The sequence below is a fragment of the Poeciliopsis prolifica genome, unplaced genomic scaffold, assembly GCF_027474105.1.
Source record: "Poeciliopsis prolifica strain line A6 unplaced genomic scaffold, Auburn_PproV2 SCAFFOLD004, whole genome shotgun sequence".
Taxonomy (NCBI): Eukaryota; Metazoa; Chordata; class Actinopteri; order Cyprinodontiformes; family Poeciliidae; genus Poeciliopsis; species Poeciliopsis prolifica.
The window spans coordinates 7,410,913-7,555,091 of NW_026562379.1; the positions used below are offsets into that span (position 1 = coordinate 7,410,913).

General features: G+C 36.9%; 2 protein-coding genes across 2 annotated transcripts in view; one reads left to right on the plus strand and one right to left on the minus strand.

Annotated features, from left to right (window-relative positions):
- Positions 1–7,012: 7,012 nt before the first annotated feature.
- clmpb (CXADR like membrane protein b) lies at positions 7,013–83,010 on the minus strand. The gene is made up of 7 exons (XM_055028839.1): positions 82,485–83,010; positions 24,719–24,870; positions 19,502–19,706; positions 15,210–15,377; positions 13,975–14,097; positions 13,344–13,485; positions 7,013–12,312 (listed from the first exon to the last, which is right to left on the minus strand). The coding sequence occupies exons 1-7, from the start codon at positions 82,513–82,515 to the stop codon at positions 11,976–11,978; spliced, it is 1,158 nt and encodes a 385-aa protein (XP_054884814.1). The 5' UTR covers positions 82,516–83,010; the 3' UTR covers positions 7,013–11,975.
- A 59,829-nt stretch (positions 83,011–142,839) lies between these two features.
- The window catches only part of rbm7 (RNA binding motif protein 7), a 6,608-nt gene continuing 5,268 nt past the window's right edge, over positions 142,840–144,179 (plus strand). Inside the window, exons 1-2 of the mRNA XM_055028841.1 lie at positions 142,840–143,029; positions 143,269–143,431. Coding sequence (XP_054884816.1) covers positions 142,937–143,029; positions 143,269–143,431 — 256 coding nt within the window. The 5' untranslated portion in view covers positions 142,840–142,936. The remainder of the gene's footprint in view (positions 143,030–143,268; positions 143,432–144,179) is intronic.

A 144,179-nucleotide genomic window follows, 5' to 3' on the forward strand; every position in this document is an offset into this window, starting at 1 on the left:
GGGGAATCAATGGTGTAAGACCAGCACGTTTAAGCATTAGTGAAATTTGCTGCTTTGCACATGAACAAGAAAAAGCCTTTGGAAAAAACATTTTTAAAGTCAGACGACATGAAGAATAGCTATTTGAGCAAAATGACACGTCACTTAAGCATAGTGGTGGCAGCATAATACTGAGGGTATGCCTGTCATCACTCAAGGTGCTTTGAGAAATTAACAAAGAAGACTACCTCCAAATTCAACACTATCTTATATCAACTGCTAACTGAAACAGGACAGTGCAGTGTTACAAAAGGTCTGTGATTCTAAGTGCTGTTCAAAGCTGGTTTTGGATTCAACCCTATTAAAAATCAGTGCACTGTGCCTAAAAGCTCTGTCTGTTCCAGGAAACAGACCAATTTAAATCGACTTTACAAAGTCTTGGCCAGAACTATGCTAGTATAATGTTTCTGGCTACAAATGGTGTATTGTTTCTCTGCAATTTGATAAGAAGCAAATATTAGAGGGATTGTATTTATTTACTGGAAAGTGGATGTATGTTTTAGACCCTATTTAGATTAGAGCAATTCCTCAATAAATTCAAACTTGGGCAGCCAGTTCTTGTTCTGAAAGTTACTGGATATGCATGCTGTATCATCATTTCAAGCTGGGAAAAAAGAAAACTTCACTGCTTCACCCTAACTCTCCTTCATCCCTTTTGTGACAACCCAGCTTATTAAAAGAACACCAGATGCACACTTTTTCCAGACCAGATCTACTGAAATAATTTAGAATCTTAAATAACAAGACATCCATCTCAAAACTAACTTTATGTCTTTAGGGTTCATCCCCTTTATAAGATTGCATGTTGCTGCACCATTTGGTCAATGATAGCACTTGTATTTGTGGCCAATAGATGTCACAGATATCCAACTTGCCCTTAGTGAGACACAGCAGCATTGTGACGTTCTGAACTGCAGTGACATTTTTATTGCGCTATGCTGCCACAGACACTGCCAGCAGGCTGGCACCACAATTATATACAGTCTAAAATTATGCCCTCTTGAGACTAGCTCGGGCACCTGACAAGTGAGCCCATTCAGCGGAGCTCCCAGTGTCCTTCAGCTCACAGTTTTACAGTTAATGGCTGTCATCCACATTCCCTATTAAAGAGGGATTAAATGTCCTGGTAATGACAACCCTCTCAGTTTTTATCTGACGTTTGCAACAGTAAATCACACCACTATAACTTAGTAAATGACCTGATAATTCACTCTGTGCATTAAGGTTGTCTGTGATGTGAATGGAGAAAGAAGAGGCTGATGTGTGACTGGTTTGATTAGAATAAGCTGCTGGGTAATGTGGGAGCAGTCATTCAAAAATAGAAGACAAAGCATTGATTTCTGTCCCTGTTAACACAGTTGCAATGTGAAAAAAACCCAAACCTTCCACCAGCCCCTAAGGGCACACAGTAATCCTAAGAATTTCATCCTGCACTGAGGGTATGACATAAGAAATCTGGCACATTTCACTCTTCAGGTCAATCTCATTTCAGAAAAGAATACAGATTTCTTTTTTCTTTTTCAGAGACTGCTGTCTTTAGATCATACCACATCATTAGACAGATGCCCCTGGTTCTTGAAACACTTTCACTGAGCTGTGTAATTTGGCTCTGACACATTTGGCTCTCATTGCTTGTACCCAGAGAAAGACAGATTCATGACATTGGAGGGGCTGATTACTGTTCAACAGAGGAAGACATGGAGGCCTAATCACCATACTGCTGTGGCAGCCAATAACCAGGTTTCATATTCTACAAAGCCACAATTAGAGACTAATTGTCCCAGGTGAAGGCTTCCATAGCAACAGGCAGGGATATCTAGTTTGTGACAGCAATAGTTCACACAAAGCTTGTGTCATAAGATCTACAAACAGTAGGAGCAGTGATGAGTTTTCGGACACTTGGAATGAAGAAACTTAGAAATCACTGAATTTTGGAAGTAGTTCAGAATCACTTACATTAAAACATTGAAATATATTAACTCGTTTAATGCAGAGTTTCTGTGAATGTATTGGTTTTCCATTTTAAAATAAAAATATAAAAGCTAGTTCTGTCCTCAAGCATCAAGCATCTCACAAAACACTGCCCAATTCCTTCAAATATTCAAATGTGATAATCTTATACTGATTGTTTATTCAATAAAAAACAACAAAAACAAAATTTCTCTTTAACTGTTGCTGTTAAGTAATTAATATTTTAGTCTGTCACAAACAACATTTGTTCTTGTAACCTTATTAATTGTGCTACAGATTGGAATGATGTTGCAAGGTATTGAGGTCTGGCACTCCAAACAATTGGAGGAAAAATTACAATAGCTTTGTTTTGTTTGCTTATTTGGAAAAATACAGCTTGACATTCTGTCAATGAACAGTGGTTCTGTTTGAAGTAAAATCCATACACACTGAGACAAAGCAGAACATGTTTTTGAGTTTTCTTTGTCAGGTAACATATGTATTTTTATTTTTTTTTTGTGAAAATACAATTCTACTTATAAAACTGTTATTTTCTCAATTTAAGAAACACCTAAAAATACATCATCTGACACTACTTTTCACTGTATTTAGTGCTTTTGTTGTAAAGAATGATGTAATCTTATCCAGAATTTCATTCAGACTAATTTTTGCCCAACTGTTACCTGACAGCAGCAGAACTGTACAAAGTGATGATGAAGAGGAGGGAGGGAAAACAAAGCAGGAAGATTGCTCAGTGATGAGACTGATGAGGATTAGTTGTTGCAAACAAATTGTCATGCTGGGATCCAGAGGAACACAGTCACAGAAATGCTCACACAGATAGATACACATATATATATTAAGATGCATATCTTAATATGTATATTAGTATGATTAATATGACATCTAATTATATCATTCAACAAGCCAAACAAATAGCTTTCACATTCTGGATACCAGTTTTATATTATTTTTTTCTTAGTTTATACTGAGACAATCCAACTCACATTCAAAGAATAATTTGAATGTTAGTGAGTCAGTGGGTGAAAGAGTGAGTTAATTATACTTTCTAGATGGAGGATTATTGGATAGACTAGCAATTATTAAAAAAAAAAAAAAACAGTTACATGATGTTGCATAAACACACATCTAAAACAGGATACAGCTTGCTCTTATTTATGTTCCACCAGGGGGCGCTTTAAGCAAAGCTTCACAAGAGCTGCATCCAAGGACATGTTTCCACCTTTGTCTAGTTTGTGTTGCAGCTTTGTACAACTTAGTTTCATTTCTTAAATGAAACTTATAGATGTGTGGATTAAAAAAAAAAGTTATTTTATGCACATGTGAAGTTTTACGTGATAATAGTTAACTGTAGCTTGTCTACAGAATCTGGGTTAACAAAAGTTTCATTTCAGACAACTAGGCTGAAGTGATGATGTTTGATATGTGATTCAGGATTTAGCCAGTGTCATTTAGATCCTATCTGCATCACAGATTACAAGACAGCTATCGCCAATCAGCGCCAGGGGTGCAATTATTTTGGCGACTTCTTTCACAAAAGCCTTTGTGAAACAATTTAGTGTTATTTATTTTGTAGATTACAGAGGGACGCCTAAAGAGAAATGGAAATGGGTAATAACTGAGTTGAAAAGCCACCTTAGAGCCAAGAGATTCTTTATCTCTCCTGTATTTGGCCCAGTTAGAGAGTGAATGCCCTTATTCCTGACTTAGTTTTAAGCCATTGAATGATTTTTGTAGTGAAACACAAGTAGGCTCTACTAAATGAGTGATCTAAGAAGACTATTTAATACTGTATTTTTTTTTAAAGTATCACAATATAATTTTATCGAGCTGCATTGTGCTGATCTGTCAACATAAATTCCCAAAGAATAAAACAACATTTGTGGTGATAATGAAACCAAAATTTGAAAAATTGAAAAATTTGTCAAAGTGATAAGAAGAAGGTCGAAAGAACAAGATCACCGATACAACCAGCCAAAATTAGTTTCCTCCTCAGGGTGTCCGGACTCACCCGTAGTGACAGGATGAGAAATTCAGTCACCTGAGAGGGTCTCTAAGAAGAGTTGCTGCTCCTCCTTGTCAAGAGCCAGTTGAGGTACTGAGATACGTCCTCTATACCTCACGTTGTGTGGTGTTCTGGGCCCGCCCAACTGGCAGAAGATTCAAAGGCAGACCCAGGACACGTTGGAGGGACTATACTTCTTGGCCTGGCTGGAAAAGCCTTAGGATTCCTTTGGATAAGCTGAGTCCTTCCCCCTGGACCTGATCACAGATTAAGTGGGAGACAATGAATGAATGGCTTGTAGTTGGACATTACCCATATGAAGAGGAAATTGTAGGCTGAAATCAAGCGATTTAATAAAATAAAGAACTTACAGAACCACAGAAGGCAGAACATGGAACACTGAAGCATGAAACAAGGTAATAGAAAGATCCAGTATCAAACTAAAATCCAAGAGCTGGAATGCTGAAGAGAAGCAGAAACGACAAAGTAAACTGCAAGAACAAAGCAGAGACAGAATGCAGGCAGAGGAAAATCAAGGGACAGAAAACAGCTGCACAAGGGAGAAAATTGGCAAGAGGGAAGGTGAATAATAAACACTGCAGAAGAACAGAGAATAAAGCAAACTACAAATCAGAGGTAAAAGAATAACATAAATCTAGCAGATGAAAATTCAAACGTATAACTACAAAGTGCAACAGTAAACAAAAAAACAAAACAAAAAACTAAATGCAAAGAAATGAATTTATGTGAAAAAACTTTTTGAGTAATATAAAATATTGACCGAACAGAATATACTGATAAATTGATATAAATGAACAAGAAAATAATCAAAATTCAAAAACAGAGGAAAATCAAAACCCAGACAGACTTTACAGCAACAATTCTCTAACACAGAAGGGCTGAAGAAATTTACTATACATGCTGTCAATATAACTTCTTAATTGATGACTTAAAAGATAATTTGATAAAATCAGAACCATCACTTTAAAAAAAACTGACTGCAAATTGGAAAACAAGTCAAAGTTCTGATTAGATCATCACCATAATTATATATGTGAAAAAGACACACATGTTAAGAAACAGCAACTCTAAACCTTTGAATTTTTTTCTCAACTGTTGATCTCAACTGTTTGTTATCAACATATCTTTGTGTAATAAAGCTTTTTGAAAAATACAACTTAAACACAAACTTGCTCACTGCACACACTTGATCTCATAGCATTGATCTCATGCTATGAGATCAAAGCATTTGCCGAAATGACAATGCAGAGACATGGAATAGTGTCTAACAGAGACATGAAGGATACAGATGTGGGGTTACAGAATGTCCCAATCTGTTACTAAAATGCCATTAAGGAAGAGCAGGCATTTGAATGTGCATAGTGTCTAGGCATGCCAGAGAGTTTATGACAGTCTCATCACACATGGCTAATCATGTAGAACAATGAGAACAGAGGCATGAAAAAGGGGGTGGAGAAGTGTGTTCTGGCCTTGAAAATCTGATATTGCTTTGGATGCATTTTTTGTTTGTTTAAAAACATCGCACACATCACGCAGCCAGTAGCCAGCTCTTAAATGTATTAGCCTCCATGGATGGATCACTTGGCAAAGTGCATTATGCATGCTTTTGTGAATTCCTGCAACCTTCTTCGCACGCCCTTGAAACAGACAAAGCCACCATTTTGCTCGGGTTTATACATATTGTGAGTCTTGGCAGTTTGGTAGCTTGCCAATATGAAGAAGATTTTTCAGAGGAAACAGATGAATGGCAGTGAAAATGTGGCTGACGGTGCAAGAATAAGAAAAATCTTTCTGCCTTATGTTTCATCCTCACATTTTGAGAAGCACTGGATCCCAGCACCCGAAAAATGTGAATTGGCTTCAAAATATTATAGGTGTGAGAAATAAGCATCTGTCTAAAAAAAGTTTTCTAGTCTTATCCTTCCTAAGTTAGCTGACACACCCCAATGTGAAATAGCTAGCATATACACTTAAAAGCTATCCCGAAGCCAGCTACACTAGAATATAGCTAATCAATCACAATATGGTTTAGACAGGGAAAGAAATTATGTGAAAAAGCACGTCCTGCCCGCTGAGGTGTATGAAACATGTGATGCTGCGGGTTCTTTTTTTCACAAATTACCAGGGAACATTTCAAATACCAAGAGATTTAAAATCCAAACCTAGTGGACTCTACCAGAATATTGAAAATGAGTCACCTCTGGGTCTTTGTCAGGAACATCATGAAAAAAAACAAAAAAATAAATCCAATACGGACACCAAATTAACCTTCTTTCATTCTATTTCAATGGGAAACCTGTAGACAAGCTGAAAGCCATAGAGGACCCATGTCAGTGGACTATCCAAGGAGATTGTCCAGAGGAAGAGTTAAAGATCCTTCTATGTATTCTCCAACCTTGTGAAATCTTAAGAAGCCAATCTAATGTAACAAAGGGGGCTGCACAAAGGCCAATAGGTTCAGATTATGCTAAGGCAATGAAAGATTAATTTATTTTCAGGCGTTTCACATATCTTTAGAAGAGGTGACAACTGTTCTGAATTCTCACTGTCAAATGCCGATATTTTATACAGCACTCAAATAGCTTAAAAAAAAACATTGTTGAACTTATTTGTCTGGGTCAAAACTGTATAACGCTTAAATGTGTGTCATACTGAAATTATGCACTGCTGATATTCATGCTTTCTTAGGCTTTGCAGGTTAGATTCCTCTGATAAGCAGACAATAAAAGTAATTCTTTTTGACAGCTGTCAAATTCTGGTACAGTCAGCTAAGCAGATCAGAGTGACCCTTCATAAACACATACGTAAAGTGTGCAAGCTTCTACTAAGCATAAAAGCTCTGACCTTACCACTTCCCACACACCAGCAAAGGATGAGACACTTCGGAGCACGAATAAATTATTCACGATTTTATAACTCTAGGAGTCTACCTCATTCTAATTCAAAAGGAAGATGTCACAAGACCAGTTAGGTTGTCATTGAATATTTTATTTGCAAATGAAAGAGTAATAACTCAGAAGTCGTAAAAATATACATTTTTTACTCATGATATTTACAAGGATTGTTTTCATCAAATGAACAAAGAAAAAAAAATCCCTTATTATTTTAGAAAACTAAAATGAAAATACACATCAGAAAACAGATGAGAGTAAAGTAAACAAAAGTGTTTTACATTTCCCTTTAGTCGAGCCATGCTGAGCCTGTCTGCCCCTGACACTGAAACAACGCAGTCAAGAGGAAACAGCCGACCACACAGAATCAACACACACCGGTGATGAGCATAGCACACTGAAAAGTGCAAAGTACATGGATAAACATAAAAAAAAAAAAAACAACCAACAAACAAAAAAAAGACAAAGTAAAGCTTCAAAAATCAATTAGTTGATATATTTACAATTTTTGATTTTTTTGATTACTTTTAGTTGATTACAGTTATGTTACATCAAAGCAAAGCATTCCCGTTCATCTGCTCAATCTTATGACATGCAGGTACCTCTTACAATCTCTCTTTAACTTCCTTGAGGCTGAACCAAGCCTCGTTCATCTCCACTTTTAAGAAGCAATAATACATCACATTCTCTTATACTGACAGACAAGGCCAAACCACAGATTGCCCTGCTCAATAGCTTTAATTAGAACTAAAATGCGACTAACAGAACATAAAACACTGTAGCTACATGAGATTCATTCTCCCATCACATACCGCAGGATAACCATTAACCATTAAACTGCACCTTTGAGTATTGGTAACAAGACAATGTGCGGTGCTGCTGACTGATATTATTGCATATGGAGCCGACACGCCGAGCTGTGGGGCATTAAGACTTTTTTCCTTCTATGCACACTGAAATGACAAAAGCGACTTAAAATTCATTTGTTGGAAAAAGAGCGAGTTTGTTTGGTCACAAAGAAGTATGCAGGGTGAGGGCTCATAAACTGGGGAATCTGCCACCTGAGACTTGCCGACGCTGGAAAGCAAATCAAAAAAAGCTTGGAGGAATTTAAAGCTGGAAGACTTGATTCCCACACTCCACCACCACTGCTACTTTCATCTGTGGAGGAGGGAATTTCAATGACACGAGCCCACAGCCCTGGCTCAGAACCAATGCTGTTATAACTCTCTTGTTTCCCGGTACCACTCTTGTAAATTCCCAAGCTGGGGAAAAAATCTTTCAGCATATGCTGTCAAGATCTTTAAGATGCACAGCAGTGTCTGTTTTAGCGAGTGCTTCCAAGTGTGTGTGTTTTCTTACTGTATCGTTTTTTTATGCAAGTGTGTGCACATGTCCTCTGAGTGATGCCACAACCCATTCTGTGCCACATTTAGTATCCGGGCTCCATCAGTCAGCGGTAATACCTCCAGACATTCGATCCATCAAATTGATTCTGAAGGAGCAGAAATAACAGGGAATGCTTGTTTGGGCTTTTGTTTGTGCAAAGGGTGTCAGTTTCTGTGAGGTGTGCTTGCGTGTGGACACAACTGCACTGTCATATGCATCTTGCATATGATGCGTGCACCTGTTGATGTGTATGTATATACAACTTGTAACTATGTGTGTCTGTTTGGTGAGATGCCACAAAGACAACCTGGGCAAAGTGCATTCTGCACAGAGATAGCAGGAGTGTACCAGTCCCCTCCAGAGCTGATGAGAGTCATGAATTATGAACGCTCTTTGTCTCGCGACGCCACCCCCACAAGCAAAAACATGACTGCTGCCTGTGAAGCAAAGTTCAGAAGGCATATAAAACTAAGCAAAAGCTAAAATCAACACTGCCGGTCTTCAGTCATGTACATTTAAAAATGAGTTCCCTTGCTTGACTGCATCCTTCGCCCTCATTGAATGGGTAACATCAGAGTGTGTGGGTGTGTCCCAAGGGCAAATACTGAATTTAAATGCACACACCCACGCATACACGTTCACACACAATTACAAGTGTATTTGCAGACATGTCAGTACGCACGTTCAAAACTCCTCTATTACAGACATAGAGTAACCTTCCTGGTCGAATATGACGCGCTGCTTTTAGTGAAATAATACAAAAAAATAAATAAATAAATAAAAAAAATCCCAATTACCTCTGTGGTTAAGTCATGTGTGAAATCCAATGTGTGAAATCAAACAACACATCCTTTCCTGGCAGATGTTGCAGATTTAGACCTGAAACATGACCAAATTTGCTCTAATGATGCAGAGCCACGGATGATGGGAGTTCTAGGCTATCAAATAGCAAATAGGACACAGTGGCTCTGATAGCTACCCTGGTAAAAAAAAAAAATACAAATAAATAATTAAATGTAGAAATACAGGATAAAGATAAACATAGCTCTTCCTTTAGCTTTGTTTTTCCCGCTAATAATTCTGATTGTTTGAAATGTTTGAATTATTTCTCTGATTACAGATGTGAGCAAGACAAAACTAGAAATTTTCCAAAGGCTGAGAAACTACAGCCTATCAAATAGCAAATTCATCTGTGTGATCAGTGAAAGTTTGCATTTTAAGAAACATTGAAAGTTCACCTTTCAGAATACAATTTTAATTGTATGTTGAAGGCGCTAGATTATGTCTGGATGGAAATAAGTTTTAAATGTAGCAAAATAAATTGTATTAAAATTATATTTGGATTTGTGCAGCAATGCAAACAATCTCACTGGTGAACACCTTCTATATGTTAACCTCAACTTTTAACCAAGTTAATATGATAAGCGAGGTCTATGTTCTTATTTTATAATGAGATGACATTTTATCTCTATAATTACTTTCAAAGCAAAGTTTAACTGTCACTAACTCATGTCATGTTTGAACACAATGGTGGCCTTTAAAACTTGTCCAAGAATCTATAGATAAATAGTTGTTTTTGTTTTTTTTCAGAAGCAAAAAATATATAGTAAATTGGAAGTGGTTATAATGGTTCATATGAGTTTGCCTTGTACAGATCCACAAATTTAAAATGTTTGTTCACATTAGGGTTAGTATCATTGTCATTTGTAACTTCAGAAAAAGACAGTTTGACTTCACTTTGGATTTCTCACTTGGCATTATTTTGTGAGGAAGCATTTTCCTGACATACCCTTATTTTTAAGTTGAACTGACATCATGTGCGTATAGCTATCTTTATGTACAATATAAAACAAGACTGATTACATAATGTACAGTAAATAGTCTTGTGGCATGGGATTGCTTTCTCACCACTCACTCTGCTTGGTGCTTCTTCGGCTGCATCCGTTTCTGGGGCAGTTCTTGTGATATGGAGGGCTTCCTGCTGGTGACCCTCAAAGTTTCATGTGAACAGAGACTTAACCGCTGGTACACTGAAGATAAGGACCAAGGGAGAGGGGTGGTGAGGGGTTTAGAAAAGAGAAAAGAAAACATCTAAAGGGAGAGGGATTTCAAAGGCACACTAGATAGGCTACTTGCCCTGTTTTCAGCTACTTTCAGTCAAACTGCATTTTGTGTCTTAGAGGATACAACAACTAGGTTTCTTGCTGGCAACAAGCATTAACCAAGCAAGTGATTGGGTGAAACAACAATCAAGTGCCACACTGCTGTTATGGATCCAAGGAGAGTATTAGATTTATCTGGAGCCACACTCCTTGTTCCCCATCTTAAGACAAGCTAGAGTAAAATTTGAAAGTCATGTGCCTTAGTTTGATATTGTACCCTGAAGGAGGCTGAAAATAATAGACTCCACCATCTTTGTAAATCACACATTCATCTCAACAAATTTTGGCTTCAGTTCAGAAATGTAGCTGGTAAACAAAAAGAAAATGATAAGAAAAAAATACCAATCACAACCCATCCTGGGGCATTGGTGGCACTTCTTAAAATGAGGGACTGGACACATGGCTGCCTTTGACATTTTGTAACCCACACAGGAAAACGAGACAAAAGGAAACAGAGACAAAACCAAACAAAGATTCTAGCTGTTCTAATAGATGCTTACCTCTATTTTTAAAGAATCGCTATAGGTCTAATAAATGCTACTTAAGTACTTAGGAGAATATTTGGTAGCAGTACAGGAGTTTAACAATGTAGATGTGGGAGGAACGATAACAAGTTCATTGATTTGACTGTCAATGCTACATCCTTGTTCCTGAAGTCCCTCCCGCGCCCTAAGACAGTTGAACAGTGAAGCAGATGAGGCGTTCACGAGCCAGCTGAGTTAGTCTGTGGTTTCTCACCGGTTCCTCTGCGAGAACACAAAAGACCAAAAGCAATGAGGCGAATGATGCACACGCTGCGCACTGTGTCTGTCCACATGGATGGGCAAAATTGGCCAGGCCCATGGGGGGAGGCAAAGCGGTTTGTGGTTTTAGAGCAAGTTGTTGGAAGCAGCCAGATAGAGGTGAAGAGTGATATAAATCAGAGAATCACCCCTCCTCCCTGGTCTCCAACTTTACAACAACAAAAACCCAACTTCCCAGACAGTCTACCACTTTTCCCCTCTTTTCCGCCCTACTTAAATTCATCTTGTTTAACGGATGGTGAATGTAAGTATGTTTTTAGTTTCCTTTTCTCACTCTGACTGCATGCCTAAGCCTTTGATTTGATAAATAAATAAAGCTCTTCAAGGGGGCGCCTTCCACCTCAATGCACATGGTGCTTCTCTGTGCCATCTGAAGCAAAAAGAAGAAATGCAGCAAAAAAGTTCTACCTTCAGCCATGGGATCGTTTTGCATCTCAGGTTTCAGCTTTTTTGTTTGTTTTTGTTTTTTTTTTAAATCAGTAGGGGCAAGCATGTCTTATATTTTACCCTTTAAGTTATGCATTCATTAAAAGTACTTTTGGAATTATAGTATTGACTCTTTTAATTACATCCTTTAAACTAGTTGCATTTCTTTGTTTATGGAAGAGTCTCAGTCTTTGGGAGAGAGGGTTATGGGGCTTCAGGGAGGGGTCGGAGTCTTACATGGCTGCAGGAAAGGGCGTGACTTTCAGGCCTACACAGTCTGAAAGGCCTTGGTCTGGGCTGGGACCATGAGAGTTGGGGGTGTGGGTCCAGACATGTTCCTGGAGTTGAATTTTGGAGTGACAGGGGGCTCAGGGGTTTTGGGGGGCACCACTGTGGTGTAAGCCGGAGGGGACTGGGGGAAGCCTGGAGGCTGTCCATTTTCCTTGAGAGCTGCCACTGCAGGTGGACGTGGGCGGTGGCCACGTTGGGTGCTGTTGTGCACCATTGATTGGGTGGAGGAGGCGCCGGAGCGTGAACTGCCAGAACGGGACGAGGATAAGGAGTTTGGCTTCACCAATTTGGCCTTGGGAGCCTCAGCATCTTCCCTGTATGTTGGGAAACACAGCACATAAGGACAACAATATTTATTAGATATAAAAAGTAACTCTTGAAGCAGAGAAGAGAACCCTAACACAATAACAGCTCAGCAGAGTGTCCCTGCATTACACTATTCCAAGGTCTGAAGCACAGGGGACTTGTAGTTTGCCAGAGCTTCATGTAATTCATGAGATACCCCCTAGCCTGAGAGTTTTCTGAAGCAAATTTGCATGGAATAATGAATTCTGCTCGAATCACTGGTTCCCCAGATGCAACTGTTGAAGAAAAAAAAAGGCGCAGAAAATACAATGAAAACTATCCCAAATAAATCAACTTGTACTTGAGTTTTAATATGACATAATACAAGTCTCAGAGAAAGCACAGAAAAATCATACCTGGGTGCCCCAATGTTATTAAGAACGAAAGCAATAATCCTTGTTATTTATTTCAATTTCAAAAGCAAACTATTATAAGAAAGGGTGTTAAACACGCAGGTAGTTTGTGAAAAAGTTCTTGGTCAAAACATGAAGTCCAATGATGCTTGTGAACAGAGTCAGAAATGCATATCTTAGGTGGAGATATTTTCTAATACAACCAAGATTATTATTATTATTAACAAAAAAATTTAATGGATAACGTTTGAAGCTTTAGCCATTACAAATACATGCATCTCCACGCAGAGAACAAGGTTCTTGTGCATAGTGTAAACAGTTCCATAAAACTAAAAAAATGTTTTTTCCAAGCTAAAGGGAAAATAAGTGGCAAATTCAAGCTTGAGACTACTAAATGTTTTCATAAATAGGTGTAAAGATTTCTGCATTAGGACAATAAAATTATCAGCTGATGTTGTCAGAAGCATAAGACCTATAACCTTGGCAATGCGGTGGCATGAATATCCTGAGCATGAACAGCTGTTTCACACTGTATGAGTATTTATTTTAAAACATTTTGTGTCCCAAATTTTAGTGAGCTATATTTTTAATAGTAAGAATGATTTAAAAAAAAAAAAGAGAGACAGATGACAAGAATATGACTGAACCTGATCTCATTTGGGGTCTCCTCCTCTTCGTACTTCTTTTTTTCTTTCTTCCAGAAGACGAGCCAGATGATTATTATGACAATGAGGACACCGAGGGAGATTCCCACCACTACTCCCGCTACCGTCCCAACATCCCTCACATCTGTGGATGAAAAAAGAAGAAAGCGATTAGACATATATTCTGCTTTTCTCTCTGGTAAAATAATATTCCATTTTCCCTGTTAGTCTTCAATTTATTAATAATCATTTTACATGCACATTCACTAGAAAAAGACTCACTTCTTTCTTTTGAGTCCCTCCATCCATATTTAATTTAAGGACATTAATTTAACACCAAAGACCAAAAAACCTTTATGCTGAGCTGCTAGCTCTGTCCTTTTTTTTCTATTCCCCCATACATGACCCTGCCAGGGGACTCTCAAAGAATGCATCATTTTGACAGTGAAACATGGCATTTAAAATGGAGAGGCCATCGCTATGGGTTTATTGCATTCGATAGGAAGGTAAAGGGGAGGAGAGGCAGGGTGAAGAATAAATGTATTTGGAGTTGTTTAAAACAATAACCATCAGTCAGTGTGGCAGTTTGGTGTAAGGTGAAGACTGTGAGGTCAAGTTCCTCTCCACAACTCACGCTGCATCGTGACCTCAATGGTGCAGTTTTCCTCTCCCACATCATTGCTTGCTGTGCACCTGTAGACGCCTGTGCTGTCCATGGTAAGATTCCTCAGGGTGACAATCTCTGGGTTCTTCAGATCTGCCACAAAAAATAAGATGTCATTTATGAAACGGGGCTTGAAATATATTCAACAAGAGAGAGCAAATGGGAGTGGAATAGTGGGGGGATATTTTCCAGTGGAGGTCCATCATAGTCAGGAGGACCTGAGGAGAGAAGCAGGAGTGTGTCTGACAGGGTGACGGCGCCCCAGAGCCATATGGGACATTTAGTCATCTGCACCACTGACAACCATGTGGTATTAGCTTTCACTAGACCCATAAATAATGGCTGTTGATGCTGTGTGTTATTGTCCCATGAAAAGTAATTATACTGAACAGGTGGTGTTTGGTTGATGCCACTAACTGGAAGGATTTTGGCTGGACATGTACCACAATTACAGGAAAAAAAAATACTGTAATAGTGGTATGTTATTTATCCATTGCTTGGTTTGTCGATTGGAATATAGAAGAAAAGCTGAAAAACCTTTCAGTGTATTGGATTAGTTTTTTCTTCCACTTCAGCTTCACTCCCAGAAAATGCACACACTGCTTTAATGGTCGCAACTATGATTCACTTGAGGCGACTTGACATTTCAAAATCATTAAACCCGGTTTCATCACAAATTCTTGTAATAATGCACATAATTCTGACAGAATAAAACCACAAATCACAATGTTGTGTAGTTTGATTTTCTGGAAAAGGATAAATAGAACTCATTTCCATGGTTTTAGGCTTATTGCCTGTGTCTAGGGAGAGAATCAGAACAATCCAAGCATATTAACTGATTGAAGTATCAGTGGATGAATACACGCATGTTCTCTTGAGCCAAATGTTGTAACATTTAATAAATCTTGTGGAGCTGCTACAGGATCTACAATGGGAGAAGGAAGTTTGCCTCAGTAGGTTTAGGTACCGGTGTTTATAGATGTTTAAAATAGTAGATGGGAGGAGTCAGGTTTACAGTGGTGTGCTTTGCAGAAATCTCTCTGGGATTAAAGCTGCAATAACAAAGAAAAAAAGTAATTAATATAAAAATGAATTATCATAGCATTTCTATGAAGAGGAACTGAATTGTGAATCAGCACATCATCTCAGTGTAGTGTTGTCTCGCTCTTTTTTTCAAAGTCTTTCTAAAGCATTACTTTTCTTACCTATCAGTGCCAAGTTTGGAAGTTTGCCCAAACTCTTCCCTTTGTCAAGCACTCGCTCCCACTTGTAGCTAATGGGGTCTGAACCATCGCTGGATTTACAGCTCAGCTTGACATCCTTGCCCTCCAAGAGTTTTCCATCCATCCGGCACCTTGGCTTGGAGGGCTTTTCTGTGAGAAAACAAAACAAAAAGTGTCACAAGGATAACAAAATTATTTCTCTTTTAATGTTAAAAATAGCAGATACAGTTTTCAAAAGATTGCAGACTTCTTAGAATACAAAGGTTTTTGTTGAAAATAACAAATTTGCAATCTTTTTTCATTTATTACCATATGGAGAAGCTGCCTGCTTACATGAGCTGGGGTAGTTTTGCTCCACAACGAGGACATCTCAAGAGGGAATCCCAATTGTGTTATTGACTATTTGACCAAGACATCATGTAACATTAAAGCGGACAGGGCACATTGCTGAAACAGGCCCCTGTGTTTTTATGACCTTCAACAATTTGTTACCTGAAAGTGCAAAATTGTTAGAATGTTGAGAATGGTGGAAAACTTGCAACCCTCAGCACCCTACAGCAGCAAAGGGCAGGTAGACAGCTCCAGGAGCAGTGGAGGAAGTGCTGAAACCCACAGTTTTCTCCATCTGCTTAAGACGTAGCATTTCAACTGAATTTAATTCAAATTTTGTTAATCAAGGACAACTCATTAAACAATGTTACATGTGAGAAACAAAGCAACCGTTGTTTTGTGGAAATGTTTTCTAGCCACAGGTTAATTTGTAAACCCAGTCCTTGGCTGGACCTTTATTAAAAAAGAACAAAATTATAAATTCTTCTCACACACACTTGCCCATGCACGCACATCCCTACACTGATTTTTTGTGATTGTAAATAAGAAATCATAAAAATGTGTAGTAGAGAAAGCTAATTCTCCACAACAAAGTCGTGGTGGTCGTTTGATCTAGTTAAATGGAAACGTAATTACAGACTTTACAGTCTGCTGCCTCTTATTAGGTTTTGCAGATATCTATATGATGGCAACATCATATAGATATGATATAGATATGATATTGATACAGCTCAACATTTGGCAGCTTTATAACTGTCCAGTAAGTTGTTGCTGTATAAACAGAAAAGAGTTCACAGTTATTCAAAATGGTAAAAAAGAGAAAAGAACAATTCTTAAGTGATGCACATAGTGTCTTTATCTTCATTAGTCAGATAATCAAAAACAAATTGCTTAAATGTCTCCATAACAACAGTCAGAGCAATATTTAATACATGTAGGTGGATAAGGACTTTGGTCACTATACCCTCATGCATAGTGACCAAGATAATAAAAGAGGTCAATCGTGACATCTAAGGTTCATCGTCACTTTTAAAAAAATTTTTACACTATAATAAGGCAAAGCCAGTCACTATGATGAGTACTATCTAGACTTATGGTAGGTCTTTTAAAACCTGAGATGTCATCTTTTTAAAGTTAGTTGGCCATTTTCTGTTTGTTTTCTGCAAACTGGGAATGGCTTTCTGCAGGGAATGGACAACAGAGCCACAGACCAGGCCATGAATGTGTGTAGTACCATTTTTTCCACAGGTTAATAGTTTTGGTCATAGTCTGCCACAGCTGGAGGCACAGAGCAGTATAGCTGTAGCCTGCTGAGATCTGTACAGCTGCTCTGCTTAGATTCTTGCTCAGAGGCACTGCTTCACTATAAAAAGAAAATGGAACACAGTTGTCTCCCTCTCTAGTGACATAATTTTAGATGATTGGTCGACTAAATTTATATATCTGTTTTGTGTTTTGTGCAACTGTCAAATTAGTCATGTAAAGTTGCATGTGCTTGCTTGTGAGCAAAGTTGGAGAATAAGTAACTCTGACATGGTAACATAATTCGGGAGTATGTCAGAAGCAGAATGGCATTGGCTCACACGCTCGGTGAGCAATATAACGAGAACGGCTGATTGCGGAGCACTGAGCATCTGTCAGCTCTGTCATGGTGAATAAGACTGAACTGCAGCAGAAGTCCCCCAAAAAGGTTTACCAAACTTGCACCATCAATCCATTTCGCTTCTAAAGCCTGAAATCTGCACATGAAAATTCCAATATTCAGTCAAGCAAACAGTAAACTTCCTGGCATGAGTGACCAAGTTTGCATATAATGCTATATGCACTGGCAAGCAAACAAATGCAACCACTGACATTTACTGTTTTATGCCAAGCCAGCTACAAGTTATCATCCGGACGCGGGGGAGCAGGAGCAGAATCTCAGACATTTGTCCCTTTTGGAAGCAAAAGTGTCGACGCAGAGCTGAAGGCAATTTGTGAAAATTGAGACTCTAGTCACCACAATATCTTTATAAAACTGAGAGTGAGAGGATTAACAGATTGCTCCATTAGAAAACCAATAACGTCTGGTTGAACTAATCTCCCGAGATGTTTTATTAATTCGCCTGCTTTTCTGATACTTTTCTGACACAGAATAAACTTGTTCCTCCCACCAGACTTTGTGTCAGGCTCATGTGGCAGAGCTCCTCCTCTTTTGATGTCCTTGAACTCTGTGAGCTATCGCTGTTGTCCAGACGTAAAACATGTATGGTATTAACAAGAATAATAAGTTACGCTTTTTAAAAAAAAAAATATACATCTATGCTGAGTAAATTTAATTACACAAAGTATCGCAAATTATTATAGTTCTTTGAAAATGCATTTGACCTCTTTCTTCAGCTCTTTTTGCATTTTGTCATAATTAAATCCATACGATTACCAATTTTTAATATTGGACAAAGATGGACAGAAAAAAATGCAGCTTTCAAAAGGTAATGCATTTTTTTGAAGAACAAATATATATCCTGAGAGACCTATTTTATATGAATAAAGTACTTTCCTTTTGTTATCCTCCAGTTATTGAATTATTAACTACCTTTGAATATTGTAACTACTATGTTTTGGAACGTTAAGCTCAGTATTACTAACAACAGCAAGGTCTGAAAGCTGATATATCTCTGTAAAATTAGAATATCACTTACCAACCAGTGTGATCTGAAGTAGGTTAAAAGAGCTCAGATCAAAACACATCAACACCTAATTGAACAAAATTAAAGGATAAGAAACAAAGACATTGACCTTTTTAGGTCTTCAAAGAGTTGCAAAACCTATTTCTGAGGCTTTCCAGCATGAGTGAAACACAATGGTAGAAATTATCCACAGAGAAAACAGGGAACAGTTGCCAACCACTCGCTACCCACCCAAAATTACACCAAGAGCATGTCAACAACTCATCCAGCAGGTCACAAAATAACCCAGAGGAGCATATAGACATTGCATATCTCACCTGCTTCAGTTAGGGTCGATGTCCATGTTTCAAAAGAAAGAGACTGAACGAATATGGCATCCATAGAAGGGTTCCAAGGCCAAAAAACATTTTTACTACCAGAAAATCTTGAAGGAGGGAGAATGTGCAGCAGTTTGTGACCTTACCCTCTTGCACACTTTGGTGATATGACTGGTTAAAGTACATTAGCAAATCCATCTCTGAATGGCTAAATAACAACAAAACAATATCTTGAAACAATTCAGTTAAATTTCAGATTTTAAACCAAAAACTCTCCAATAAGAATGACTTCTGCAAAAATAGTGGGGGAAAATACCTCCATAAGAAATAATTGCAATTATTATAGTTGCTGCCAAAGAATGTCAAAATCAGCTTCAAGATTTATGGGACAGTCACTATTTTACACAGGTCGGTTTCCACAACTATTTTCTTGTGAATGCAATCAGTATTTGAAAATGGCATTTTCTATGTTTTGGCATCTTTGGAACAAAGAATATAGTGAAAACATAGAGAAACATTTTGGGAGCAAAAGCCTTTTCAGATTGCAGTTTCATTTGTCTAACAGGGGATGTTAAGTATTTTTGAATTCACTGGCATATCTGTCTGTGTTACTCAGTCCCTGAATTCATCTTCCCGAGCAATGGTTTTCCGTCTCACCTCATCAAGAAACCATTCCGAACGAACCCAAACAGCATAAGGAAAATCAAATCACACCGTCTGCATTAAATTGAATCATTAGATCAGTCAGCATGATGGAGGAAATGTGCCAGACTAATAATCATCTGATTAGGCCTACATGTGTATGTGTTTGATATTATTTGTGTGTTTTCAGTCCAAATGAGTCCCGTCATAACCTGATGGCATGTCTGAGGATGAGTGCAAACTCTTCTGAGTGAATTTGTTATCTGCATTTATTTGTTTGTATGCTCACTATGAGAATAGCTCTGAAAACCCTTACCCAGAACAATGAGGTTGACCTGGCTCCAGTGGTACTTTCCCCCAGTCTTGACTTTACAGTAGTACTCCCCAGAGTCGGTCAGCAGCAGGTCACTGATCAGCAGGGAGGCGTCACCGCCCAGGTACTCCCCAGCGAAGGACAAGCGGCTGGTGTCACTGCCAACGGCCTCGTTAGTGTAGACCTGTCCTCCGAAGAAAGTAATGATCTGGATGTGGGAAAAAAAAATGTAATTTACTTTTCTGTATTTTAACTTTATGTTTTCTCTCAATTTTTTCTTTCTTTCCATAGAAGCGGATTCTGGTCTGGGATTCCATGCAGCTGTGTTACCTTCCTCTAGGTGGCAATAGACTGAGATAACGCTGCCAACAACTGAACATTCTTCCTCTCCAGTTATTAACATTTTAAATGTATTCCTACATCAGCTCTTCTGTTTCTTTTTGTGTGTCTGCTCTGTCTCCTCAAGCCCAGTGTTAGTCAGGGCAGATGGCCGCTTGTATGGGGCCAATTTTTTCTCTCCACTGTTGCCATATGGATGCTCAAGATGAGGGACTGCAGTAAAGTTCAATGATACAATGGAAGACTTTGTCTACTTTCATGAAATGCTTAACCAGGAGTTGAGAGTGCTGCAAATCGATGACTCAATCCAATCTGCTGAGTTTCCTCAGGAAACCTTTTCAAACTAGTCAAATAATAAACTGAATCGTTTCATAGCTAGCATCAACTGAAATGTAAGTGTAAATGAATTGAATTAACTTTTTTTATGTAAATTGAATGTTGATGGTGTTGTAGATTGACCATATAAGTAACAGGAATTTATTTGAAATTCAATTAAATTTGTCTGTGAAATATTTATTTCTGATTTGTCTGAAACAAGCTTCAAATGTTTTATGCAAAGACTAAAATCAGATCTACCCTGCTCCTTTCTAAAAAGTAATTTTCCTAATATATATGTATGAAAAAACAGCCTAAGTTTCATCTTGAAACTTGCATTTACATTTGAAATACCTGTTATTTTATCATTCCAAACATTACTCCAATTCATGCTACATAGAAGTACATTTGCCTAAGTAGATCTTCATGTCTCACAAGGAACATCCTCAATCTATTTAACTGGTAGGCAATCAGGGACATCAAAACTTTCACAACTGCAAAGATCATACGTGAACGACTGGTACATAAGCAAAGTGTTGCCTCACCATCTACTCACAATGCTGACAAATTCACCATTCTAGTACTTACAGTATGAGTAGCAATGGTAACAATTATTTTATAATTAACCGCTGGCATAGAATATTTCACAGATGAATGCATTTGTGATGATGCTACAGCACATTCCGCTGATTATGAGGACTACTATCTCCTTATGGTCTTTGTACAAGCAAAGCTTTCTACAAGCAAAGCTTTCTACAAGCAAAACCGTACAAAAAGACAGAAAAATCTATTTGGTTGCTGATAAAAGATTAAAGTACCCACTGTGGCACAGATTAGGTGTTGGCACAGAATTAAAAGCCACACAGAAGCACAGTGCACTGCATAATGCAACACTGTATTTTCAGATGTCAAAACATTGCATTTGACTTGCAAGAATATTAAAGTCTTAGTTTATTTTATTACACAGTCAAAAATGGTTACAAATAAATAAATAAATATGATGGATAAGTTCACTATAAGCATGGTCATTTACAACGTTTTCAAAGTTTTTTCTCTCAGTTTACAATGCATGTGTTCCTCTTCTTTTTCTCTTACGCTCCATCCACACGCACAAGCACAAACAAACGCAGCTGTCACAGTGGCCTATTACTCAGGGCAAGGGAGAGCCTGCAGATGGGGGCCTGCTAAATGCTGGTGCCACAGCACATCAGTGCCGATAGAAATGGGGGCACCTGCTGGGACCACAGGTGACCACTGGCCACTTACACATGTATATACCTCGACTTCACACGCAGCACATTTTAAGGACACCTTCAATAAATGCAAAAAGACATTATGGTGCAAATATGAACAGCCTTGGTACCATAAAAAGGATATTTTACAGATATTTGCCTATGGGCACTTTCTTTTTGCTTTTTTTTATGAACTGTGGGTATTTATTACTCATACATATGTGAATGCAGGCTGCAGCATATGACTATGTGTATTTATGCCTCTGGTCATGTCTGGGTGTATACTGCAAACTCTCTTATGGGACAGAAACCCGGAAAGTACTCATGAGTGTGTGGTATTGTGGGAAAATTGAACAAAATGACCACAGGCTGTGAGTAAAGTTTCCAATTAAAATGAGGTGGTTTGTTTATTCAACACGAACTGAAATACATGATGAGTTATCCCTAATTTCCTCTTAATGTAATCTTCAGGGTTAATTAAAATAAATGTGACATGAACAAATGTCATATATTAATCTTGCATTGCCAATTATACCTCCAAAAGAACAATAATAAGACTCTATGACAATCATTTTTCTCCTTTTTTCACTTTTGTATTTCATTTGTTAAATATTTTATTCCACGTGTCAGTGGGTGTGGATGAGATTACATAACTCAGATCTAAAACAAGCTTATTCAACATGAGTCACAGCTGGGGAATTTCCAGATTTCCACTGAGAACTAAACTGGAATTTTAGTTCTAGTTTAGTTTATTTTGAATCTTGCTAAGATTCACAATTGTTTTCAGAGTCCTTCTTTCAGTGGAGGTTGATAAATCTACTTATGATTTTGTTTACTTGAAATTACAAGAAGTTCATGATTGTTATAATGGCAATAAGTATTTTACTATTATTGACAAAAGTATAAACAATTTTCAACACGCCATATTTTAATAAAATCAGATGAAACATTTTCAGCTTTTTACAGTTTGTCTCTTTTCCCATCAGAAACAAACTTGAATGACAATTAATGCAAATCTTCCAGAGGTATGACTACAGTGTTCGAAGTCATTAATATGTGTATGTCTTCTCTTGCTAAATAGTGGCTAAATGTTGACAAATGAAGAGTCCTTCCTTCCAAATACTGCCATGGAGCAGAAAAAAAGAATGATTCATTCATTCAGCTGCACATGTGGTGTCATAATCACATCTTTGGATGTTTGATTTTAATTAATGGTGCCTTCATTGTTTTCATCCTTTTAAATATTCATTGCAATATGGCAGCCTTTTTCTGAGATCATTAAAATGTAACTTTTGATGTTTTTCTTTTTTTAACACATGCTTTTTTTTCTGCTCCAGTTATTCCATTCTGCAGTTTTGAAGTTTTTTGTTGTTGTTGTTGTATTGTCCCCTTTTCACTGTAGTTAAACAAATACCACAAAAGTTATGAAAAATGTTAAAATGTTATAAAAAATAATAAAAGCAAGTTGTTAAGGCACTACATTAACTTAATTTGAATTAAAAGGTAAGAAGTTTCAAACTGAAAACCATACAGCTAAGGAAAGCCAAAGAATAAACACAACAAGCAGAAACTTTTCTTTGATTTACCATTTAATAAGCCAATAATTTCCCAAATACAGTTGAAAGAAACTGATCACGAGGAACTTAGCTCAACCTGAGTCTTATTTTAGAAGTAAAATGGAATAAATATATCTTATTTTGTGACGGTACAAAGGAAAGTAATCCAGAAACAATTCTATTCACCAACATGATAATGTTGGTGAAATAATCTATAGTTTCCCATTAATTTTTTCTGTTTCCCACAATTCCCATGGACTTTTTCCAACGTGAAAAATTATTAAAAGTTTGCAGCTTAACATTAACGTTAATGTTAAAGGCTATGAATAAATTTAGAAAAATCTCCCTGCCACTTTGCAGCCCTGGCCTTTGCAGAGCTCTACTTTTTCTTTTCTTTCCTCAGTTGGAGTTGTACAAATTTCTCAGTGCTGACTCCTACAGTTCAGGAAGAAAACTACAATGCCAAAATAAACAATTTCAGGACCTAATCAGTTTAATTTAATTTGATAACATGAAACACCTCGTTGTATGACAATTATATTTCATGTGTTACATTCTAAATGGCAAAAAGTTGTTTCTGGATTACTTTGCTTTCTACCATCACAATTTGTTTATAATTTTAGAATGAAATAATCTTTGTGCCAACATTAAACATCAAAAAAATATTTACTTGTTCTCATTTAAGGACAATTAAAGACTTCTCTATAGGAAAGATATGTTATTTCCATTTCCACAGTAAATGGAAATATTTTTCCATTTACTGTGGAGTTGCTAAAAGCTAATCAGTGTGTCTATTAAACTCAGCAAAACTTTAACTAAAACCAACGGTCCTTATTTCATTGCTTGAGTCATTACTATCATAGCTAGTTATCCACAGCTGTCATTTTAAAGAAATTCTTTATCAGTCTATTGTCAAAATGTTTCCCAAATTAAACTGTTTCACTCATGTGAACCTCCACTTCCACGTGATATTTTGAACAGTTGTGCACAGCAAAATTTAAAGCACATGTATTCAGTGTAACTGTATTTGTTCAATTCAGTAAGTAGTACAGTTTCAAATGGCTGCGCATGTAGCCTATAGTGCTTTCAAGTACATTTTTCAGGTAGTATTACTAATATATATATTTTTTGTATTGGAAAATCCTCCCAGACTGAACTGTTAAAATGAAAACATGGGAAAGCAATTTGACTGTCCTGTTCATAAACATGGTGTCAGGACTTTTCATTTTGATATCACTGACAGATCCAGCCATGGACAGAGAAACTTGAGTCCCAAGGGCACACCACACAACCTTCAGCAGGATTTCATGTGAAAGAACGTAAGTTCAAATATACAGTAACTAAAAAAAAAAAAAGAAGATGAATAAGTCACGCCAGGGGTCACTCTGGCAGAGTAGCACCTTGCTGTTGACATTGATAATGAAGTTATAGAACAATAAAAAAACATACACATTTCTGAGGTTAGGTCAATCCAAAGACAGGACACCATGTCCTTGTCTTTCACACTGTAGGTCTCAGTGTAGCTAATTAGACTTTGTTGACAATGTTGACAATTGTTTAACAGTGTTTCTTAACATTGTTTATCAAATTGTTTGCCAAATGACAATTCATGACAACATTTACAAAGACCCTTTCATTTACATCACAGCTGTTATGCCATGTTTATGACAGTGTCATGGCAGCCTCATGCACCTTCAAATGAGGTGTTGCCATATTTTTAACCAATAAGATGCAGTAGCAAGAGAAAGTCATACAGAATGCATCCTAAGAAATCTTACCACTTTCTGCTTTGAGTTAGGTTTCTGCAGCAACCACTCAATGTCAAGAGGGCTGGAAGCTGGAAACTGGTGATGGCACGGTAAAGTGGCATTGTCCCCAACAACTTTCTTCATCTCTGTCTGGGCACCCACTGACAGCAGACCGAACAGAACTGAGGAAGAGAGAAGAAATGAAGAGATGAAAAAAAACAAGCAATGTCAGATCAGAACAGTGACCTAGTCCTAGAGAGGCAGGTTGTTCAGGTAGCATAGAAACCACAGTAATAGAAAAATGCAAAGATGCAAACAGATTTGTTAGAGGACCTAAACATGATGAGAAGCAATATGCTATCCATGTTTTTATAGAAGACAATAAAAGGCCAAAAAAAATATTTACAGGAGATTAGTATCAGCAGAAGTGGTTCAACAAATGAAATAGAAACATTTCATCATTAGCTGAAGTTTTGAGTAGCTGTGGTCTGGCATTCTGCCATTTCATACACATATTCCTACAAAGAACTTTTATCAAGGTGGAGCCAGTTGGGAGATTCAACCAGATCTGGCCATGATTTTAGTAAGCATTTACACAGAACACACAACACCTCACACATATGCACAAACCCTCCACATTATTCAAAGTTAAAGTTTATATAACAGTGAAAAAAATGTTCATTGATTTGAAGATTGTGTGCACATGATGGTGACTTCAGGCACTGACCAGATAGAGAGGACTTATGGAAGATATCCAAAGCTAATTTACTGGCGAATACTGGACAGCCTCGTGGGCTTCAGTAGAATTAACCAAACGCGTCACTGGGGTTAGCTGGAACCTGAAATTATGGATTGTGTGTGTGTGTGTTACTGTGCTATACTCAAAGTATTGCACAGGGGTAATGCATTTGTGTGGTATTTGCCTCCCTTCAACGTCTACAATAGAGCACATAATACTGCAGAGCCCAGCTACTCTTAAACTCACAATTGTGATGTCTATTTTTGGATACATGACATTAAACTTCGCAGCCTATCATTTAGTTAAATACCAAATGACCCATCAACTTAGGTAATTCTGAAAATCAAATATATCAAAATTTCCCATCATCATCTTCTCTGGGATTACAATGTGAACCAGATAATAGGTGAACAGCATACATGGGATTCATAAGATGTTTTTTGAGATGTCTGCATCTATTGTGTGACTCAGTCCGGACATTCTGACAGTGAAAATGCCTTTGTATGCAATAGACATAATTATGGGCTGTCAAATGTTCCTCAGAAGGCCAGACCTCACTGGGCCCCTGTCCACTTGTTTACTGGTCCAACCTCACAGGAGCCAACACCCTGCCCCACAAGTGATCTCTGGGCCAATGAAAATGTCAACACTGCACTTTGAAACCAATGAGTCAGTGCTGATGAAGGACACAGTGGAAAAGAAGAGCCTAAAAGAGACCATCTTATTTTGTCTGCACAGTTGTCAACAGTTTCTAAAGTTTTGTTCAAATTCTGTCATAACTTTGTAAGTTAATAGTTAACAACTTTAATCAAAATGATAAATGATTTCTTTGCTTTGCATGAAACAAAAATGTTTCATTTCAGATCAACTCTGACTGGTGATCTGATCTGGCCTATTTTCAGCTTGACTTGTCCTGACCAATGGCTGATGAGTCATAAACTAAAAAAAAAAAAGTATTTTTTAGATTCCAGTACCTAAACTACATAAGGTCACACTGGTGACAACTCTTTTCTCAGTGTTGTTGCGATGGGGGTAAGAATAATAACTATTTTCAGTTATAAATGCAAAACCTGTAAGAACTCCATGAAAATGAAACAGTATTTTCTGATGAGGTATGTATGTTGTTCATTAAGGCTGTTATCATGGATAGACCACTGTCACAAAACTTCAATTAGAACATGACACTGGGACATGTCATTGAATTAGTAAAGAAGGGAATTGACTGTAAGAGAACTTTAGTCAATGTACAAAATGTACAAAAAACCTGATTTGTTTCATTGGTTTTATTCTTCACAGCATAAATCTAGCATGTGTGTTGGAGCACATGCTAGATTTAGAAATGTTGGGAACCTATGAATATCCAGGTGAAAGATCTAGGACCTCTTTGAAATACACACAAAGATTGAGCTGTACAGTTGGTAATGCCAATTGGCTTACATACTTTTATAAGTTGAAAAATGGCTAAAAAATTTCTAATTGGCGCAATAAAACATGTTGAAAATGCTTCTCAGTCTTTTTTGTAACACAGGAGTGACATAATAAATTACTGTGGTACTTCTTTTGCCTTGATCCACCTGTTCTTAGCAGTTAGTAAGCAAAAAAATATGGGCCACCCCCTCACTGAGGAACTCCTGAGCCTAAAGGTATTCCCGTTTATGGCTTTTTAATGGCACATTTGCAGGGTCATTCATCTTGTGGACTCCCCGCCGATATTGGTTTGGATGTCAGAAAAAGGGAGAGAAAGCTTTTCAGTGATAAGAACTCTGGGGAGTGAGAATATCCACACCATGTGTGTAAGCGCAGCTGGTTGAACCTAATGGTGCAAGTTAATGTTTGGTGGTGGCACAGGGGTCTGCTGGGAAACCTTTACCCACAATCTCCCTGCAGTGCTTTATGCAAGCCTCTGTAATCAGTTAGCAGCCTGGGGTTTAGCTCACTGCTGAGTAGGTGGGCTCATCTTACCTTATTTCTCATGTTTTGCTGCCTACGCTTTTGATGATGTACACTCAAGTGTTTACATGACCCAGGAAAGTTGAAAATATTTATCCAGTGTTCCTTCACAATCTGATCAGGAGCCTTACAGGTGAATGACTCCACATCCTTGGGTAGTGTAAAATGAATGGTATTGTGCTGATATTGGGGATAATATGTAAAACTATATGTTTTTAGGTGGAGGTGCTTTGGTGTGATGAGAGGTCTTTTTTTGGCACCTCTCAAAAAAAGACTGGCTTGATGTAAGTTTGAGAGTGTATTTGAATTGGCCCCATTCTCAATGTGCACAGCTGGGCTGGCTGGGCTGCGAGACCCCACCATGTGTGTAAACATCAGTAGTGTAAACTAACAGAAAACATTTCTGTGAAATGCTTTGCATACATGCTGTAAAAAATGTGCATGGCTTTATGACCTTGGCTTTCAATTTGCAGCAAAGTAACTGGAACTATTTTAACATGCGCTAGGAAAATATCCTTGTCACAGTTGCATGTATGCATTCATGCATTTTTATTCAATTCCACATGGAGTTGAGAGAGACCATCAAAATGAATGTGGCCATGTTGAAGGGGAGATAATGAGGAGAGGCCTTGCGATAGGGTATTGGTGCCACATCCCAGACCAAATCCTACATCCCACTTTCTCTCTCATTGTGTCTTTCTTTCTCCCCACTTTTGGATAAGCTTTGTGCTTTATGGAAAGTTTCAATCTTTCTTCTCAGAAAGAAAGGAAAGCAGCGTATCATAATTAACAAAAGTTGGAGCGAACATCAGAGGTTTTAGAAAGAGAGAGGGTGTGAAGGAGAAAGATAGACACATTTGACAAAGCGAGAGAGAGAGTGGGAAGCCTGGGTGAAATATGGAGGAACCAATTTCTATGAAAAGGCCCTAGGGGGAGTTGTGCTCCAGTAAATCCGCCTTACAGAACCCTGCAATCTCATTATAGTGTAGCCAGCGAGACGGACAGACAGACAAACAAGACAGGCCTGGATCTTTCACACTGCCCCAAAGTCAAGCCTCATAGCCCCCCAGTCAGCACATCAGCCTAGCTGGGGCCTTTGCCTTGTCCAAAGCTTTATGACCTCTGGTACTCAAACACAGCAGATCAGAAAGGGAGAATGAAAGGACAGAGAAAAATGGGCTAAGAGAGAGGAGGGAGGAATGGTGCATTGCCTTATTTTGAGCTCTTACGCCAGGCTAAGTCACTGGTGTGGAGGAAGGATTATAGAATCACAAAGGTGGTTTTAGACACAGGAAGCCGAAAGCACAGAAATATATAAATAAAAGGTTCGAGATATCATAGATCAGAAATTTCTGTTTGTGCCAGTTTCTTTATGGACGCCTACATTATAGGAAAAAGTATACATCCTGCCATGCGTGATGCATGAATAATGGGAACATGCTCTACATTGCAAGGACAAATCAAGAACTGTCCAGGAAAATCTGAGATACAAGTAATTTTCTGCAACAACTGGTGTCTTAGTACAACATACCTATAGATGTTTCAGGCAAACATAAAGATGCTTGAGTGACACTTGGAGTCTCACTGCAACGTGCAAAACAATTATCTCCAATTTCTGCCAGAACAGCTCATGTTCTGTAATTACCAGGCTTCTCAGGGAATGGATCCTAATACAATGAAGCAAGGGGACAGAGTTTGAGCTAGATGCATGCAACCAGAAAGAATTCACATGGCACATGCAAATGCAATCCATCCATTCTTACTGCTGACAACAAGCACGATTTTTTTAGCTGACTTTGGGACATGCTGAGAGGAGCATAGGGCATGAAGCAGTGAAATAACTCAGAGCTCAGCGTGTTGTTTCACAGCCTTTGTTTTACTTTATTTATCTACTGTTGTGAGGCCCAGATGCCTATTCAACTGTACAGCAACCATTCTATAAATACACACAAAGTCAGAGGTTTTCTTAAAGAACACACACATATAGTTCTTCAGATGTTTCAACCAAAGAGTTGCTGGAAAATAGTAACCAATACTCAGTCTACTTTCATATTCGGGAAATTTGTTTTCACTCATATAGTCAAGCAACTTCTTAGGGGTTCAACTCTTTAATTTTATTATTGCTCCATTAAAATGCATGTTCAGTATTTGTCTTACTACCCTCATTTTTAGTTTCAAATTCTACTCGTTTTTATTTTGAGTCTAGGCTAGATCTTTGAAGGGATTAAAAACCTATGATCTTCCTTGATCTTCCTGCAGATAGTTGTCACTGGATATCCGCTATTTTGATAGATTTCTTGGTGGAATTTATCTACAGAATCTGGTTTTATATATATCCTATGACATAGCTTTCAGTGCAAGCATGCACATGCCAAGATAGTGTTGGTTTTAATTCCTTCGTTTCCCTTGATGTCTGGCACCTGAAAGGGTTGGGTTTTAATTAAGTCTACCTTTTGGATAGAACAATGACTACACACCAGGCCAAAATAAGGGATTTCACATATCTGCACATTGAAACTAAATGACACCAGAGTGTTGGGTTATGGTGCCCAACTTTCCTGACAAATTTACCACTTACTACTTTGCAATGAGTGAGACTTCCTGATTATTTTACCATTAATTTCAGTTTGAAGGATTAGGAAAATATTTACTTACAAGAAGCTATAACACAAAGAGATCATCTCTTTGTGTTCCAAATTATCTGAGAAAAATAACTGATTAAAATATGAGCCATTTGTATAAAATAATTAAGAAATAAAGTCCGACTTTTGTACTACAGAATTAGAGCATTCAGTTTTTGAACTTCTAAAGGTACTTGAAATATTAGAGTAAAAATATAAATTAATTTGCTCATATTCTTTAATGATTATCTTTTGATGAGATGATATGTGGCCAGAGGAGATATGTTTGGAATTGAAGCTGGAAAAATAGAGCAAGTATCATTTTCACACTAATCCTTTGAACCTGGAAGGAAAGCAAATTGGAAAAAGAGAAGGCCCAATGGGAATAGGAAAAAAGATGAATACCATGGAGGTCTGAATAATGTAAACCCCTGTGGTAAATGTTCACCTTGTGCTGCTTTTATTGCCTTCATTAGCATCCCTTTCATGGCCTTGTCATTGCAGTCATGTTGAGCGATAGCAATATTATTCCGCTGACACATCCCCAAAATAGATCCAAAATTAGTTTTGCAACAAGCACTTTTAATTCCCCCAAAGTATTCTCCATTTCCCTGTGCTAAATAGGGATGCAGGGACAATGGGGGGGAAAAAAGCTAATTACACCATTCCCCATGGGAGTGAAGTTGGCAATGCAACCTGCTTCCATAGCTATACATATCTTATCAATGCTGCATCTGGTGGCGTCTTCTACACTCATGGGTGTAGCTGTCCAAGATGTTTTTGCTGCTCCATAAATCTCCCTGTTTTAGCCTGAAACTGTCCAAAGAACACAAGCATCTTAACAAGAACAACACTTTTTGGCCAAAAAGCTATGGGCACAAATGCAATATATTCACCATCCTCGATTGCTGATCACAAATGTGCCAACTGTGTAACTCCTTTAACCTTCTTTGCATTTGTAAAAGTAGGGCTAAATAATATGGCTGAAAAACGTATGATATAAGCGTTTGATATCAGTCAGTATTTGTAATTGTTGATTCGCTTTCTTGTTTTAAATACCTGAAATACTACCAAACTAATGATGTGACCTTTCCTGTTTTAGCTGTAGTTTTCAATTCATGCTATCATTTTTTATTTTTAAGTAGTTATGAGGGACAGTAGTGAAACCCTGCTGCTGTGCATGTTGCTCAGCATGTTGTTACTAGATAACTTGCATTGTTATTCATTTATTGTCCAGCCCTTGATCAAAACAACTACAGCTGACCAAATAACCAAATAGAAAGGGTGATAGAATACCAAAATCCTATATACTTCACAGTTTTGAAATGACAGATTTCACTGTCACTGGCTAAAAAAGCATATCTGTAGATTATCATTTGAAAAGGATGGTTCTTGTTTTAAATGTTAATTACAGCAAACGTCTACAAACTTGAATGAATGAGCATCTGCAGATTAATGTCCAGAAGTGTATGCTGCAAGGCTATTCCCAGATTTACATGCATTATAGAAAACAAAATAATCCTTCCTTTAATGTCTTTCCAAAGAACAAAAAGTAAAAATGTCAAGTGGTCTCCTTTGTAGCAGATAACACGACTTTGTTAAATGGGGCTTGGACAGTGACCTCTCTTCGAAATAACAAATCTTCCCAATATGTGGCAAAGCCTAAACAAACCAGCTTGTATGGAAAGTCAGTTTGTTCTGCTTGAGCGTACCTGTAGCTGTGAGACAAGCAACAAAGAAGAAGGAACGTTAACGTCTTTATGGAACTTATCGCCAATGTGACAAAAGATGTATGTGTATGTGTGGACGCATGTGTTTGATTGCAATGTGTGTGTGTAAAGGGTAGATCTTCCCTGCAGCAAATGCACACAGCCTTGACTAAACCTGCTGTTTCCCACTGAGAACTTGCACTAAATGAGGACAAGAGAATGTTCTTTCACTTAAGAAAAATACAAGTAAATCTGAATAAAACTCTTTCGTTACGCTGCTGCCGATTATGTTTTTGCTGAATCTCATCTTTGTCAGCGTACAGATCTAAAGCTGAAGAAAAAACAATTGCTTCATTTCAAAGTAAGCAAATATGGGTTATCAAAAACAAAAAAAACCAACAACTCCAAATCCAGTGTGAAAGATTGTATTTGCTTGGACAAGATCTCATTTGGTTCACAAATAAAGCTTTCTTCTCATTTCCTGCAAAAAATGTTTTCCAACATTTTTCATGAAATAAGCATTTTTGGTCTAAAGTTTGTGAAGATTTCTTTGTAGCATTAACTTGCTATTAAGCAACTTATGGAAAATAGGGAAACTCCTGAAATTTGTTTCCAACGTTTTCTTCCAAAAACATTATTTAAACATGTTTATTTCTTTACAAATTAAAATCTGAAAAGTGCATTTATTTTCAGCATAGATATTTTGAAGAATCTATGCTGCACGTCTTCAGAGTCTGATGTTGTTGAGCATTTTCTGTAACTCCAACCAACTTTATTGTCCAGCCCTAGGTCGAAACAACTACAGCTGGCCAATTAACCAAATAGAAAGGGTGACAGCTAAAGAAAATCAATTTCCAACAGCATAATGCTGCCATCACCATCCATCAGCGTAAAAATGATGTTTTAAGAGTAATCTGCAGAATTAGTTTTCTGTGACACACTGTCTTTTGCATGTGGGCCAAAAAAATTTACCTTGGGCATCAGAATTTTTAGATGGTGAATTAAATGTTGCTTTGAAAGATATTCAAATATGCGTAGAACATCTCCAGAATATTTGTTTGAAAACATTCTTTAACAACCTCTGATGCCTTTACAGACTCTATCACCTTGAGATTAAATTACATGACTTGTGAAGGCATACGTGGCGAGACTGAAAGGGGCAAAACATATGCTGACCATCCTTATAAGAAGTTTTAAAACATATTTTGAAGACCATTGGACAGATGGGCATTAATTTCTCTTAGGGTTATCAGGTAATGTCCCAAGATAAAACACTGAAGTGTGCTGCTATAATCACACAAATTGCATAAAACTTTAAGGTGTTTGCTAATATTTGCTGACGTACGTCAGTGAACATGTGTAGAGTAAAATGAGATATTTTAAGCAGACTCTCTCAAAAAACTCCATTAACAACTGAGTGGAACATTGTATTTTGTTGAGATCACGCTCTGCCTGATCCTGCGTACCTGACAGATGGCACAGTGAGAAAAAAGATGAGCCATGTTCATTAAAAAACACTGCAGAAGACAGTTTTGCCTGCTGCTGATGGGTGACATCTTTCATGTTGGGCATTGGAACTGGTGTATATCAAACTGGCTAAGCACCACTGGGGTGCGGACAGATGGGCAAGCAATGGTAAAAAACGGTCATAAAGCTCACACTGTATATATGTACAACCTTTCCCTCCTACAACCTCATAAATGTGAGCGTCCTTTTCTGTTCACAAAATGTACCTCAATTTCCCCAAGTTATTTATGTGGTCTAATCTCAATTTGTGGCTGGCAAGCATGTGAATGAACTTCTTTCGCATTGTTGGAGTGCCTGGACATGGGCACTGACATCAGCGGATCAATACTTAATAAGCTTTTGTGCTGCCAAGTCCATTTTGCTGCAATATGCAATTTTTTATGCCCATTAGGTTGAAAATAGAGCTGACTAGGTGTATGGGCACAGGAAGTGGAATACATCGTGGTCATCCTGATGATGGATGCTTTACAATGGTGTGAAACTGATGGAAACTTAAGACACTATATACCTCTTGCACTACAGAACACTACACATTTTGCTTTCATTAAACACAACTCAATATTCCAATAGAGTTTCAAAACAGGCTTTAACAACTTGTGGAAAGACAATAAAAGCTTCATTGGGGTTTATGGTTAAATATAAAGAGACTTGAAAAACAAGGTGAACAGCAAGAAAACAAGCCTAGAGCTAGAACTATATTTGAAGCCACATTAAAGTTGAGCTTCAGAGGCAGTGGGAGATAGTTCCAGTCTGGACATGTAAGCATTTCATTTTGTGAGCTCATATAGTCAGGCATGTGTGCGGATTGTGCACGCTTCCCTTCCTTTTCTCCTCCACAATCTTGCCTCTCTGCAGACATAGATTTACTTCCATTATTTAGGTCACTGCGATTATTTGTCACTGTCTAAAGTTCGAGTTCACCTGGGGTTTGATGGTAAGGTCTATATCGGCGGTGACACTAATTTACTCCTCTGGATTCAAGGGAGAATAGAAGCGGAACGCAACAGAGCAGCTCCAATGTTGTACATTTCACTGGCTAATTGAAAACACACGGGGTCCTGACTCCCTGTTTCCACCCAACCAGCTACGTCACTGACATATTAGTGCTGCTGTCAGTCCCATGGCATGTATCTGATCACATCCTTTTACGTGATCAGTTAGGTAGAAAATACTAGACTGGATGACATTGTCACTGCTTTTATTCCTGCAGCTCTAAAGCATGAAGTTGTAACCCAATCATCCAAAACTCTTGATTGCCGAGGACACGCTGTTTGTTGACGTGTTCATGTCTGCTTTAGGATCTATATCAGTCAAAAATGCTGTATGTATGATGACCGAGGAGGTCAGCGTGGGCTGAAAGGCTTCCAGGAAAGGCCTCACTTAGACTCATTTATGGGAGCTAATCGACCAAGCTACCATCTGTTCTTATGATTAGGCAAGGCCATTCACGCAAGACCTAAAGCTTTTTCTTTTCTTTTCTTTTTTTTTTGCTCGCTTCAGATAAATAGCAGCCACATTACAGTGCATTTCTGCATGTAGTGCAACAAAATATAAATTTGCACATTGTGTTGTCCCACTGCGACTTATCTAATTTAATATAGACTAAAACACAGGTCATATAAGTGCATCTGTTTTACTTTAAAAAATAAGGAAGGATTTAAACTTTTAAAGTTTTGAAACTTGTATTTTTTTTTTTTATTTCAGGATGAAGAGACTAAAGCGCTCTTAGATTTAACTTGTTTCATGTTACAGCTACGAAACTTCAGTGTATTTGATAGATTTGGACTTTTATAAGAGAAGTTCGAAGAGTGTAAAAAAATTAAACCTGGTTTCAAAAATTTTTATTTATAAAAATCAAAAAATTTTGTAGAAAAATAATTCTGCAGAATAACTCAAACCTTGTCAAATGAGGATTCTAATTTAAATCAACGGGTTATTCTAACACGTCAATATGCTTCAATCTAAACCCTTATAATGTAGCTCTGGACACATGCTTATAATCATTGTCTTCCTAGAAGGCAAACCTAAAAGGGCATGTGTTTGCCATGTAAAGTGTACATGTGATTAAAAGAGAAGGATGGTAATCTTGTGACTGGAAAGTTGTGTGTTTTATTTCAACTTAGCCTGGTAAAATCCAGCCCCTTGTCCTACACAATTTAGTTTGTGCAGAAAGTCTTACCTGTTGAGAAACAATTGCTTCTTAGAGTTGTGGATTCTGTTGAAGTTTAAAATTTTACCCAATTGTTAACATTTGCCCATGATGTATGTCGGACGTACGTAGGTTCCAGTTTGACACTAAGATGCAAACCAAAAATTACCTGCACTGTAAACAACCACTGCAAAGAAAGAAGAGCCGATCTGAATGGGGTGGCTGTTAAAAGTGGCCAACATAGACAGAACGGCTTCATTCACTTCCTCTGTTGCTAAAACTAAAAGAGTGGATGACATTGGACTAAGGTGGACTACAATTCTAAAACAGTGTGGGAAAAACAACTTCACAACGTCTTCTTTTGTTAATATTTTGGTTGTTTAAGTTACAATACAAAGCACACGAGTGAACTCAAATAAGTAATTTGGTGACTTTTGAGGGAAATTGATTGCATTAGATCTTTTTGGGGGATTACCAGAGATGGAGTAAACAAATGCACACTAAAGATTTTTATTAGTAAAATTTTTAATTTTTAATTTTTCTTTTACTTCGCATAAAACCGCTACTGTTTGTCGGTTTGCTACAAAATTTTCAACAAAGTAGCCTTAAATTTGTGGTTATAGCCTGAAGACATCTGAAGTCGTTAATGTTATCACACTTCTGTTGACCTACTGGCCTAATTACAACTGCTTTATTTTTGCAAGTTAAAAAAGCCAGCCTTCTTTTGTAAGTTTAACTAAGGTTTTGTCACAAGCCTCCAATAGTGACACACGCACAAACAAATAACCCTGCCCTTTGTGCTTCTCAGCACCACGTCTTTCCACCCCCACGTCTGGAAAAGGAATGCCCACATGGCCACATCCGAGGGCGGAGAGAAGATTGAAACCAGATGAATGGAGCTTGGTACAGAATTCTTGCCAAGGCTATATTTCACTCCCAGAGCCTGATTAAAACGAGGTGTGGCACTAACTGAGGCCAAGGCAGCCAAGTCTCGCTCTGAGAGGAGAATTTGCTTGCAGTCACATTCTAGGCAAAAAATAAAACAGGGGAAGGTTCGCAAAAAAGGGCCCGACAGGGTCTTGTGTATTTGAGATGGAAAATCTTTCTGACAAACTCAGTGAAGTTTGCAAAATTTTCTCTGTTTATTTAATCCATGATCTTTACTAGAGATTGATCGGACAGGATCCAGCCTTGACACGCAAAGTGCTTTACGAAGGATGGAGTGGTTGTCAAGGAGGACATTTAAAGTAATGCATTATATAAAATGAGACCAAAGTGTAATAATATTGGACCAAGGACTATCACTGCCTCATGTACATGTTTGTGTCCAAAAACGTTACAGCAGGTGTTAAGAAGTTGGACTAATTTTGCACTGGACCTCATTTGGATAGAAAAAAGACAAAATAAAAAGTTCCCTGTTAACATATGACTGTTATGTTAACACTCAAACTATGCACATGTCTTCTTGACATTAAGAGTATTAATTTTTTTTGGTCTGTTTTTCTGTAGAAATCTTTAGCGGTGAGCAGTAACAGAACATGACAAAGTAGAGAATCTAGGTAGCGTAGGTCTCCGTTTGTTTCTGACTGTAGGACCTGGCACGTGTGAGCATGACTGACTGATTAGAGGCCCGTTTTCACCGACTGCCTGCAGTCGGCTCTCTAGAGATAACCAGGCAGAGTGGGAGAATTTGGTACTATTTTACAGCGCCGGCTGCTTTCTCTTTCCTCCCCACTGCAGCTGGTCAGCCACACTCACAAGTTGAAGCCAAACACACTCTCCTTTATCCCCTTGATATTTCAGTTATGTTACCACCAAGAGGGTTGCGGCTCGACTGCTTGCCGCCTTGCCTTGCACAGGCTAGTAAATAAAGCCCACTCATTTCATTTGGCTATAATGTTTAATCTACATTTGCTTGGTCAATGAGAGGTTAATCTCATTACCTTGTGCTAAATGGCAAGCTCGGGCATCCTCTGACAAAGAGAAGGCTAGACATGAGTTAATTAAAAGAGCAATTAAAAGAAGACATCAAGTCCCACTAACAGTGGTAATATGTAAGCTCCCTTGACACCAATGCATTGACGTTGAATAACTCTATTCTCCTGCAGTGTGTCACAACTAACACACCACCCTTCATAAAGAACAAAGGAGAGCAGTAACAGTCCAACTGAAGCATCTTGCTTGAGATCAGCTTGTTTTGTGGCCGAACATGTGTTTCAAACTAACCCTCAGAAGTCACTGTGTTTTACACACTGGAAGTCAGCTTGTTAAAAGTAATCTTCACCACTCCACACACACACACACACAAACCTATTAAAAAATGTTAATTAACTCCAACCGGTTGGTAAAAACCTACATGCATTTCATTCAGGCGGAATTGGACAAAGCTTGCCAGCATTAGAGGTAAATTTTCTAGTGGTGCACATTTAAAAAAAACAAATAAAAAAAATGAACCTGCAAAGTAAGATCTGCTGGTCTCAGATTAAAAATGAAAAAAAAAGCTTATTACAAGTTCTTATTTCAAACACAAATGCTTTGTATGTAGGTTGAAATATTGAGTTTTACTCATGTTTTTCTTTTTCTTTTTAACATTTTGTTTTACTAATTTAGTGTCCTTCCATATGGCTTTTATACTGGACTTCTGAAACTTTGTGTCTGTTCTTTGGACTTCACAATATGATATGTTCAGTAATGTTCTCTGAAAAAGCCTGACGCCATCACAGAACAGCTTAATATATACTGAGATTAAATTATACACAGGTGGATTCTCTTTACTACTAAAGTCGCTTCTCCACTACAGTAGCTTTAGCTGATTCTGCCTCAGGCAAATTTGTCTCCATTAGATCGTCGCTGTTTTTGGTAACCATTTCAAGGGAAGTAAAAGTCGTGTTACATGATTGCATTGCATGCAAAATTATTTGGTTGACAGCAGAATGGATTCATTGTCTGACCAATTATTTACGTCATTCCATTAGTGAAAGGTGGACCTTGCAAACTCCAAACAATATCTCAACTGCCACAGTGAACATGACGTCTGCTATCAGAGAGCTTCTCAGTGCAGAGGAATCGTGTTTAATCATGAGCAGCGCCTGGAGCAAATGCGTTACTTTTGGAGCGGAATGACTGTGATTTAGAAGTCCTACAAGGAGCAAATCTCTCTGAAGAACTGGCCAGTGAGAAACACTAGAAATTTATAACATTAGCTTGCTGTGATATACATTTCATCCTTTGTCATTTTTGTTTAAAAAAAAATCATGGATCAAGAAAGTTTATGCATTTTACATAGTAAGACTCCAATTTGTTTTAGTTTATCACGTAAAATCACAATAAGAGTATTGTGTGGTTTGATTGATTCTTTATGCTTGTTTTGCCATTTTTTTTGTTTGGTTGTTTTTATTGGGTTTTTGTGTCTGGATGTTTGTTGTTGTATTTGCTTTTATTCATGAGGACTGTTTTCTTATGGCGGTGATGTAAGAAAAAGTAAAAAAGAAAAATTTGCACTGCGTTGTATATCAGGTAATGAATCAGCAATGAACAATTTACTTCAGCTTTGCCCTTCTGCAGTTAGAACGATCATTAGGAACTTCTTAGTGTTTGGAGCTCTGTTAGTATGCAGCCAAGTGAGGATGCTTCACAGGGGAAATAGCCTGTTAGTTGCATGCCCTGTGGGTACTCTGGGCGGCTGCAGCCGCCCTCCAGATGAATCATAAACAAGTCCCTCGGCCTCCGTGATTTAATCCCCTGTGACATCGCCATGGGGAGATCGAGAAAAGGGAGCGTTGGGTAAAGGAAAACATGCCCTCTGCTCAAGTTTTAAGTGAATTAAACATTAGGTTGAATGTGAATGAGGTGTACATGAGGGTACGTCATCGAGATGAGGCACTAATTTGTCAAATGCTAGAATAAGGATGTGAGTATGAATATTTTTAGGGGTGTTTGAGGATGGAGCAAAGCTCTATATTTAATATTCGGTTTGTTGATGCAGCAGTCACTTCGTTTCAAGCTCTACCTTGAACCTCTCTCCTCCCCAACCGTAAGCCCCAACCCACTCCCATTCTTTTTACATGCGAGTATAATGCAAATTAATTTCCCACAGTGCTTTCACTTAAATTTGGCCCCACTGCTAAAGCTTGGGCAGTCTACAGGGTTACAATCAACATCATGCAAAGAAAACCCAGCAGGAACTAATGAAACTGGTATATTTTTGGAACCTGAAAGGAGGATTTGAGTTAGGATGAGACACATGAAGTATTTTGAAGCCCTCAAGGACTGTTTACTCCCTAATTAAGAAGGAAAATGTTCCAGGCTTCACCCGAAGTTGCTGCAACTAAAATTGGTGATATATTTTTCTCTGGAGGTTTGGGATATGATTTGCCGACACTGCTGCTTCTGCTGATGCACTGAGCTTTTGTCTTGAGATTAATGAAAGGCGTTTCGTTCTCTGGCATTTTAGATCCCACGCAAAGGTTATAAATGGCCTCTGACCAGCAAGAAGTTTATGTGGCACACCCATAAAAATGTTCTTCATCCAGGGAAGCAATTATTTTAGCCTATCCCTAATTTTCACTAACATCAAAAAGTGGAGCTTAGTTCTATAAAAATTACAAACCAATATTTTATGTGGCTTACAAAAGTATCTGAAAGATTTCACATTTTGACATGTTACCATCATAGATCCCTGAGTGGCTTTGAGCCAAATTACTCTAAGAATCATTTGTCCTTTTATCAACTTTACAAAACACTCAGGTCTTCTGGTTCAAATCTACTATGTATCCCAAGAATCGGAACCGAATACAGAGAAGGAGCATTCAGTTTTTATGCTACTTTAATCTGAAATGATCCCCAGAAATCTCCAAAAAATGCTGTTAATCCATTAACATGTGAGTTACTAACACATACTGACAATAAACTGGTTAGTATGCAGGTTTCCAATGACAGAAGAAAGAAGTTACAGCAGCTGGATCTTTCTCTACAAGAACCAGGTGTTAGTAAAGCTATTATTATCTTAATTCAGACAGCCAGATGGAAATTACAGGTCACATCTGTCTAGTACACATGAGGTACCTTATAAATATTCTCATATATTCTTAAATCCCTGATGTTTGTATTTTAGGGGAGAAAACTCAGAGCCACATGTTCTCAAATTCAGAGCTGGCTAGAAGTGTCTGGTTGGTTAAGCTCTTAAAAGCTTCAACACTTCTCCTTATCTTTTGTAGCTGGAAAGGTTATATCACTGATGTCCTTGAGATAAACTCTTTAAATTTGTGGTGTGGACATCAGAACTAATCTTCACACAAGCTCAAGATCAGAAAGAATCTTTTTACAAGATTAAATAAAATCAAAGCACAAATATCACACAGACCTTAAGTTAAAGCTGTACAAAAAAGAAAAAAAAAATCAGTCCTGTCAAACTTTCTGCTTGCTCTGGAGGAATCAAATAATACCCCGTACTCCTCAGCAGAGGAGAAAGGATGCTGCGTTATATTACACAGCATCTCAAAAATCTTGTTCTCAGTCTCTACACTTTGGGGAAATAGAGGAGTCTGGCAGCCTAAAGCGAGAGGTTACCACCACCATCACCAGCAGGAACTCAACTTCTTCTCACCCCATCACCATCTATCTCCCTTCTCTCTTATCTCTTGACCTTGATGTACGCCAGACCCCATAAAGAACACACACATCCACCCAACCCACACACACAGTAATTGCCGTGAATGTACACTTTTTTATGTGTTCATGTGCCTGCATGACGACTGGTCAGAACAGAAAATCCATAATCCCCTCTGTCACATTATGGGCTAAGAATATCTTCCTTCTTGAGTTCATAAGACAGTATGTTTTAGATAGCTACAACACACATAAAAAAAAATAGAAAATATATGAACAACACTACATTTGAACCACTAAACATGATATCAACCAAAAATTAGTATTATCACAGCAGTAGAAACTCACTGATGTCCTTGAAATAAACTTGAGAAGAGATCAACTCAAGGACGTCTCGTCCCTCCTGATCTTTGTTGCACTACAGCAAGCACAGCATGTCATTAATGCTCAGGCTAGTTAGGTTGTCCACTGGTGGATAAACAGTTTACCTGTAACCACTAAATTGTTTCAATGCCACTAGCACATTTAGAAGCGAGTATATGAGATTGATTGGCAGTGCTGGCACTTCGACTGGCTCTGCTATTCGGGATGACTCAGAGCAGTGCAGATCTTCAGATGGCTATCGATCTTTTCACATATTATGTGTCAAAGCAAATTGTCACAACATGGTGACAATTGTAACAATTATGCAAAAACAGTATTTTTTTAATAAAAGTTACATACTACATCTTTATAGAGGGCATGCTGTCTTATTTCAGGGTAAGATCAAAGAAAATTGTATTTGTCTACTCTAACATCACAAACTGGCTTTCATTTGATGAGAGCATGATCCTCCTGTTTGTATGTCGCCAATAAAATGGTTGAAAAACTTTTAACCTATAAACTAATTTTTCATCATTTAGGTTTTATCTGTATAATGTACAGCATTTGTTGTCACCAACTTTATGTGTAACGTGTTCCTTGTGCTGAGGAGCGATCAGAAATAGCAGAGAACAGACTCGAGGTGAGGCAGGCAGTTTTCTTGCCTCAAGACAGGGGGCGCTCATGATCCCACGAATTGTGACTCCGCGTCTGTAACGTCAGAGACACGGAGCTATACAGTAAAGAAAGGAAGCTACTTGTAGCTTGGCCGATACAGAGAGCGAGAAAAAAAATGGTTTGGAGTTTTACTTCAATGGGTTTTCCCTTTGCTGTGCAGCACAAAATTAATAATATCTATATTTCCTTCAATGAGTTAATGGAATTATTCTACCATGGATGGCATGTGAAGGCATTGCCTTTTTGCCCTTCAATGTTGTACGCATGTGCGAAATATCCGTATGTAAACAATAACAAGCAGGAGTCTTATGATTTTGATTAAGTCAGTGCTTCACCAGCCCTGAACCTCACTGCAAGTCACTGATATATGTACACATGTACACATACATACATACCACTCACTTACTCATTATAATGGTCCAGAATTCAATTATCCAAATGAGAGTAACGTTTTATCACTAAACTTTCAGACATGACTTGATAAAAATTGGCTGGTGTGGCGTAAATCCACTTACAGCCGACATGTGTTTATTTATCCCAATGTAGCCAATCAGGACCATTTTATCTTTCCTATTCTTGGTGGATTAGGCACTAATCTGTTCACTGAGGGGAAAAGGAAGAGAGGGAGTGGAAAAAAAAAAAGCTTTTCTCTATCATCTCCACCGCATTAATGTTTCTATTAGTGGTGCCTCCCAATGATGCAATGTGACACTTGTGGCTCTGCATGAGAAGGCATGCTAATAGGAGGGACAGAATAAGAGGTCAGAGACACAAAGAGAAAAAGACAGATTAATGTTGTTCCTGCGTGAAAGATTGCATGTGCGCAGAGGCGGTACAAATGAACATCCACACAATTTTAATAGGTAGTGACATACACCTTTTGATGAGTAGTTTCTGCATAAATAAATCAGATATAACTTATAGAAAGTAGAAGTGTAACAGAATCTCTTGCCACATGATCTGGTTAAGTACTATCTAGTTGCTGTTAGTGTGTGACCATCTGAAAACGTAAGCCTTAAGGAAACAAAGGATGAAGGTTCTTTTGTGGTTGCTGTGTTGCATTGAAAGAGCCAACTGGAAACTTCTCAATGTTATTGCCAACACTGCTTGATTACATATCACAGAATGAACCTTCAGAACTTTTGTCCAGTTTGTGTAGCACTCTATAGGTACAGTACAAAACAGTAGAATACCATCACCTTTTTGAAAAAATGGCCCCAGTCATTTGACAAAAAAAAAAAAAAATCGCCACCACTTTTTTTTAGGTTGAAAACAATCCTTTGTGGGCAAAAAAAAAAAAAAAAAAAAAAAAATAGGCCATTATTTTAGGAAGGTAATGATATTGTGACTGTTAAACTGTTAGATGGTAACAATGCTAAAACTAGTATTTCTTTAAAGCTTCCAATCGGTGCAAAAGAGCTGTTCTGTGGATTTTTTAAAAGTTGGTTTACCAAAAAGTTCAAAATCTAACTCTTCCATCACATCATTTTTAATTCTATCGTGCATTAAAAATGCATATGAAGCAGTTGTGGATATGAGGAAAACAAACTAATTTAATCAAAACATCCAGTCCTCTCCTGTCTTTGAAGTAAGCGCTTCACTTTGATCAGGTGCCTTTTTAACCAGTGCATGTTTATTGGGATTAAGAATGTGGAAATCACAATGTTCTACTTTGAGAACATGGGACTGTTTTTTGTTGTTGTTGTGATGTTTACATTTTAACCAACATAAGGCGACATTTTAAGAAGCAAATACATATCTTGCTCTCTTCCTATAAGCAATCTATAGAGAGTACATACCTAATTAACCATTTGACTCGCAAAGACATTTCTTAGGCTGCATCTTCATGGCTGTTCAAGAGCACATGGGAGGATGCGCACGAGTAGGAGAGTAAATGCTTCCCTCAGCAATGTGTTACCGACTCCATGGTGTAACCTTTCCAGCCCCAGTGTCCTTCATCCCTAAGGTCTACCTTATTAAAGCCTGGCTCCAGTATCCTTCACTAATGCAAAGCAGGAAGGGTAGAATGAACATCCATCTGAGGCTGAAAGTGAGGCTATAAAAAGAAAACAGGATTGGAAGGGAATTTCCTATCTTTTTATCCTTTAAGTACTCAATGCATGCTTGTTTTTGTAATGATCAATCTCCTGTACTTATGTGGAAAGAAACATAATAATGTACTGTGCTGCATTGTATCTGCATGAAATGTTAAACACATGCATTAAAAATGCATTTAATTTCTTCAGTGAAACAATGTGCTTTAGATCCTTATCACAACTACAAGCAAGCTTTCCTACCCGTCAATCCCCAGGCTACCCTGTACAGTATACGTAGGTCATCTTCGCTGCTAAAAGCGCATAAAAAAGTCTAATGACATTTGAAAGGCAGCTCATAAAGTTCCCACTGGCAGTTTTCTTCCATAGTACCACATTCTTCACTGTGTAACGCAGTAGATTAAAAAGAACAGTCGCCAGTTGTCTGACTGTGGATGTAATGTCACTGGGTTTTAAAAAGGAATTAGCTCTAATGTCACTCCATCTTGCACACCCGAATGTCACTGGCTTGTAATTGGTCTGCTTGCATGGCTGCAATGCTGCTTGTGTCTGGGAGCGATGGAAAGACACAAAAACAATTTTAAATGCTCTATAGCAATAGACGATGGGCCAAATACCCAAAGACTTTGACTGTGCTCAAATACAAAGTGACCTGCTTTGGTGCATCTTTTTTCCATTACTGCCTGGACTTCATAGTGATGCAATGCAGAAGGAAGAGCAGAGAAGGTGAAGTTAATTAGTACCAAACAGTAGTCAAATATCTGTGCGTATCGTAATCTGCAGAGCCACTGCAGAGTCCTCTGCCAGTTTTATACAGCCTCATAGCGCTTAATGTTGTGATACAATCTAAATAGATTTTACTGAACATCAAGTAAATATTTGATTCTCATGCAGCCAAATAAATGTACAAATGTCAGCATGTGGAAGCAAACTCAGCACCCTAAGAGCAGCCTCAGAGTAAAATATTCAGAGGTCAGAGGTGAACTAGTCACAGCTGCTCTAAAGTCCGTAGCCGACAGGATCTGAGGGCACAAAGATAAATCGCACACAAGCAATATTTCACTTTTTCTCTTTACACACACACAAACACACCCTGGCATAAGTGAGAATTAATCAAAACTACAACATCCCCTATCACATCATTACCTTCCAAGGACTACTCACCTGACCTCACTTCTGTTAGACACTAATATTTGTTAAAATGCCTTCCTTCACTTAGAAAAGGGATAAATTCCTAATTTAACAATTGATTTGATGAGGTCAGTGCTGTCGTTTCTCTCTTTTCTTAATGTGCTTGATAGAACACATTGTACAAGGCTCCAGTTTTCAAAAACCTTGATGGTATTTCACCAGTTTTTCCCAAAGGAAGAACTTGGCGTCAGCCGTTAGTTTTGAAATGCAATAGGAATGTGAGTCGAGAGCCAAACAGGAATGTGTTGTGCAAATGTGACTGGATTGGAGAAGAGAAAATAAGATGCTTTGCAAAAGTATTTCTAACACATCATTGTGAAATACAAGCAAATGATCATTTGCACAGGTACATACATATTTAGTCCCTTTTAATACAATATCCCCAAATTACTTTCAATACAGTTCAAGGCATTAAAGTATAAATATACCTGTTCCGTTAAGGCCTCAGTTTAGGAAAACATGCTCTTGTATACAGAATAATGTAGATCTTGTAAAAAGAATGGAAGAAGGAAAAAAACATGAACTGTGACTACTTTTCTGTTTATGCTTGTAAATTTGTTTACTCTGGAAAGTTATCATGTAGGACTTCAGCTGCATTCTGCCTAATTTCAGTCAAGGGTTAATTCATTGCTTCTCTGTGATTACACAAAGTTAAGTCAGTTAGGGAATGGGAAAGCTACCACAGCACTCTTACGTAAACAAATAAAAAAGTGAAGAAAAAGTCACAAAGCTGGCCTCCTTGCCTCTTTTGCAGACCCAAACTCATACTAGTTGACCTCTTTGCAACTATGACCAACAGCCCAGACATTCCTCATTCTGGCTCCATCTGAGCTTTGTTTGGATTAGCTGAGAGAGAGCAAAACCCTTTTGGTCCCTGTGGCTGCTCGGCACACGTCAGCCTGCTGCTGGGCTGAACTCGCACAAAAACACACACCCACACACGCAGGGATACTAAGCCTAAGCGCACTCTCCCTAATGTATAGTCGAATCTAAAAACTCTTGAACGCGCAGCAGTAGGTGCTTTCTAAAACTAACACAGATGACACACTCACTCATGTATGCACACACACAAAACTCACATAAATGCAACACTGACCAGTCATCTGGCCTTATACAGGCATAGTGGTTACCCATTGCCTTTCATGGGAGCTGGCTACTTAACATCATGTCCTCAAGCTCTTTGCAGCTCTACCAGTTCACAGCAGGAGAGGAGGAATGATAGAAGGATGGAGTAGAGAGAGAGACAGTGGACCAGTTTGATAAAAAGCTAAGTAGACTGATAATGGAAAGGCTAGAGGAAAGTAAGAGTAAGAGAATGGTCCAAGGAAAGGAGTGAGAGCAGGAATGCAACAGGGAGCAGGCCAGTTAGAGAGAGGAACAGAGAGAGATGAGAAAACAAACCCTTGGCATGAGACAGATGGGATGAAGTGTGCTCTTTCAATGTTTATGCTTTAGTCCTTTGGAAAGAGAGTTTTCCCTTCACAGGGCCTCTGGTCATGGGCTCAAAACACCCCTAGAGACAATATCAGAGCTGAACTGAAATTTTCTCTGACCACTTACACGTAGGTGAAAACATTTTAACAATAGAATCAAATTCACACAATAATGGACTCATGATAGGCCGTTATTCATAAATGACGGGCTGTCATTCTCATACAGAGAAATCTTTATCTGACATTTATCATGTTTGAGTTTGACAGTGAAATCAAAGAGCAAACTGACAATGGTATGCTGTAATAAAACAATTTTTAACATGTTAGGTATCATACAAACAGTGAGATGCAACCCATCATTTTATAAATGCTTTCAAGTCAAATGGGGAAAAAGTGGCAAATTATATAAGTTGTGCTGACATGCTAAAACTGGAATCAAAAATAAGCTTGGGATCTCTGTGATACTGACTTTCAGGCAAACTGAGAATCAGGTTACCTCAAAACAGATCTGATGGTTCATAAAAAAAAATAAAAAAAATCTGTAATATTGACATTTCCAAACCATTGTAATTGTATAGACCAGCCTGCACAATGGGCCTGAAGTATCCATGTTTACCAGCACCACAAGAGGTACAGATCATGAATTGGTAAGGGAATGCTGGGGGAGGTGCAGATCTGGGACATCTCAAAGATGCAGCTGAAAGAAGTTAAAGGACCAGCAGCCACACCACGGTTCAAAGACTTCAAGGGTTTGAGATGTTTCTAAAAACCCCGCATTTCACAGGGTGTGTGCTCTTTTGCTGCTGCTTAAGGTACTTGTGGTAATATAGAAGAGCAGGAATAGCTATTATGTTTGTGAACTATAACTAAACTGAAAGCCAAAAACACAGACATAAAGATAATATTTGACTGTGACTTACATTTCGGATATCTAATCTGAAACATAAAGCTCCTCTATATATCAGAATCCAATCCTTATCACAATAACAGTGTGTGCAATATCTTCAATTCAAAAGACTGCTTGCATGTCTTTTGAATGCAAGCCATTCAAAGGAGATGCAATTTTCTGTATTGCAAGTTATACAGATTACATTTTTGCAGACCTAAACTATATTTAGCTAGTTACACTTTTGCAAAAATGATTCAATACGACACCACAGTAAAGAGGAAGGAGAATGATACGTGAATTTCAAAATTAATGTCAAATAAAAATTTTAATATTGTAATGTGCATATCTATTTAACCCAGATGAACCAACACTTTGTTGAACCACCTTACAAAACACCCCATGAGCAGAAACAGTCTTGTCGCTTGTCAAACATTTCTCTACCAATTTTACAACACAACTCTTTCCCTGTTCCTTTTCAGCAAAAAGCTCTGTCAGAATCAATTTTCAAGTTCTGCCGCCTGACCCACAATGTCCTGAGTTAGTCAACAGCACTGCACTGTCCCCACCATTTTAGTGGTGCAATGCTTGCCTCCCGAAGACACCTGAAGGTGGACCTTAATCATCTTGAAGCCGTACAGACGCTGTTCTCCACATTGATCACTTGGGGCACATTCTCCATTGACTGCCAGTTCCCATCAGCTGCTTGTGGTCCCAAAGGCCAAACCAGGTTATGATGGGCACAAAAGAATGATAGATTTTAGTTAAATGAATAAAGTTTATTTCACTAAAATCTGTAATTTCAGTAAAATAAAACAGTAGACTTGTACGCTTGCATTTTCCCTTACTTTTACTCCATTTAGATATTAACATTGCATCATTACTTCTTTGCTCCTGTGTTTAAAATAATGTCAAGCCAAACATCCCTGTTTTTTTTTTTTATTTCCAACAGTTGGTTCTGGTTGAACGAGCATTAAGACCTCAGTCCACAGTGTGACTCAGAGGAGTCATAACTCAGTCATTACAAATGAATGAGCTGGGCTGAGACTTTGGTACATATGCGTGGCATGACAGGCACAATGTAATGGAAGCGACATTTACAGACTTTATTTTTTCCTTTCTGAGTCACTGGAAATTCATGGGACTATAATTTCGATCTTAAGTGAGAACCCAATGACATCACTTGACGATACAGCAGGAACAGCCAACTGGATAATTTGGATATTCTGATGATATTTTTTTTAGGTTTTGCTGGCTCTAGTAACCTTTATTTGATGGTTTTCAGAAAGGAAATAGGATTGTGAGAGGGGGATGACATGCAGGAAAGGTCATCAGGTCAGTATATGAACCTGTGATGGCCATGTCAAGGACTAAGGCCTCCATGGATTGCATCACCCCGATGCCTATGATAGTTTGTTTTAAATGACTTCTCCTGAAGTGCTCACTCTGGTGTCTGATAAAAAAGGGAGAGTTCAAAATGAAGGTGGGCCAAAGTAATGCTTATTTATGATGTATGATGGTGAGATAGTGGTTGGGAGATGATGTCCTCTGGTAATGGTGACTCAGAGGATCGAGATGCAACAAAAGTGTAGCATTTGCAGGAAACAAACTGTACTGAAGTGAAGCAGAATGGTGGTTCAATAAACCATTAAGAAGTAAATGTTAAAATGAACTCACACCAGCAATTTCATTTTGCTGTTGCTGTCAACACCTATTCCAAAGTGATAACCAAAGGTTCAGATTCAGGATAACAGAATAACCACTATAAATGAGGCCTCATGTGAATGCTGCAGGCCTGTTTCTTTTGTGCAGTACCGCTAGGCTGCACTCTGGTTGAGCCCTCTCGGAAAATAGTGCATGTTCCCATCAGTCATGCTACACTGCAGTGCACCACAAGCCCCTCTCTACTTCCATGACCCTTCCACCCAATCTATCATTCTACAGCATGGTGACCTATAGACAATGTCCAAGAGCAATCTCCAAAGAAAAAATAGGAAAAAGCGGGCGGATCAAAACAATGTGCAAAATAGAAAAAAAAAAATAAAAGTTTCCACAGAGAGAAACTTGAAGGCTGTGAGGAGCTGAAGAAGACAGGGCTGGATGTCTGTGAGGGTGTGGTGCATGGCAGACTGCAGGAGGCCACTCCCATGCTGTTTCTCTCTCTTCGCTTTGCAGCTTTTTTGAGCTAGAGATAACTGTGTGTTGCATTTAACTTTCTTGGAGCCTCTCATTTGCCCTCTTTTCAAATCTGTTTTCTTTAAACACCACTGTCTAGTTTTTGTGCATCAGTTTTTCTTTTCCTGCCGATAACCCCTCTTTTTTTAATCCTCACATTCTTTCTTGTTTTTCGCCTTTCTCCTATCCCAACACCATCTCCTCTCTTTTTTTCTCTCTGTCACTTTTTTCCCATCTGCCCTCTGCTTCACTTGGCCCCCTCTGCTGTCTCATTAGCTGACAGCTACAGAAGTACTCCTGAGAGAGGGCCAGATGAAACCCAGAGAAGAGTACTGTGACCTTCGTTTCACATCATGACCACTATCAGTGACAAGCCATCAGTTGCAGTGTTGTCTTAGGTGCACATTCACAAGCACCATCCTGCCTAAATGCACCTATGAAAATATACAGGATACACTAGTAGGCTGAACAAACCATCAAGAGAACCCAGTCGGGCAGAAATGTGCAAAAATATACCCACGTACATGCAAACCACACTCCAAGTGCTTGTCAGTAGGCTTCAACCCTAAACTAGCATTTCACCAAGGCTAATGAGGTGACACATCACCAGAAAAAATTATAGCTAAGTGCATCCCCCTGGCATGATACATTGCAACTGTGGGTGACGGGAAAGGGTGATGGTGCCATAATCCAAAGTCCTTGAGAGGTGTGCACATGTAAACAGACCACACAAGACACACAGAGATTGGTTATGCTGTAAATAATAGCCATTTGCCTGTGATTTAATCAGCTCCTGGGACACATGGGCAATCCCCATTATCGTGGAAAGCCATACTTCAACCGTAGGGGGCAGTTAGCAAAAATGCTAAACTGCAACATAGGCATAGCTATGATAAAGAGTGATACAAACAACTTAAACAGGCTTTTTCTATTTTGGATCAGTAACTGAAAATAAACCTGTCTGCTATGACCTGCCACCAGTAAAATTGATTGAAGAGAAATAACAAAGAATTAGTATTATGGCAGAACCTCAGCTGGGAAGATTGCAAAGGCTTACAGGATGCTAATTTATCAGGCTGTGGAAAAATCAACATCAAGATAGCATCTGCTTGCATCCCTGATTAGATACCGTGTAAAAAGACCCAAAGTTCTGTTTTTTTTTTTTTTTGTTATGATATAATGATTTTAGATTTTCTGTGAGTTATTTTGCCTCTTTGCCAATTTGTAAGTCGTCCCAACCTAACTTCCTTTTATTTTGTACACATGAGAAACTGCACTGTACTTACAGGCATAAATAATTCAAAAAAAATTTATTAAACAGCTTTTCATTTAATTTCAGATTCAGCTCATTTGAATTAACAATGAATCTGATTGCTATTGAACTAATTGACTGTTATGATACGTAAGAAATTACCACACACAAAAAATAAAAAATAAATATTAGTGTATATTATTTTGAATTCATATAATATGATTTCCATACAGACTTGTATTATATTGTAGAAAATTACTTTAACAGCTGTTAAATTCAAGCTACAAACATCAACAAGCCAGGTAAACATCACATAGCAGTCAGGCTCCTTTTCATACCTAAACCAATCAGGAACAAAAATAAAAAACCTAAAACAAAAAGGCAAAGAGGTGAAATGACTAGCACCCACTAGGAAAATACAACCACTGAACTGAAAATAATGTTCCCTTCTGTTTAACCATTTTCTAATAACTTATGATATAATGGAGAAATGGAGAAGAAAAGCAAGAAGTGAAAAACATACCACAGTGGTGCACAATTGTGAAATACATTGACATTGACATTGTAGAAAAATCTACTTCTGAGAGAAGAATAACTGACAATGTTACTGTCTCTAGATTATTTTTTTATAGTTTGCTTAACACTGAAAGAATCAACACTGGTATATTAATTTTAGGCTTGCAAACATTTGGCAACCAACAAATTCTAACCAGTACCAGCAACTAAGACTAGATTTCTGAAGATATATATCACTATTGGTTTTGACACTGAAGTTGTCAACATGAGCTACATCTTAAATTGATATGTAAAAGAAAAATGGATGCAGTATTTTGCTGCTACTTGTCAACACAACGGAAAGTACACAACAAGGAGAGAAAAAACATTAAAAAAAAAAAAGTCAGGGACTAGGAAATAGGCCACTTATGCTAGTTTGACTTTGACAATCTCAGCATGTAGATGTGCTGCAGAATTTGGTGTGTTACAGTTCATGAAAAGAATCCTAGCACAAACAAAAATGCAATTTTGAATAAGCTTCAAAGCTAACCAATAGAATTTTAAAATTAGGAAATACATTTTAACTCCAAAGTGTATGCTGTTTGTATAAATGAAGTGAAGATAGTGCAACAAAATTATTTCAAACAGGAAGGCTAACAAATAATTAAAACTTTTTTTGGTAATAATTTCTCTATTGTGTTTGCAACTGGAAATACAGTGAAACTGTCCTCATAAAAAAGGTAGGAACATTTTTTTCTATCTGCTGAACTTTATGTCCCTGCACGTATTTAGTCCAAATAGCTCTGTGAAACATATATAAACAGATTGGACATGGTGCGACTTTTACAGAGCTTTATAGACCATCTCTCCACAAATCCTCAACATGAGTTTCTTATCCCTTTACAATGTCTATTTAAAAACCAGCATAGGTAGCTTTTCCAATCAACTTGTTAACTTTTGCAAATTGATTCTACATTTTTAATAATACAATCTCATGAAAAATATATGATTTATCAATGTAAAGCTGAATAATGCACTCAGACATCTCTTTCACATAAACACATCCAAAGCACTTCTGTTTTTGCCTAAAATGGCATTGTAAAAGGTGTTGAGCTCAATTTCAGAGTAATGGGGGAGGTGTCTCTCTTGCTCAAATGGATCATTGCACTCTAGCTCCCAGGGTGAGCCAAGAGATAATTTGTAGGGACAGGCAGAGTCTCAAAGTAGACAATGATTTAGCTGGGTAGCTGCAAACCTGGACAGATGCACTTTAAACTGCATGATGGGAAATAGTTAATAAAATCCCCCATAACCTCTTCTAATGAAACAGTCAGTTAACAACTACTGGTACAACTGAAAGTGCTTCTAAAAAAATCTGCAAATCTATGTGGAAAATAAAAAAAATACATTTGTTTGCAAGTAGAAGATCAGGTATTTGGCACAAATGGCATACATCTCCAATAGTCCATGAAGATGTGTGGAGGAATAAAATTTATCACTCTGAACTGTTAGGGTCCTCATTGAAAGCTGAAATTTCTTCTTCAATGTGCTCTGGCAGAGAAACTGACACCATGAGCTCCATCTGGTAAGCACAATGGGAGCTCAAGAGATAAGGATCTGCTCCCATACTGGCCACTACCAATGTTGATTCATCACTGAAAGAAGTCACCCAGAAAGCAATAAAGAAAGAGTGAGATGGGACTGAGCTGCTCTACAAATGTTTTTTTTTTTTTTTAAATATTGTGGTATAAAATGGTGGCACATTATTCCACAATTAAGTAACAACGTTACCTTCAGTTGTTATGAAAAAACTGTATGAATCAAAAACAGTCTGAAAGAAATTTAACGTCATATCAAAGTTATATGTGACAAACTAAAATTTGCCTCTATCAAGAATCTCTCAACCTTTCCGGCATTCCCCCTGCAGCACATCATCACAGTAGTACTTCTCCATGCTGACCATTTATGCTGTTTACCACAGTTCTCAGGAACATTGTAGTTTGTATGTTGGTTCAGCACACACACATGCGTGAACATGCAACTCTACCAGGTGTTTGTTAATTGCTGCTGCCCCTAGTCTGATGGAGCTGAGTGGTGGAGGCAAGAGGCTGAGGTGCTCTGTATGGCAGAAGTTCAGCTGTGAAATGAAGCTTTGGGGAGATAGGTGCATGCGAGTCAAATCAACACAAGTTTGATGAGGGAATAACAATATAACAATGATATAAAGCACACAAATGCCAATTTAGCTGAATACAAAATTGGAATACAAAATTGGAATTTATTCAGCAGTTTATTATTTGCTGAATAAATTGGCATTTATTCAACAAAAAATGCCAATTCTGTATGCAGAAAATAATGAATACAAAATTATTTTCAGCAAAATATTCAGCAAAATTGTATTTTGCTGAAGAAAAAAGGCCAATTTTTTATTCAGCAAAATACACTGCCTAATAAAAGTCTTTATACAAAATAAAATTTTGGAAAATTTCCAGAAACTAGTAAGCTGAAGAATCCACAGTCCACAGACAGTTCACACTTGTTCAATTTTTACATTTTAGGATGGATTATTTCCTCTCCTCTTCTGCCCAAATTAGCATTAGTTCAAAAAGTTATGTTGATTTGCTTTCCCAAAAAACTTAAAGAGAAACCCTGGGTGGTTCTGTTTTACAGAGAAGAAAACATTCAAATAACAGAAACATGGAATGCTGTAAAGTTTTGTTGTTCTTAATTTACTTTCAGGGGTCTGCAACAGAATGTTAGTATTCTACATATGAGGTACATATGAGCTAGAAAAGCAGGAAACATACACAAAAAAAAATATTCTACACAAGAACCTTTTGCAAGAAACCTTCCCAACAGTAAGTCCAAGTTAAACCTCTTTCATACAGAAGGCATAGACTGCAAACCAGGAGAGGAATTTCAAAAAATAGTGAAAATTGTACTCTGCTGTTTAACCAAATTCAATACATTAACTGCTTGCTTCTAAAATATTGAAAAGCAAAACACCATTTTCATTTTCACAAACAAGAAGAATCTAATTTTAATTGTAATAGCTACTTAGAAAGAATACTAATTTTACCAGTGCATTAACTCTGCCTGATGTGCATTGAATCAGAGTACATTTCTTAAATGAAATGCTCAAACACTCATTTGCTGTAATTTGCCAGTAAAAGTAGCAAAGAAATTAAATGTGTCACTTATAAATTCCATTGCCAATTAGCAATCAAGTGTTTTCTTTGTTAAGTAACCATAATTGTTCAGCGTAGGAGTCAGACATACATTAGATGAGTCAAGGATGCTGAAAACCGTGGAGCTGGGATATGGGGTTCTCTGTAGGGACGATTCTAAGAAAATCAATAGTCATAATTTTAATTATTACTACAAAATCATGGTCATGAAAATAACTATTATACTGTTTAATATGGTCTTTGTGAGAAATGCCTACTGTTGTGTTTGTTCTGATTGGACATAAATCTTATTCTGTTGAGGTCACACTTTAATTTGCAAACATGTGGAACTCAGATATAGAAGCTGGAGAAAATCACAGGTAGTTAAGGTAGTCTTAAGATTACTGATTGTAATCTTAACTCAGTTGGTTATGGAGGGGCTCCAGGTGTTTCCAATTGTGCATAATATCTATTTATTATTACTCACAAAGAGCAAACAATTAAAACTCAATTAAAACTCCTGTTTTTTCGGCCTGGCCATTGATTCCAATGTATTTCTGCTCAATTCTCATCTCCTTTAAGTGCTCTACCTAGGATTTCTCCCACTGAGCTTGATTTCTGCAGTTGAATTTAACCGAGCCAATCAGCAAACAAAAGTTGTGAATTATGACGTTGATTTTCTGCACCGTGTTTGAACTGCGTATGTAGTCTGGCAATAGCAGCGGAGGAAATGCACAAAGTCATTCAGAGCATTTTGGCTATATATGGCTTTCAGATATTGAATTAACATTAACAGCCATCCAGTTCGGCTCAGGTCTTTTGTCTGAGCAGCAGGGATAGATATATAGCATTGAAATGGTACATTACATGCACACAGGCCAAACATTAGTGATTGGATAAAGTTTAAAACTTCCAAAGAGACCAACAAGCAATTGATTGTCAAGAGCCCAGCCTATCTGTATGAAGCAGAGCATAAAACAAAGGGCTATTTCAATTCAGACTAGTGGAAGAACTGCTTTAAAGCAGGTCTTCCCCTAATTTCAGTCTATGAATAGTTAATATAAAATGCCCCATACTAGACAGCTCTTTTTGTTCAAGTTTTCACCACTTAAATAAGCATCAAAATGACAAATACTTAAAAGAACCAGTATTGTAACCACTGATTGATATTTTTTGGAGATGATTATCTCACAAACCATTTTCTTACAGCAGAATGTGGGTAGTTTACAGAAAGCTAGCTGAAATCTGAAGTCAGCACACAAAGACTGAGTTGTGGTCAGTATGAAACATCCACTGGCTTTTTACATACCCAAAAGTAAGGTACAGTGTAACCTAAACTGCAAAAGTACAAAATGGCAAATAGGATGATTTAGTGCTCACATATCCTGAATTTTATTAAAGTCAAATTACAAGTAATAAAAAAGTTAATTTAATTTTGTATTTAAATAATACTCATAACCCTGCCTCTCACCCGGAACGCAGCTGGAGTTAGGCACCAGCACCTCCCGACCCCGTTAGGGAGAAGGGTGCTCAGAAAATGGATGGATGGATGGATAATATTCATAATTAAATATTCAAAAATATAAAGCAACATGCAGCAGAAGACACACCAAACATGTGTAAGGCATGTACAGTATGAGTTAAAGTTCAAAATCATTTATTTCGATTGCACAGACATATTCAAACACTAACAAGTCTATAATTTCATCTCTTCATTCATGTATTGCATTTAAACGTGGCTTTCTCAGGGTTTGTCATGGATTCATCCTGATTTGTTGGCAGAAGGAACACAAACAGCTTTTCCCCTGAAACACACACTTACCCATACTTACACACACCTATTTGTACATGTATAAATCTCTATTGTATATTATTTGTGGAACATCTCTCTTCGCACTGTGCAGAAGTAAATAGCCCATTCTCTTGAAGGGAGGGACCTGCTAATGAAGTCAACTGTATGCCACTGCACTGCGTAACTCACTGAGGCTTGCTGGCCGCAGCATGGACTCCCACTCCCCGTGGCAATTTGCTTTTACTTGGCTACAGGCTTATACTGCAGTGACATATTGATTTCAGAAAAGAAGCGATCATGTCGCTTTTAACTTGCGTGTGCTCGCTTTTCGCTTTCATTCCGGCAAACAAATTTGGCACAGAGAGTTTTGGATGCCGTTATCAGGAAACCATTGATAGAGAACTGGGAAGCAGAATGTGATGCAGATGATGTGGGTAGATAGTAGGAGGCTCTCTGATGTTGGGGTCCTCCTCCTTAATGCACACAACACTATCATCTTGATGTCTTTGTGATGGAACATTATTCCCTAGTTTGGAAAATGAGGTAAATCGGATTCACAAAACAAGTGGATTAACTTAATCACCCCTCGGCTTTGACAATGACCTTCGCTTCTGAGGCATAATAAGGATTAGTTAGGAGTAGAAGGACATATGCCATGCAGAAGAAAAAAGAGATTACAGTTCTCCCGTGACAGCATGATTGAAACATGCTATTGCTTCATGGTGAGAGGCTGTGATAAGAGGCTATCGAGCACTGCGTCATATTGCTGGGATATGGTTACAAAGAAAAATTGTAACGTAAGCTATATATGTATGTATGTGTAACGTGTGGTCAGGGGAAGCAGGTGGAAAAACAATACATGATAAAATAATTTATATTGCTTTATTCACCCTGTGGTTTGTACTATAATGTATTTCATTTTCATTTAGCTTCACCAATTTATTATTTTTCTCAAAAATCGCTGAAGTTTTGCAATTTTTCATTGAAATGCTCAGAAGTGCAGCTGGTGAGACAGCGGCCTGCTGACAATCACCTTGGGATGCGCAACCTCTCGCTAACTGCGCGAGCTGTCTTTCTACGAGAACATGTTCCTCCTGTCTGTACGTCGGCAATAAAATGTTTAAAAAATATTCAATATATTAACTGATTTTCCATAATTTAGCTTATTTATATATTGTACAGTGATTTTTTTCACCAACTGTGTGTGCAACGTGTTTTGTGTGCGGATCATAAACAGCAGAGAACAGACTCGAGGTGAGACAGGCAGTTTTCTTGTCTCATGGCAGGGGGCATTCATGGTCCCAGATATTGGTTTTGTAACTTCACAACTGAATGACAAGTGACAGTGAGCTAGCTATACAGTAAATAAGTGCAGCAATATGTTCATTGTTTTCTACTCTCTTCCGACAGCAAAGTGGATGTCTACATTTCTACATTTAAACAGTTTTCTAGAGAGGATTTTCAATTGAAGAGTGAAGTGATAACTAAAGGAAGACCAACACCGACGCTGAAAGGTTTGCTTTGAGACATTTTGATGATTCTCAAACAGAGTGGGATACAAGAAAAGACAGAGGATACATTTGGATTTGAATGAATGGATATTTTTGTCCAGAATGGACTTCATTTTTAAGTAAAGGTGAGACGGCAACAACTTTTAATTGTTTAGTTTTTTAATGATATGTGCATATTGTGGGCTGCGGTTTGTATGTGTGAAGAATTCAGTAAAGAAACAACCCACAAACTACTGTTAGATTAGTTAATAGCAGCGGTAGCTAATCTACCATGGCAGTCACTTATTCATAAACACTAAGCTTAAAAAACATGCTACTGCAACAGATTCAATGGTCTGTAAATTGTGCAAAATATTTAATTGTTTTTTTGGTGTTGAATCCTAAAACACAAAGTGGCATTGTTGTCAGTTGCAATGGCAATGACTCTGTTGTAGCTTGGCTGACAGAAAGGGTGAGAAAGAAGTGGTTTTGAGTTGTACTTTGGTTTTTCTCTTTCTTTCATTGAGTTAAGACAGCTTTGGATGACATGTAAAATAATCAACTCTTTTGCCCTCCAGCGTTGTACGCATGCACAAAATTTCCATACATAAACAACATGCCAGGTATCTGTATTTATAAATCTGATTAAGTCAGTGCCTCACCAGCTATGAACCTCACCCTATGTCACTAATGTGTGTGTGTGTACATTTACACACACACAACCTTCAGGGAACAGACTCAATATAATAAATGCAGAGACAAATCTGCATTTATTATTTTTAATATTTGAATAAACACACTAAATGAGGTAAAGCTTATATTTACATAACAGTTATCAATTCCAGCTAAGCAAACATACATCCTCTAAGATCTCTGGCGTTATTTCAAGGGAAACTGAATAATATTTCTTACAGACCATGCCACAATATTGATTTGCGCACAGGAAGGAAGTTATTTTCAGGTCTGTACGAAAGACAATACACTCATGTCATTGTGAGGTGGCTCAATAGGACATTACAGTCAGCAAGGTCGCTCAAATTGATAACAGCTGTTGACCTTTGGCCTGGTCCGGTGTGGATGTAAAGTTACTCCCACTATGAGAGGTTGTGACGGACGACTAAGATGGCAGATGACACTGCGACAACATGCTGTTTAGCAATCAGCAACACCTCAGAACGCTTATGGTTAGCAAAACCAATCCCTCCTTAAAATGCTATAAAAAGACAGGAGCTCTGAAACTTGATATTAGTTCAAGGAGGGATACTGCTTCCTGTTGGGATCCAGGTTTATGTGATTCATAGATGTTATCTATGAAGGGAAGGTTGCTTAGAAAAAGATCTGCGTCTCAGCCGATGTATCAGAAGATCAGTGTACATCTCCAGCAGTGTAGATGTAAAGTGGAAGGATGACACTGAAGATAACATGTTATTAGTACTGTTGTACTGCCTTTTTTATATCTCCAAACCTCTCACCATCTCTGCCTTTTATGTATGCAGCATTTCTTTTGTTTTTTTCCCTCTCTTTGTAATGGCCTCTTCTCTGACTGCACAGTGTCATTTGCAAGTAATGACAGTAAAATGTGCTGAATGATGTTATGAAATAGGAAAGGGTGACTGAACTACATATTGATGCATTATTATGTCCATCAATTTGTTTTTGTGCAGTGGTAATGTCAGCATATCCAAGTGTAAAGTTGACACATCACAGTAAGTGCAATCTGAAGAGGATAAATAAATGAAAAAATAAATAAGAATGCTCTTTGCTAAATGGCCAGTATGAGGTTTGGGTACAACATACAATAACCTTCTCTAAATATACCACCTGTTCTTGGTGCCATGGTAAAATCATCTAATTACATTTATTTGTTACGGACATAATTTGATCTTGCTGTTTCAATAGCTTTGGGATTATTAGTCGATATTACTTTACACTTATTATTATGTGATTTTATGTATAGGGTTTAATAAAAAACAAAAATAAATATTGCCAGCTGCACAGAAGATTTTTTCTGCTCTTTACACAGAAAGTAAAACAAGCTGGTTAGTCAGTGTTTGTGAATTCATAATGGACATTAAGACATTACTGATGTAACTTAATATTGTTTGACATATTCCAGCAAATTGACTGACATAATTTTTCTCTAAACTTAAATATATTATTGCTAAAAAAAAAATCTTGAAAATGACTGTACAGTGTGACCAATGTCACAATTGTGATTTAAAAAAAAAGAAAACTGTCTGTGCAGCAAATTATTGTTTTTATGTTGCTTTTGCCAACAAACTTGGCAGGTGATCAAAGCTTATAGTAGTTGTGTTAGTCTTGGAACAGGGACTTTAGGTGACAAATGGGAGAAAAATCAATTGGGATTTAAATCTGTTTCCAATTTGAACAGCTTTCTTCAACACGTCTCTATTTTTATTTGGGGACTGAATTAGTCTGAGGCGATTTCTTGTAGTTTTCTAAGAAGAATAACTATCCAAACCTCATGGTAGAAAATGTTTATATACAGTGCAAAATATGCAAATGTTAGAGTTCACTACAATACCCAGGACTAAATTGATACAATTCTGCAGCATGCGAGTACTTTGTCCTATGTATTTTGAAAATGTCCTGCCAGAGACACTCCCGTGTCTCTCAGTTTGCCAGACACAGTTCCAACATTTTTGCAAACACTGTATTTAGTTGGTACATCTACTCAGCCAGCTCTAACTGTAAATCTTAGACATTATGATTTGCCATTCTCATGAATGGGAAAGTGTAGCAACCTTCTTGAAACAAGCAGACCATGTGTGGGCAGCAGCACATGGTCTGGGATGGAGTTGTTTTCTGAGCTTCACAGTCTGATAAAATCTTGTTGATTCCATTATTTTTCACTACCTTCTCATTAAAGTGACTTTAAGCCATTGACATAATATGACAGAAAATGTTAAAACTTTTAAAACATTCAACATAGATCAACATTTGTGCACCCTGACACCAGCAAGCTGATGCTCAGTTACAAGACAAAAAAGAGGAAACAGTGTTAAAAAAAATTCAGATGAATGTTAAAAACAAAGTTGTGTTTCAGTGTTATTCATTTTTAAACAGTGGTGTTGGAAAGTAGATATGATTTCATTATGGTTAATCTTCAGAAGATAAATGATGGACTCAGTTTGATAATATAAGCTGAATTTCGGAATCAAGCCAGAAAAGGGACTGAAGTAACGAAAACGCTTTTTTCAGCAGAAAAATCTTGTTTTTCTGCATCTAAAACAAATTAAACATCTAAAAGAATTATGCAGAGCGAACAGTGTATGGGTCCTGTAAACCTAAGACAGGTAAAGTAAACCACCTCTTGCTCAATCCAGCACCAGGTTTACAGAATAGTAAAAACCAAGTCTTTCATAACTATATTATGATGGTACGTACACCTCAAAATTTTCAACAAAATAAACTGAACAAGATAAAATGTTTCATAACTGCATTCACAATCTCCCAAAATAAAAAAAATCCCATTATATATATATAATCCCATTATATATATATATATATATATATATATATATATATATATATATATATATATATATATATATATATATATACATATACATATTTGAAATTAGAAGATTAATATTACCAATAGAAATTGTAAGTTGTGAATAAAGAGGCTATTACGAGAACAACCCTGCACCCATGTACTTTTTCTATGGGCCCGTTCATGTTTTTGTCACTTTGAAGGTATCAAGACACTTGACACAGGCTTTTTCTAACTGTGATCTAAAATTCCAATTCTGTTTTTTACATATAAAAATATATAAACCACACATGCCTTGATGAAGGCAGTTGAATGAATGAATTAGGTCATCTCCTTTTATGCATTAAAGCATTTAACTAAATGCAACAAAGTACATTCTGTGAGTTAATATGTTTCAAAAATAGAGGGAGCTATTAGCTTAGAGGAACTTAATAAATTCAATAAAAATCAGATTTTTCCGATTTCAGTTACTGCAAAGAGCCAAGCAAGGGGAAATTTTCAGACTTACATCTCTGGCCAATGGATTGGTGCATCTGTAGTGTTTTATATCTTTTTACCTATGGTTCATCTTTTCCCAAACCAGTATTTAAAAATTCAACAAGTTGAGTCCAGACTCTCACATAGGACTGCTGGCACCACCCACTCTGTCTGACTCCTGATGAGAGAAAAAGTGGCACTGCATGTTGCATAAGGCTTACAATAGTGCAGCGACACACTTTCCTGCAAAAGAAAAATCATACCCTCACCCTCTCATGCTTTTTAACCCCCTTCTTCATTTCTTTGTCTCATGCCAGCAATGTTCTCCCTGTCTACAGTATGTCGCTTATCAATCTGGATGGAAAGCTTGTCCTATCTTTGTTGGTATGGGTAGGAGGGAAGGGGATCTGTGAGGAGAAGTGTAAGACATGCACACTGCAGCAGTGGCTTGGCAGTGTGGCACTGACATTGTCTCTTCAGAGGCAAGTGTAAACAGATTGATTGGGAGGCTTTACTGCAGTTGTTCATGCTGACTCACCTCTTACATTATCAGAGAGGGAAAGATGCAGGGCATGGAGGACGTGGAATGCCCATGAAGTAGTTTTGTCTGTCCCTTTCTCTCCCTCATTTGCTTTCTGTCCAAACCATCCAAGGTTATCCATCAGAGAGGAAGGGAAAGAAACATGGTAATGATATGGTTGAGGTGGGTGAGAGAAGGTGAAATCCCACCTCAAGCTACTTTATGAAGCTGCTGTAGACATATGAAGGCCCTTCAAAATAAGACTTGCTCCTATTGCTAATCTATCCCCATGGATATGGCATGTAAACCCAACAGGAAGTGAAGTCTGGGACTGTTAAAGAGGGATTGTTACCACACTATCTAAGCTGGATGGCTAAAAGGAAAGGTTAAAGTTGTACACTGGCAATGTTGGGGTTGGATGCACCATTTTTCTATTCTACAATGAGCCCAATGTCACTATGACAGAGCAGCGCTCCTTTGAGGGCAGAGTGGGCCAGAGGGGAAAATGATGGATGAGTCGCCAAGAAGCCTCTCGTGCCTCATCACTGTGTACATACACACGAGAGTATCACACAAACATAAAACATGCGTTTAGTCAGTCTCTCACAATAACGATGCAGTGTGTACACACACACTCATTTGATCGGCCCATATTGAATACTTTCTCACACAAACACCTGGACAAACATAGACAAACAAAATTAAGCAAACCCAACATTATTTGGGAATGTAGCCACCAACATATGTTATACATAGCGCCTGCTTTGAGTGATGTTTTTGTGTCAATACAAGTTATGATTAATCACCAGCGTAGAAATACTCCAAGGCAGGCATTTAACACATCCAGACTCGCACCTCGAGCCAACACAACATTGGCATCTCTATGACTGCAGCTAAGATTAATGCCACCATATCACTGGCAGAGGCTTATCTGCTTCAGTTCTTTCCCTCCCTTCATGTGTTTGGCCCAAACACGTCAAGACAATATTAGTTGCGAATTTGTGTTGTATAAATAAAATGAATTGAATTGAACTGAACCCTCAAGGCTTGTGTTTGTAAGAGGCAGATTTATTCTGACTAGTAATAGGAAGTTTAAATGGCATGGCTCTTAAGCCCTAAAAAACAGAAGGGTTGTTTTAGAGGCACATTTGGAAATAAAAATATATCGGCATCAATCAGTTGCCAGTATCAAAGTATACCAAGGTTTAAACAATTAGGATATCAAAAAGACGCTAATGTTTTCTGTCACATTGTCCTTACTATTTAAAGTAGGAATAGTGTGACAGCTTTTAATGAGACGATAGAGAAAGTGGCATTTTTATAAATTTTTTTATCAGCACTACATAATTTTTACCAGGCTATGACATAAGGTGCTAATAATAATAATTTTAAAATATATGAATGAGACAGGAAATTACTTTGGAAAATGCAACAATTTTCTAGCATTTTCATCCATAGACTTCAACAAAAATACAGCATAAAAATCCACTGATATCTACAGTTATAGAATGGAGATTAATGTATGACTGTACTTTTGCGCTAAATAAGTGATGGCTGGGATTTCTCGACATCCATTTTTTTGTGCCTGGAAATAATTTCAAACAGCCAAAAATAATTTCATTTTTAGTAAGCAGTGGTATAGCTGCTGTCTTTCAGCCCATACAGCTGTAGAAACCTAAGTTCTCTGGCACTTTCTTTGCCATGTTTAAAAGAAATACTGGAAAAAAAATACGGGAAATAATGAGAATAGTGACTTGCATCAACATATTTGGACTTCTTGATAGATAGAAGAAATGACTCGATGCACGATAAGCATAACAGATGCCAACACCACAATTAATAACTACACATTGTGCCATATGTGTTTACCAGAATACACCAGGAAACAGCGACAACTGATGATGAATCAGCTTCTTGAAACAGTGTTCAATTTCTCAATATGATATTTTATCCAAACTAGGGGCAACCCTAAGAGTGGAATCACTGCCTGAGGAGAGAGTTGCTATAAAATTAGCTACTAACAAATTCTGCTCTTCAGTGTTCATATATGTATATGCATCCCTTTCAATTCAACTTGCCACAAGGAGACAATCATTCACCGCAGCCCAAGATATATATACACTTCCGAACGATTACATTTAAAAAGCAATTACCCAAAGTGCTGATTACCTGCTGAAAATCACAACCACTAATGCCACTTGAATAGTTAAGTTATGCCACACTCATGCAGTATCATTCAATTAAATCTGGCTTTTTTTTTCTATCTGTGAAACTACACTACATATAGAATTTTCACAATTTTGATGTCACAATTGGGACATGTAAGCTGAGCAAAGCAATAACTCTGGAACATCACAAGAATCTGTAATCTGATCATTGCATATTTACAGTGACTGCAACAGATTACAGATGTCATCTTTTTGGAATCAGATTACTCTAATTCCATTATATCTAATCAAATACTCCTCCTCGGCCCTGCTGAGCTGACAGAAAGCAGAATTCCTGACTATCGTTGCAGCGGAGGAGAAATACGGTCAGCCTCTGGTGAGCAAGGTGCGCAGAGCTGAGTGACCATCCATCACAACCCTGCAGCAAAAAGCTATACTGGTGCTCCAGTACCCCTAACTCAGATCTTAAAGAATGGGAGGAGTGGGTGGAGAAAGGACAAGACAGTAAAAGAAAGGGTTTATAATCTTAGTCCATCAAGATGGAGGAGGACGCTGTGTAAAATCATCCAACAAGGAGGTCAGAGGAAGAAACAAATTCTTGGCCTCTTGATTGATGGAGAAAGTGTATTCAATTGGAGTGTTTTTCCTGCAGCCCAGTAAGCCCACAAAGGTGTACAACTGTGATTGCTTGTAGTCGAGCCATGGCAAGGAGTGGATGGCGGGTCCACTTTGATATTAGGATTAATGACCACACTGATCAGTCGCTTGGAACATCTTTCATTCCTCTGTTGCATCTTATACCCAGGCAGGCAAACTGTGGCAATATGAAGAGCAGCTCTCTAGTCACATATAATGAAATACACTACCACAAAGAGAATTAATAAGCAATAAGTGGAATTACTTCAACTCAAGTACAGGTGACGTTTTATAAAAATCAATATGGAAAATAGTTGGGGCTATCTGATTCTCTATTCCACAAGCCATGCAAATGCTTTTAGATTGAACATACATAAAAATGCACGTCGGACAGATCCGATCTCCTTTCTAAACCATTATTTAAAAATGAAAGACAATGAAGAAAGTGACTCTGCCCAGTAGATTGGGGAAATGTGCAGACATGCTTCAAAAACACAAAGTGTAGCTAATATCCATCCATGATCTTCCGCTTAATCTGGGTTCAAGTCGCAGGGGGAGCAGCCTCAGCAGAGGGGCCAAGACTTCCCTCTCTCCAGCTACTTGCTCAAGTTCCTCCAGAGGAATTCCAAAATGTTCCCAAGCCAGTCAAGAAACGTAGTTCTTCCAGCATGTCCTGGGTGTGTCTCTGGGTCTCCTCCGACTGGGACCTTCAAGAAGAGGAGGTGGCCAGGAGGCAGCCTAACCAAATGCCCAAGCTACCTCAACTGGCTCCTTTCAATGTGGAGGAGCTGTGGCTTTACTCTGAGGCACTGTCAGATGACTGATCTTGTCACCCTATCTCTAAGGAAGAGCCCAGACACCTGGAGGAGGAAACTCATTTCAGCTGCTTGTAAAGCCAAAGTCTGATTCTTTTGGTCACTAACATATTGCCAGACCTGTAAAAATAACTGCTGATTTTATATTTTAAATAATAGATATCCTTTCATTCAATCATGCCACAGCATTTGTACTGATAGCTGCCATGCTATCATCTTACATATTTATGGAGGGTATATAAGGTACAAAAAAAGGGAACTAAGAGAATGAGTTCAATGCCAGGATTTAAATCAACTGACATGTGATGGTTCTCAGAGTAGACTATTACTAACTGGGCAGTTAATCTGGCACCTTTGCCCCATGCACCTTTTAGTGTCCTGTAACTGAAAACCATCACCTCTGTCACTGTTCTTGCAACTTTAGAGGAATATGTGATGCACACAAAGCATAGATAATCACTTTGTATTGATCTGGTCACATTGCAAAGGCAAATAAGTAAAAGTGGACAGTGAAACCTACACAAAAAAGCTGACATCTAATGCTAAAAGGTGTCATGGTGCTTGTCCTTTGTTCTCGGTTTCTCTGCTGTCACTACATGCAAGGCTACCTGAGTTTCTCTGAATCTTATCTGATAACTTGTGGCAGCCGAATACTGTAGAGGAAGCTTCAGAAGACAAGCATTGATTTCAAACAAATCTGCCTAGACATCTTCCGTTTCTGGTTCGGTACACCTTTCCACAGCTAATGAGCAGCCATCTTTATTCCCTACAGGGTAAGATGTCTTATTTCATGCTTTGTGTCAGAATTCACTGGCGATTCATTGCCAGGGAGCTAAAATAGAAGAGGGGAAATAAATAAAAAGTGTAGTGGTAAGCCTGAGCTTCGAGACAGACAGCTACGTATAGTAATCCCTTCTGAGCAGCAGTAAGCCCTCGGTTATCACTCGTTAGAATTGTGCATCCTTTAAAGACATTAACTAAGGTCCAAATGCTGGCCTTTTTTGTATGACACAGCATCTGTTCAAAGCAGACAACCACTAAGCTAAGAAGGAAGAAGCACGCTAATTGCTGTCAAGTTGTTTTTTTTTTTTTTTTATTTATCAGCATATTTTAGAGCCATCTGCCTCATTCTGGACAGCACCTAATGCAAATGTAGTGCCCTTAAACATGTGTCTGGGAAGAGACTTGATGAATAAATTAGTCCTGAACACATAAATTTAGCCTAAAATGCAAGTATTCATATGGTTATATAATAACTCTTTGAATGATGTATTCATAAGTGCTGCTCATGTGATAATCAGGTGAAAAAGCTCAAACTTTATCTCAAAAGTCTTGTATATAAGAATAATCATAACATTGTCACTCATGGTTTCTGGGTTGACCTCAAGCTGATTTTAAAGGAGAAACTAGCTGCGCCAAGCAGTCAAACATTATTTAATGCGAAGAATCACACAAACACTTAAAAATTAAACAAGCAGTTGCAGAATTGCTAAAAATCTAAAACTGTCTTGTAAAACACTAATATGTAAATATAAGCCATGATGGCTTATGGACATTTTTTAAATACTGGAAGGGACAGCTCAGGATGTTTGAAGTTCTGTTAAAATATCATAAGGATTTAATATCTTACCTGCAGCTGATAATGCTTTTGGTGTCTTTATATAATATTAATCCAGATTAGTTGCTTGCAAATGCTGAAGCTGACAGTTAGTCCAAGAGGGGGCAAAACCAGCTCCATCTTAAAACAACTTTGGTGTCAACGTCACATTTCCATTGAGATATTATTTACAAAAAAAGCTGATGATTATTTCAAGAAACTGATTTATGAAGAAATGCAAACCCAGCAGTGTTTCTGTCAAATAAAACGGAAAAAAACAAGGCAATTTCAAAATCAGTAAAATAGCATTCAGAATGGCTTTTAATATTTTATTCTCAGAACTTGTTTCACAGAAATGACATTGGCAGTACACTACACTCAATTTTAATCTTTTTCTGAAATGCATCAGTCAGCTGTTATGTAAACCTGTTTAACTGTAAAAAATTAAACAGGTTAAAAGTTCATAAAGTGATAAACCCCTAGGATGTTTTTGAGATTGGCGTTGTTTTGGGACAACAAAATCTGTTTGGTGTTGGCTTTCTTTAATTAGCTGCTAGCTTCAGTCTCTGCACAAAAAAAAGAAAAAGAAAGGAAAATTCCATAAAATGAAATCCCCTCAATGTGATACTACAAAGTGTGACTTTTGCTGCTTGTGTCACGCATCACACTGACTAGAGAGAACCACAATGACTGGGACACCACAACATTAAAGGGTTATATATTATAACTGCTGCTCAGGTGAGGTGCTTGGTGTTTGCTGAGACAGCAGATGACTTGCCTCTCTCGCTCGGCCCCTTGCTCATTCAGGGCAGGAGAGACTTAATTGCCTCATTAGAAAAAGGGCCGAAGAGGATTCGGTCTCCTCCACATTGTTCAATGTCAGGAGTGCAGCTGAGAGGAAAGGTTAATGGAGTAAACAGTGTTTCCATCTTCTAAATGTAAAAATGTTTATTTTCCACTATGATGGGTGAGTGCTAAAAAAAGCCTCATTTCATTCCACTCTACCAAAATTATGCATTTGATTTCGTCTTATCAGCCCGCCGCATATTCTAACTTCTATTATTTCTCATTTCAGAGTATAACGCAGCCTGCTGCTGTGTTGCAACTCCCAAAGCTTCCCCTTCTAAGCTTGGACTCATCTAGGAAGTAGAGTCATCATGCCAACTTTAATTATTTTAAGAGCTTTAATTTGCAAACTCTGCTATTTTCACATCCACAGATGCTTTGAGTCCCAGACAGCAAATCAAGCCAAAGGCAAACACTCTTGATTTGCCTCTAAAGAAAGACACACAAAACAAAAATGTCTGCCGCTGAGAGAAAATGCGATCTAAAAAAAGCCTAATGGTTAATAACTTTGAGAGAAGCATTAAATTCAGAGAGCGCCACAGTTTTCCTCTTGCAGCTGCAGCATTCATACACTGAAACGGATCTACCATCTAGAAATCACAGTGAAATTATTTTGTACTGAACATGACAGTTTGGACAACACTGCCAAACCATGAAAGGCATCTTGAATGTTGTCCTAAGCCCCTGTCTGCCTCTTGACAAGAGATGTGCTGCTGTGTAAGTTCGGTCTGACAAAATCCATGACGGGCCAAGCTAAACAAGCAGAGTATGACTCAAACAAAGAGCGAAATGTGTTGTCCTTCTCTTACAAAGACCTTTCAGTCCTATAATGAATGCAGCAACTATGCAGGAACACAAATACATCCGTTTACTTTAGGACTATAAAAATCCTGCGCAGCCTTCCCGGTCTTGGCGGAAATGGGACCCATTTTGGAGTACACTGTATAGAAACAGTGAAAGATATAAATGCACCGATCGTACTGCAGGTAATTCAGGCTGTGCTTTCTGCTTGTCCTCACTGCAGGGGCAGTTTACAGCAGAGGCTACAATAAAAAATGTGCAGCAACACATCTGCATGGGCAATATAGCGTAAAGGCTTCATTTCATCAACAAGTCAAGTCTAACGAGTTGGAAGAAAAAATGTGGTGGTGCCATCTGTTCCGTACCACTTTGCTTGGATATGGAAAACAAAGTAAGAGGACAAGCGAGGAGGAGAAAAGCTTTCTCAGCATTGAGACTTCCAGCCACAGCTCAAGTGCTGTAAAAAAAAAAAAAAAGTTCTTATCTCGTGTGATAACAAATGTCCTCAACCTTCCAGGCCTAATAAAGACACTGTGTTCCTTAATGTTAATACTAGCGGGACGATTGCAGAGCAATTTCTGATGCTAGATATTTAATATGTGGGAACCTTGAATCTGATTAGAGATATTTACTATAGCTTTTTTTTTCTTTTTTACTTTGCCCTTTTTTTGCTGTGCTATCTAAAACCAATGGGCTTGCAGTGTGGTTGGATAATTAAATCATCCATCACACAACATCCGTAACAAAACACGACAAGACGGGTACCTCAAGACCAGAGTGAAATCATAGCATTTTACAGTTTCTGCTAAATAGTAATTATGCACGGTGCAATTCTGATGACAAAGGACTTTGGGTCTATAAAGAAATGATCAGCAGAAATTGTGGATGTAGTAGATACTTAAAGGTCAACCTCAATGGTTTGTTGCAGAATATAAACAGCTAAATCCCACTCTTTACTATTGCAGTGTAAAGCACTTCATGCTTTTACTGCAATACAATAAGATTTATGTCTTGTTGTTATGGGAATAGAATAAAGAGGGAAATGGCACCATTGTAGTAACAAGATCATTCAGAATTTGTTAAATGTTAAAAGGTTATAAGGACCTAACATCTTAGCTGCATTAGATAACTACTATGATATATGCATGTAATCTTAATTCAGATTCAGATTAGAAATCAAAAAGGAAAAGGTTTTGTTTTTGGATGACTTTCTGTCTATGGATAATATTCTTTCAGATCTGTGTGGCTTAAATGTTTTGTATACAATTTAATATTCTGTATCCTCTTGGTATTCTCTGAAAATATTGCACAAGCAGGTTTCAATCCATAGACATGAAGAACCTGCAAGGAATCAGTTCAATGTGAATAAACATTTTTTGTCCCGTCTCAATTTCTCTGTATTTAGAGAATAACCAGGCAGATTTTCCTAAGTATGAAGAACTTCAGTCAAATAATTTAAATAGTGTTCACTTAAACGGCTAAGACTCATCTTTTTACACTTCTTGATATTTAAGTCAGATAGTGACAGTGACTGGAAAAACTTAATATGTCCCATTCCCACTCCAATTTTTATATTCACCCTGGAAGATCATTGGTCACCTGCCACCATGTCGCTGTATGTAGAAAGTCTTCACCCTCTCTGTAAACCAGTCTCAACTGCAAACAAAATAGAGTCCTATGACAATTTTGAGAGCGGAATTGTTTTAAAATCTTCTAAGTTCACTTCAGACTTGGCCCACTAGTTGTTGGTCTCCACCGTCATATTCTGCTACTCTAGGTCTCTACTATATGAAGACTCCCTCTACTATATGAAGACTCCCAAGAGGATCATTTAGTGCAGCTATTATGTATCCTTTAAGAATGGAACAGATCTTCCTTCAGATAGTGTTCAATAACCATTTTGTCAACCAACAGTGCAATAACTGGATACCAAATTCCCTTCATTGTACACACCATTTGGAGATCTTTCCTAGTTGCTCTGTGAAGACCAAGCATGACAAAGGATGAATGTCCAAGGGACGAGTGGAGACTATGTTGATTTAGGAAAGCCTGGTGAGCAAACGAGGAAATGGAGTGAGACAAAGGAGTGTGAGGGTTCAAAACACCTAATGGAGTGGTCTGCTTACTGAGCTAATAGACTGCTTCAAATTGAAAGGAGCAGCAGGCGTCTAAATAGAAAGATGAGGAACATTTCCTCCTGCTCACTCCTGCAAGGGAAAAATGGGGAAGAAATTTGAGAGGACAACAATACCAAGCCGGCTATTGCTTGCTGCAGCACAGGCTGCTTTAATTCATATTTAGTCAATTCTCCAGATGGAATTATGGAGTGACAAAAAGTAATTTTTTTGTTCAACAAATGGTTGGAGGAGAAGAAAAATGTCTTCTGTTTTCAATTATTTTTTCATGCTTTGTCAATGCTAGTCAAGCTGTGAGCTTTATTTTCTTGCTGATACCAATCTCAGAGGAAGAAAACAGATGGTCCAAGCTGAATTTTGAACATAATAGTCAATAATCACTGTGTGAGATGAGGCATTGCAGAAGCAGGGGTCTGACAGGTACACTAAAACGACCAATTAAAGTGCTGAACAACTGCTAAGAAAGGATCAATTATTAACAAGCAGTTTGTAGGATTTGACACTAAAAAGCAAGCAAAAATATGTTTTCTTTAACAATAAAGACATATTTTATGTTCAATTAAAATTTAAAGCAACCAGTCATGTTACCCCGCTTGCAGCACAGTGGAAGGCTTGACCTTTTCCTTAACACAATGGGGTCATGACTATGCCTCTAATTAGCTATAAATTGTTAATCAATAATAGCAGTTTATTTTGTCTCTGTCACTGATGCATACACTATCCCAGCCTGCATCTTAGTCATGGGAATTTAGCTATTTTAGCTGTTTATTTTCAGACACAGTTGGATTGCACAGCTGCATAGAAAACAGGAGATATCCCTGGTTTCAGAGACAGAGAACATTGATCAAAAGCATGTTCTCCTCAGAGAAGAAAAACACGGCAGCTTTACTCTGCCAGTTTTCACTGAGGCAGAAAGCACTTGAAAGCACCAAAGCAGGGCTGGGGGCTCAAAGTTGATAGTATCTCAACCTCTCCCCTGATAAACAAATCATTTTAAATGGTGTTTTTGCAAGGTGTCTGAATTTTAATCATATTTGCACTCACCATTAAGTTCTGTTTTGTGTCCTGCCAATATCTGCAGAGAATTAAGATGGACATCGAGTGGGATGAGTCCATGCAAGACAATTTCTTTCTCCACCGCAGACATCAGCATTTATCTCCGTTTTGTTCGCTTCCTGATTTACTCACTAATTGCATAAAGCAATCCTAGCACTTGATTAAAATCCAGAACTAATGCTTACAAGGAGCAAATCATTTAATATTTTCTTAGAAAAGGGAAAATTGTAATTGCTCCAGCACTATTAGTCGTTACAGTTACTTGCAGCAAAAATTAAGTTTGGCATGTATAGTTTTGGAACAATGACTGAAGCAATTTGTGCAATGAGACGGCACATGCTATTAAGTTAACGAGGATGAGACAAAGGCATATTTTAACAATTACTCTGAATTTTTTGTTTGTGCAAGGTTTCACAAATCAAATAGGTTTTAAAGCATCTCTAGCAATTAGAGACTTCTTTGCATATGGGAATTTTCTAATTATCATCTAATTATTCCAAATTCAACTTATTTCAGTCATTTGTATCCACATGCTTGTTCTTTCAGTCATTACTCTGAGCTCGTGACCGAAGATCAGGGTTGGGTTGTAGATCAAGTGATAAATTTGAGAAGCTTCAGAAAGAACAAATTGAATTTATATCAGAGGTTCCACTGTGCATATTTTTCTCAAAGATAGTTGAAGTAGATGAGTGCCAGGCAAACAGAAACACATTTGTCCATATCCAGGTCTCACAGTAATAGCTTGCATTTATTCTACTAATTAAAGTTGCATGCTGACAGTAACTGGATAGCACTTCACTTTGATGGCATTTTATTATCAAGATTTCTCCTATTACACACTCACTCTTTAATGAAGCTGAGAATCACACACTAGCATTTAGCCTTGATTTTTTTTTTTAGGGTTTTCAGATTAACAGTTCATCAAATTGTACGTATTGTGTAAAGTATTTTTAATCAGTGGAAAGAAATTAAAGTTTGATTAATATTTCATATTTTAAATCCTTCACTGTCAGCCATAAAACAATTGCATGTTATCCAATGGGTACATGAGGACACCAGTGTCCTCATAACGGTTAACTAAACTACTAATGACAAGAAGTGTGAGGAGCACACCACAATGGATTGGAATATTTTTAACAGTCCCTTACAAATCATTCTCATCCTGTCTGTGATCACAGTGTTTCCCTCCCCAGTACCCAAAATGCAACCATAATTTCAAAGTCGATCAAGACTGCAAATTTAGCAAAAATAAACTGTGTTGTTTGGTTTTTGAGAAACAGAAATAAATACTAAGATGTCTCTTAGAATGTTTTAATATCACAAGACCACATCCACAAGACAAATCCAAAAAGAAAAAAAAAAAACTATTTTTATGATGTTAGCTGAACAGTGTGACTGGCTAGATGAGTTGCTGCAAGCTGGAAGTAAATCCAGTAGTAAAAATCAGAATTGGTGCATAGTGCACGGTTTCCATTCACTGATTCATTATAAAAGCATACAAACATAACCATGACTAACTTTCAGTCTGTGTCTGGGGTGCAGTCAAATGAGTCATAAAACAGTTATAAGCTAATATACAATTATAAATTAGAATCATATTGTGGTTGCTCTCTTGTAGCTGTCTTATAATATAATAAATAATAATCAAACTAATCAAAATGACAGGAATAAATGTTAAGGCTTCCAAATCGTTTCAATGTCTCTTCTTCAGTAAGGCATCGGTTTTCTCTGATTGAACTGATGCATATATTACTGTTGGCTAGTTTGTCTGACATTAAAAGCAAAAGATGGTAAAAATAAATGTGGCAAACCTGGAAAATGGTCATTCCCTGTTTTCATTGTTCTGGAAAACAGGGATCTAATTATATTCCACAGCAAACTCTTGCATTTGTAGTCCATGTCCAATTAAAGCTCTAAAGAACTGCTAAAAATAAACACAGGCAGTGAACACAAATAAGAGAGGTAAATCCTCACATCCCTCCTGTGAACTGCTCAAATCATGAGATGCACATATTGTGGACAGCAGTCAGTAGTGTCAAATATTTATCTTTATCACTGTGAAGAGAGGGAATAGAAGAAAAAGATTCAAACTAAAGTGAAACCAAATTTAGCAACAGCAGACATTTTAGGTTTAGTCACTTGAAATCAAGCCTCCAGATGAAAAGCCCTGAAAATATTTTTTCATGTGGATCATACTGGAGTTTAAAACTCTGCACCATGCATGAAGGAGCTGTAGATCACTACTACCTTGTGTGTCAAAAATTGCAGCTAAAGCACTTCTGAAGTATCAAAAAGATAGCAGCCCATAAAAAAGCCTCATCATGGTTCAGTTCACAGAAAGAAATATTGCCTTGAGAGAAGTGCAGAGATGGAGGATTTTATAAGTTGTTAGAGAGGAGCATCTAACCAAACGAGTTATTAAACTATAGATGTTTATGAACAAAAATGTATTCTGAAAACATTCCAACAACTGTTTCTGTCAACAAAGAGGCTGCTGAATTAGATGGTTATCATCTTTAAATCAGTAACAATCTTGATCATCACATGTACAAATTATGGTGAAGAATAACAATTATTGTACGAGGACTGCCTTTTATTGCTTCTGATACTGTTGGACAATGCAGCATATTTGTGTGGAGCTATGTCATCAGCAGGCTGCACATGTGGCTCCAGTTAATGTGAATGTGAGCCTACCCAGAACATCTGTCAAAGATTAGCAGTAAAGTGAAAAAAGCAGTTCCTGTTAATACATTCCAAAAAAATCTGGCAATAATTTTCCTTCAAGAAGGATGGAAGGGGGGAGGGGTCCGCAGGTCAGAGGCACTATACAAACCCAGCTCTGTTAAGGCATATGTCTTGAGTTTTACAAGACGCAAAAGACAAAAGGCCTATGCAGAGAAATGTCTGGCTATAATTAAGAAACTGTATGATTGACCATTTTTAATCAACCAATCAACAATAATCCCTTCTGCAAAAAAAAAATATCTTAATGTAAAACTAAAGACAACTTAACAACGATTACTCCTTCAAGGAATAAAAGCATTTACTGCATGAAGATCTTTTTGTACCTGCAAACATTTTCAATTTAAAGTGCAACAATCATTTCACTGTGGTGGCATAGAAAACCTGTGTCTTAAAGCATTACATTTGATGACACATCTCTCAGGAATGGAAAAAAAGGGGGAAAAGAGGATAGCTCCGTATTTAGGCAAACAAGCTGTAATTCAAAATCCATATGCATCAGTAAGAAAAGTGGTTGGCGGGTAAAATGGTGTTTACTAATGATATTTGCCATTTGTTTTAACATTGGTTGAATCATTGCACTCATCTGAGACGCCTGTTCTGTCACAGAGTGTTTGACGTTTCATATTCCATGTTGCTCTGCTTTTCCAGAGCCATTCAGAATGAGCCCTTTTTGCTTTGACTTACACAATCGTTTCTCTGTGGAAATCTGTTTACACTATATGCTGCATGAGGAACAATTGACATTGAAAGGTTGGAAGGAAAGTCACATTACTATGTGGAGAAATGTGAGCTAAATATTTTCTTTTCTTGTTTTAATTCTTGTCCTAAAGTGTAAATGCCAGATAGACAGGGATATGAGTCAGGATGTTAACATATGTTGGATGTTAACAAATGCATAGTGAATGTATAACATGTGCTTGAAATTAGATTTTTACATGCCAAATAATTTAATAGTAGAAAAACAACGAACCCAACAATCATAACGTCCTTGCAGTCGATTCTGTGTTGCTGAATCATTAAATGAAAGAGGTGTATTTAAAAAAGTGGGTGGCTGGGTGCATGGTGGCTAAATTGGAAGAGCATGAGGTCAATGTGAGGAGGCTACACTCCTCAGCATGGTTGTCCTGGGTTCGATACTCGGTTTTGGGCCATTTAATGTACATCTTCCCTTTCTCTCTAGAACCTTCAAGATTTTGAAGAAAACTAAAATCTATTGGAATAGTTCAAACAATATCCAGCATGTTAACGAGTCAGTCAATAGTCAGCTACAGGGCGATCAAATAAGGTCTACCAATGTAACAATTGGAACGATTATATAAGTACAAGCTAATGCCAAGAAAATCCCCAAAAGTCTAGTCTTTTTTTGTCTTTTTTTGATCACAGTGATCTTTCTAAAGAGACAACATTTATGAACTGAAGGTATTCATAGGACGAATCCAAAACACTGACCTAAAGTCACTAAAGTCAAGCATGGTGGAGAAGGCATCATATTATGGGGATACACTGTTTATCACATACCAAGGATTAATTTGAATCCAGCAAAATACTTGAAAAGGGGATGGCCTTATGTTGTTTAAGAGATGCACTGCAAAATGGCTGATTGAACAAGACAGTGTCTCAAAAACCATTATGTAGTCAGCTGCATTGTGGTTTCAGACCAACAACATAAATAATATGGAGCAGCCAGGCTAATCTCCAAATTTAAATGCAATCGATAACTTACCAGGTAACATCAAAACACTACTTCAGAGACACAATCAAGAATTGCAGAGGAAATATGAAATGTCAAATGGCACTTGGCTGAAAGAACTATCAGTTGACTTCATGTGTCTTCAAAATCTTTAAGCACATGTTGATCTATCTAGACACTAAATTTGTGACTTTGTAAAGAAAATGCAGATAGACATATTTTTGGCATATTCAATTCCCTCTTCACTTTTTCTTAACATTCTGATTTGGTTATGAATGGTAAATATTATCAAAGCATTTTGGTGTTTGAAAATGAATGTTGCTATATCTCACTTTTTCAAAAACACTGCTATTATTTTGCACACAACTTTATTGTAGTGTACCATATTGATAAGCTGAACATTGCAGAGGTTTGGAGGTGACATTGAAAGTCTGTTCTTACAATGTGAATGCACAAGAAAAATACCGTCAACACAGCTGTCAAACTCCTGCCGTATATTCCACGCACAATTCTTTCAAAGTTGGGAATATACATAGGGGATGCCAACTGACAATGTGGAAGAATAATGTAAGTCAAAACCGAGATCAAAAGCAAGCCTGAATGCATCGTAACTAAACGTCAAATATCAGAAAAGTCTCTGGGTTGGAATGTCAAAAGTCTTTGGCTGACTGTGTGCGTGTGGGAGTGTGATTCAGGCACAAGCACATCAAGATGTCACTTCATAACCTCTGGCTCAGGAGGCTCCTGTCATCTTCACATTTCAGAGATCCTCTGCCTGCCCCGCCAGACATGCTAAATATAGAATGGGGACAGAATTTCTGTTCGGAGCCACTGCTCTCTTTATCTACATGTAACGCTAGCTTATGTGTTTATGTGCACGGCCATTTTCCCACTGTTATTTAATTATGCATGCAAACATACACGGATCAGCATCAAGTGGCGCTAAGACCCTTATTGCACTCAAAGTGTAAAGGTTTCGATCTCTTATAAGAGGTGCTCACTCTTTCCAATTACATTTCTGTCTGAGGTCTCAGACTATGTTATTGTGCCCCGGATAGTCACTTTAAAATTCCTTCATTCTGCCCAGCAGAGCAATCAATCACTCGTCTTTACCTGGCCAAATCTCCAAATGCACAGCTCTGTAAGAGCGAGAAAGAGTTACTTTATTTGACCTTGTTCCGCTTCTTACTTCGTCTGGGCAGAGTTACCGAAGGGAGCAGAAGAACTCTCTGTGGCAATTAATTGTGCTACTTATCTGTAATGTGAACACTGGATATTACATCTCCACCAGATATTAATTTAAGGATGTCTCAGGATGGGCAAAGCCAAAGCTAAATATAAAGAAAAGGCAATATTAAACAATATTGATTCTTTTGTAATGTGATAACCACGTTTTTGGCTCTTTTTTTTTTTTTAACTTAGTCATTGTTCTCATTTGGCGAAGCTTTCAGAAGACAGGTTTCCTTTTTGTTACTTTGTTGGAGAGAACAATCAGGCAAATTATAGTAATTAGCTAAATGAAATTGACAACATTCAATCGGAAAAGTATACAGGGAGGAAAAAAGACTCACCGTGGCAACAACAGCTCTATTAATACCCAAGGCACATGCGTGTGGTTATTTTAAGAAAGCAGGAAATCTATTATTAGCTACAAAAATGCAACTCTAGTATAATTTAATAAGTAATGTTGGGACTTTACTTGAAATTACTGGCTGTAAATTCAGGCTATTTTGGAACAAGTCAATACATAATTTTGGGTTTATGAAAAATAGAGCCAGATTTGAGTCATATTCTTAAATAACCCCATGTTTTCTTCTTGTTTATTTCCTCAAGCCGAGTGAATATTCCAAAGATTAGTTGCTAAGCATTTGTAATAAGTCTTTACTATATTGTTGACGAGTCTCTGTTATGTAGTTTTAATGACTAGACAACCAAACATAGACTAAATAAAAAAATGAGTTAGCCTTGAGGTGGCTAGTGTCTGTCTGTTTCTCAGTCATGTTTTCTTTTTACACAGTTCAACAAAAATAATGTAGTTCAAATGGTTGAAAAGTTGTAAAAATGTTCAAAATAAACATGTTGCAAAGAAAAAAGAAGGTTTGATATTTAAATGACATAAAACTACTCCATCACTAGAACTGTACCCGTCTTATCTCCGTGTCCTCTGCTCTGATGTCGCTAACAAACTCAACAGTTTCTGTCAGAGACGTATTCTGTACCTTTGCCGGTAGAAATTATAATTATAATACGTCCAACAGGTAATGTTTGGAGGCTGGTAAACATTATTGGCCAGGCAGTTTTGGAACTAGCTCTACATGGATGTTACTAAGTGTACCTGCACACTTACCACGGTACCTGCATACTTACATAGACCCTCAAATTCTCAAAGGAAGATTTGGGATTTAAAGCTCAAATCTAAACATGTCACACAAGAAGTAGCCTAATTCAAATGACTGGACCACGTAACCTATGTGGAAAGCCAAAAGTGACACAAATGAGTAAATCCAAAAAGTCCAAAAGTTATTAATACATGGGAATTTTTTTTCTAAAATTGAATTTGCATGCATAAAATATATTAATAAACAGTAAGTTATTGACAGCTGGAGAAAGGCAACAGTGCACCTCCTGCACCCAATGGATGGATGGATGGATGGATGGATGGATGGATGGATGGATGGATGGATGGATGGATGGATGGATGGATGGATGGATGGATGGATGGATGGAATAAATTATTAGTAATTATTTCATATTTAGTTTTACTTTATGGTCATTTCTTGAAGCGCATCATTTTTTTTCTCTCATAAAATATCATAAAATAAAACCTACAAGAAATTTGACGTCTTGAAATTGGCATCTGTCTCTTCATGAAGATCGATCATTCACAATTTACCGTGCCAGTAGTTTGTATAATCAGCTCAACAGACATGCAATTCCACCAGGTGTGCCAATTGCTATACTGAAGGAAGGAGTCACAGGGGACGGGAGCTCTGTGAGCCGGAAGCTGGACTGGAGACTACAGCTCCAAGGGGAACGTTTGTAGAAATAGGCACATTGTATGAGCAACCTCCAACTGGCTGCCACAGAACATTCAATGATAAATAATATTCTTCTTTAAATAGTTCCATAATGTAGTTTTGCACAGGAATCAAAATAGTAATAAAAAAAACTGCATTTTCCATACCATAAACAACTATATGTGAAAATACATTCTGGTAATGCTTGTTTTAACATTAAAAGTGCCTTTAGAGCAGGTTTTAAGCATTTTTTTTATTATTTAGCCCACATTTCTGCATTAAACTGCTTTGCTTTGGTCTGATCTAATATTCTACATTCTATTCTAATCATTGTAATGAACATAAAGCCTTAATAACATCAGTCTTTATGCGATGTACATTGCTTAAGTGAGTTGCTCCAATAAATGAACTTGTCAACAATTTTAAAATCTACTGAATATGGCTGTATTTGATTTTTTAATTTTTTTTTTAAATTTTCCAATTATGATTCATCTATCTAATGAACATTTAAATTTAACATTATGGAATGGACAGCAAGGGCAAGAGCAAGAGAAGTGGGAGGAGAAAAAAGAAAATAAAACACAGAATATATTATGTCATTAAATGGTGAATATAACATTAGCTTCTGGTAATACAGAATTTTGTGGGAGAGGGCCCATCTGAAATTATTTTTGTTTAGCCTAGACGAGGCAGTCAGTTGGCCTGCTAGCAGTAACTGAACACAAACTGCTTTGACGACAAAATTCCTGGTGTTTTAATACTGTGAGATCTTACGCCCAAAGACCTTGTTGTACGAGCGCTGGCTTAATTAAATTTATGTCATTGTTACGAAAAATAGACAAAATCACAAAAGACAAAAAGCGAAAAGCAGACGACATGCAAAATAGAGTCAGAACAGGTGAGCATCTAAACCTTTCCAGGTCAGCATACATCTGTGTCAGCAAAATGTATGTATTGTTCAGTGTTTTATAACAATGGCCCAGGGTCATACAGTGAATGTGAAGCTTTGCTATATATATATATATATATATATATATATATATATATATATATATATATATATATATATATATATATATATATATATATATATATTGCTATTGTACACACAAACAATACATCTATTTATCTTCAGAGGGACTTTACTTTGACTTCCATTTGTTTTTATTCATTTCTATAGCTTAGCCCTGGCCATCGCCCTAAATCTAACCATTATCAGTACATGCATAGCTCTAAATCTAACCTAAAATCAATTCATACCTTAGTCCTAAGCCTAACTTCTAACTCTAGTACAGCATTTGTTCTCATGGCGCCTGGATTTTGGGCCCTCACAAAGAAGCAGGGAAGGGAAAAATGGGACTTACAAGGTGAGAAAGGCTAAAACACACAGGCACAACCAGAAACAGCTTCTAAAGAGAACAAACTCTTACAATCCTTAGCTAAAAACGTGTTGGGTTCACCCTCTCCACTCTATTATTTTTAGCAAATAGAACAAAACCTTAAAGTCAAACTCCAAAGGATGAGCATAGGTGAAAAGCTGCCGCTGTGAAACCCTTCACTCTCAACCACAACATAAGAAGCTTGAAACTTTTTTTTATGTCGGTCACTTTTATTCAAAGACTATTCCTTTTCCTCTCGGTTTCACTGCAGGTATTAGAGCAACAGTGAGGAGTGCTGTGCAACGCCACTTACTGGAAGTCATTTTAAAACTCTGGCTTGCACTGCAACAGAAACTTGCAGTCAGTGGAGTCACAGTGGAATCGAACATTCCTCATTTAGTTGTATACCTGAAAATGCCTCTGAACCATTCTGCAGCAGAACTTAGTATCAACACAAGAAACATTACACTTACATTTCTTGACATGCAATGTAAATAACAGCTGGTGGTTTACTACTATGAAAATTAGAAGTCTTAATTAAATTTGTTAATAAGTAATTTGGGCATTTGCAGAGTTATATCCCTGACAGCTATGAACGACAATGCAAAATAGGTAGGGAGTACATGCATATATTTGTTTACATTAGTTCAGGATATCCCTAATTGGATTTTTATTACTCACAACAGGCCTTCCTCTGAAGAACATGTGTCAGTACATGCAGGGTGTACAATATTGGGGAGCAGACTTAAAAGGAGGGGTCGAGAAAACTTTTGTCCCTTTAATCTTTGCCTCATCAAAATAGGTCCTCTTAAGAGAAGAGCAACACATATGCTGAAAATTAAAGCTGACTTCTGCTTTTTCTCCACGTTTTCCAACAAATATGACAGGCAGCTTCTTTGAAACCTAACGTGCCATTGCCTACTACAAGGCAATATATTCTGACATCATTCCGAAATGAAGCAGTCAGATGTGCTGTTATGACGCCTTAGACAATAAAAGATTGGAATAAAATATGTACTCAGTCAATCCACTTAGACTGCATTAGAGAGAATTGTGACAGGAAGGCGCTCCTTTCTAATTAGCTTAATGTCTGATCTCTTAAAGAAACACAAAGTGACTTACCGAGAAACAAAGAACGCAAGATTGCAGACATCACGGCTGGAAATCCCAAATGCAACGGAGCAGAAAACAATGCGCTCAGACCGCCTTCGGATTCATTCGGCTGACCTAAGCGCAAGCACGGCGAGGCGGCACCATCAGCGAGCTGAGCAGCGAAATCACAGAGAAATAAATCTTCATTGAGCGTCTCAGTCCAAGGACGTAGTATAGTATGTTGCACACGCCTGACGCATCTAAGCCTCCCAAGGAGAGGAAGGGGTAGATAAAGAAGAGAAAACGTGGCTCCTTCTCTTCATTGTCATGCAGATCGCAGGCTATCCGCGGCGTCCAAAAATCAAAGTTGCCCACCGACTGTGTGGTTCTGGCGTGGGACGCGTTTGTCTCGGGCTCCCCTCTGTCTACTCCTCGGGCAGCCTCTCCTCATCTCCTCCTGCGCTAAACAAAGCACCCAAAGAGGAGGAGAGGGCGACTGGGTGGCTGCTGAGGGGATGCTGAAGGATGGAGACCTCTAGAGTCTGAAGTTCTCTTACGCAGCCAGAGCATCCTGCAACACACACCGAAAGGCTTTCTGGGAGGGTGTGAGTAGTTGTTTTATGCCTGCTTTAAATAAATTAAAATAAGAATAAAATTGCTTGAAAATAAATATAATTTGATTCCATTCGTGGTTTGATTTATAAGTACAAAATCATGCCATAGTCATGCAGCAAGAATGATTTGTTTAGCAGTGTGAGAAATTACCACTGCAACTGACAAGTTGATTTATGTGGATTTATGTTGATTTAGTTATGGTAACTAAATAATCCGTCCCAATATGATCTGGATATGGGTAAATATGTGTGTATTGTCATGAGTCCAAAACCATTTATTTTATGTCATAGAAGATAGCAACTTGATGACATGTATTGTAGATTTTGTTTTCTGGATTCAGGAGATATTCAAGCATCACAAATGTCTAATGAATTCTGTGGTTTTCAGGCAGATATTCTTTTTTCTACTCTAGATTATTTATATAACAAACACTTTGTCATTTCAAAAACAAGAAATGGGCAAACAATTTTAGATCAGATCAAAATCATACATAAAGGCATGAGTAGATCTTTTCTATATGTATACACTCTATGTTAAATATATTTTACATTTCTTTGTTACATCTCAACACTGTAGTCATCAATACACTTTAGGCATAACTCTGACTAATCTTGGCAGAATTAATTTAAACTGGTTAGTTTTCTGGCACAGACCCAGCTTTTAAACATAGTTCACACATTTTTAATAGGTTTGAAGGGCTTTGGGAAAGCCATTGCAGAAACCACAGCAGAAATTTAATTTAGCCTGCAATTACAGAATCCAAGACCACTTTTGGAAGGGTGTTTATAAGTTGGGTTTTGAGTGTTTGAGTGTCCGTAGTTGTTGCTTGCCTTAGAGTCCTGGAAACCTCACATTATGACAGTTTATAACAGGGAAGATTTGAAGAGGTGTTTTTTTGGGAGAAGATTTTTTTGTTTTGTTTCGTTTTGTTTTTTGCTCCTGGACTGTTTCTAGAAGCAGGAGATACCCAAATGGAAGAACAAAATTATGCAAAAAATACATTTTGCATAATCATGGATCTTTAATGAATGGATTTTATGAAAACACTTTGCAGAAACCTTTTTTATTTTATCATGGAGAGGTGTTTTTATTGCATCATCATGTATCTAACCATTGGACAAATATCTGATAATAAAATTATAATTGTTGCCCCACCAAACGGAACAAATGTAAGCATACTTTTGGCACATATGTCATGCTTTGTTTGTTGTTTTTGTTATTTTTTTAATGATTGAGTTACAATGTGGTATACAGGACATTCAGCGTTAGCTTGTGCTAAATGACATCATTTAGCAAGCCAAAGCATCATTCGGCTTTCTAAATGACGTATCATTTAGCAAGCACAAGACATTATGTACAAAACATTATGTACTTACATTGCCATCATCTGCAATGTTTTTTGTTTTTAACTCTGCATGGTGGCTGCGCTGAAACAATCTCAGTAGTGAGTCAACTTCAGTCTTTGCTATAGTGGGCACACAGCTCTCCTTGTATTGTTCCATGTTTTCTCATTGACACTAGAATCAAATCATAGTCAAACTGGGAGTTGTGGACAGTAATATTGCATGCCATTTATGAGTCTGTACTTGAGTGGCAATGGTAGTTTGTTTGTAGAGCACTTTTAGCCCCAAGGTGCTTAATAGTAAAAAACTAAATCCAGGAAAATTATTTATTTCAGTAATACGTAGTAAATTATGATGAATAACATTCCAGAAATTTAAAATCTAAGCAACAATAAAAAAAATATTACTTTGATTTAAGCCTTAAAACAACATAACAAAGTGCTATGCTTAACTCCAATGTTCACTTACAGTATAGGCCAAAATTTATGGCATCTGTTGTAAAGATATATAAAAGTTTAGACACAAGCACATATTGTGTCATCATAGTATGATTATGTTATACTGAATAATTCAGGCAAAAAAATGAGCATTTTATTAGTGATCATTTCAGAAAAATATAATTGTTTTTTGCCAAAATCACTAGTGCCACTACTGTTAGTACCTAGAACCTTTATTTCGTTTATTTACTTATTGAATTAAATTCATGTAAATGAAGTTTTACAGCAGTAAAAAATTCAGGGTCATTCTATCTTCATAAACAAACAAAAACAAATCGTCATGTAGATTTAGATTTTTTCTCCCTTTGTAATAAAAGTCTTCAATTAACAACTGCATTTTGAACTTTTTTGTGTTGCCTTTTGCTAATATTTAAATAGCAATAATGTTCTTTAGTGTGACAGAAATACAAAAATAATTTGAATTTAGGAACATGGTGCAACACTTTTTCACACCGCTGCAGGGCAACATGAAGTTCCTGAATTTCCAGAATTTTTTTTTGTACAAATCAGGGAAATATACCATCAGTGATTTAGTTTTATTTGCATAGTATTTGTGTAGTACATCTAAAAGTTTTATAATTAATTTTCAGTAAAAGTGAATAGTGTGACCAAGGTGTTTTGTTATTCCGAAAATTATTTTTTGTACAATATACTTGTGAAAATCTACATGAACTGAATCACGTGTTGAGTTCAAAACATCATGTTTCTGTTCTATTTATATTTTGTAAGCTACAATGATTCATGACTGTGATCAAAGCCGGTTCAAAATCTGTTTAGATCCAGAAGGCATGTTCGTATTTGCTTAATATCTTTTTTAAATTTGTCCACAAGCTTCTCAGTCTTGGGATTATTCAATCAATCTTTTCAAACCTGCCACACTGCATTTATCTCTTGAGAGGATTTTTGGTGGGATGTTTTACAAGAGCAGCATGGTCCAAGTTAGGTAAACAAACAGCGAAATGAGAAGTACAGCTATGCTCTGAAGGCTGCTCTTGGGCCTGGAGACAAATTAATCCTCCACTCTTCTCTGTCTCAACAATCAACAGAAATAACAGAAGGATTTTAACTCGCCTGTGGTTAGTCTGCTTTCTCGCATTCTCTTTCAGCCCTCAAGTGGCCCACTCTCCAGCAGTAGCCTTGCTCTTCCCCTTTTCATTCAATAACTACACTGTAAAAACTAATCTATAGAATTTACCTAATAAATCTGAGGTAACAATTTACATTGACTCTTTTGGGGTAGATTCAATTCCTTATATTGAGTATAAAATAACTGAACAAAAAATATATGAAATACTTAAAGAAATTGGGTAAAATTTACCTCATATTTATGTATTTATTCAACAGCTACTTACTCCGTTAAATTAGGTAAAACTATGTCTTGTATGCTAGTAGGTAATACAAACCTCTGTGGAGGTTGGATAATTACAAATCAAAGTTAATTAAAATCAGTTAATAACCATTACTTATTCAGAGAAGGTAAAATGTACCCCCCAAATAGACATTCAGATCATACACCTTCTCAATGTTTCCATAAAGTCATCAAAAACACAGAATTAACTGCAACACAACAGTGTCACACAACATTTCAAATAATGAACCTGTGTTATAACCTAACAACTTCAAATGTTGTTTTAAGTAATGTTGGACGATAAAACATATCCCTGTTTTAGGACATCCAGACTGCTCAATAAGAAAGTAGATCAGAGAAAAGGAGAAGTGAGGAGAGAAGAGAAAATGAAAGGAGAGAAGAGAAAATTAAAGAAGAACAGATCAGAGCAGAGGTGCAAGTGATGTCCAATCACATGAAGATTTTCTTGTATCTAAAGAAAAAATGAATAAAGTGCAGTACAACAGCTTCACACATTTCAATGAATAAACCCGTTTTATAACTCACTAAGCTAACGGCTTCAAATGTTGTTTCTGGATAATTGGTCAATGCAAACAACAGTTTCAGAGGCCCCTTATTCTATTTTAAAAGCCGCAAAATCCACACACAAACTCTACAAGATTGTTTCTGTGTGTGTACAGTATCAAACATCTGGATAAAGACAGATCAGAAAATCAACATTCTTTAGTTTCTGTGCTTGCTCTCACTCTCAGACATAGGATGAGAATAAAAGAAACAAACACAATCACATGAGGGGGGGAGGTGAGTTCAAAATTCTTCAGGATTCACTCAGTGGTATTGACCAGACTAGCTTGGAAAAAAAAACATTCACAAGCTGACATGCACGCATACTTGCTCCTCTCATGATCGCTTGCAACACAATAGTAAATGGACTCATGCATGTTGGCACAAACAGCCGATGATAGGCAGAAAGTGCAACAAATTAACAACATAATTCTGGATGTTGCAAGAAGCAGCAATGCTCTGTGAATGACATAGTATTGGTGTGGCTTGGTATTTTGTTTGTAATTCCATTCTGTTCCTTTTTACTTTCCTCGTCCTGTCTGTCTTTATATTTTTTCAGCAGAATGTAAAAGGTCACCGTCTCATTGCAACTCTCCTCTGTGGAGGTTGGTATTCAGAACAGAGCTGTAGAACAGAGGAGTGAAGTGCACAAGGGAAAAGCAGCTGTGAAACAACCTCAAATGGCTGAGTTTCAAAGACATACTTCACTCTTCCTGTCATGACAGTTGCATTGTAATTTGAGATGTAAAAATGCCATGGTACATAACCAACAACTGGCCACTTTATTAGGTACATCTAGTGGCTCAGCCAATTACACAGCAGCAACATTTTGCATTTGGACATCTAGCTAAGATTCAAACTGAGCATCAGAATGGAGAGGAAGAGGGGATTTAACCATGACCATGAAAATGGTGTGGCTCTTTATTCTAATAACACAGAAAATTAAGAATTTTAAAGCACAACCGTCTCTGAGGTTTACGTAGAATGGTTCAAGCCCACTTTTCTACACAGGTCTGCAGTTAGATTAAACACTTCGCAGCACTGAGGTTTTTGGATTTGCTCTATTACCTATTTAGTGGATAACATGACTTTAGGCCCAGATGCATTTTGATTGTAATGACTGCATTATAGTTCACTTGTCTTGCAGACACTCTAGATGGGGCCACATGAGGCAACCTGTCTGCATTTGGTGGTTTGGCCTTGGTGCATGATATAGCACCCTAATGCAGATGGCCTCACAGATGGTTGATATTTATACCACAGGGCCTTGAAAAGTCACCAGTGTGGAAACTGCTCTTTCCCCCTCTATTAGTTTCACTTCACTGAGAGCAAAGCAGTATCAACATAGTTACTTTGCAGAGGACTGACAAACCTCTTTTAAGCAGTGAAAATCATTACTAAAGCTAAATTGAAAGTGCATCATTGTGTTTGAAAAAATATCCTTTGCTTCTTCTGGACTTGAAGGCAGTAATAATATATCAGCTCTGCCACCTCTTTTGTGCATGAAAATGTAATCCTCCAAAGTGCAGTTGCATACAACTTAAAAGAAAAGAATCTGCCACGACACGGCTTGCATTTTAGCTAACGACACATTTGACCTGTCTACTGTAGGTGGATTTGAAATCTAAATTAGAGAAGAGTTGCACCTCAGACCTTAGGACAGAGACAAACTGCTTCACAGAGGTGGTTTGTCCTTTCCTGAGCATTTGTAACTCCCTTATCATTACATCACCAAGATGTGTTAAGGTTTTTGTTGAAGCACAAACAACACCCTGCAAACACACAAGTATGCTGAAATGTCTCGACTTGAGGGAATAAAAGAGGTGGGTAGTTAAAAGGATTCTTGGAAACAATGCGGATGAGAAGAAAAAAAAAATCTCTTGTTTAGGTGTCTATTTTTAGCAACCAATGTGATGCTGTTCCTTTAGTGCTTCACGCCTCGCAGACCCTTTATAATTTAATGAGAGAGATGACAGCCCTCTGAGATATATGGCGAACATCTCAAGGCGGCGCTGGTCAGCTTATTGATCCCTGTATGGGTCAGTAAGGGTGTATCCTGTCTATGCTTTCTGACTCTGCCACAGGAACAAATTGTCACCTTCTTTTTAAGTCAGTAAAATAAATTATTCCATTTATCGTCTTTTATTCTCTTTTCAAAGAACTCTGGTTAGACAAGACAGAAGAGGTAGAGTATACATAAAAAGAATTATTCTCCAGCAGTTTGCTAGTATATTTATGTGCAGAGACACAGCCATTTGCCTAGTTTCTTTGTTGACTTTTTTCTTCTCATTTTACTGTGTTCAATACATTTCTATCCTGTTGCTCTAAGGCAATGGGGGTCTAGAAACAAGCCAATAAAAGCATGAGAAAAAGCGTAACAATTTCCTCACATCTCTGTCTCCTCCCTCCTCTCTATCTGCATGTATCTGCTGCACACACGAGAAGGCTCCATTACGAAAATGTATTCTCTTGCTTGAATCATGAAAATGTAACACTCCCTATAAGACTTTGAATGTGTATGTTCTACGATTCTGCTGGGAAATGTGGTGCATCAGGCTAAAGTGTTCTTACTCATGTCTGTCCTTGGTGACTTACTGTAACATAACATTTTAGCTACAGCTGAGTTATGTGGATATTTCTCTGAATTGGTATTTTTAATTTATTTAAAAATGTAAGAAACTTCTACCAGACATTCTGCTTGGTGCACCGTTATGTTCATTGGGGCTAGATTCAATCCCAAAGCCTGGATCTGGATCTAAGAAGGCTAATGGATAAATTTGAGGAAGTAGAGCCCATGCCAGCCTTTTTTTTTTTTATTAACTGCAGATCAGGAGTGTGGATATTATTTGGTTGTCAAAGCAACACTTTGAGGATCTTAGCCAGTGGTGCCCAAATTACAGTCTTCTAAGGCTGGCATCCTGCATGTTTTACTTCTCTGCCTGGTTTAGCACACTTGGATCAAATGATTCCTCATCAGAAAGTCTAAGAAGGATGTTGACATGCTAAAAAGGTTGTTACTACCACCAAGGAGAAAACTAAAACATGCAAGATGCCTGCCCTTGAGGACCGACTTTGGACGTCCCTGATCTAAGCAATCTAATGTGGTCGCTATTCTCTCAATGGAGAAGACAAAGTCTAAGGCAAATCTACAATCATGGCAGAAGTCACAGACATATAGAAAAAGCCTCCAAGTAGCCTGGTTTCAGCAGTGGATTTTATTTATCTCAAGATGCCAAAGGCTCTAGAAATTGTGGGCACTCTGTGTCCCTCAAAGCTTTGTGTATCACCAAGTATCCAAGTCATCACCCTTCATCATGTAAACTGCAGAAACCCTTACATTTGTCCATATTTCTTCATGCCAAACCTTTTAAAGGAAATGATTGTATGGATTCTTAATTCATGGGTTGTCTTGAGAAGACACAGTTTAGTCACTATAGTGGTGGAAAAGCATATTTCATACCACTTTTTATTCTTTTTATCCAGGTTCAGAATGGAATATTCTGCCTCAGTTTACTCAATTTATGGTTATTTGGTACGGAACACGAATAAGATAGGGACAAGGCATATTAAAAAACATACATTTTCTATGCTCTAATTAAAGGCAAGACATGCAAATGAAAAGCATCAAGAAGCCCAGTTTTCCTTCACTTCAATTAACAGGTGTATATAAAATTTGAAGAAGGCTGATTTAATGCAAGAGTGGATGGGTGAATTCATCAAGCAGCATGCTGATTAATGATTGATTAAACCAAACACTTTCGATGTTGTGATCTGTTTGAAACAGTTAAGATTCATGGCTGTTTAATTCAAATCACAGAATTAAATTTTTTAAAAAGGGAAGAGTTTTCCTGCTTGAGTCAAGGAAAAAGAGTTCAATCACTTTTGAAAATAATTTCCACATCGTTGCATTTAGCGTTAGAATTTATCTTCCTCAACACTGACATTTTCCACACCAGGAGATATATTAAAATGCTCCATCTCGCAATGTCCCTGTAAATGTTCCAAAAAGAAAAATCAGCTATATCTTTTTAGTAAGAGAAGGCTATGAGAACTCATTTACAACAGTAAGGGCATGGATGCACAGCAGCTTGCTATACTCAAGGTGTAATTTGCAACCTCAGAGTGTGGCAGGTCAATCAGTCATCTACATTGCCTTGGAAAATGTATATATTTACCATATAGTTTTTTAAATTTTGTCATTTCCAACATGTTTTATGTGCATTCCTCTGTGAATCTGCAAAAAGTAGAGCAAGTTTTGCTTTTTTATTTTCTAAGTGGGATTTAATTTATTTATATTAAGGTCAAGATTCTCCCTTACCTAGTTAGTAAGGTAACTAACTCGTAGTAATATTAGTGATTTTACAGCTGAAAGTCTTTTGGCTGTTACATCTTTCAGCTTTGTAGATCTAGAACATTGAATTTTTATTCATTCTTATTCAAAGTAACAGAGAAGCATAGAAAAGTCATTCCTCTCATCAGGTGTTTTCACCCAGGAGTAAAGAAATCACATAATTGTTTAGATTGTAATGTAGTTTATTACATATTTTCTCAGTGCTTGTGGTGCTGATTTTTCCACAACTATAGTAAAAGTGTAGATTGGCATGTTATTGGTCTCACTTTTGGATCTCAACTGTTCCTTCAGCAACTTAACTTCTGTGGCCACAAGTAACTGACTTAATATGCAAGATAAAAACTACAGCTTTAATCATTATCGGAGCATTTGAGGACCCTTTGTTGGAAGGGTCGGATCCCACTTCCAGCAAAGCTAATTATCTGATTAGCCTGTAATTTAAACCTAAATTGAAAGCCCTGTTTGTCATTGATCGCTTTGCCTCTTCAGCTTTGCAAACACTGGACCGAAAGCTTGCAAGCCCATTTTGGTTTGGCAAATAAACAAGGCTTGATTGGAGAATAAGTGAGTGGAGGAGGGGTGCCAGGATAGTGCAGATTGCTTGATTTGCCTAATTTAGAAGCTCCTGCTTTCCTTGTCCAGTGTAAGCAACCAGGGTAACTGTCCCCTTTGTGGTGTTCGATAACATGGTTGCCATCTTGGTCACAGGGAATGAGTAATGTGAGCCATATGGTGGTGAAAAGCCAGCGTAAATCAATAGACTCTTTGCATCAAACTGTATGTCAGGCAGTAGTGTAGCTGGAGGCATCCATCCTCAGTGTGTCTCCATTCATCACTGGAGGGAATGACCGAGCTGTTGATAAACACTTTCAGAGTAACAGCAAGGAGAACATTTACCAATCACCCTGAGTCTAACCGAGTATATTCCGACCACTGTGGAACCAATTACTTAAGTGGTGCTATCTGCAATAAAGCTGCACTCAACAGAAACTGAAGCAAAAAAGACAGCACAGCACCTTGTAGTTAAGGAATGCAGGCACCACAACTGTGTGTATTAAAAGGTACAGTTTTCTTTGGTGATGAAAGATAGAAAGAATTGTTTGGTTTAAATAGAGAAAGCTGCTTCTTAAACTCTGAAAGACCTTACCCCCAAGAGAAGTTACAGAACAGCATTTATGTTAATAGTCACAGTCCTTAAAAAGTACATGAACATTGATTGTGTAAATTATGCTGTAGTTTGAAACATTCTGCAACTCTCAAACATACACTGGGTTAGCATTAGTTGCTCAAGACTAAAGCTAGACTTGTAAGTTTGCTTTATTGATTGGTCATAAATAAATATTTTCAGTTTTTGTGATTAATCTTTCACTTTTCATAGCTGACTGTATCTTGGCATGGGCATGTTTCAGTTCTTAAACAGATGAGATGAAAGGCTGAGTTAATTTAATTTTTTTTATATATATGTATTTCATGTGGGCTGCACAATAGCACAGTTGGTAGCACTTTTGCCTTGCTGCTAAAAAGTCCTGGGCTCAAATCTTGGCCTGTGGTCTTTCTGCATGGAGTTTGCATGTTCTCTCTATGGATGCGTGGGTTCTCTCTGGAAACTCTGGCTTCCTCCCACAGTCCAAAAACATGACTGTCAGGTTAATTGGTCTCTCTAAATTCTCCTTAGGTGTTTGTTCTGTGTCTCTGTGACCTACACCACCTCTGGCTTATTGAACACTAGAGATCAGCACCAAGATAAGCATGTGAGACAATGGAAGGAGGGTATTTCATGCTTTTGTTTTGTTCTTTCATTTTCTTAGTCTCTCTTTTCCACTGTCCTATGTACTTTCTGTTTTCAATGCAACATGTTGCCATGATGCTTTTCACTTGTCATTTTTTGTCATGTTCTGTTTAGATATGTAGCTGAATTCCATGTGACAATTTGTTTCGTTTTTCCTGACTGATCCTCCTCATTTAATGCTCAGCCAAAATTCTCTCCAAGAATTTTGTGTAATTTTATGTTTTCAGGATGATTTATTCAGGCCTTGTTCATTATTTTTGTTATGTCAGACTGCCCCGGGGTAAGGCTGCCATGCACCAATGCCACCAGGCTCTCTGACCACCACCAGCAGCAGCCGAGGCAGGTGAAGTGTCTTGTCATTGTGCACAAGGACACAACGACAGAGGCAGGTAGAGCAGGTTGAACCAGCAACCTACTGATTGTGACGCTCATACCACTGTAGCCAACATTGTCACAGAGAAACAAATGTGTACAATTTTACTGCCTCTACAAATAGCTGGAATATAAGAAAGAAAGAAAAAACTTCTATTATATGGATAGAATACAGAAAATATTTCAAAAGTCAGTCTTACATAAATAGACTAAGGCAGCAAGTGAAAGAAATGAGTCGTCATACTTTCTTAATCTGTCATAAACATTGAAATGAACAAAAATAAAGCAATGCTTTATTTTTGTTTTATTCGAGGTTCCATGGGATGAAAGAAATCATCCTATGGAACCTTAAGAGCAAATAGAACACTTCTTCTTCAGGTCATAAAGAAAAATACTAATCAAAAGCATTTTTTCCATGCTCCTTGCTGAAGACTAATATAAAGTAAAAGGTAATTTTCCAGAGTAACTGTGGACTGACTGACACAGAGACCAGTGATGCACAATCATTTATATGACAAGGAGTACTAAGAAATGGAATAAACAGGAAATAGCACAAAGTTGTGGCACTTCTATTGCCAACTGTAGACTATGGGCTTTTCAACATTTAGAGCACAAAACTACTGATTATGCAGAAAGGTTGTTTAATGACCATCTCTGGGAAAGGATTTACTTACAAATCAATCATTCAATCTCTTTGTTCAATTAGCTGTCCAAACTAGATTTTGGTGCTGAGTGAATTTTGCTCCAACAAAGACCAGCTGAAAGACCCTTCAGTGCAGAAGTACATTTGTATTTCTTCAACACAATATGACAGACGGCTTAAATATATGTATATATATATTTTTTTTCTTTCATAAAAATGATATTTTATCTTTCTTGCACTTTTTTTTCTTTAGGTGATATACACACACACACACACACACACACATATATATATATATAATTTTTTTGGGAGGGGGACAATCTATTAAAAACAGCTGTTGAAAAATAATTTTGAGTAAATTTAATAAATTCTCTATACCTTTGAGGTACTGCTATGTTGATATTAATTATTTTCTTTTTAACTGAAGAATTTAATAATAGGTCCTACTAATTTCATTCTGATGGTAGTCCCTCTGTGCACATTTTGGATTAAATAAGACAATTATGAAATAAGTTAGTTAAAAGACTAATATTAACCAAGGAGGAGAGGTTATTTTTCTAACGGGAAGTCTTGCTCGCTTGCATACGGTCAGAGGGTGAGTTCAGTCCTGCATGCGCGGTTTGCAGTACCACAGGTAATGAATATGATAATGAAGGTTTGGCTGGCCTCTCATGTGAGTAATATTTGATTCAGGCAAAGTGAAACAAGCTGTGGAAACTATCATGCTTCAGATAATGAAAAGGCTCTAGAGACAGACACAATCGAATGCTGCTTCAGGTCCCAGAGTCCTCTGGGGAAACTCGTAGTTTGTGCTAAAGAAAGACCTCTTTCAGCAAGATGGTCTGACAATGCACCTATAACAGTACTTCCAGGTTAATTCAAGACAGAAAATCTCAGCTGACCTAGTGTACACACACGGTCAAAAATATGACAGCAGAAAAGCCAAAAAAAAAAAAAAAAAAAAAAACATAAAAAAACAAAAAAACAGATCCAGTTCTGTTTAGATTGTGAAACAATGAAATAAAAAAGAAATAAAAGTTGTTTCAATGCAATTTGCTCCTAGTCCTCAAAAAGCTACTATAACATTATGCTCAGAAATGGGAGTTTGGATATTGAAATGACATACTTCAGTTAAGGATGTTTGTGTTGAAAAAGTAAGTTACTAGCGACTTGTAGGTATACAAACCAACACCAATTGTCTGTCTAGACACTAAAGGAACATGTTCACAAATAGAGATTGTCCAGATACAAGTGTCACTTTTTTTAGGAGAAATAAATTGCCAGTCGTGCTACTAAACAGTTAAGAGCTTCAACTTTCACTATGTTTTTGAGCCATGACAGCATACTGGATCTTGAAGTGTTTGATTTCTTAAAAGAGGCACACCAGCTTCAGAAATTTATCTTGCTGGAAACTCTGTAAGAACAGTGGTACATTATAGAACCAGTTCTCTATGTTAGCATTTTCCAAAGCATTAATAGAAAATTATTCCATCCAAATGTTTCTGACCGCAGTAAAAATCTTAAATGAAAAGATCATCAGTACCAATTGATTGTTTTATATAAATAGGTAAATAAAACAAGTTAGGATTTATAATATCTACAAAAATTTAACCAAAAGAAAAAAAGAAAATCTGGCAATATATTGTCAACTTTCAATTCACCAGAAGTATCCATTTGTAGTGTCACTTTTTAGCTCAATGTGACAGATGGTTTAAATATATATTTTATATATTCATGGCTTTCATGCAGGCTGTTTGCATGAAAGCCATGAAAATGAAGACCTGTGCAACAAAGCTCAGCAGAGCTGAGGCGGTACAGTATCTTGCATCAACCCTTGAGATTAGAGGTTTTATGAGCTTAAAGCTGCTGGTTACCTACTGGTGAAATACAGCTTGTGACACTTTCTCAGATGTAATGAAGTCAGACACTGAACTGGGGTTTTATAAGAAACAAATTGCAACCTAGCATGCAGCTTTCACTTTGCTTTAGTCTGGAAGGCCACCCACTAAATATCACCTACCTCATTATTGTGCTGTACCGCATGTCAGGGCTGCTGAACATGACAAAAAACATTCTATTTTGAATTTATTTCTAACAAGGACTCTCAGTGGGAGCCAAAGAAATATCCCATAATGTATTCAACCTGCATTTCAGGATGTGCTTTTGATCCAACAGAACATATTGGGTTTTGTGTAGGTTACACGATGTTCAATAAACGCCATAATCAGTAAAAGAGGCATCAGGCCTAATGCTGCTGTCTCTGAATAAAATTGTGCCAGTCAGGTACACTCGTTGTATACAACTCAACGTACAGTTAAACTAGGTATTTTCTGAACACTACAAGCCCCTAGGGAATAGTTACCATTTATGCATGACTGGACCACACAGGGTCAGTAGCTACTCTCTCAAGGTGGATAAACATGACTGCATTTATTACTTGCAACACAAACTCGCAGTAAACAAGCTTTAAAAAAGGAACCAGTAAATTAAAAGCAAAATGCATTCCTTCTTCACTTCAGTGTGTTCATTTGCACCTCAGTCCCATTTGATCACTCTCCAACACTGTGAACACTGGCTGCTGTTTCAAGTTGCGCACAATGACTCACATAGCTCTGACTGATTTGTGGCCTTTCAAAATGAATGTGCTCGGCTGATGCCAGCCGCACAGCCTCTATGTCTTCTCATTCTGTCACTATCTCTCTCATTTTCCATATACACTCTTTCATAACCGGTGTTTGCTCTTTTCTCTCCTCTACCTCTGTAAGTGAGTACATTTACTGCTGTTTAAAACCTTGGATGAATTTACAGACCTTGAATTTTACACCATGTCAGTATTTCCCAACCCTGGTCTTCAAGGAATACTGCTCTTCACGTTTTAGATGTTTCCTTCCCAGCTGTTTTTAGTTGATGGCTGATTTAAAGGTGTTTGCTGAGTAGCAAAGAACTGAATCAGGCGTATCAAAGTGGGGACACATCTAAAACGTGTAAGGAAACATGCAGGGAAGTGTCTTGAGGACCAGGGCTGGGAAAAACTGCCATAGTGTCCATTTCTTGCAACCGTCCATTTCTTGCAAGCTGCAGTAGCACAATCTAATAAAGGATATTTTCCAGGGGCAAAATTGCTTTTAATTTGGGTGTAAATATTCCCATTTGTTACCATTTTTTTACAATTGTCCTCTTGATCCTTTTTAAAAGAAAAGAAAAAAAAAACGGCAATGCGACTGTACTTGAAAACTTTTTAAAAAACATTTTACAAATTTAGCGCATCACTGTTTGCACCATCTGTCTTTGCCATTTCTTGGTCCTTTCAAAATGTTGCTTTTGTCCAGTTCTTTCCTTTCTGCAAGATTTAGATCTGGAAATAAAGAAGAAAAGGATGAGGAACTCACCAGACTCACCAGCACTGAGATGGCAGGGCGGGTCAAGCGCTACAGCAACCTGCTGTCCTTCTGCAGGCGCATCGAGCAGACCGACTTCAAAGACAAAAAGCTTATGAAGGACTAAACAAACACCGCTCTCTGCCGAGTCATTGTACAAGTCGGCAGAGACATGTACAAGACAAGTCAAATTGGCATTTATTTTATTTATTTTTTTACACATCTTTACCAAGAGTTCTAACAAATATGACTTGAACTCCAACATCAACACGACATTTGCTTCACACACCATTCTTTTATGCATGTAAATTACATTAGATTGATTTTAAGGCACACCTCACCTTTAAGTTTTTTCTAATTGGAATAAGTTTTCCAGTAGCAAAGAACTGACTCAGGCGTATCAAAGTGGGGACACATGCAGGGAAGTGTCTTGAGGACCAGGGCTGGGAAAAACTGCCATAGTGTCCATTTCTTGCAAGCTGCAGTAGCACAAATTGGCATTTATTTTATTTATTTTTTTACACATATATATAACATATATATAACCTATATATATGTTCTATATATATATATAACCTATATATATATATAACCTATATATATATATATATATATATAGATATATATATATATATATATATATATATATATATATATATATATATACCCTTCAAAAAACATTCCTTATTTCTCCTTCTGCCACAGTGCCAGTGTTTGGTTGCATAGTCGTAACAATAATGGTTCCCCTGAAGTCAGGGGTGTTTGAGTATTAAACTCGGTGGGGTTTACATTTTTGACTTCATTCATGTGAGTGGTTAAGTTCAGCAGAGAACTGGCTTTATACTTCATTGCTGTTAAAAGCAGTTTGACGTAGCTTTGGTTCAAACCACATTACTTTACCCCATTAGTAAAGATAGGCTGAAATACACACTGCTGTTTTACAATTTTTGACATCGCATTATAAAGTTTCACATTAGAATGAGTGAAACTTTAAGGTCCACTTTTTAGTTCTTCGTATATAACCCTTTTGCATTCTGGCCATTAAGCATGACTGTTTATGTGGTACAAAAACATGATGAACCAAAATAGATGCGCCAAAAATCATCTGAACAAATACATGTATTTGATCAGACCTGCTGACTCGCTTGGCTCAGACTGCAGAAAAAAGAAACATGTTACATTATAATTACACTTTCCACATTGAGCACCAAAAATAATAGTCTGACAAAGGAACAACTTTACATTTTTATTCCCATTTGAAAAGGGAAAACTATTCCTCTTTTGTTAGAGAATGACAGCTCACAAATTTAGTATTTTTAGACAATGATTTAATCAGAGAGTCATACTGTTCTCCTCTTTCTGTCTCGGTGATAGATAACAATGCTTTCCAAACATCTAAAGAGGAAAGCCAAAGGAGAAAATAATTTTAACTTTTTCCTCTGCAAATAATCAGTTTGTTCTTAGTGATTAATTATAAAAGGTATAGTGAGATGTCTCCACTCCAACTATGTACTTTCCACACAAACATTTGCATTTGAGTGGACTTCTACGAGCACACGTAAAATAATACTTTTTTTTTTCCGACAATCTCAGCTGACAACAATGGAGGTGTTCTCCTGCCTGCAAGCACTACAATGTCAGTGAGGACTAGTATGTATCAACAACTTCAGGAATGGATTTTTGCGTCGCTCTTGGAAGAATCTATGTAAACACTTGGCTAGGCACGTGATTAATTTATCACTGGCTGTATCAAATTAAAAAGCAAGTCATCTAAAAATAGAAAGCTATGATAGCTCCGCTGCATGTTTCAGAGTGGCCAACTTTTCTGTTTTCATGTGAGGTGGAAGAGCCTGACACCTTGTGATTTATCAACCTTCAAAGTATGAAAGTGGGCAGGGCATGGAGGTGAAAGAGGGGGCGCTGATACCCAGGCAGCACTCTGTATAATTCCCAGTGGTGAAAAAGAGCATGCCGCATGCATAGATATAAAAAGCAAAAAAAAAAGAAAAAAGGGAGCGAATAGAAGAATCAAGGCCAGTTGTTAAAAATAGCTCTCTTCCCTGACATTTTCTATACCTTTCAGCAGTTTTCCTACTAATAATATCAAATATACACACATAGTTTGGCTCGAGGCCATAAAAGAGTGGGGACGGGCAGAGAAGCATACCCAGAGGATAGATGCACTGTGTCACGGTAATCCTTTTGGAAGACAAGCTTCCTCCTCTGGACATACTACTCACTTAGTCTCCTAGCCACGTTTAATGAGCTCAAACAGACAAAAATAAAGTACATGGAAAGAAATCTGAAGGCATAGATGTCAAGGTGATGTATCTCTGTTTTGTCTGGAACAAATAATAATTTTCAGCTGTGCCACTGAACACACCTTCAGGAAGAATTCACAGTCAGCCGAGCCAAACTCTGGAGGAGATTAAACATTTGAAAACAAATCATCAATCATCAGATCATTGATGTGTAATTACCAAAAGCAGTGACAATTTACGACCACATCAACATGTCTCTTCAGTAACAGAAGTAGGATTATGTGTAGAAAACTGAAATTATATAAGCCCACAAATGAATGAGGTTTTCTTGAAAGTGCTTAAGTTACAAATAATTTTACATAAAACATTTTGAATGAAAGCAAACACTCAAGAAACTAGTTTGCATGCAGAAAAGATGGAGATTTGTAACATAAAAAAATAAATAATAATAATAATAATAATGGCAATAATGAACCTTTAGGGGGTGAGAGGAGGGGAAGTTGTCAATTTACTCTTTGAGGAGGAGTTAAATCTCTCACACTTTGAGAACTCCTGCTCTAAATAACAGTATTGACTTGGAGTAATGTCTGGGACAGATTTCATGTTCTTGTCCTGTGAAAGAGTGCTTTTGATTGATCAACCAGTGATAATTTTGACTCCCAGGCTGCTTCCTCAGTGAAAGGTGGGATTGAGTTTGTCTTGACCATCAACCCAGAATGTCCAGAGACAAGGTCAGCAGAGCACTGTCCTCACTGTAAACGATTTTGTTGCTTAACTGCCTCAAAGAGCTTTCTAAGTACAGTTGGATTGGATTATTTTATCTATTCTAAATTCTAGGCACCAATAATCGACTGTAACAAGGCAGAGCCTCAGCTATCACAAGGCTAACACAAACAGAACATGCAACTATTCATCCACACATTGAAACTTGATTAAAATGAATGATTTTTAGTTAAGCTGGCATGCATATTTCTAGGACTCGTGGATGGAAAGCACAGAAAACCAAAGCTCACAAATGTCACATAGAATGGACTCGGTCAACGTTTGTGGCCAAAATGTTGCTGTGAATCAAGAAGTGCTAACCACCTTTTCAATGTGTGGCTCAACAATATATCAAAAGGTGACATAAACCCTCTTTCACTTCCTGAGAAGAGACATCAAACAGCTGCTGAAATTCAAAGGGAAACTAAGCAACCAGTTGAATTAGATTTTATTAGCACAAAAGCAATGATGTTTGAAATTAAAAGATTTGACAGTCTAAATTTGAATCACAATGTAGTAGGAATGTTGATGTTCACAACCCAGTGGTAAAAGTGTTCTCCATGTGAACAAACCTCATAGTTAAAAGTGCTACATAATGAATGATCTCGGTGTAAATTAGAGATAATTCTGAGGGCATATTGTTATGACACAGACATGAAAAGGAAGCGACATGGCAAAAGTATAATGGAAAAAAACCCTGTAATGCCAGCGGGGGAATTTTTTATGATGAGTGTCCCACATAGGACAGTCAGTCTCAAAAACACAGAACTGTTGAGGCCAGCAATGGTTTTACTGATCCAAAATGGTTCTCTTCCTGGTTCTCACTATGAAGGTTAGTTGAGTTCTTATCACCAAAGGTAAGATTTAGCCTTGAAAGCTTAAGGGTGAATTCTCAAAGAGAAACTCAGGGCCCATGTTCCCATCTTGTGAATAATTTTTGTGTCTTTTTGTCATCTGTGAGATGTTTACCTTCCTGGCCAGAAAGAGAGATATTTTAGTCAGATGTTTGAAGGTGTGAATTGCTGCAGATAATTGCTCTGTATATAAACATTGAGGGGGGAGGGGCTTATTGCAGAGAGTGATTAATTTCAATAAACATCTCTAAAATGTTTTCCAGTGATAAAAGGACACATAACTAAGCACTAAAATAAAATGACTTTTTATTTTACCTGATGAATCTTCTTCCCCACAGGCAGCCTTCAATTGCCTTGATGCTCTTGCTCCTGACTTATTGCAATGAATTTGTTTTTCCATTGGCCTTAACTGTGTGTCATTGTCCCTCAGTCTTGAATTATTCTTTCCCTTAAAGCATTTTAATTATTTTACTATGACATGTGAAACAGTGGGGTTAGAAAGCAAGAGCGCTCACCCTCAAACCTTAAAGTGTCGCCCCGTAGGCAGCTACACATCCACTTGACAGATTCTTCATAGAACCAGCTGTTTACAGATTACAAATTATGTATTAAGGATGAAAACTAAAGAATGCAATTTGTAACCACAGAAAAAAAGTTAGACTGGGACCCACTCTCCCATCTTATGCATGATTTTGATGTTTTTTGTCATCTATAAGTTCTTTGCTTTCCTAACCAGAATGTGGGATATTTTAGACACGTTTGAAGGTGAGAATGGTTATTGAAGTGCCCCGTGATAGTCAAGGCTTCACAAAGGGTGTGAGGTGATTCCTGAGGCAGCCCTTTCTATTAAGTGTTGGTTTTGCCTATTGTTCCCTTCACTTCATTTTCCATGCCATCTGTTCTGTCTGCTTAAACTCTGTGTGACCCTTATGCACTTGAGTGTATCTGATTTTTGGAGTAAAAGTGGAATCTTAAATTTTGATGTCAGGGCTTAAAATGTTAAACTGCAAAGTCAATCCTTTTTATCACCAAACAAAATCACATGTGTTAAACCTCACTGAGAATCGGCAAATCCATTATTTTTGCAATTGCACACACTTAAATGTTGAGATTAATTTGGCCTTAAAATACTTCTAATCATGTACTAAACAAAGAATAATCAGCCACCAAAACATGTTTAGAAGCACTTCAAAAAGAGGGAAAATAAATGTATATTAAGATGACGTTTTAATCTATCCCTGCGTCAGACACATTTAAAACCTTATGGTGGATCCATTACAGATGTTCAGCTCTTGTTCTAAAAACAAACATGTGTTTTGTTTTGATGGTCATCTTAGCTACTATATTTTATCAATAAAAGGCCAAAATCATAATAAATGTTGACAAGAAGTGCATCTAATATTGCACTTTCCTTGAATGGCAACTCTCAGGTGTGATTTTCAAGTTAAAATTGTTACTTGTGGTAGGCGCCACAAGCTGTAGCTTCATCCTGGACTCTTTTGTTGATTCATTTATGTTTTTTATATTCTTAAAAATTGAGAAGCTTTCTTAATTTTTAAGCTAAATTAAAACTACAATAGATGTTATGAATGTCCAAATCATGTTCAAACCTGATGCAATATGAAGTAGTGTTACAGATTAATTGATTGAAAATGTGAATAACTATGTCTGAAGCAAACCTAGTTTGATATTAAGTCTACTTTATTAAGTCTAATACTTGCATAAAAAACACATTTGCCTAACATCTGATCACAACAGTAAGCAAACTGACAACTTTTTGTAAAGCTACTGTATGTGCAACTTTCTACACCCAAATGAGTCAGTGTTTGGAATATTTTCACTTTAAAATGTCTATGATAAGTCTGTAAAGACTTAACTGAGGCTTTTAAAATCCCAATGGTGGTGTCGTAATCCAGTAAATTCGGGAACCTAATTGGATTTGAGAAAAGACCCAAAATAGTAGCAGAATATTAAATACTAGCTCAATCAAACTCAGTAATGGAAAAGGGGTCAAGTAGAAAAGCCATCAGCGACACCCACGCTTACAGCAACCGTATCGTAATTTAGTCCCATGCCAAAATGTGGTCAGTCACCAGAGCCAAACACTAATGGCAAAGTTAAACTGCGGAACAAATATGAGAAGAGCTTCTCGATGCTTAAATATAGATGCTGACGACTGTAACATAGATCCCAGAAACTAATTAAAGTCCATCTGTGTTACACACAGTGCTTTCTGTACTTTCACTTGTGTATTTGAACAGTTTTACTGTGAAGATACAGCATCTTCAGGCAGTAGGTGTCTTAATCACATCACAATAGTTGTTTCCAAAGCCAGACATAGCATCTCCTCGGTGTACGTGTTCCTGAAATAACTGGCATCAGAGAAAAAAATTATAGAAAGAAAAGACAGAAATAGTACCAAGGAAGTACAGCAGCCCTCCAAGCTGTCCTTTTTAAAAATGCAAATCGAGCCTTGTTGAATTTATTGTGGCTCAGAAGCTGGCTAAAGGGGCTGATGCTTAAAAATAACACCTTGTGAGTCGTGACCCATATTTGGCTCAAAAATAACTCCCTGGAAGACCAGAAACCAACAGTGGGACATGGGAGACAGAAACCAAATCTAATTAGCATTTCAGTCACACTTTTAGAAGGCGCCAACATTATTTATTGATAACGTTTTTGCAGAAACAAAAATACACAAGCTAGGAAGAATAAGGAAACATCCAACGGTTGGCAATTAGTGGCACTGTGGACATATATGCAAATATGCTTTAAAAACAGCAAAATATACACACCCCTTTTAAAATGTCAGGTAAAAAAATATGCTAAATTTAAAACCACTTTAGAACTTTTTGCAAATGGATTGAGATGTATCCTGTGCAGTGAAAAATAAGCAAATAAATTGGAGAAAAAAATTAAAAAATAAAAGATCCAAAAACTTGTTTTTATATGTATTAGTCATCAGTGCCACATAATTATTTACATGTGTTACTATTGTAAAAGTGGTCACCAAAGAGTAAATATGGGACAGAACGGAAAAGATAAAGACAAGACATTTTACATAAATGATGGAATAGAATGTGCTCAAATTGTTCAGAGATGGCTGCCAAGAGGCTCAGAGCTAGCACTGGTCATGTTCTACATGTGAAAATAATGTCCTGTATCCACCACATGTCTGGACTAAAGATTTAAAATGAAAATCACAAGCTCTTTTTACCAGAACATTCCTCCCTCCCTGTGACAAAGTGGTTCAGTTTGTGTTTACCACATGTCCCTTATTCTTATTTCTTATTCACCTAGTCGTTCCATAGTGGGTCATAATGCTTTCATTTAAACAGATGCATGTGAGAGGCTGTCCAAGCATTTCCTTCTTAAATGGCAGTATGTCACTGATTGCATCACTGAGCTCTACCAAAAAATGGGTTTCTTTTTTGTATTTGTTTTTGCATTGTTTGTTTTTAAAGTAACCTTTTTAAATGCCCTGTATTACATGTTTCATTTTGCAGGCCATTTAGTTATGGGGAGAAGTTTGTGCATTAGATTAATGTTATTCCTTTATCTCTGTTTATATTTTGTTGTTAGGTTTGACCTGTTATATTATGGTATGGTCTAATGAGGTGTGTTGCCAATTTGCTTAAGAACAGTGCTCATGAGGGATATCAGAACCTAAAAAAATGCTAACTAGTAAAATGAATCAGAAGAATCACCACTACCACACAAATTGTAGCAGTAGTTGTTCTAGGCCTATAGATGACAGTAAAGCAGAAATCAACTAAGTCAAGGAGACATCAGACTCTGTTTTGTGAGCTATCTATCTGTGTATATATAATATGTACTGTAGTATTATATATCTTTGTGTAAAGAATTTTTGAAAGAAAAACAGAAAAAAATGACAACAACGATGTATTATTTCTTCTGTTGAAAAGAACATAGTTATGATGTATTGAATGAGAAAGGGAAGCTTTGTTAGGCCACACACTATACTTCCCATCGAACTGCGTACTAGCATGGTGGCTGCCAGTTCACCCCTTTTCATGCACTAAACCAGCAATGCTTGGAACAATAAAACAAAGCAACAAAAGCCTGCCTCTTCAGGCCCTGGAGGCACTGAATCTCTAATTCACTGGTTTCTGGCACCTGAACGAATCACCGAAAAGCGACAGTGTCTGAGATCAGCTGTATCTCTGATGTGCAGTACCACCGATCACATACCGAGCCAAGTCTGAGATTTCAGTGGGTCAGCAATTATTCTCAGGGTTGGCAGGACAATATAACAAAAAGAGATGCATGACATAAGTAAATCAGCACCAACTCCAAAATAGTTGGACACGATATGAAAAATACATTTGAAAACAGATGCTACTGTATAAAAATAAAATACACGTTTTTTTCTCACCGTCTCATACAATATACAAAACATTCTGTTATGTAATGTCAGTATGAATAAAAAAAACTTTTCTATTTGTTAAATTTCAGAATAATGACTGAAAGAGGAAAAAATATGAAAACCTTTTTTAAAAGTTTACACTCTCAAAAATGTCATACTTTCAAATAATTTGGGAAAGCCCAGATGATGAAATCATGACATTTTATGCTTCTGATATGTTAATTTAAAACATCTGAGTTAGATCATTTTTACAATCCGTCATCCTCCCAAAAAACAACAAAAGAGTTCAGGTCTTCTAAACCTAAGTTGCAGCAGACTATTGGACAGATTAGAAAACCTGAACCCCAAATCTTAGCTTTTAAAACCCATTCTTCTCTTTTTTGTTCCAACATATTTCTACCCTGCCCTTTTGTTTATTTGGTGCATAAGTTTTGTCTCAGTACATTGTTCATGCATCTATTCACAATTGCCCTCATAAACTCTTTTCATTTCTTATAGTTTTTTCCTCACTTATTTTGTTTTTCATGTTAGGTTACATAAACATTTTATTTATCTTTACATGTGCCTCTCCATTAATTGTCATAGCATTTGACGTTATGATGTAATGTAGAATTTGTCATGATCTGACACAAATTTGTTATATGAAGTATTACTGACTAAACTTTAGCTTTAATGACATAAAACTACCACCTAATTTTTGAAGTATGATCAGTAATACTTATATAACAAATTTATGTCAAATCATTATTTCTTGGTCATTGTCAAGTTGTCGTAACAGAGACATTTTGAATAATGTCAACTTTGTATTGAAACCGTCATGATTTACCGAATGACGCTTTATGACAACAGTCATAAATATTCATGAAGACTTACTCTCATGTTCATGACATGTATCATGTCATGTTTATGACAGTGTCATGACAATCTTATTCACAACCTGTCAAATAAGGCATTTTCTTCCACCTGTAAAGTTTGAATTAGTTTTTGTTAATGCAAAAAAACAACCCCCCCCCAAAAAAAACATTAAAAAACGTCTATTTGTTGCTCTTTTGCAAGACATTTTAATTAGCCTAACTTTTCAAACAGTTCCTCTGTACGCTAGACACAGTTCCTCACAGAAACAAGTCTGAATAGTAGGGACTTCTGTTGTTGCTCTAAACTGTCTTTTTTGTCTTTCTGTTATACTTTTTGTGCCTTCTCTTCCCCAGCCTATGCTCAGCCTATCAAATTGTACCAACCTCTCCGTGCTTAGTTTACACTTGACTGAGCCGATGTCATCATTCCTACATATCTTGCCAGGTAGAATTGGCCTCCTTTTCTACTTCCTGTAGTTCAGCTGCTAAAAATAAAGCTCCCCTTTTGCTGCGCTGCCACAAGGTTCCAGTCTGGTCCTCCACAGGACATAAAACTTCACTTCCTGACAAACTGAGTCCTCTTTCAAGAGTCACAAGGAAACCCAATAGATAATGCAGCACAGACAACTATTCAATTATGAATTAGGTGAGGGTTTAATAATATAATGCTTATTACATCAAATAAGTTCTACAATGACTTGACATCTAATTACTTTTGGTCATTCCAAGTTGATTTAAACCCAGGGGCCATGACAATGTCCAGGGCTTTCTTTTACTATAATACATGGGTTTCATTTTTAGTTTGAATCAACCTAACCTACTGAACCTAACCTAATAAACCTACTTCACCAGATAAAAACCCAATGATATCAAGATCTCCTTCGCACGGCTGATCTACCCAATGCAGGTAGCAGCAAGTGGACAACATAATTAAGTTGAGTAAAGGCCATTTTTTTGGAATAAGGTTGATGTGAAAAAAGTTAGTTGAAGTACTAGCCATCATTAAAATTTGAAAATTACCAACTTGGAAAGTTGGTAAAGTTAAAAAGACAACAATACTAAACTAAAATGCTGACAGTAAAAAATTATGTAAATGTGTGTGACCCAAATGTCGATTAATTTTATAAAATTGCAGCATAACGATGTCCAGGAGTAGAAATTCAAAATATAAAGTGAGAAAGCCAGGGATGGCTCTAACTCTGTCACAAAGAAGGAGCAGAGCTCAAACAGAGAAAAGGATAGAAAAATGACAGCTGGATACATGGGATACTGAGAAGGGAAATGGGTCACCAAACCCTTATGAAGAGATTATTCAATTGAAACCAAGTATGCAGAAGGCAAACAGAAGTAGCAAGTGATTCAAAACATAGATTAGAACAATGAATGATAAAGAATCATTGTTTAACATAACACAGAATTCAATAAAGAAAGGGTCTAAAACAAAGAAAAGATTATGAACCAAATACACACATGTATACACACATGTGTTTTTTCAGTTATCACTACATTTTTGGAAAATTTCTGGACGGAAATTTGATCACACTGGGGCAATGTCACAGCTTTTAGTTTGCCATAAGGGGCAATTATATTAATATGTGGAAATATGAGGAAGTTGGAAGTAGTACTCACTCTTCAATATTACTGTTTGCAGTGAACCAGAACCCCTACCAGCAAAACAGCTACTCCTACCTTTATTTACAGTAGGTAGCATGTTGTAGACACTTTGTCTGGTTCTGTTAATTATTATTATTATTTTTTTTTACAAATGTAAAAGTCTTTGGTCTAAAAGATGCAGTTGAAGTTCAATATCAGCTGACTGGAATACAACTGAAAATAATAAATAGGAAAAAGAGTGAAGAGTCACAAGTAACAAACCATGAATTAAAACACAAAACCAAGTGTTCACATTTTTCTTCATTTTATTTTATTTTTTTTTTTCATTTTAATGATTTTTTAAAGTTTCATCCAAATTATGTTTACATAGATATAATCCACCTTGGATCACACAACTGAAAGCACATTTGTGAATAAGATTATTTAAAAAGAACAGAGATGCCCTAATCGTCTGGAGGACCAAAGTCCCAAAGCTTTTCATTTCTTCATTAAACTCAGATAATCATCATAAGATTGAGCTAGCATGAGTTCAACTGTTTTGTTACTCAATGTGAGACAGAAAGGGAAAGAGACTGTCACTGATGTTGACTTGTTGCTTACCTTAGGGAAGAAACAAAGCCTTTGCAGCCTTTGTCATTAAGGGTTTTTTCTTTGTTTGTTTTTAACAAAACACCTCAGTAAATGTCTATTTTGTTGGCAAACTTCAACTGGAAAACTAAAAATAGCAATTGCGCAGCAAAGTGCGCAATTGCTTTTTTTTAATTTTCCAATATGCCCTGGAGCACCGAGGAATTGTGGAAATGGACCTACTTGATTTAAAATGAGTGAGCTGTGATATCATTTTGAGCTCTGGAATCAAGACAACAAGAAATAACATAAATAAGAAATGTTCAACTTTGCCAGTGACAAACAAGGAGGCAGGTGAGTTGAAAATATAAAGTGATGGTGTGTGACATATTTAGTCTTTATGACCAGCTATAAATTAATCCATCCATCTACTGTTTATATCATTTATCCTTGCAAGGGATTGACTTCCTGAAGGCAGAGTTTCAAAAAGAGCAGAAGTTTTCAAAGAGACAGACAAATTTCTTTTAAGTCATATTTGATAAATTTAGCATTGGTATAACTACTGAAGTAAAAATAGTCAATTTATTGTGCTATAAAATGGCACTACATGCCAGGAAAATACACAACTCCGTCTCTTCAGAGGAGCATGTTGTCAAAAACTCTGAGCTTGAACCTTCTTGGGTGAAGAGCTTACCTTTCTTTATTCAAGAGATGATTATGTCAACCCTTTTCATTTCCTACTGCAAGAAAATTTTCTCTGCACATTTTGCCTGGAGTAATTTTTTTACACTTGGCTTTGCAGCTATATCAGGACTTCTAACCTACTCAGAGACAGCTAGATTATATTTTCTTAAAGAAACAATACATTTAAAATCACTACCTTTGGAGTTTTGTATTTTAGCATTTTATTCTAAAACTGCAATTGGCATGTCAAATAGAACATTTATCTTCCTAAACCAGGAAGGCCAAGCAATATATTTTGAAAAGGCAACTGCACTATGTCCATAAAAACATGTGATATTATCTCCTTGATTTATTTTGAAGATTCCTGTCTTATGAAGAAATATGTGTAGAGGAAGTACAAATACATGAATGCTTTATTGTTTTGCATCACTGACTTACATCCATCTTATGATATCGTTTTATGAAAAAGCAAAATAAGCAAAGGTTTGCCATGAAAGCTCTCTGAAAAATAGAAACAAAATGCTGCAGCATATTTTGTTTGCGTTCTCCTGGTTAATTTCTCAGCTAGAGTACTGTTTACTCACTCCATACAATTACTGAACACATTAGTGCCTCCATTGGCCAATGTCGTTAGAGACACGCATTGCATACAAGTTTTATAAACAGTCTGTCTATTAATGATAATGAATTAGATTTATTAGAAAAATTATTTTCTATTGCGCTTTGCAGATTGATTGTACTCATCTGTTATGTCTGTTGAGGATGTGTATAGTGAAGTAAAGATAAAGAAATTAGTTATGGCATGTCAATAATGCCAATAATTAAAAGAATTAGAAACAATTAAAATAGATGGTGTATTTTCCTTCTCGTGGTGGAAAATAAAATCATTGGATTACATCATATTACTGAAGTGAATAATGAATCACTGCATGTAATTGCCACTCTCCATAACCCAGTGTGTCTACCCCCTCCAAAAACATTTTCTCACAGGTCTAGTTATTGTAATTGCATTGCTCAAAGCACTTGAAAGAGAGAGTAAGTTTATTTTCCAACTGCGGAAGTGGGAGAATAGCAGAGAGTTTATAAAACAGGGGAGACAAAGAAAAAGTATGAATGTTGGCTCCGGGCAAAAAGCCAAGAACCACCACATCAGTAAAACTGATCCTGAAGAATTTGTGTTCAATGGATTTACACTCATCTTTCTGTCAGGACACTGAATAAAGATTTGGGGAATGTGTTGTGTCACTACTGCTCTGAGTGTTTAAGGAGGAAGCCTTCTCTTACAGTTTGCTTTACTGCAGACTGATGATTAGTTTTATAATTGTCTTCATATTCTCCTTTTCCTACATAAATGCATGCCACTTTAATCTGTGGAACATACCTAGTCGATGATGCCCATCGACAACTTCATAAAGAAATTAATGTGGGCCAAGTCAAACATACTTGTAAAAATAGACTCGTGAAACAATATATAGACTCCTGTGGTAGAAGCTTGTCCTGTAACCAGTGAGTTGCTAGTTTGAACCCTTGCTCTGTCTGTCTCAGTTGTTGTGACTGTGGAGAAGTCACTTCACCCGCCTCGCATGCCAGTGGTGCTCAGAAGGTTCAGTGGCATGAAATAGTTTCTGATGCATGGAAGCCTCACTTTTGTCTGACTGTCCTGGGCAACTGCAGCTGCAATGTAGCAGCTTATCACCATCATCTTGTGAGTGTGAATGGATGAAGGTAATGTTATTAATGTTAGGCACTTTGAGGTCCTCTGAACTAGATAAAGTACAGGCCAATTACCATAATTCATGGTTGCATTAACATGATTTATATCCATATGTTCATAAGGACCAGTAAAAGATAAGACCTGTTGGAGCCTTCTCCTACTGTGATAAGATTGTGACTCAGTTCATGGGCTTTGTGAGAAGATCTGGTATACAGCTTTACATTTTCCATGGTGAAATAACTCTTGCAGCATGCCAGCATGCCTTGACTGATTGTGCTCATCAGAAAATCTGCTCATCAGCCTCTCTTAAGTTTAATCAGCACTCATTATCATTGATTTAATCTATACAACGCAGTGGAAATGACACACTGCGGTTTCAGTGGGGGAGGGAGTTTTTCAATGTATGAGTCTATTTAATCAAGAATCACTAAATTGTGCCTGCAGCTTTACAGTATGCCATTTTTAGAAGTTAAAAAACAATGTCCCATTTAACTGTTTGCTTCTCTTAGAGTTTAGGTAATTAAACTGATAATCAGATATCATAAAATTTCAACTAAATTTCTGAAGAAGACATGCAGGTGGAAGTGACCACATATTGTTTCCTTGAGGCCCAACAATGTATTTCTGACTGAAATGAATTTTTAAAAAAAGTTTTCCGTACTTTAGTGCCTATTTTTGTAAATTAAAAAAAGAACAATAAATCTGAAATCAAAATAATGTGGTGAATTTACTGTCACATTTTATTTGTGTTTTTAGCTTTGAAATGACATCATTTATTTATTTTTATAAATTTGATGTATGTTTATTTTGGAGTTATAGCCCTCCCTGGAGAAAACCAGAGTTGCCACTGCCTAAAATATCTTTCCCATTAAAATGACAAACTGTTGTTATGACGAGATAGGAAAAAAGCTAATTTGCATGAACCCTTAAGGCAATAGTTTCTTATAATAATGAGAGGCTGCACAATTTATCTCCTAGCTCTGCCAGGTAAATGTTTTTGTAGTTTAGGTCACAATCAAAAAAATATGTAAACTGAAAACAAAAATTTACTTGCCCAGAAAAAAAAAAAACCTCAAAACTGATTTTATGGATTGAATACGAGTTCTAGTTTTTGAGATATTGTGGAAGGGAACTCACACATAACAAAAATTATAGAAACATTCCTCAAAAAAAGATCAACACAAGATCAAAGTTTTAGACTGGATCTTTGAATGGTTTGGTTCATATGTCAAAGTGCTAAAACTCTTATTTTTTTTACATTATTATTATTACGAATGGAAGAAAAGAAAAAAAAAATATTAACACTATTTTAAGGAATCTGTATGTAGATTGCAATACTCTAAATACTGGTCCTATAAATTTTAAAGAAGAGCTGATTCAACTTTCTGTGTAAAAGCCAACCTCAGCATCATGTTGTTTCTTGGTTTGTAGAGCATACAGATAATAAGACCCAACTATTTTTGTGTGTGTATTCAAATATTCAACTTTTTTTTTTTAGAACAGATTAATTTTCAACTGAAAAAAAATGGGTTAAAATAACATAATGGAAAGCACGTAAAAGTCAAATTTCTACTTTCTGTGTAATTTTTCTATGTAGAGCAGTGAACAATGTCTGTGGTACTTGAACTAAACTGATAGCAATGGTTTCCCTTTGTAGAAAGAGTTAACTTTTAGATCCTAATGTCTCTAGCTCTAATTTATATTGATACGTCAGATACCAGATGGTACAGTTTCGTAGAGGGACTATAATAATTGACAGGCAGAATAGCTTTTAAAACAAAGAAAGAGGGAAAACAAGAGACAACAAAACACAAAGAACTTCTCTTGCATCACCTATTAAGGACAACCAGAGCTCCAGAAAACAAGACGTGAAGATTAACGAAGCTATTAGTTTTGAACGCTAAGCACACACTGCCACCCACTCAACTGATGCGAGGGTGGCATTTTTTTTTATGTGACTCATTATTTTATGCAGTGTATGCAATAATGCAGATACAAGTCAGGAGCTTCATTTAATGCTGACTTTAAACACTGAGTCTTTGTTTGTTAGACTGCAATATCTTTGCTGGCTCTTGACCAGCTGATTAGGGTAGAAGCTATTAAAAGAAAAAACGTAAATCAAGACAAGCCTGATCTAAATTACTTTTGGAAATGTACAAGTAAAATAATTTCTACATTGTAAATTATTTCTTTTCACTACTGGCTGAAATGTGTCAGGTACATGTATTTTTCACTCTGCACTTGTCACAGTACATTGTGACAAGTGTACTGTCACAATGCACAGTTAAAAAAAAAAAAAAAAGGGGTTAGGCTAGGGTGTTAAACAATGACATTTTCCTCATAACAATAAGCACCACCTGGCGAACCTAAATTTTATGACTGTCCTGCCTTTGCAAAGAGCCTTTTTCTTTCAGGTTTATGGTCACCATTCTTTATCTTGGGGTAACAACAATTGCTAATTATTGAAATAACCAAAAAAAGATGCTTCCTCTCTGATCTGCCTCTCTGACATCAGTGTTAGAAAAGTTTTGCCCTATTTCACTTTTAGGATTTAGATTTTTGAGGGGGTTCTGCAAAATGTATCCTGTTAAAAGGAAGTAGTAACCTCGCATCATGTGGTCATTGACATGCTGCATTACCATATTACATCTTTTTGTGATGTGTGATCCATTTTTCTTGAACACCCACTGATCTCTGGTAGAATTAAAGGTGAATCAGTGATGATGAGCTGACTGCTGCACTAAAGCATCCCTCCAGCTCTATGCTTCAGTTGGTGTGAGGTTAGTCTTTTAGAATCCTGTATTTGATTCATGACAAATATGTCCTCTGCTCTGGTGTTCATATATATATATATATATATATATATATATATATATATATATATATATATATATATATATATATATATATATATATATATATATATATATATATATATATATATATATATATATATATTATAGAGAAGCCCTTCTCCCTTTAAAGCCTTAGATTGGTTCTTACGTTGTTCATTAACAGCAGGTCAATGTTTCATCTGTGGCAAAATCCAACAGAAGCTAAAAATTGTGTAATATCATGCTGATTGTACTGGAATCCCCTTTCACCTTTACTGTAACAGATTTGCCTGCAGGTCCTGCAAAGATATTCTGGGGTTTTTGGAGACTAGCATCTATTATTTTCTGTACAGTGGAGTGTCTTTCAGTCTGCTGGTTCTTGCCTAACAGCTCCTCCTTCTCCTCCCAGAAGGCAGAAGGTCACAAACTTGACAAAGAAGTTGCTTCTGTGTATTATTGTGCAACCATGTTTCTGACAGCTGAAATGTAAGGGGCTGGAGAATGCATCCCAGAGGTGACCTTGTGTTCCCCATGATGGTGGTACTTCCAACCCTGCTTGTCTAGCTAAGAGAATCCAGAATTTATTCACACCACCACAACAATATAAATTTTGAAAGAACTTTGAAAATTCCTGCCTCTGGCTTAACTGTCATACTTCTAAAGTTTTGTTGAATTGTCAATTATTGTCAATTTGGTGTGATATTATTTGACTGAGGTACAATGTTTGTGACCCAAGAAAATAAATCATTTGAGAATCTACTGTTCATTGGCTATTGAGTCTTGGTGTTTATAAACTATCAACTTCTGGCAAAAATAATGGAAGCTTTGCACAGGTTACTAATTTTGCATTTCCTTTCTGAAAATATTTGATCATTTCATCATAGTAACCAAAAAAAAAAAAAGACTGCTGAAGACTAACAGAACCTGTCTCTTTCCAAAGGGATGGGGTAATCCCTGGACATCTGTTACTGAAGCAGCCTGAGAGATGGCCCTGCGGAGAACAAAATATGGTTGTTTATTTTAGTCATTGCCTTTCTAGTGATGAGGATGGAATTTGTACTGTACAAAACAAGATGAGCTCAGTTGCCTGATAGTAGCAAAGCAGTTTCAAAGATCTAGGGGCTATGGATAGTATCACAATATTTATTTGAAAGATTTTTGAGAAAGAAAAGCATTTGGCTTCAAAAATGACTAGCTAACTATTTTTGCTCCTTCACATTCATTTAATAAATTATGAAATGGACACATTCTTTTTTTTTCACAAAGTTGTTAAAGTGCTGCATGTCTGTGATGGAACAAAGAAAACATTTTATAAATCATTTTCAACTTTTTCAATCTCTCTGTCACTTTTCTATATTTTATCCTGTTGTGAATGATCTATGAATGAGTAAAACATTGCTGAATATTTATCCAAGTTTATTTCTTGCATCTCTCCATCTAACAGATTCATTTTTTAGTTAAATTGATCAAGATAATAATATTGGAAGCGCTTTTGAACATATTTAAATATTTTTTACATAACAAAAATGTGACTTTGTAACAGGAATGTGTAGACTTGTTATATCCACTGTAAGATAAACATGGTCATATTGGAGTTAAATGAAAGAAGGCAGAGATGGAGAGCCACACTTTTTGGGAGAGTCAGTGTTCTGTGATATGTTGTTGCACGCCACTCGGCTCATATGACAGGCATTGTGACATAAAGCAAAGCTTAAAATCCAGTGCAGAAAGATGGACAGTTTTTTGGCTTTCACTTCATTGTACTGGCTATTGCAAACATTCAGCTCTGATTAATGAGCAAATTCTAAAGTATGAAGAATATTTTAGTTCAGTGATCATGAAGATAGAGATCAGAGCTCCCTTCTTTACAGGAAAAGAAGATGAACAGTAGGTGAAAACATTATTATTGACAGAATGCAACTGAAAAATGATCAAGATCCTTGTAGTTTCATTAGACACTTTATTTCAGTGTTCCATGTTTCAGAGTGGACTCTCAAGACAATGAAAGTCCCTTCTGCTAGCAAGCTATTCTTTATTAGTATGCCCACCTCTCCTTAGCTATCCCACAACCTTTCTCTGAGGGATTATTTAAGACACAGTATCTTCAGGATCTTGTCAGTGACTAGACTTAGGAGACATTGAATCTACGCTTGTCAACAGAAGTGCCAGCCATCATCGGCTTGCAGGAAATACAATATGATAGGTGCATGTCCGCATATGGGGTGCATTTCCCAAAGTAGCAGTCATTCGGGAAGACACTGAAGACCCTGATCTTTAGTGGAACTGAAACAGTGCTATTAGAAAGATGTTTAATCGGGACGAGTGGGGAAGATTGCAAAACAAATATAAATGAAAAAAGAAACTTGTTCCATCATCTGCAGAAATTACTGTGTTTTACTAAGTGAAAAAGAAAATCTAGTAGCTGACCATCTCCCTTTCTTTCGGTGTGTGCCCATGAATTATTGATAGACACATTAGATTTCTCTGCACAAGCTTATTCTAATATTTTCAAGGTCCAACTTTTACTCAGCAGTGCATTGAACAGTCAAACTTATATTGGTTTTAAAAGTTTGCATTCAATAAATGGTACAACTTTTCAGCCAAGAAAATGAAGAACCAGTGAACATGTTGAGAACTTTTTTTGTTGTCTTTCTCAAGAACAATTGAACACAAGGTAGAGTTAAGGATCAAACCACCTGGCCTCTGACTGACAGATGACCATGAAGAAGCAGCTGCCACTCCCAGATTTCACTGCACTGAAAGAAATCTTAGCTGTAGAGATTTGAAAGCTATTGTTTCAGTTTGGCCTGCAGAGAACCTATATGTTTTTACTGTATCCCTACAAGCAAAGAAAACATTCAGTTGTCACTCATTTTTTTTAAAGTTTGTGCACTAGAGAGTTTGCATCATTTCTTACCAACTAGAGAATGCCAGCATACAAAAAATAGTGGAGTAATACAAGAAGGAAGGAATACGAAGGGAAATAAAGCGTTATTGTGGACATTTACTGAATAATTTGTCACTTTTTTTTCTGTAGATGTAAGAGCAGTAGAGATCTCTTGAGAGTTAATGTCAATGATGAGTGAATGTGACAGAGCTATTATTAAAAAAAAAAAGAAATAAAAAAATCAGGCAGACATCTGATTTAATCAGTCCGATGTGGAAGGAAATCCAGTCAAAAAATGACAATACAGATAGCAAGAAGACCACAAATAAGTCATTTGTTATGGCCATAACTCATCAGTCCCTGTCCTCAGGTGTGATCTTGGGCCATAATAATGTGTAATACTGCTGTGACTCAGCATCTCTGGCTAATGTAAAGGGAAAATGCCATATTATGATGTTAAATTACTCCTCAGTAACATGATAAGGCAATGAAATAATGATTTACAAAGGGATTGTCAGGACAAAGAACATTCTAGTTTTTATAGTGCAGTGCCATCCTTGGGCATCATTGCATCACCTCAAGTAAAGAAGTCATCTTTGGGAGCCTCTTTTGCTGTTCTCATAAAACATGCTTTTACCTTTCCCCAGAAGTCCTCAGAATAAGCCAATGAAATAATTTTCATGAGCAAATGGAAAGCTACAATAGTGTTATAAGTTAGTGTACAAATCAATGTCACTTAACATTTAACTGTTAATGGTTTAGCTGTGATTTTGTGAATACATTTGAGAGGAAAGAAGCAGGATTGTAGATAACAATAAAGACTGAAATATTTACAGTATTTATACTTCTTTATTTTTTTCTTCATGTTTTGTCACATTATAAATAAAAGTAACAAGAAACCCATAAATAAAATCCAGGACAACCAACTGCCTCTAGTTGGTTTCCCTGACAAATTGAGCTCACCTGTGCTTAAATGTAATCTCAGTATAAATCCAGCTGTTCAGCAAAAGCCTTAGAGGTTTCTTTCATGATGTGAACAAACAGCATCATGAGGACCAAGATACCCAGCAGAGAGGTCAATGAGGACAATCCAGTAGAGAAGTTTGAAGCAGTTGATTAAGAAAAAATCCTGGTTTTCAATTTACTTTGGCAGGCAATCATCCAAAATTAGAATACTACTGCAAAGTTAACAGGATTTTTTTTCTTAAAATGACTGGTAACAAGACTGTTAATAAAAAAAAATGCAGGCAAGAGGCTCATGTTACCTATGGATGGGTAAGATCATGAAATTGATGTTAACTTGCTTTGCTCATCCAGTCTGACTGAGCTTCTGCAAATTTGCAAAAAATTATGTAAGATTTAGTCTCTAGATGTGCAAAGCTGATAGACATGCCCCAAAATGCTTACAGTTCTTACTGCAGTGAAAGTTCAGCAATGTATTAAAGTGATACATTCCACTACCCTCACTGGTTTTTATTTTTAAAAATGAAAAGCCATGCAAAATTTTCCTTTCACTTCACAAACATGCTCTTCTTTGTGTTGATTGATAAAATTCTGCAAAAATACATTAAAGTTTGTGGCTTTAAAATGATGAAATCTCAAAAAGGTTGAAGGGTGTGACTACTTTTGCATATAGGTCAACAAAATACTAAAATCAACAGTCCCTTCTTTAGCATTTAAGAAGTGATCAAAATTTATCATCCTGCAAATGAAGCGATATATCTGTGGAGGTGCAGTGTCCTATCTCTGCAGCATCACCACTTTCTTCCATGTGCATCAATCATGCTTATGTCCCATAATGCAATCACAGAGCTAATGGCAAACACAGCACAGCAGCCTAATGCTGATGCAGAGCATTTTTCTTGCTGGCATAAGTGAACACGTAAATAAGTGAGTTAGGGTAATCAGTTAGTAGAGAAGCTCCCGGCGTTGTGGATGTGTGTGTGCTTTGTGTGTGTGCATTTGTCCACAATGTCAGCCTAATATTGATCACCATCATAGATGCACAGCCATGTTGGGCAACCTGCTTGGTGGTTTGGGCAACCTGCAAGGTGTACTTGACGTGTCAAACCAGGTCAAGGACAACAACAAGAACTGTAAGCCAAAATTCATACAGAAGGTAATTGTCTTTCATTTTGGCTGTTGTTCCCACTAAGGTTGCCCCGACCAGTTATTATGGAGCACTTACTTTTTCACATGATCACATAATGATTGGGATATGTTTCTTCTGTTTTAACAAATAAATGAAATCGTAATTTTTTTTCCTCCAGGGGTTTTATGTGGGCTCTACTGTCCCTTATTTGACACTAGGCTGACAGGAAGGAGGTAAAACATACAGCAAATATTGTCGGGTCCAGGAGTCGAACCCACGACGGCTGTCAAGGACTCAAGGCCTCCAAATGTGGGTCGCGCCACCACAGCACGCCTCTAAATTATTTTTTGGGGCGTGTTAACAGGTTAACATTATCTGCTATTTGAATTTGAAGCTTCAGTAGTGACAAAATAGTTTTTGTAAGTTTAACAAAAAAGCAAATACAGAAGAAATCACTACACTATGAACTATTACTGCGATATTCAACAAATAATCTTTAGATGGATAACTGAAGTATTTTAGCTTATCAGTAATTAAATTATGGGAATAATGTCAGGGGTCAAACGTGGGTGTGGGTGCATGTGCGTGTAATTACTGAAGTGGTCATGTGACACAAGCGAGGAAAGGTAATCACCATTCACAAAGCAAACTTTCTTTATTATAGGGATATACTGCAATGATGCAAGCCAGTCTTGCGTGAAATTGAAGAAGTGACTACTGTGTTTCCCTCTCTTTTTATTTGTCAGCTCTGCACACTTCAATAACAAGTTCAATCTGTCACTCACTAAAGTTGACTGACAATGTGTTATTGTATTCTATTTTTGGTCAGCCCTAACTTTCTTTATTTTTTGTTTTTTTCTTTGGGGCATCCAATAAAAGCATACTTTGATGACACCTGAAAACCTGTGTCTGTATCTGGAGGGTTGAATCCTTGTGATTGAGCAAAAGAGACCTCACTTTGACATGCGACAAAAATACATCCAGGAGAATGGGTGATAAAGGGTTTTTTCGGAGAGAGGCTGTCAGCAAAAATGAATTTCAGCACGAGAGGAGACAACATTGGTGACGGTCCACTGGTTCGATGCATCCTGGTGGTTATTCACAGTGACAACTTTTCAAACATTGCTTTGCGAGACTTTATCTCCAAAATACTGTATTAATCTGAACCAATAAAGTCTACCTGTGCTGGAGTAAGTGTGATTCAGACTTGAATTAAGTACAAAACATATATTATAGGTTTGGCATATAAATTATTATAATACACTTCACATTCTTCTGTTTTGTCTCTGCTTATTATAAAAACACTACCTGTACTTCTCTACAGAATCCATCTCAACTCCTGATGTAAAAAAAAAAAAACTGTCTTGTTTTTAAATATTTTAATTAATGCTCACTTTCAGCACTAGTGTGAGAAGTTTGAAGAGTTTATATTTCGTTATATGAAAATGTTCTTTGATCATGAATTTGACTTCTGTTCACTGCTGCCAAAAGTTCTGACCATTGACAGGACTCTTGAGGGTCAACTACTTTGTTCCTTAATACTTAAAGAAAACTTTGTGGGAGAAAAACTTTGTGGGAGAAAAAATCCAGCTAGAGTTGCTGTCTCTAGCTGGATTGGAAGAGATGCACACAGAGGTGTTATTGATTTGACAGACTCCATCCTGAAGTGTGTGCTTGAAGTCTGTGCTTCCTTACTGATCTGTAGTGTTGACTTCCAGGTACTATTTCTGTTAAAATAAGTTATTTTCATTGTGTAATTTTGGCAATTTTTGCTGAAACAATTATTCACATTAATCATAATGATGAATTATTGGAATAATTGTCAACTAATTTAATCATTGATTAAACATAAACCAGAGCATACAGACTCAAAAAAAAAGGTATTTCCTGAAATAACTAAATACTCTGAGCAATAGAGATGTTGATGCTGGTCTTCATTTCTGACCATTTAATCAGTAAAGCACAGAGAGTAGCAGGTGAACCAGACACAGCATAGAAACGAACAGAGGAATAACACAATAAAACATAAACTAGACAAATAAAAGCCCCAAGCAACACATTTCACAATTCCTTTTCCGTTTCAAAATAAAAGTTCTTTCTGCTAGTTTAAATGCTATATTTCAGTAAGTTATACATAATCAGTCTTGTAATTTGCATAAACTAATAATTAAATGATTTCTTATGAAATATTCTGTTCTTAGCCTAAACATTTCATAACGATGTTTCTTTCAATAGAGGCAGCCTCTCTAGAGAGGATGCTTATTTCAATTAAGGCAATTAAATGTTTTTCTTTTTAACTTATTTAAAGGATTTGAATTTTTTGCTTATTTTTATTTTTTTTTATACATTTCTGATATACTGTGAAATAGGTTTACAATAAGTGACTTAATGAAAAATCTGAAAAATGTACCAAAAGAAGTGTAAAACACATTTATGGCAATAATATAATCATAAAATTTGGAAAAAACTAAAACTTTAAAATGATTACATTTATTCCATGATGTGTGGGACATAAAGTAGTAAATCACAACAGTTTTTTTTTTTTTTTTTTTTTTTTTTTTTTGTAAAATAACCAATGCAACAGTTACTGGCACACATAACACTTAATAATAACATTAATGAAAGAAATATTTTTTTTTATTTATCGTCCACTTTTTCTTATTCAGTGTAAAGCTAAGATTGTGCCATAGAGGCCAATTAATTTCAAACAACCTTGAAAATGGAAATGTTATCCAAGTAGGGCTTGCTGATTTTCTTAACTCAGGAAAAGAAAAAAGCTACTTGTCTTATTTTTTATACCTGCAGCAAGTGCAATAAAAAAAATATTTTAAACCAACTGGCATCATGGATCTATATTTCAGATCGACATACATGTGCTTGGAGGAATACTCAAAGATCCCTTTCTCTGAAATTCCCAACTTTGTAAAATGACATAGAAGATTAAGTGTTCCAAAATACTAAAGGCAGAAATGGCAATAACTCTGCCACATTTATTTATTTTTTTTTTGCTAAAAGCAAATCCTAACATGACCCCCTCCATAACTAAAAAGTTTTCTAAAGATTGTATGTTGAAGTAGAGCTACTACTTCAACAAAAGTTCACTGCATTCAAAAGCTTTTCAGATTTCTTTACTCAAGGTGTAGTCAAATGTCAAGGTTTTTGAAATATATCTCATTGCACCTCTTTACTTCAGGCTAGATATAATTCAACATGCAGGGTTAAAAGTCTGAATCAACACAAACATGATCTTACAGAAGTAACAGAACTAACTCAAACATTATCCTGAATGACAAATGAAGAAGAAAAACAGTGTTCTTATACAGATTTAATAATCCAATAGTTTCATGGTTTACTTAATTGTTGCCTTCTGATGTGTGCTATTACTTTGTTGTTTTTTTTTTTATATACAACAGGACATTTTTCTTTACCCAGTTTTATAGTATTTGTAAATAAAATATGGGCTTCCAATCATTCTCACTTTTATACTTCTTTTGTTCTGTTTTCTGTCATACTCTCACTAGCTCTCCCTCATCCCACTAGACCCCCTGTCCTCACACTGCACTCTCTACAATGCTTCTGACCAGCTTCCTGAAACACTTTCTTCCCTCTAGCTAAGCTCATTCTTCTGTTGTGTGCCCTACTTTCATAAAAATGCTGATCCCCAAGGTTTACCATTAGATGTTTTTGATGTTCTCACCCCCTTTTCATATTTATGTCCTATTTTATCGCTAACAAGTACAAAATAGAACATTTTGTTTTCAAACAGTGAGACTATTGATCTTTGGAGTGTACAAAAAAATGATGGATTAGTGCAATGTTAGGTTTTCATTATATTCTAATCCTTTTCATCCCAAAGCAGGATCAAAGGACACAGTATGGTGACAGCACAGGGAAAAGGATTCAATTCAGTGACTCAGTAACAGTTAAAAGAAAACATGAATATGAGGGGTTTATTCTACAAAAGAACTTGATAATGTTTTCTACTTTAAATATTCAATATACATTAGATATAGATTTTTCACCAGTAAATGCTTTTTTGGTGGGGTTGTACTCTTCTGGTGATTGTTACCATAAGAGTCACACTGATCAAGGAACTGTAACATATATTATGATTTATTACGGACTACAGGGGGTCCATTTTGTGATGATGGATGATTATGAGTCTCTGTCTGTATTGGTGTTCTTACAGCTCTGTAGAGCTAATTTTGAATTCAATTCCAATGGTTTCTTACTATACAGGAACGTGTATTTAAATTTAAAGCTGACTTTTAGGAATTTTGATAGATGTCAAAATTCTCATTTCTGTTTGGGATTTGACTATCACTTTCCAAGGATCATACTGCTAAAAATATTTTCTTACTGTTTATCTAAAAGGGTAGTACTTAAAAACATTGGGTATTTTTGCCTTCATTTTCTAGAGCATGAAGGCAAATACTTTAGGGCATGAATTCAGAATGATTATTAAATGATCACTCATTAAGAATGATAATTTAAAGACATCCTTTTACATTAATTATTTATGTCTTTACAACCATAAAAAAGTGTATTATAATGTTCATTTTAACATAAGGTGTCATATCAACCATTAATTCTATCAAATATTTTTTTTCCCTCAAAATAAATCCATAATATTAACCAAAAAGCAGAGAAACAGCTATTTAATGAGAAAACAGAACAAACGGCCCAGCATTACTTATGGCTTATAGTGAGAAGTAGAAATTGGGTGTGTGGAGTATGAAAAGCTTTAACAGTGTTACCATTGACTGTCTGTGTGTGCGAGATGCGATGTGACAGCTGAGCGAGGTTGTGAGGGCAGTGATGAATTCACAAATGCTAGCCCCAGGGATTGGTGGGTTAGGGGGGAAGGTGGTGGGAAGCAGTGGGTGGGTGACGGTGTACGGCTGGGGAGGCAGAGAGAGGAAGCTGGAAGGTTATCAAGGGCTGGAGAGGGCAAACTATCTGCAGTGCAGCCAGGATTTTTTCCCCCTTCTATTCACCCCTGTATTAGACAAAATCATTCTTTGCTTTCAACAAATTCCTTTCTATCCAATGAAAACCACTGCAAATGCAAAAGCAAATGGGACTCTAGAATGCACAAGAACCTACTCAGCCTAACAAAAGCGTGGAAACAAACAATGTCACTCAGTCTTTCTTGTCTCCGATTAATGGATCAATCAGCTAACCCTTCTGACAACTTCCCAGAAATTTGTATGGTGGGACAGATTAAATCTAACCACTTAGTTAACTCTTACAGGAATTCAAAGGAGGCGGTAAAGTAGTGATTTTTATGACTAATCTTTTACAAATATGATGAACAACAAGCATAACCAAAGAGGATTAAAAGCAATGCATAGAAAAGATGTCCATCACACATATCCAATTACACTTAGAAATTATGACGGTCGTTCATTAAGGAATCCATACATTTAAGGTGATTTTTTTAACCTAGTGGATGTATTTGTGTAGACCTATATCCATGAAAAACACTGACATATACAAAGTAATAATAAGTTAAAGGACTAAACATATAAAATATAAAACAGTTTTTTGCTGTCACAGCATAAATCACTGCTTTCACCTAATAATGATTTCAATGTTATGTCTGATTGCTGTATTATTTGCTCCATAAGAAACATTTGATAGGCCACATGTTTCTCGAAAAGCCAGGTTGGCTTAATCTCAATTCTGTCTTGAGCTCACACAAAAAGCATTAAGTGGCCATGGCCTCTTACAACTTACAAAATGGTGTTTGCATGCACCACATCTGAAATATGTGCTTGCTCCATGGCAACAGCAACAATGAAAGGTCACCACAACCTTCTTGATTTCCACGGTGCTGACACACAATTTTCATGTATTACATGCTTGCACCCTGTGTAGCAATGTAGCTAAAGGGTGTTCCTTTCATGAATTTCTATGAAACCACTTCCCTCCAGTCCCTGGAACCAAGTATGTAGCATATATTTAGACGTGTCACTATTCCAGCAGACATTCACTTCTCAGCACTTAACAGGTTAAGGAGAAGATTGACAAAGACTCACTGGCAAATTTATAAATCTCTTCATGGCACGTCAAACGTGTGTGGCACATCTTTTAATTGTTACATTGAATGCAAAGAGAAATCTGCCTCTCAAATGCACTTGCCGCGAAACTGAGGATTTCTTACCAACGCTATTCTTAAGCATTTAAGCACTGCATTATGCAAACGTAGTTTAAAATCTATAACTGTTTAAGTTACACAGATTACAAAAAAACAGTCCGCTGAAAGATTGTGGTCATTTTTGTTGAAGAGATGAGAAGGGAATAAAGTGACCTAATGTGGTACTGGGTTTACTAATGTTTTTGCAACAATTTCCATCTGTAATAGATACTTTTTTCATTCAGAATGTAAACCAAAAGATTCTGCATAATTTGCTTTTTTCACCTGTGAAAAAAAGAAAAAGAATCTATTGTTTTTCTTCACAGATATTTTCATGCATGTCTTGACCATTTTTTTCTTCTCTAAATCAATCTAGCTAGACATTACTTTTAATCTGAATACACTATTTTAATATTGGCACATTACTACTTTTATGTTGTACATTCGGCCCTAGTGAACAACCTCTAATTCTTATTTATTTATTCATCGTTTTCTTTTTAATTGTTGAGCAAATAAGTATTTTTCCACTGACCTTAACTTGCTGCTGTGAATTTCCAATTGTGGGACAGTGAAGGGTATTTTTTATTGTATTTACATTATGGGAATGATAAATAAATGAACTCTAATAAAGAGATTAATCTGTCTTGTACAAAGTGGCTAAGGCTCACTGAGGAATCTCTGCCTGATTAGGCAGGCCACAAAAGAAACCAAACACTCTTTTTAATATTTATGAAGTGAAATTTATTGGATGCAACAAATCAAGGTTTTTTGTGACCTCATAGAATTTAATGTTAAAATGCATTATATGGGCCTTACATACATTTTACATAATTGATACATTTTTACCTTCAGACATTTTCATACAAATTGATTAAATGGATATGGCATTTACAATATGCAGAAACAGTTTAGAAATATTTTTGTCATCTTTCAGGGTAACTTCCTGATCCACATGCAGAATCATAAACAGTACTCAGAGTACTCAGAATAAGCAAAGCTGTTTCCCTACAACAACAAATAATGTGCAAAACAGGAGACTTTGGTATCCGAGTTCAACTGGAGAAAGATAGACGTTTGAAAAAAATGGAGATGAACTGAGATGAATTTGAACCAGAGAGAATGATTCCTGAATGAAGAGCTAATGTTGGAGGAGAGAGGAGATCTTGACAGATTAAGGAAACCAGCAGGAAGGTTCTGGCTTGGTGTGAAAATCAACAAGGGACCTTTAATATGGGAGGCACAGAGAGCACCCAAAATTAACTGCAGCCAAGTAACAAGGAGCGTGTTAACTGTTTATAAAGAAAGAAAAGGAACAACACCAAGAACACATAGGCTTTACTCCATCTAGTAAGGATCACCAGACAGAAGACAGGCTGCACTGCAACTCCTAACATCCGCAGCACACAATGAGATAATTGCAGACAGGTTTGGAGACTGCAGCAAGATAGACATGCCCTCCTGCAGAGATCTTCTGTTCTTGAACAAAAGGAGCTTTCCTTCTGTTCAAGGAAAGATCCCATACGCACACAAAAAACATCTACACACCAGGATCCTAACAATTCTGATGAAATTCTTCCAGTCAAAGTTGTAGAAAGTTTCATCAAGTAAAGATCAGAGACTTTCTGTTTATTAAAGTATTTATAAAGCAAAACATTATTCTCTCTTTGATCACTCCCCGCTATACGGCAACTTGTCATAAAAGTAACAAATTACTTGTATCTACTGGACTTCATATGCATATCAGCACATCAATATATTTAGTAAAACTGGCTTTGGGAATGTGGTTAAGAAATTATGTAAGCACTTGCAAAATACTGCTTTTTAATGAAAAAAAATATATAACAAATTTCTGAGCTTTAAGCAGAGAATAAATATTTCTTATAATGCCTTCTTTTTAATCCAGATAGAAAAATTGAACATTTGTTATCCAAGTGACAGCATTTGCCACTTTACAAATTGATGTTATATTTTTCTGTGTTTTGTTGTAATCTCACATTTATGTATTTTAAGATGACCAAAACCAAAAAACATGAATGATGAAGAGTTGACATAAGAATAAACTCCAAGCCTTTGGGAGGCTAGTAGACTGCAGAAAGTTGTTTAAATATAAATTCTAATATCACAAATTTATAAGTAGATAAATAAGTCAAATAGTTAGCATTTTCAATGATCACACCATCTGCAGTTCAGTCAATCTACCCTACCAATTAAACCAACTTACCCCAGTGAATCTCAAATAAAATCTCTTATTCCCTTGTAGGAGATGTCTGACTGACAAGTCAGACATAGATGGAAGCTAAAGATCAAAATTGGACAAGGATGAGTTATGATAGGTAATAAGAGAAGCTATTGTTTAGAGCTTCACAAGTGCATTTCAGTCCTCCCTCCCTCTCTACTTCCATCTGCCCTCACTCTGACTGGCACATTCTTCAGCTTACAAGGAGGACCAACAATGCTACATTTAGAGCTTAGTGCTACTGATAGACTGAAAGTGGGTTGTTTTTACTGCTTGGAGTGTCTGTGCATTGAGTGCTAACTTGACACTTTGTGTTTTATCTGTTTATGTAGCCATTGGTGAATGTGAAACCCATTCTACCTGGATTAATATTCTTACCATGTCTTTGGTAACATCTGCTTTGATTTAATGTTTCTAATTTGAGAGCAAGTAAGCAAGTAAAAAGAAATGTGATATCTCATACAAAAAGAGAAGCTGTAAAGTTTAAGTGTTATAAAATAATGATAGAAAAGAGGAGAGGAGATCATGCTTTACCAACTCCACATTCAGGACAGATGTGCAGTGAAATAAACGACACAGCACACAAGATGCTAATACTGAGGTAATTACCAACCGCTGCCACTCTGCTGCCTGAGCCTCATAGCCCAGAGCGTGACTTAGGCAGTGCTCACAGCTACTCTTCCATCAAACTCTTCTACCCTCCTGTCAGTGCTCTTGTCAGTTTCTCCTTGTCTGTATCATTATTACACACACACCGAAGGAGTCTTCCTTTCCACAGAATTCCAGATTATTACCACTAATTGCTAAGTTTACGAGGTAACACGTTAATGGGTTTCTGCACGTGATTCAGCATAAAACAAATGTGCAATCAAACTGGTTATTACTTAAAAACATGTTTCTTCTGGAATTCTATGAATAGCATCTCACAAGTGTTAGAGATCATTTCTTATGCACTTTTTATCCCTTTGCTTTAACAAATGTATTTCAAACAGCAAACGTTAGGTTCAGCCAGTTCCTCAAAATATTAATTGCTTCGTAATGACAGATTTATTCTAAAGCCTTGCTTGTGCCCTGGCTGTGACCCCAGCTAACAAAAATCACTCATAAATGCAGAGTTGCAGGGCATAAAGAAAGCTTGCTAATACATATGTAAAATTTTATGTCAGTGTTCACAAACCTTCAGACGAACTGATCGCTACCCCTTAAGGAAGAATACTTATTACATTGAAACATAGTTAATTCAAGGCAGTTCTCATAAAACTGCCTTGCTCGTTTATGAAAACCAAATTAAATTTGCTGAGTCAGTATGCAGTGACCACCATGCAATCAGTCAGGACATTTTTTTCAAAGCTAAAAGTTTTGGACATGTTAAAAATGGCTTTGTTACACCCACACTACAGGACATAAAATGTATTAAATGTTCTTGGATAAACAAACAGACAAACTTTAATAGTCTGCCATTATTTGATTATCAACCAAGCCATATCACTGAAAAGTGTGTGAAAATCCAGTGATGATATATTTAGCGTGTAAATTCAGTAGATTTTAGAATTGCTTTTACTGTCATAAGCTTCAAACAACCAGCTTTTTCAAACTGAATAGTTGGTATTGGTGCTTTTTTCCCCATTTTAGTGCCAAATATGCTGGTACTCAGGGCCCCTTCCTACTTGGTTCTATGAAAACACTGCAAATTCTGAAAATACAGCCATATCACTATGTCACCAAAATGTTTCTTTAAGTAAATCATTCCTTCCTATGGTATACACTGAATTTATATACTGTTTTACCTCTTTGGTGTGTTGAAAGATACTTTTAAGGAGAAGAAAATTGTGATTTTTGCATGAGTAAAGATGCAAGAGGCACACTGCACTGAACATGTCGACAACAAAGTAATTTTTACTTCTTTACATTATTTTGCTCAATAGCATAAAATACAAATAAAATAAATTGAATCTCATTGTTGCCTAGGTGTTTTTCAAGGGATATTTATACTTTTTAAGCCAGGTTTGTCCTGTTTTTTTTAACAACAAAGCGTTTTCATAATTTGACTTTTACTTTAAGTAACTCTTATCTTGTTATTTGTAAAATTGGTTTTCTCCATCACTTGCAACACATTCCTGCTGTTGCAATTAACATACACTAATACATCAATATGTAAAACAACATAGAGAAACTGAAGTACAGACAAAAAAGTTTTCAAAAGCGCAATCATTGATTAAATTTTACATGAAGGATCCAATGGCACAAACGCTGGTCTCATGGACAGCTGAATGCAGTTACGATAATTACACGGGGGACAAACATTATGATTTGCTTGGACAACTTATGAGATTGCATTTCCATGATAATCAGTGGACCAGTCTCATACCTCCTTCCAAATCCAACAGACGGCTAATTACGCGATGAAACATGGCTCAACAACAAGCGCGCACACACACGCACACACACACACCCCCACACACACACACAGTCCAATGCCTTGAATGGAGCTGTGACACCTGCAGAGACCCTTAAAGCTAATTTGAGGAAAATCTTTTGAGTGAGACATTAACACAGCACAAGCGATATGGAAAAAAAAGTCAATTAACATTTAACCAAGTGATGAAACCCAACAATACAAACAAGTGTGCCTCTGGGTCCTCATTAGACAGATGGAAATTATTAAAATAAGATAATATGAAGACCGCCTATAGAGCAAGGCTTTGCAGGGTGAAAAAGTTAAAGATGTTGCCTTTCTACCAATAATGAGCATGAACAAAGAATATTCATAGAGAGGAAAATTGGTTCTAGTTTATTATGATGAATTTTACACCTGGATACTACATGGTTCTTGTTTCCTGAAACAGTTTCAGTTCAGTGTTTATAATCCTTTATTCCTTCTATTGTATTTAACTTTGTGCCTATGTAGAAGACTGCAATATTGATTCAATGCAGGTGGTCTTTGACCTATTCCGCTAATTCATCTTGTCTGAGCATCAAAGTAGAATTAAAACCTTCAGAGCAGAGGTTATCCCAAGAGAGAGTGTTGCTTCCAGAGTGGTGATTCTGTCAACCTCTTGTATCACCCATATCAACAATTAATGAAGTCGTATATTATCATAAGTGTCACATTCTCTGCAAGTGTTATTTTGAAAATGTGATTTAGTCACCTCAGACCCTCATTTTGTCACTTTACTGATCCAATTGATGAAGAAAAGTTTGATTTTGGATTAGCTCTTCATCAAATGCTTTTGACCTCATCTATTTGAATTTCAGTTTTATTCAGTAATATGCATCTCGTCTTAATTCCGCAACAGTCTATTGAGCCATGTCAAGACTCCTGCACATCCTCCTCCTTGAAAATCATAATACAGTACAGCTTCTTTCTATAGTGCTTTTGATCACTAAAAGCTCTTTACACTAGAGCCACATTCACCCGGTTGCACATACAAAAGGACTCATGAGACAAAACTAATATGCATGCACAAAAGTGCACATACTGAAACTTGTCACGTACCCTCGACTTTCAGATTGAAAGACTACTTCTCCAGCTGAGTCACAGTCACTCCAGGTTCATATTACTTATTAAAAATATGCTAAAAATGTTTTTTTTTTTTTTTTTTCATTTAAATTCAGAAATGAAATATGTTTTACATCCTTTCCTTAACTAAGAGTGTTTGCAAGTGTCTGTGCTAATTTTATACAGAAGTTTAATTTTCAATTAAAAAATGTCAAAAAGTATGTCCACACCCTGTATGATGTTTGCACCCAGTACTTTATTGGGGCTTCTTTAGCATGAGTTACTGTATCAATGCAATGTAAGATGGAGTTGATCCACCTCTGTCACTGCTGAGGTGTTAAGGAAGAGCAGGTCACTTTTACAGTGGGCTTGAGCTCATCTACATGTTTGGTACTGGCGTCTTTTATGTTCCTCTTACAACACCCCACATATTCTCTAAGGGGTTTAAAGCAGGGCAGTTTGGTGCCCAATGAAGCACAGTGATACCAAGGTCATGGCAGTGTAGGCAGGTGTCAGGTACTGCTGGAAAATGAAACCAGCATCTCTTTTAAGCTTGTCAGCAGAGGAAAGCATGCAGTGTTTAATGAAACACAATGGATAAACACCAACAGATGACATAGCTCCCTAAATCATCAGCAGCCACTTTCATAGAACATCTTCATTATAAATCAACAGAAATTAGTTGCCTCTGAGCTAAGTCATAAGGCAATATTTGTGCAAAGCAAGTCTTTTTATATCATTATTTGCCCGCACCTGGGTCATCATCAGCACCTGGGTCATCATCAGCACCTGGGTCATCATCAGCTAAAGCCTCTGCAAGAAATTAGTATTGTTAAAGGCCTGTAAAAATACTGTGTGAGAGCCAAAACAACAAAAACATTTTAAAGTTAAAAAAATAAAATAATTTTAACCATGTTCAAGCTCCAACAAGCAATCTTATCTGACATCTCATGTCTGATGGATATACCCCAGAACTAGAGAAAGGACAACCAAACAGCTCAGATTGTTTTTTACATTTGTTAATTCAGGACTTTATTTTATTGCTTCACTTTTTAGCTTCATCTTTATATTTTGTAGTTTGCTTTTCCAACTCCATCTTCTACTGTTAGTGCAAACCTATTTAACGTTGCTTATAGTGTCAGTGACTGACAGGGAAAATTATATGACGAGCTGGCGTCACTCTGTATCTCTCAGCTGGATGCAAGAGATAAATGGGGAGACTTAATTTATGTTACACTGGTAGGACAAGTTACTCAAGTTACTGTTGAGTTTTTAATGAGGCTATTTGTTTTCGTAGGCCGAGCTTTATGAGACGACTTCTTTATTGTCAGCCAACTGGAACTGTAGTGCTCGTTCATGGGTCAACAGGTCCACTCTGTTCTGATATCTGCCTGACTGGAAAGGAGGAGAGATGGAGAAGGCTTTTGACAGGACAGCTTAACTCACCAGTCCCTAACACACCTGCCCACCTGGGAAATCCCTGAAAGGCCGGTTCGCCAGTCCACCCCTAAAGTGTTGATTGCACCAATGAAGGTCTACTAAGAGTTAAATCAGCAGTTTTCCCTGAAATATGTAGGCTATAAACAGTTTATCATTAATATTATTATTGTAAAGATCTGTTTTTATTCATGTTATGAAATAGAAATATTTTCTGAGAGACTAAGTTTTGGGCTTTTATTAACTGTAAACTATTTCATCTCTGTGCAATGAAAATATGTAATAAATAACTTTCACATTTTGAAATGAATTACTGAACTAAAGAAAAAAAACCTAATCAATTGGCATACATCTATATTCACCTACAGTATTTTGCAAAGCCATGGTCACAATATTAACATGCAGAATCACTTGCTTATGAATACTGTAGTAGATTTTCCTAATGCATAAAATTCTCATCTATACTCACAGTTATATACACAGAAAAAAGAAAATCTACTGTAGTAGATTTTCCTAATGCATAAGATTCTCATCTATACTCACAGTTGTAGTGACACTTGATGGCATGATTTTTGCACATGCTGCAGGGATAGATGCTCATAATTCATATACTTTGCAGACAGATTCTTAATAGAATGCACCAAACCAGCAAGTAAGCGATACACCACATCTGAGAGTGTGTGCAAGGTTGTCAATTTGATCATTTATGCAAAGTATGAAAATGTATTCTTGGTAATTTCTTTTACTTATTTTTTTATTATTATTTTTATTCATTTTAATGTGGCATCATATGTTTTAAATTAAATGACAGCTTCCTTGTTCAGTAAAATATAAATTTGAGTTTGGATATTCTGAGATACGACACTGTTTTGCTTCAGTGCAGAGGCATGGATGGGCAGGATTTTTCAATCTTTTCACAGTTTCTAGTTTAAATATCACGATGAGCGAGCTGGTGGGGATTGGGTTTCTGAGACAAGGAAATTTCAATTGTATGAATTTAAATTTGGCTTTCTGAGCACTGAATAAATGACTGAAAAACTTTCTCTCAGACAACTAGGTCGTTCTTTTGACCATTATTGTAAAGTGACTTTCTTGTAATTTGTCCCCACATTACACTGTCCATACACGGGTTATTAGCCAGTGCCGTCAATATGTTTCCTGCTATTTAGCATGCCATTAACATTATCTGCTCAAAATTGTAGCGTGTGAACCTTTGCTTTTTGTTGCCAGAGGGGATAGGGATTTGATCCCACATCTAGGAACACCAGACAGCAAATATAAAATTAATGTTTTATCATGCCCCAATGCCTGTCAGACAAATGTATGTGGACATCCAGTCAATAAAGGGTTGAAAGATTGATGAAATATGATTTCTCTCGATGGAACATAGAGCAGATGGAAGTTTGGATACTATTTTTGGAAGAATGTGTTGATTCTTTTAAGATTTGGGTCATCCAACATTGACACATTGATACAGGCAATGCTGGTTTTGAAAGACATAATGTCGTAGAACGGTTTTCAGTTTATAATTTGTAATATTCACAAAGCAGTTTATATGCGACTGTTTGGAAATCATACATGGACATTTGCATGTCCATCCTGTTCTCAAATTGCCCCTAATCTGCTTCTAAGATATCTTTAGCAGGCATATAATCTCTATACATCAATGCAGTTTGTCATAATAAATTAGATATTATCTCTGTATTTACAAGTATGTATATTTATGGTGTAATAATGTAAAACACAACAAAGGCTGTTTGTAGCCATACGTAGTAACCATAAAAACAAATAAATTATAATTATGAAAAAGTGAAAACAATCTACAAAACTGCTAGCATTTTTTTTAAAAAAACAGGGATATCAAGAAAGGGAGGGAGTGAGGAATGTATGCAAAACAAGAATGGCAATACATCTGAAAAACACACAGTACATGTTTATGTGTCTTAAGCAGTTTTAACTAAAGGTAGGCTGACCAAACGACCCCTTTTATCCTGACATGTCCACTTCTCTCGCTATGTTCAGGGCATCCAGAGGTATTTTATTGAGTAATGAAAATATTTGAGTTTCCCTTGTTTTTAGGGGGACCAACAGGCATGCTTCCATTGTCTGGGGCAATCCATGGAATATAACAGCCCTTTTATCTTTTGATGTGTGTTGCATCACTGTCACTGTGACATGGTCAAACACAAACCACACTGCCAACCCTCCACGTCCTGAAACACATACTCAATCTGCAACAAGATATAAATAAACATTGGTTGTTTGAATCAGCCCAGTTTCACTAATCCAACTGATGAATATGTTAAAAAATAACTAACATTGACCTACACTGATGTCAATACTGCTACATTACGTCCCCAAAAATAATTTCCATTATTTATTTACAAAGATTATAAATCCATTTTTGTACATGTTGACTTGTGAAAGGCTTTCTGAAATTTCTATTCTTTCTAACTACACAGAAAATACTATTTAAATATATTAAATATTTTGTAAACATACTATGTCCTGAGTAAACATAGGTCTTGGTTGGCCTAGTCAAAGGATTTAAAGACAAAGGAGCTTTGGGAGACGATTTGGGGAACTCAGGAGTTGCCCAAGAAGTTCTGTGAAGGATCTGAATGTGTTTCAGAAAGGTAAGCTTCTTGGGTCTGAAGCTTATGATGTAAAAGTTGCTCAAAGTGTCTGAATCACAAACTGGTGAGTCTTTTTATCAAACGAATATATTGGAACCTTCTATGTTAGAGAAGGTTAGCATTACACTTGACATCTTACCAGTACAGTTGATCATCAGGTATTGAGTGGTTGTTGGACATGGATAAGAGATGGTGCTGATCTCCGCAATTTGAAGCTTTCAGTTCGTATTGATTATCATACGTTTATACAGTACTTTTATTTGTTAAACAAATGCTTGGGCCTGTAAAAGGTTTTGTTCTTTGGTTTCAATGTATTATGGAGTATTTCATTGAATAATAATTGTAAAAAAAAATAAAGGTTACTACTTCACGGATTTTGCCTATCACGGGTTCTTTTTGGAACGTAACCCCCGTGAAAAACGAGGGCCCAGTGTATGCTGAATGGAGTAAGTAGATTACAGACAACATGCTAGTGATGCCCCACATGCTACTGAGAGTATTCACACTAACATTAGCATTTTGGCTTATTTTAGCTTTTATACTAATGTCAACATACTGAATGGTGCAAGTCCATGTTAGTAAACATGCTTGTGACTCTCCACAGGCTATTGACTACAATTTAGCTAAGCTTAGCATTGATGCTAATTTTTAGGATCAGAACACTGGGTCCAAACCGAGGGGCACACTTTGGCAGGCCCGGTTAAGTTTCTTCAGGAATTTTTCTAGTTTAAAATATGTACTTTTCTCATTGATTTGTGTAGTACACATGGATAATTATGAATGAAGTGCGTCCATTGCTAAAATGTAAAAAGCAAATAAATACATTTCTGCACAAAATTGTGTACATTTTTTTTTATCACACAGCTTTCAAAATCCAAAGTAAGTTATCTGTCATGATAAGTAATACACTCATCCACAACATCAGCATGTAAGTTTCTGTGAGATAGAGATATTATCTCACAGAGACCCACACAAAACCTGTCCTTCAAGATCTGCTGTTGCATCTTCACAGTTCGTCTCCAATTCCCTGACATTCTAAATAAACAGGCTGCGTGTCAAGGCAAATGCTGCACATTTCTGTACAGAGAAACCCACAAGCCAAGGACAAAGCGACCACACAATATTAGTTGTGACAACAACAGACCCAAATGCCTGAAAAAGCCTTCAGTGAATTTGACATGGTCCCATCTTGCCGGATGTGCCAAACTGCTTTTGAACTTTTCTTCCTCTTATTTTGCGCTGAGGAACACAGTGCGCCTCAAGCAACTCCTGCATGAGTTTAAAGTAATGTGCTTTGCCCTGACAGTGACGATAACGGGCCTAAGCTGGGGGCAAAGGAGGAAAAAAAACTACTCTAAGCTCTCAAAAGAGCCTACTGTGTGTATGAAGGTTGTGTGCCTTTTTCCCAATAGGACAGGCGATGGACTGAAATGGCTATTGTAAAAATTTAGACTGAGAAATTATCTTTTAGAGCTCTCCTCAGACAATTTCTTACAAAAATTACGCTGCTTTGCAGCGCACTTTGAACTTTTCACAGTTTCTCAATATTCAACTAAACACTTCAATGAATTTAATTGGAATATTTTGTGATCGATGCAAAGTAGTGCAAAGTAGTGCATAATAAAAACTTAATGTAATAGAAAGTCTTTAAGGCTACACTCTTACCAGCTTTATCCATCCAGAGAAGCAACATTTATGCTCAGTCAGATGGAGAGTATTTGTGAGAATTAATTTCATGTCTTAGCACAAATTTTCCATTAGATTCAGATTTGAAAGTATTCTATTGTCAAGCTGTGACTGTGTGTTTAAAGTCCTCGTCATGCCGGAAAGGGACGTTTTTTTACTGCCCATAACATTTTCTTCCATCATTTCACTTACCTTCCCTGTTCTGGAAAAAAATAACGCTCCTCACACCTGATGAGAGCAGCTGTTCGCTTTAAACATGTCCATACATTTAAAGACTTAAATTTCAAATTTTTGTAGGGTTATTTTTTTCCTAATATGACTACTACATTTAGAGATCAGACGATCTCAGTAATTCTTCATCTAACTGAAATTTCCTCTCTGCAATAAATGATAAATGGTAAATTTCCTCTCTGCAATAAGCTATTGATGGCAGTCAGACTCCAAGCAAAAACTCAAGAACAAATTAAACTTTTAATCCAGAGGTTTTGCATGTAAATCAAATATTTGCATAACAAGAAGTTGGCATAACACCCTCTGATCAGCTGATTACCATAGTGATGAAAATCTTCAAAGGGAAAACTTTTTCTATCTGGGGTGGAGCTTAGAGTTATAGGTTATAAGCTGCAATATTGACTGTCTCTGAGGGCATGTTCTGCTCGGCAGCAAAGAATATGGGACACTCTGCTGTTGATTATAATGAAGAGGAGAAGAAGGCAAAAGCTTACTTTTGGAGCTGGAGGTATGGGGGAGCAAAAAAGAGCAGTCTCTTTTTTGCTTCTTGACAGAGCTCATTATCTTTCCAAAAGGTGTTGGAGGCTTTAAAAAGCAGCAGGAGATAAGGAAGAAAAAAGACCTGTACAGAATATATTTAGAGAATTTAGATATTTGTGCTGCAAAGAACTTTACAGTTAAAATCCATTTCTTAATTACTCCTCCAGGACAATTATTCCCTCTCGATTCCCAATGCAATAAAGCACTCACCATATGGCACCTTTGGCAAAGGGCATTAGCCCGCAACTCAACAGGCAGGCATGAAGTGAGCCTATAGCTGTCTGAAATGTGCTGACACCTCAATTCTTGCAGCAGCCACAGGGGTAGGGGTAATGGAAGCAGTGGGTAGAGTGATTACTGGATGAAAAACAAGCTTCGCCTATTTTCATTTTCTGCAACAGATGCTCATTTTATGCACTTATTAATAACTTCAAATATTTCAGCTAGAACTCTTATTATGGTCTGTTGAGTAATAAGCTGGTTGATTTTTAAGTTTTTGGCCTTCTGCAGTCCACTTTTTGTGGTGCCAGATATCTCCCTCTCTTTCCCTCTCCCTTTTTCTTATAGTGCTACTCAGCACTGCAGCACTGTAGCAACAGGGTAGATCTTTTCCCCAATATGCATTTGTCTGTGTTTGATACATTGCAAGGAGCATTTTCCTAACACATACTACATTGTGGGGTCCAACTACGTCTTATCGCAGCCAAAGCCTGTACCCCATAGGAATAAGCGCTGTTTTGGAGTTAGATTAGGTTTATGGTCAGGCATGGTAATGGATAGGTTTAGGGAAAGGATGAGGACTAGACTACAGAAATGAATGAAAAATAAATGGAAGTCAATACAAAATCATTTTGAGGATAGAAAAACCTTCTGTATGTGTGTGTGCGTGTTTGTGGGTGTGGATGTGTGTGTGTCCGTGCATTTGTGTGTTTTGTGAGAAGGAAGCAGTCACAGCATATCAGGGCAGTACTAACATGCAATGACGATATTTGGGTTAAAAAGCTTGTTGTGAGGGAAAAAAAAGGAAAGCAGTGCAGAAAAGAAGTGCATGGGCACCTTTCATTAGATTATTGAATCTATTTGTCTTGAGTGGGTGGTGAAACATTTTGGCATCATGCCAGTGATGAGCTGTTCTTTGCATACAGTGCTGTGAAAAATTAGTTGCCCTTTTCACTCATGCCGTGACCAGTGATGGCATAGTTAGCTTTAAAAAGTAACAGGATTTTTGATTGCTGACTACTCCTTCCATTAACAGTGACATCCATTACATATAACTGTAATACTGGGTCATTGTTAAATTTCAATAGCATTTTTTTTCATTAATAAATAAAGTATATACAAAGTGTAATTTCATTATCTTTCAAAGAAAACTGAAATGTACCTGGTATAACCTAACATTTCTGTGGAAATCTGTGATCCATATGCCAGCCATCTAAACCAGAGCCTATAGGCTATATATAAGGCCATGGTCCTAAATAATAAATGACATCCATCACAAAAGTGGCTCTGCTGCCCCACTGAATTAAACATGATTGATCCCCATATTGGAACTGGAACAATATAATCCACTCAAATGCCATCCCTGTCAATTGGTTCTATCAAATATCAACTCAAGGGGTGTAAAATAAGATTGTGCATGTAGGTGGGGCTGTGACTGCCTGGTGAGCACAGAGTAGCACTTTAGAAGGCACAGGCCATTAAGCTGTGTTGGATGCAGTGAATGGGAAGCTGCTATGATGACATCACGCTGCCAAAGAGGGATGGTTTAATTAAACTTTCATCCAACAAATATTCATGCGCATATAATGATCCCAATTCACTTCATTCCACATGAATTATAAATATGAATGAAAAGGAGGAAAAGGCAGTCGGGTGTGTAGGTATATGATGGAGCCCGAAGGAAAGATTGGGATTAACGAAGAGCCACCAGTCGGTTGGCTTTGCAGTTTGACCAAACCCCGTAGGCTGGAGGTCATAATTGGAAGTGTGTATATACTCTTAGAAAGTATATGTACAAGTATGTGTGTTGAGCTTGACTGTTCTCATCTTGTGTGCCTAAGCGACTGTAAAATCTCACCCATATTATACCAGCCAATAGGAAACTGATTTGGCCTAACTTGGGGGTTCTTCTCTGTTTTCTCAATGCCAAGTTCAACAGTTTAATCTTGCAAACTCAGGCTGGCACACTTATATCTGCGTCACTAAATCTGTGTCTGAAAAGACAAGTTCCAAATTTAAGTGCAGCAAGTATGTTAAATGTAAATTAGAACAATGGTTTTGTTCATATACAATAGTCAATAGATTCAAATAGATTCAAACGCGGAAGACTGCTTGTCAGTGCTCTGGCTCTTAAGACAGATCTAGGCAATTCCCTGCTTTTACAACACATTGAGCTTCAAAGGCTGAATGTATCTGCTGTATAAAATAATGAGATTTAAAACCATTTCAATGACATACATAATGTGACTCATTGATCAACCACAGCTTAGGTGCTGTTATATTGCCGCTTCTATTCCGCATAAAAAGTAGCAATGAGAATGAGGAATTACATCTCATAGATTATTCCACTGAGCCACAACAGTTGTGTGGTGTAAAACTATTTTCTTAGTCCTGCTTCTTTTCATTAGATTTTGCTAGAAAAATTCAAGTCTATTCTGGATACATACAGTTATTTAAATAATGGCCGTGATGCTATTTCTAAAACTGTTTGGATGGATGGATGGATGGATGGATGGATGGATGGATGGATGGATGGATGGATGGATGGATGGATGGATGGATGGATGGATGGATGGATGGATGGATGGATGGATGGATGGATGGATGGATGGATCACAAAGAAAAAAAAAGTCTCAGAAAAAGTCTCATGTTCCCTGAACTGTGTTTCCATTGTCAGCGGATCAATGCTACCACCTACTGGTAATCCTTTTAACTACACTCTACTCTCAGTATAAGAGAACAATTACATATTTACATGCTTAATGTCGCTGTCTGCTTCGTCCTCCATTTTATTCTCTTTCAGCTCCCATGAAACCTTCCTCATAGTTGTAAATCGAGGGGAATAATGACAGAAGGGAAATGTTTGGAATAATAACTAAATAGGACCTAAAAATAGATTCAAGAGTTTTCATTGCAGTACTACACAAGTGTGAATTTTATGGTTGAGTTTTACTGCTTCCTTTTGACAATATCAAACTATAAGCATCTTGTTGCATTGGAGAGCATGTGTTAACAACTAAGCCCGCCATTTGCACTGGGGAGTTTACTGCCATATGAAAAATGCAATCAAAACTCTGCCTTTCATGTAAAACATATGTCGTAACCATAAGGTGTAGATTGTTACACCTTATGTCTGTTACATTCCCCTCACTTTGATGTTTCATATTAAATTAAACCAGAAAATATGGAAATGAGCTACAGTTCTCACTGCGGCCTAATTTGCATCTAATATTACCTCACGCACCACTACCCCAATATCACCTAACCATGGCTGAAACTGTGAAGATGTTTCTCAGGCATGAAGGAGAAATTCATTACCAGACAAATTGATCTAATTAATATGGAGGACATGAGAATCCATCTGATAACATTGAGACCAAAGCCTCTAAAATTGCTCGCTCGACCTCCACAGTCAGACACATCATAGAGATTAGAGGCACTTCATTCCGGACAATTTAAGAAACTGACCCAATCAGGGTAAACTAAAAAGTAAGAAAAGAAAATAATGTGACAGCTAGATATAAGGATAGTAAAGCGGTTAAAACAGGGTTAAACATGCCTTCTACATGTAAAGAGAGTACATTAACAATGATTAAAACAGCACAAAACAATCTTTTTTAAGGACTTTAACCTTTGTAAGTCTTGTAACATTTATGGAAATAAAAATGTCCTTTTCAATTAGAGAAGAGGGATAAACAGCATTAATAGGGAAAATGCTACCAATCTTTTTGGAATGATTGGATGATATAAATCACCATGTGGTGTGAAAAGCTCCATTAATTCAATCTTTACTCTCATTATACATGTTTACAGGAATAAACAATATTCCTATTTTTTTTTTTTCACAAACCAAATGGCAATCTACCTTACACAGTAAACTTTTCATTTACAGCCCAGGTGTGTTAAATGTACAGAACACACCGAGTTGTTCCTGATTTCATTAAATATATGAAGTTAGGTGTCTAATGCTAAGTCTTAGATCTTCTTTCAAAATCAAAAGCTGTCAAGACAATACAGTTAGTCACTGTTTGCATGGATGAATGAATGGACAGATGAAGAAGCACTGAAATTCTTCAGTGAAAAACACCAAGGCAAAGTCATTAAAAATCGTCAGAAGGATTAAACATAGAAATTGCTTTATCAAAATAATGCTTGTTTTAAAATAAAACATGCTTTAATATGAAAGCTTTACAAATATGACATGTTGGAACATGTCATATTTATATTCTTTTTACAGGTGATGGCTAAAAAAGAGAGAATAACCACTATAAAGAGAATAATCACTTAACTCAGTCAAGTCAGACTCAGTTGTCATAACATATATCTACTTCTAAAGCCCATTTCCTCCTTTTGGTCTCCACCTTTGAGCCACCAGGGTTCCTAGATCTCATTCAGACAGCAGAAGACAATCTCTAAATTTCATGGTCCAATTTCTGGGAATCCCCTGCTCAGCTTCTTCAGACAAGCAGCAGCAGCAAAAACTTTGTGGAACTTCTATTACACTGAGCTCATCACAAAAGCAACTTCTTGGTGAAATGTTGGTAAAAAAATATTGTAAAAGGATTATTGGAGAAAAGTTGCTGTGATGACATCCAAAAGGCAGAGAATCAGAAAGAGCAGGAGCTTCTTTAATTGATAGAGGTCCAATTTCAGGGATTAAATTGTGAAGTCAGAATTCTTTTAAGTCATGTTTGATATATAGAGCTTTTTCAATAGCAACTGAAAGCAACATTAGTTTTGCTATAAACTGACACTATGTCCCTGGAAAATACATAATACTGCCCCTTTAAAACATTGTGTGTTGGCACACAGGTTTCACTTTACACACTCCAGTGCACTAAGCAGTGGTATGCATGTTGGTTTGCTTTAGGCTCAAGGGGTAGAAAAAGGAAGGATTATGCTGCTTTCCAGTTGTATTCAGAACTGGGAAATTCCAACTTCCCAGTCAGAAAAATTAACTGGAACGCCCTTTGAAGTCGGATTCCCCAATGAAAAAATAAAAACAATTCAGAAAACCCACATTTGTCAAGTGGAAGGCTGATTTTGCTTTCAAAATGACCACTTCTCACATCAACAGTGGAAAGATGTGGTGGAAACATGTTTATTGTAAACTCTACGTCTCTATGTTTAAGAGTGCATCTAAAATCAGTTTTAACAAGTAACACTTGAAACTCTAAACTGAACAAATAAAAAGTGATGGTTAAAATATAAATGATACATAAATGAAATAATATTTTATTTTTTATTTTATTTTATTTTATTTTATTTTATTTTATTTTATTTGTTATGTTGTCCACACTCCTTACCAGTTGGTGGCAGTAATGCTTCCGTAATGCAGTAGGTTCAGGAAGAAGAAAACAGAGGTGCTTACTTTTGAATGCCACGGTGTTTTTCATGCTAGTCTGTGTTTGTTTGTTTTAATAAAAAGTTTAACTCGCACCCCAAGTACGATGGGTATAGAAGACGAAGCGGATCGCACTCTCTTCATAAGAAACTTAGACACCAGAGTTACGGAGGAACTCCTGTTCGAGCTGTTTTTGCAGGTGCTGCTGTTGTTAGCTTCAAGCTAACAGATGTCCTGTTTATTTATAACGGCAGGCTAATGCTAATCCCGAGGAAATGTTTGAGGACACAGGCCAGAGTCGTAATTTACGAACATGACATTACCTTAAGCTTTCTTTGTTTTTAACATTTTTATTTTGTACACTAAAGCTATTCTGTTAGCGTGTATTTTATACGTTTTTGCAGCCTTGTTTGTGACAGAAAGTGGTTGTGTTTGCAGGCTGGACCGCTCATCCGAACTAAAATCCCTAAAGATTCGGATGGGAAACAGAAAACATTTGGCTTTGCAGTTTATAAACATGAGGTTTCCGTGCCTTATGCCATGCAACTCCTAAATGGGGCATCGCTGTATGGGAAAACCATCCAAGTCCAGTTCAGAACGGGTGAGGAATCGGTTGTTTTTAAGATATTCGTTTAACATCCCAGTCATTGACAACAAATTACAATTAATCTGTTGATATTTGCATTAATTCACATCTTTAATAGATGGAGTAAATACAACTTAGTAAATAATTTTACATTTTAAGTCAGTTAATACAAATTACAAATAGTTACATTTCAATATCTTTAATTTATGCAGATAAGTAAGGATACTTGGAATGTTACAAAATCACAGATCATATGTCTGCATAAGAATAAAAATATGTACATTTGTGTAAATTCACATAGTAATAATGCTTTTTTTCCCTCACTGTCTGAAATAAACCTGTCATGTTTTAGATCAGCTAGAATTATGGAAATTATTTCTATTTGCTAAATTGGAGAAGAAATATCAGTTTCATTTATTGTAGAAATAATAGTACAAAATTCAATGTAACATTATTCAATATATCATACACTCATGGACAAAATTGCTGGTACCTATGATTAATCTGACATTTTTAGTGCGCTAATATTCCATAACACCGATTAATCTCTTAATTTTGGTTTAAAACCCTCTCCTGAGGAAGCTTTTATGCCTCCTAACATGTGGTGAATTAAATTTTGGCTGGGGATGCTGAAAACAATGTTCACCAATTGCATTAATGCTACTATTGAATGAGAGCGCTCCTATTGTGATTTGTATGCAGATTTTCACTGCCTGGTAATTTTCTTTAAATGAAAATTTTTTTCTCAATAACTAAAGTTTAC

Bases quoted from the DNA above. Each gene is read 5' to 3' on its own strand.
- clmpb (XM_055028839.1), bottom strand. From the start codon at position 82,515: ATGTCTGCAATCTTGCGTTCTTTGTTTCTCG. The intron at 24,871-82,484 runs GTAAGTCACTTT...TCTCTTCCTCAG, and splicing joins CTTGCGTTCTTTGTTTCTCG to TTCTGTTCGGTCTGCTGTCA. The intron at 13,486-13,974 runs GTGAGTTGTGGA...TTTCATCCACAG, and splicing joins CATTGAGGTCACGATGCAGC to ATGTGAGGGATGTTGGGACG.